We start from the raw sequence: 137,828 nt of genomic DNA on the forward strand, positions 1-137,828 counted from the left end.
TTTTATAGGTGAGGTAACTGAGGCACAGAGAAGTGACCTGCCCAAGGTCACACAGCAGACAAGTGGTAGAGCTGGGATTGGAACCCACGGCCTTCTGATTCCCAGGCCCGTGCTCTATCCACTAGGCCACGGGATGGAAACTGTGAGCCCACTGTGGGACATGGACTATGTCCTAACTGATTAGCTTATCTCTACCCCAGTGCTTAGTACAGTGCCTGGCACATAGTAAGCGCTTAACACATACCATAAAATTACAAATTAAAAAAAATAAAAATAAAGTTCTCTGCACGCAACGTGACGTAATGACTTTCTCCTTTATCATTTTCCCAAAGGGTATCCTAGTGAATTTCTCCAGGGGATGACGTGGTCCCTCTCCCCAGTGCTTGATCAGTGGAAACCGACGGGAGGAACTGAGACAGAGCGAGGCTGGGAGTTGGAAATAAAAAAACAGCAGATATTTGGGTGTCCGGTCCCAGAGTAGAGACGGACCAGGTGATAATGGGCCAACCTGATGAAGGATTCCCCGAGCCTGTGAGAATTCTGATGGCCATGTCATCAATCGTATTTATTGAGCGCTTACTGTGTGCAGAGCACTGTACTAAGCGCTTGGGAAGTACAAGTTGACAACATATAGAGACAGTCCCTACCCAACAGTGGGCTCACAGTCTAAAATGTGAGATGGCTTAGTGGATTTTAGCGACTCTGGTCGAGGAAGGGAAGTAGAGTTGGGTAATCTGCTATAAGATTAGGAGTTTGCCTTTTTGGGGTCAGCAGGAGTTGCCTATGGTAACAGGGCAGCAGCCATCTTCTCTCTCTTGGCATCCCACAAACTCTGCAGGTATTAGGCCGCAAAGTCAGAAATCAATCAATCAATCAATCCATTGTATTTATTGAGTGCTTACTGTGTGCAGAGCACTATACTAAGCGCTTGGGAAGTACAAGTTGGCAACATATAGAGACGGTCCCTACCCAACAGTGGGCTCACAGTCTTTCACAGTTTTAATGAGGAAAAAGACCAAAGAGGCCAACTATGTCCGGATCTGTAATTTATTTATTTATATTAATGCCCGTCTTCCCCTCTAGACTGTAAACTTACTGTGGGCAGGAAATGTGTCAGTTATATTTTTATATTGTATTCATTCATTCATTCAATCGTATTTATTGAGCGCTTACTGTGTGCAGAGCACTGTACTAGGCGCTTGGGAAGTACAGGTTGGCAACATATAGAGACAGTCCCTACCCAACAGTGGGCTCACAGTCTTTCACAGTTTTAATGAGGAAAAAGACTAAAGAGGCCAACTATGTCTGGATCTGTAATTTATTTATTTATATTAATGCCTGCCTTCCCCTCTAGACTTTAAACTCACTGTGGGCAGGAAATGTGTCTGTTATATTTTTATATTGTATTCATTCATTCATTCAATCATATTTGTTGAGCGCTTACTGTGTGCGGAGCACTGTACTAAGCGCTTGGGAAGTACAGGTTGGCAACATATAGAGACGGTCCCTACCCAACAGTGGGCTCACAGTCCAGAATGAGAAGCAGCGCAGTGTAGTGGATAGAACATGGGCTTGAGAGTCAGAAGGTCATGGGTTCTAATCTCGGCTCCGCCACTTGTCTGCTCTGTGACCATGGGCAAGACAACTAATTTCTCTGTGCCTCAGTTACCTCATCTGTAATATGGGGGTGGGGACCTTGTCCAACCCAATTTGCTTGTATTCATTCATTCATTCAATTGCATTTATTGAGCGCTTCCTGTGTGCAGAGCACTGTACTAAGTGCTTGGGAAGTACAATTCATTCAATCGTATTTATTGAGTGCTTACTGTGTGCAGAGCATTATACTAAGTGCTTGGAAAGTACAAGTTGACAACATACAGAGATGGTCCCTACTCAACAGCGGACCCACAGTCTAGAAGGCCCCAGAGCTTAGTATTGTAATTAGTATTACAATAATTGTAATTAGTAATTACAAATACTAATTGTAATTAGTATTGCCGTTGTAATGCCTGGCACATAGTAAGCACTTCACAAATACCACAATTACTATTATTATTATGATATTGTACTCTCCCAAGCGCTTAGTACAATGCTCTGCATGCAGTAAATGCTCAATAAATATGATTGACCGGCTGACAGAGAAAAGAAGAAGCAAACCAGGCTTGGATTTGTTCCCGGAGTTCCCCTCAGGAAACAGAGGTGCTGCCCAGTCCTTCCAGGGCAGAAAATCCCTAGTTGATCACTTGTAAACCCACACGGAGAGCCTGCTGGGACCAGCCTGGGGTTTTCCCAGGTTTTTCCCCCCACTCAAGTGATGGGATTTGGGCTTTGAGTCAAGGTGGCTAGGGCCCCACTTGAAAGCAATTAATTTGGAAGGTAAAGGCCTCCTCCACACACCTGCCCCACCTTTTTATTTAATGGCATTTATCAAGTGTTTACGATGTGCCAAGCACTGAATTCATTCAATTCAGCCGTATTTATTGAGCGCTTACTGTGTGCAAAGCACTGTACTAAGAGCCTAGAACAAAACACACATTCGCTGCCCACAACTCAGTGCTGGGATAGATGCAAGATGATCTGGTTGAGTTACAGTCTGTGTCCCACACGGGGCTCACCGTTTGAATCCCCATTTTACAGATGAGGTAACAGAGGCACAGAGAAGTGAAGTGGCTTGTCCAAGGTCACACAGCAGACAAGTGACAGAACCAGGATCGGAATCCGGGTCCTTTTGATTCCCAGGCCCGTGCTCCATGCGTACATGGGGTTGTGATGCTTCTCAACCTCCTCAGTCCTGAAACTTTTTACCTCTTCCCCACTCTCTCACACCCCAGCCTCTTCTGTATGGACAAAAGAGAAGCCAAACTGGATCAGACCAATGGGCCATCCAGCCCAATAGAGGCAAGTAAGAATGCTTGGATGGTTATTTATTTATTTTATTTGTACATATTTATTCTATTTATTTTATTTGGTTAATGTATTTTGTTTTGTTCTCTGTCTCCCCCTTCTAGACTGTGAGCCCACTGTTGGGTAGGGACCATCTCTATATGTTGCCAACTTGTACTTCCAAAGCACTTAGTCCAGTGCTCTGCACACAGTAAGCGCTCAATAAATACGATTGACTGAATGAATGAATGAATTTATTACTCTGTATTTATTTATTTCATTTATACATATTTATTCTATTTATTTTATTTGGTTAATATGTTTTGTTTCGTTGTCCATCTCCCCCTTCTAGACTGTGAGCCCACTGTTGGGTAGGGACCATCTCTATATGTTGCCAACTTGGACTTCCCAAGCACTTAGTCCAGTGCTCTGCACACAGTAAGCGCTCAATAAATACAATTGAATGAATAAATGAATGAATTTATTACTCTGTATTTATTTCATTTGTACATATTTATCCTATTTATTTTATTTGGTTAATATGTTTTGTTTCGTTGTCCATCTCCCCCTTCTAGACTGTGAGCCCGCTGTTGGGTAGGGACCGTCTCTAGATGTTGTCAATTTGTACTTCCCAAGTGCTTAGTCCAGTGCTCTGCACGCAGTAAGTGCTCAATAAATACGATTGAATGAATGAATTTATTACTCTAGTAATTTATTTATTTTATTTGTACATATTTATTCTATTTTATTTGGTTAATATGTTTTGTTTTGTTCTCCATCTCCCCCATCTAGACTGTGAGCCCGCTGTTGGGTAGGGACCATCTCTATGTGTTGCCAACTTGTACTTCCCAAGCGCTTAGTCCAGTGCTCTGCACACAGTAAGCGCTCAATAAGTACGATTGAATGAATGAATGCCCGACTAGCCCCCTTTCCTCCTTATGACCCCACATTTTTCCAGTCCATCCACCTTCTGACGAACCCACATGCCACAAAGGGGTTTACAAAAACCAAACCAAGCAAGAGACTCAAACTTCAGACCTGCAGAAGATGAAGCCAGAATGCTTTGTTCTTTTTCCTACGGTTGTGAACTTTTTCTCATTAAAATCATTGGAGGTTTCAAAAACAGCTTGAACACTTTCATTTGGGGTTTTTACACTGTAGGTGAAGTCCCACCCCCAACCCACAATCCTCTTTTAAGATGATCCTCTTCCAGATTGTGAGCCTGTTGGTGGGTAGGGGCCGCCTCTATATGTTGCCAACTTGTGCATCCCAAGCGCTTAGTACAGTGCTCTGCACACAGTAAGCGCTCAATAAATACGATTGAATGAATGAATGAGCCTGTTGTTGGATAGAGACCGTCTCTATATGTTGCCAACTTGTACATCCCAAGCGCTTAGTACAATGCTTTGCACACAGTAAGCGCTTAATAAATACGATTGAATGAATGAACGAGCCTTTTGTTGGGTAGAGACCGTCTCTATATGTTGCCGACTTGTACATCCCAAGCGCTTAGTACAGTGCTCTGCACACAGTAAGCACTCAATAAATACGATTGAATGAATGAATGAGCCTGTTGTTGGGTAGAGACCATCTCTATATGTTGCCAACTTGTACATCCCAAGCGCTTAGTACAGTGCTCTGCACACAGTAAGCGCTCAATAAATATGATTGAATGAATGAATGAGCCTGTTGTTGGGTAGAGACCATATCTATATGTTGCCAACTTGTACTTCCCAAGCATTTAGTATAGTGCTCTGCACACAGTAAGTGCTCAATAAAGACGATTGAATGAATGAATGAAAAAGTTAACGATTAGATGATTATCCGTCGACTCCAACATATGGAACCTCCTCCTTATAATTATTTAGTAGGGAATTGTATATGACCCCATTTGTTGCAAGGTGGAGTTCATGTTATCTATGAAGTCATGAGTGACCTCTGGACCCAATGTTCTGAATTCCACATTGCAAGAAGTTCTCTGAATCAAAACAGACACACTTGGGGGAGAATCTTAGCTGTCCTGAACATATCCACTCTGCCTGGAAACTGATTCAGAGCTGATTAACTGATTAGAGCTGATTAGAGAAGCCGCGTGGCTCGGTGGAAAGAGCACGGGCTTGGGAGTCAGAGGTCATGGGTTTGAATTCTGGCTCCACCACAAGTCTGCTGTGTGACCTTGGACAAGTCACTTAACTTCTCTGAGCCTCAGTTCCCACATCTGTGAAAATGGGGATTAAGACTGTGAGCCCCACGTGGGACAACTTGATCACATTTTATCCCCCCCCCCACCCAGTGCTTTGCACATAGCAAGCGCTTAACAAATGCCATTATTATTATTATTATTATTATTAACCTCCCAGAGACACGTCCCAGTATGCATTTGGTATAGCCAAGCTTGGGATGGATGATTTGCAGAATTTCCTTTAAATTGCCTGATAGGTCTGGGTTAGGAGGCCGGAAGAAGGGATTCCCCGTTACTTTGTATCACCTCTGCATTAATTCCTTTTCTCATTCATTCATTCAGGCATATTTACTGAACCCTTGTCGTGTGCAGATTGATTGATTGATCCGTTTAAGAAGCACCATTAGTGAGTTCTAATCCCAGCTCAATCAATCAATCAATCAATCGTATTTATTGAGCGCTTACTGTGTGCAGAGCACTGTACTAAGCGCTTGGGAAGTACAAGTTGTCAAGCTCCACCACATATCTGCTGTGCTACCTTGGGCAAGTCACTAGAGAAGCAGCGTGGCTCAGTGGAAAGAGCCCGGGCTTTGGAGTCAGAGGTCATGGGTTCAAATCCTGCCTCTGCCAGTTGTCAGCTGTGTGACTTTGGGCAAGTCACTTAACTTCTCTGGGCCTCAGTTCCCTCATCTGTAAAATGGGGATTAAGACTGTGAGCCCCCCATGAGACAACCTGATCACCTTGCAAGCTCCCCAGCACTTAGAACAGTGCTTTGCACATAGTAAGCGCTTAATAAATACCATTAGTATTATTATTATTGACTTCTCCGTGCCTCAGATACTTCATGTGTAAAATAGGGATTAAGATCATGAGCCCCATGGGGGACAGGTACTGCGTCCAACTTGATTAGCCTGGCATAGTGGATAGAGCATAGGCCCAGGAGTGAGAAGGTCCTGGGTTCTAATCCCAGCGCCACCACTTGTCTGCTGTCTGACCTTGGGCAAGTCACTGCACTTCTCTGGGCCTCAGTTACCTCAGGCTGTAAAATAATCATAATAATATTGATGCCTGTTTACTTGTTTTGTTTGGTTTTGTTGTCTGTCTCCCCACTTCTAATAATAATAATAATAATAATGGCATTTGTTAAGCGCTTCCTATGTGCAAAGCACTGTTTTAAGCACTGGGGAGGTTACAAGGTGGTCAGGTTGTCCCACGGGGGGCTCACAGTCAATCCCCATTTTACAGATGAGGTAACTGAGGCACAGAGAAGTTAAGCGACTTGCCCAAAGTCACACAGCTGACAATTGGTGGAGCCGGGATTTGAACCCGGCTTCTAGACTGTGAGCCCACTGTTGGGTAGGGACCATCTCTATATGTTGCCAACTTGTACTTCCCAAGCACTTAGTACAGTGCTCTGCACACAGTAAGCGCTCAATAAATACAATTGAATGAAAGAATGAATGAACCCATGATCACTGACTCCAAAGCGCATGCTCTTTCCACTGAGCCACACTGCTTCTCTAGACTGTGAACCCATTGTTGGGTAGGGATTGTCTCTGTTGCTGAATTGTACCTTCCCAGTGCTCAGTACAGTGCTCTGCACATAGTAAGCGCTCAATAAATATGATTGAATGAATAATAATAATAATGGCATTTGTTAAGTGCTTACTATGTGCCAAGCACTGTTCTAAGTGCTAGGGTAGATAGAAGGTAATCAGGTTGTCCCCCGTGGGGCTCACAGTCTTAATCCCCATTTTACAGATGAGGTAACTGAGGCACAGAGACATTAAGTGGCTTGCCCAAGGTCACACAGCTGACAAGTGGTGAACCAGGATTAGAACCCACAACCTCTGACTCGGAAGCTTGTGCTCTTTCCAATAAGCCTCACTGATTCTCTCTGGAGATTGAGACTGTGAGCCCCATGTGGGACAAGGACTGTGTCCCACCCCAGTGCTTAGTACAGTGCCTGGCACATAGTAAGTGCTTAACAAATACCACAGTTATTATTACCATAGCTCTTAGAACAGGCACATAGTAAGCACTTAATAAACTCCATTATTCTTATTATTTATTATTATTGATCAGTAATGAATGGGCCAACAAGGATTTTGTGTGGTCTTCCTTGGCTGCATCCTTCCCCATCCTTCCCTGGCTCGGGCATGTGTGTTCGCCTCTCTCTCTCTCCATCCAAGTCATATAGAGCAGACAGGAGAGACGGAAAACACTTAGTACAGCGCTTTGCACACTGTAGGTGCTCAATATATAGAATTGAAGCAGCGTGGCTCACTGGAAAGAGCATGCACTTTGGAGTCAGAGGTTATGGGTTCAAATCCCGGCTCTGCCAACTGTCAGTTGTGTGACTTTGGGCAAGTCACTTAACTTCTCTGTGCCTCAGTTACTTAATCTGTAAAATGGGGGTGAAGACTGTGATCCCCCCGTGGGACAACCCGATCACCTTGTAACCTCCACAGCGCTTAGAACAGTGCTGTGCACATAGTAAGTGCTTAATAAACGCCATCATTATTATTATCATTATTTAACCTCCACAGCACTTAGAACAGTGCTTTGCACATAGTAAGTGCTTAATAAAGGCCATTATTATTATTATTATTATTAATTGAATGAATGAATGAAAATAGGGAAGAAAAAATCCAAACACACAGGAAACCCTCGATTTAAAACATTTCAGGTGACGAGGGAAGGCACTTGTGATAATATTAGATCTACATCCTGCTGGAGAGCCTTCCAACACATCAGTTTTGTTTTTCCAACATTTATCTCCTTTAGAGCCCTTGTTTTGGGGGAAAGGTGGTGGGATCAAGAGAGCCATGGGAAACCATTAAAAAACACCCCGCAATGCGTGAGGGCTGGGGAGGAGTTTAAAGAGGGTGATGAAGGGGGACGGGGGGGTGGAGTGAGGGGGGTAGGGGGTGCTTCCAGGTTGGGCCAACGCGTCGATTTTACTTCAGATGAAATAAAAAGCAGTTAACCCAGCTCTCTGATGCAATATAAGCATATTCTTCTTTTGAATGGTATTTGTTAAATGCTTACTATATGACAGATGCTGTACTAAGTGCTGCGGTAGATACGAGATAATTGGGTTGTGCAGAATTCCCGTCCCACTTAACGCTCCCGGTTTTAATCCCCATGTTATGGATGAGGGAATGGAGGCAAAGTGATGTTCAGTGACTTGCCCAGTATCACACCACAAACAGGTGGTGGAGACTGGATTAGAGCTCTCTTCCTCCCTTTAAAGCCCTACTGAGAGCTCTCCTCCTCCAAGAGGCCTTCCCAGACTGAACCCCCTTTTTCCTCTCCTCCTCCCCATCCCCCCCCAGCCCTACCTCCTTCTCCTCCCCACAGCACCTGTATATATGTTTGTACAGATTTATTACTCTATTTATTTTACTTGTACATATTTACTATTCTATTTATTTTACTAACGATGTGCATCTAGCTCTAATTCTATTTGTTCTGATGACTTGACACCTGTCCACCTGTTTTGTTTTGTTGTCTGTCTCCCCCTTCTAGACTATGAGCACGTTATTGGGTAGGGACCGTCTCTATATGTTGCTGACTTGTACTTCCCAAGCGCTTAGTACAGTGCTCTGCACACAGTAAGCGCTCAATAAATATGACTGACTGAATGAATGAATGAATGAATGAACCCAGGTCCTTTGACTGCCCAATGAATTTAACACTGAGAGACCCATGTGGAACAATGATTGTATCTGATCTGATTTTATTGCATCTACTCCAGTGCTTAGCACATAGTAAGTGCTTAACAAACACTATTTGTGTTATTATTACCATCGGCATTCATTCAGCATTCAGCACTCATATAGACTGTCTCTATATGTTGCCAACTTGTACTTCCCAAGTGCTTAGTACAGTGCTCTGCACACAGTAAGCGCTCAATAAATACGATTGATTGATTGATATAGAGACGGTCCCTACCCAACAGTGGGCTCACAGTCTAGAAAGGGGAGACAGAGAACAAAACGAAGCATATTAACAGAATAAAATTAATAGAATAAATATGTACAAGTAAAATAAACAAATAGAGTAATAATCACCATCATCAATGCAGTTTTCATTCTCCTCCTGAAATGAATATACGGTTCCACGTAACTTGGGTAAAAATAAGGTATCCTTGGTTCAGAAACCAAACCCCCAGTTTTATGGTATATGTTAAGCGCTTACTATGTGCCAGGTACTGTTCTAAGTGCTGGACTAGATACAAGCTAATCACTTTGGATACAGTCACAGTCTTAATCCCCACTTTACAGTTGAGATAACTGAGGAACAGAGAAGTGAAGAGACTTGCCCAATTTAACCCAGCAGACGAGTGGCAGAGGTGGGACTAGAACCCAGGTCCTTTTGACCCCCAGGCCCGTGCTCTATCTACTTGGTTGCTTCCCATTTATAAATTGTTTCTATGAGAAAACTGGTTCCCTCATGTTTTGACCTGACCAATTTTCAGGAACCCATAGTATCATAAATCCAAGGATTTCCTGTATAGCTAGCTAGCTCTAGCTAGCTCTCTTCCTCCCTTCAAGGCCCTGCTGAGAGCTCACCTCCTCCAGGAGGCCTTCCCAGACTGAGCCCCTTCCTTCCTCTCCCCCTCGTCCCACTCTCCATCCCCCCATCTTAACTCCTTCCCTTCCCCACAGCACCTGTATATATGTATATATGTTTGTACGTATTTATTACTCTATTTATTCATTTATTTTACTTGTACATATCTATTCTATTTATTTTATTTTATTAGTATGTTTGGTTTTGTTCTCTGTCTCCCCCTTTTAGACTGTGAGCCCACTGTTGGGTAGGGACTGTCTCTATATGTTGCCAATTTGTACTTCCCAAGCACTTAGTACAGTGCTCTGCACATAGTAAGCGCTCAATAAATACGATTGATGATGATGATGATGATGTATCCAACTGCACGGAGCAGTGATAAAATGTTACTAAACATTTCCTCAGAATGAATGGCTGAGTAAAGGATAATCCATTCCCGGGTGATCGAGAGTTGGCTATTTATGTGCAAATCCCACAAAAATGTCTCCGGGGCCTAAATATTTGTAGGAAAATTCTAATGGAGACTACTAGGTTAGATGGTGGGGACAGCAATGAATCTTATGTGACATTAATGATAATACCACGCATTAACCCCTCTCAAGATTGCACCTTGAGCGTTTCCAGTCCTCTACCAGTCTTGGATACCGGAGGAAGAGTCAAGCAGAGGCCTACCCATTCCATTCCATTCCCCCTCGTCCCCCTCTCCATCCCCCCATCTTACCTCCTTCCCTTCCCCACAGCACCTGTATATATGTATATATGGTTGTACATATTTATTACTCTATTTATTTATTTATTTATTTATTTTACTTGTACATTTCTATCCTATTTATTTTATTTTGTTGGTATGTTTGGTTCTGTTCTCTGTCTCCCCCTTTTAGATTGTGAGCCCACTGTTGGGTAGGGACTGTCTCTATGTGTTGCCAATTTGTACTTCCCAAGCGCTTAGTACAGTGCTCAGCACATAGTAAGCGCTCAATAAATACGATTGATTGATTGATTGATTGATTCCTAGCTTGGGCAGTGGCTAGTCAGTGGAAGGCAATCTGCTACAAGTCAAAACTCACCCAAGCTCCTTGAGTGAGTTGTCTACACCAGCTGTCTCAAGTTCCTCTCCTCTGCTTCTCTCCTCGACCCCCTCCAATCTGACTCCCCATCCCAAGTGTTTAGCACAGTGCTCTGCACACAGTAAGCGCTCAATAAATATGACTGAATGACTATTGAATGTGTGTCCTAGTTGGTGAGTGGGTGAGGCAGGGCAGAGCACTATCTGTGCATTTGGGCTTGAAAATCATGAAATTTCCTTTGACGCGGAAAATAGCAGTACTCGACGTCAAATATTCTTTCAGAAAACAGAAGGGCAAGTCAAATTCTCTGAGCTGCAATGCTGCAATGGATGAATCCTATCTAGCTTTTCATTTCCGATCAGATATTTCTTTCTCTGATCCTCAATCAATCAGTGGTATTTATTGAGTGCTTTCTGCTCTGAACTAAGCACTCGGGAAAGTATTCGTTCATTCATTCATTCAATCGTATCTATTGAGCACTTACTATGTGCAGAGCACTGTACTAAGTGCTTGGGGAAGTACAAGTTGGCAACATATAGAGACAGTCCCTACCCAACAGTGGGCTCACAGTCTAGAATTGACACTCACAAATGGACCTGGGCACTGGAATTGATTGTTTTTTTAAATCAAAGACTTATATTGCTATGAAATGACATAATATAAAAAACAAGAAAAACACAACACCGTCCCAAGATTGGCAATCAGATCCCAAAGTATAATAAAATGGAGGAGCTTACAATCTTCAGGGGAAGACAGACATTAAAATAGATTAGGGTTAGGGAAAATAGTAGAGTAGAAGAATATTTACATAACTGGTGGAGGGCTGAGGTGAGTATGGAGGTGCTTAAGAGGTACTCAGCCAAGCATGTAATCAACACAGAACAAGGGGAGATGGGAGAAATAAAGGGCTTAGTCTGCGAAGGCTTCTTAGAGAAGCAGTGTGGCTCAGTGGAAAGAGCATGGGCTTTGGAGTCAGAGGTCATGGGTTCAAATTCCGGCTCTGCCAATTGCCAGCTGTGTGACTCTGGGCAAGTCACTTAACTTCTCTGGGCCTCAGGTCCCTCATCTGTAAAATGGGGATGAAGCCTGTGAGCCCCCCATGGGACAACCTGATCACCATGTAACCTCCCCAGCGCTTGGAACAGTGCTTTGCACATAGTAAGTGCTTAATAAATGCTATCATTATTATTATTATTATTATTATTATTATTATTATTAAGTGTGGTTTTAGGAGGGTTTTGTAGGTGAGACGAGTGGAGGTCTGTCCGACATGAGGATGGAGGGGAGTTCCAGGCCTGAGGGAGAATGTGGGAAAGGGGTGAGGGGTGGGAGAGATGAGATGGAGGTAGAGGGGGGAAGTGGGTTAGTGTTACAGGGACAGAGTCTGTGGGTGCCATGGTTTTGGGAAATCAGCAAAGTTAGGTAGGAGGAAGAGAACTGATTTAAAGCCAGTGGTGAGAAGTTTCTGTTTAATGTGGAAGCGGCGTGGCTCAGTGTAAAGAATGCGGGTTTGGGAGTCAGAGGTCATGGGTTCGAATCCCCGCTCAGCCACTTGTCAGCTGTGTGACCTTGGGCAAGCCACTTAACTTCTCTGTGCCTCTGTTACCTCATCTGTAAAATGGGGATTAAGACTGTGAGCCCCACGTGGGACAATCTGATCACCCTGTATCCTCTTTAGAGCTTAGAACAGTGCTTTGCACATAGTACGCGCTTAACAAATGCCAACATTATTATCACATGGATGAACAACAGTTTGAGGTTTGGGGGGAATAGGGAGACATAATAATAATAATGGTATTTGTTAAGCACTTACTATGTGCCAAGCACTAGTCTAAGCGCTGGGGGTCGATACCAGGTAATCAGATTGTCCCACATGGGGCTCACAGTCTTAGTCCCCATTTTACAGATGAGATAACTGAGGCTCAGAGAAGTTAAGTGACTTGCTCAAAGTCACACAGCAGACAAGTGGTGGAGCCAGGATTAGAACCTCTGACCTCTGACTCCTAAACCTGTGCGAATGGCGTGTCTTCCAGTGCATGATTCCCAGCACCATGTGGACCACAAGCCAGCAGGATTTCAAAACACATGTGCTGTCATGACTTCTTAGCACTAGAAATTAGCGTACGTTTTTCTTTTGACCTTACATGCTTCCTTAGAAGATGGATTGCTTTAATGAAATAGACATGGGCTGTACTGAATGGTTTTTCGAAAAAGTGAACCCAAGTAGCAGAATGAAGCATGGACTGCAAAGGGGAGAGACAGGATGTGAAGAGATCAGCAAGGAGGCTGATACAGTACTCTTGTACATATCTACTATTCTATTTATTTTGTTAATGATGTGCATCTAGCTTTACTTCTATTTATTCTGATGACGTGACACCAGTGCACATGTTCTGTTTTGTTGCCTGTCTTTTCCTTCTAGATGGTGAGACCGTTGTTGGGTAGGGACTGTCTCTGTATGTTGCCAACTTGTACTTCCCAAGCGCTTAGTACAGTGTTCGGCACACAGTAAGTGCTCAATAAATACGATTGAATGAATGAATGAATGAATGAATGAATGAATGAAAGTAGTCAAGGTGGAAAATGATAAGTATTTGGGTCAGCTTGGGTCAGCTTGGATGCAGTGGAAAGGACAGATTCTTAGAGATAGAAACAACAGGATTTGGTGACACTATGTGAGTTCAACAAGAGAGATGAGTCGAGCATAATATCAAGGTTATCTGCTTTTGAGACAGGGAGGATGGTGATGTTGTCTACAGTGATGGGAAAGACACAGGAAGGACTAGGTTTGGGTGTGAAGATGGGGTGTTCTATTTGGGGGCATGTTTAGTTTGAGGTATCAGCGGGACATCCAAATAGAGACGTCCTGAAGGCAGGAGGCAATGCAAGACTGCAGTGGAGAGGAGTCGGGGCTGGAGAGGGAGACTTGGGACTTACCCACATAGAGATGGTAGTTGAAGCCATGGAAGCAAATGAGTTCTCTGAGGGATTGAGCATAGCTGGAGAATAGAAGGGGATGCAGAACTGAGTTCCCACAGTTAGAGAGGGCGAAGAGAGGATGAAGCTCTATCGCATCTCTCTTGCTGCCAACCCCTTGTCCACATCCTCCCTCTGACTTGGGACATCCTCCCCCTTCACATCTGACAGATTATCACTATTCCTATCTGCAAAGCATTATTAAAATCCCATCTCCTTCAGAGGCCTTCCCTGGCTAAGCCTTCACTTCTTCTACCCCATCTCCCTTCTGCGTCATCCTTGCATTGGATTACCACTTAAGCACTTTCATTCATTCATTCAATCGTATTTATTGAGCACTTACTCTGTGCAGAGCACTGCACTAAGCACTTGGGAGAGTATAATACAACAATAAACAGACACACAAATAGCACTTGATATTCGCCCCACCCTCAACCTTGTTCTGTTTCTCTTTTGTTGTGATGATTTGACACCTGTCTACATGTTTTGTTTTGTTGTCTGTCTTCCCCCTTCTAGACTGTGAGCCCGTTGTTGGGTAGGGACCGTCTCTATATGTTGCCAACTTGTACTTCCCAAGCGCTTAGTACAGTGCTCTGCACACAGTAAGCACTCAGTAAATACGATTGAATGAATGGATGAACCTCACAGCACTTATTTACATATCTGAAAATTATTTTAAAGTCTGGTTCCCCTCCTAGACTGTAAACTCTTTGTGGGCAGGGAATGTGTCTATCAACTCTGCTGAGTGTACTCTCCCAAATGCTTATCACAATGTTCCATACAGAGTAAGTGCTCAATAAATATGATTGGTCAACTGAGTAAGGAGCTGACAGAGAGATAGGAGGAGAACCAAGGAAAAGACTGATTCGGTTGAAGCCAAGATTAGATAATGTTTCCAGAGAAGGTAGTGGTCCACAGTGTTGTAGACACACAAAAGATTGAAGAGGATTAGGGTAGAGTGGATGTCATTGGATTTGGCGAGAAGTAGGTCTTCTGATGACCTTAGAGAAGGAGCAAGCCAGGATTGCAGGGATGAAGAAGAGAGTTGGAGGAGAGGAAATGGAGGCAGAGAGTGTACACAACTCACTCAAGGAGTTTGGAGAGGAGGAATGATAGGATGGAGATGGGGTGAAAAGTGGAGGAAGCCATGGAGCTAAGGGAGGGTTATTTAGGGAGGATAAGGGATACTTGGGCATGCTTGAAAGCAGTGGGGAAGGAACCACTGGAGAGTGAGTGGTTGAAGATGGTGGTCATGGAAGGAAGAAGGGAGCGGGCAATTTCTTTGATGAGGTGAGAAAGGATAGGGTCAGAAGCACAGGTGGAGTGGGTAGTATATAAGAGAAGATCTCCTTTTGCAATATTACTGAGGATGGGAGAGTTGATCTTGTCCTACCTACCCAAACTGCCATTTTCTCCATGTCACCCTGGTCAAATAAACCTAAATAACAGAAGAGAGAGACAAAATTAACCACAGAACATATCTTGCAGGTACAAATAGAAAACAAAGTATTCCATTGACCAAAAGGATATACATAGAGCTGTTAGTAAAAGGGCAAATGGAAAGAGGTCAGCTTATTAGAGTTAGCAAAATGTCAACTTCAGTTGACTCTTTCAATGAGGTAAGTGAAAGGAACACAAATTAATTCTGTTAACATTTCATTTTTCCATATGATTCTTAACCATCTCCAGAATTATTTCAGAACTCAAATAGACAGCTGTAAAATTGATTGGGTAGAAAGCCAAATAAAATAAAACACAGTAGCACACTTCATCACTGGATTCAGGTTATTTATTATCAACCGACACAGTGTTAGAAAATCGACCTTGAGTTTAATGAAAGAAAAATCTAGACTCTGAGTTGCTGTAGATGCATAAACATCACCAGGCTGGGTGACGGATGATAATGAACTTCTTTTAAGAGACCATCTTTTATCTCAATCGATCCCACAGCTCTCTATCGATTTTTATTACTATTAATGAACCATACAAACGGTTCAAGGATCCCTCTATCAATCATCAAAGTCTAGCCACTTCTGGCCAGAACAGCGATATTTCACCACACCCTTGAAAACAAGTAAATCATTAGTTGTTAGCTCCTTTTATTGTCTCTCACCAGCGTGCGTAAGAGGTACACGGTTAGTAAAAATAATGAAATCTATATATGGAACAGGTGAATGCCTGGTTCCAAACAACCACGATTACTAAAACCGGGAGATGTCTCCTAAACTAATCGCTTATGTAGCCCAGGATACGTAAGCCCTGCCTTAGGTGACATCCAAACGTTGCGGGAAAGACAGGTTCCTTCCCACTCTTTCCTCCCCTGGCCCAACTTCGGCTATGTTCCTTTCCAATCTGAGTGACATGGGCGAACTGGAGTCCCTGCTCCAGAAAGGGCTCAGGAGGGAGGCAATACAAATGGGGCGGGAATGATAGAGATGGAGATTCCTCCTCCCCAACCCCAATTCCGGACTGCATTTTAGCCACAACAAAAGAAACCCATTTACTCCCTTCCGCCAGCATGGGAAGCACCATGGCGTAGTGGATAGAGCACGGGCCTGGGAATCAGAAGGTTGTGGTTGTGTGTTCTAATTCCGGCTCTGCCACTTGTCAGATGTGTGACTTTGGGCAAATCACTTAACTTCTCTGTGCCTCAGTTACCTGATCTGTAAAATGGGGATTAAGACTGTGACCCATGTGGGACAACCTGATGACCTTGTAGCTATCCCAGTGCTTTAGAATAGTGCTTGTCACATAGTAAGCGCTTAACAAATACCATCATCATTATTATTATTGTGAGTTCTAATCCTGGCTCTGCCACATGTCTGCTGTGTGACCTTGGGCAAGTCACTTCATTTCTCTGGGTCTCAGTTCCCTCATCTGTAAAATGGTAGATTGAGACTGTGAGCCCCACATGGGACAGGGAATGTATCTGACCAGATCTGCTTGTATCCACTCCAGCGCTTAGGACAGTGCTAGACACATAGTAAGCACTTAAGAAATACCACAATTAGTACCCCCACTTCCCATGCATTAACTGTACCCCAATTCTGTGTTGTCTTCAGTGGAGCAGGAGGAGGGAACAGTAGCTTGGGAGAGAACTTCTGCCCCTTATTCAGATGGAAATGTTCCCTGGATTGAACCCACACCCAACCTCCACAGTGACCAAACCAGACAGTCAGCTTCTAGTTGCTAGAATCCATGCTGAACTGGATTCAAAGGTCCTAACCACTTTCCTATCCTCTTTCAGCTGGAAATGGGGGTTGCCGGTCCATAGTTTGAGCAGAAACTGTTTGGGAGAGTAAAATATAACAATATAACAGACAAATTCCCTGCCCACAACGAGCAGTCTAGAGGGGGAGACAGGCATTACTATAAATAAATAAATTACGGATGTGAACCTATGTGCTGTGGGGGTGGGAGAGGGGGTGAATAAAGGGAGTGAGTGAGGGTGACCCAGAAGGGTGTGGAAGAAAAGGAGGGTTTAGTCAGGGAAGACTTCTTGGAGGAGATGTCCCTTCAATAAGACTTTGAAGTTGTGGGGAGTAATTATCAGATATGAGGAGGGAGTGCATTCCAGGCCAGAGGCGGGATGTGGGTGAGAGGTCAGCGATGAGACAGATGAGATCAAGATACAGTGACTAGGTTGGCTTCAGAGGAGCAAAGTGTGAGGGCTGGGTTGTAGTAGGTGAGTAGCAAGGAGAGATAGGAAGGGGCAAGGTGATTCAGGGCTTTAAACCTGTTGGTAAGGAGTTTGTGTTTGATGTATCAAACACATGTTTGATGTATCTCCATTACCTCTCCCCCATCCTACCTCACCTCCCTTCTCTCCTTCTCCAGCCCAGCCCACACCCTCCACTCCTCTGCCACCGCTAACCTCCTCACTGTACCTCATTCTCTCCCACCCCGCCGTCAACCCCCGGCCCACGTCCTCCCCCTGGCCTGGAATGCCCTCCTTCCACACATCCTCCAAGCTAGCTCTTTCTCCCTTCAAAGCCCTACTGAGAGCTCACCTCCTCCAGGAGGCCTTCCCAGACTAAGCCCCCTTTTTCCTCTCCTCCTTCCCATCCCCTCAACCCTACCTCCTTCCCCTCCCCACAGCACTTGTATATATATTTGTACAGATTTATTACTCTATTTATTTTACTTTTACATATTTACTATCCTATTTATTTTGTTAATGATGTGCATATAGCTTTAATTCTATTTGTTCTGACGATTTTGACACCTGCCTACATGTATTCTTTTGTTGTCCATCTCCCCCTTCTAGACTGTGAGCCCGTTGTTGGGTAGGGACCGTCTCTAGATGTTGCCAACTTGTACTTCCCAAGCGCTTAGTATAGTGCTCTGTATACAGTAAGCACTCAATAAGTACGACTGAATGAATGAATGAATATAGTGGTGGCTGGGCAACCACTGGATGTTCTCGACGAGTGGGGAAACATGGACTGAACATTTTTGTTGTAAAATGATTCTAGCAGCAGAGTGAAGTATTGACTGCAATGAGGATAGACAGGAGACAGGAAGGTCAGCAAGAAGACTGATTCTGTAATGAAAGTGGAATAGGGTAACTGCTGTCAAACATGCCCATGTTTCCCCTACCCTGAAAAAAAAACCCTCTCTTGACCCCACCGCTCCTTCCAGTTACTGCCCTATCTCCCTCCTACCATTCCTTCAAACTCCTTGAGAGCGTTGACTACACCTGCTATCTCAAGTTCCTCTCTTCCAATTCTTTCCTTGACCCCCTCCAATCTGGCTTCTGTCTCCTTTACTCCACAGAAACCACCTTTTCGAACGTCACCAATGATGTCCTTCTTGCCAAATCCAACAATTTCTACTCCATCATAATCCTCCCCAACCTCTCAGCTGCCTATGACACTGTCAACCACCTCCTTCTCCTGGAATCGTTATCCAACTTCGGCTTCACTGACAATGTCCTCTCCTGGGTCTCCTCTTAGCTCTCTGGCTACTCGTTCTCAGTTTCTTTTTTGCAGATTCCTCTTCTACCTCCCATCCCCTAACTATGGGAGTCCCTCAAGGGTCATTTCTGGGTCCCCTTCTATTCTCCATCTACACCTATTCCCTTGGAGAACTCATTTGGTTCCACGGCTTCAACTATCATCTCTATTTGGAAGACTCCCAAATCTACATCTCCAGCCCTGAACTCTCTCCTTTCCTACAGTCCCTTGCCTTCAAGACACCTCTACTTGGGTGTCTCTTCAAACTTAATATGTCTAAACAGAACTCCTTATCTTCCCACCCAGACCCTATACTTCCCCTGACTTTCCCATCACTGTAGATGGCACCACCGTCCTTCCTACCTCACAAGCCTGTAACCTTGGCATTATCCTTGACTCCTCTCTCTCAATCAATCTACATATTCAATTACTCACCAAATCCTGTCGGTCCCACCTTCACAACATCACTAAAGTCTGCCCTTTCCTCTCCATCCAAACTGCTACCACATTAATCCACTACCACTAACCCACAGCCCTGGATCACTGCCACTGTCCACCTCCTTCGCTCTTATGCTCGAGCTGCCGAACGCTGCTGGCGAAAGTCTAAACACCATGCCAACCTCGTTCACTTCAAGTTTATCCTTTCCTGCCTTAACTCAGCCCTCTCTTCTGCCAGACAAAACTATTTCTCCTCCCTTATTGACACCCATGCCCATCACCCCCGCCAGCTCTTCCGTACATTCAACTCCCTTCTCAGGCCCCCGGTTCCTCCCCCTCCTCCTTCCCTCACCCCCAACGATCTGGCCTCCTACTTCATTAACAAAATTAAATCCATCAGGTCCGACCTCCCCAAAGTCTCTTCCCCCCCTTTCTCCAACCCCCCGGCTCTCAACACTCTCTGCTACTCTCCCATCCTTCCCAGCGGTATCCTCAGAGGAACTCTCCTCCCTCCTCTCAAGTGCTACTCCGGCCACCTGTGCTTCTGACCCCATTCCCTCTCATCTTATGAAATCTCTCGCTCCATACCTTCTCCCCTCCTTAACTTCCATCTTCAACCGCTCACTCTCCACTGGTTCCTTCCCCTCTGCCTTCAAACATGCCCATGTCTCTCCCATCCTAAAAAAACCCTCTCTTGACCCCACCTCACCTTCTAGTTATCGTCCCATATCCCTCCTACCATTCCTTTCCAAAATCCTTGAACGAGTTGTCTACACGCGCTGCCTAGAATTCCTCAACACCAACTCTCTCCTCGACCCCCTCCAGTCTGGCTTCCATCCCCTTCATTCCACGGAAACTGCCCTCTCAAAGGTCACCAATGACCTCCTGCTTGCCAAATCCAACGGCTCATATTCTGTCCTAATCCTCCTCGACCTCTCAGCTGCCTTTGACACTGTGGACCATCCCCTTCTCCTCAACACGCTATCTGACCTTGGCTTCACAGACTCCGATCTCTCCTGGTTCTCTTCTTATCTCTCCGGTCGTTCTTTCTCAGTCTCTTTTGCAGGCTCCTCCTCCCCCTCCCATCCCCTTACTGTGGGGGTTCCCCAAGGTTCAGTGCTTGGTCCCCTTCTGTTCTCGATCTACACTCACTCCCTTGGTGACCTCATTCGCTCCCACGGCTTCAGCTATCATCTCTATGCTGATGACACCCAGATCTACATCTCTGCCCCTGCTCTCTCCCCCTCCCTCCAGGCTTGCATCTCCTCCTGTCTTCAGGACATCTCCATCTGGATGTCCGCCCGCCACCTAAAGCTCAACATGTCGAAGACTGAGCTCCTTGTCTTCCCTCCCAAACCTTGTCCTCTCCCTGACTTTCCCATCTCTGTTGACGGCACTACCATCCTTCCCGTCTCACAAGCCCGCAACCTTGGTGTCATCCTCGACTCCGCTCTCTCATTCACCCCTCACATCCAAGCCGTCACCAAAGCCTGCCGGTCTCAGCTCCGCAACATTGCCAAGATCCGCCCTTTCCTCTCCATCCAAACCGCTACCCTGCTCATTCAAGCTCTCATCCTATCCCGTCTGGACTACTGCACCAGCCTTCTCTCTGATCTCCCATCCTCGTGTCTCTCTCCACTTCAATCCATATTTCATGCTGCTGCCCAGATTATCTTTGTCCAGAAACGCTCTGGGCATATTACTCCCCTCCTCAAAAATCTCCAGTGGCTACCAATCAATCTGCGCATCAGGCAGAAACTCCTCACCCTGGGCTTCAAGGCTGTCCATCACCTCGCCCCCTCCTACCTCACCTCCCTTCTGTCTTTCTACTGCCCAGCCCGCACCCACCGCTCCTCCACCGCTAATCTCCTCACTGTACCTCGTTCTCGCCTGTCCCGCCATCGACCCCCGGCCCACGTCATCCCCCGGGCCTGAAATGCCCTCCCTCTGCCCCTCCGCCAAGCTAGCTCTCTTCCTCCCTTCAAGGCCCTGCTGAGAGCTCACCTCCTCCAGGAGGCCTTCCCAGACTGAGCCCCTTCCTTCCTCTCCCCCTCGTCCCCCTCTCCATCCCCCCATCTTACCTCCTTCCCTTCCCCACAGCACCTGTATATATGTATATATGGTTGTGCATATTTATTACTCTATTTATTTATTTATTTATTTATTTATTTCACTTGTACATTTCTATCCTATTTATTTTATTTTGTTGGTATGTTTGGTTCTGTTCTCTGTCTCCCCCTTTTAGACTGTGAGCCCACTGTTGGGTAGGGACTGTCTCTATGTGTTGCCAATTTGTACTTCCCAAGCGCTTCGTACAGTGCTCTGCACATAGTAAGTGCTCAATAAATACGATTGATTGATTGATTGATTGATTAATCCAAGCATTTATCCTATCCTGCCTGGATTACTGCATCAGCCTTCTTGCTGACCTCCCAGCCTCCTGTCCTTCCCCATTCCAGTCCACACTTTAATCTGCTGCCAGATGATTTTTCTACAGAAAATTTGGGGCCACTTTTCCCAAGAACCTCAAGAACCTCCAGAGGTTGTCCAACTACCTTAACATCATTGGCTTTAAATCACTCAGTCACCTTGCCCCCTCCTACTTCACTTCGTTACTCTTCTACCACAACTCAGCCCAAACACTTCACTTCTCCGGGGCCAACCTTCTCACTGTGCCTCGATCGAATCTATTTTGCTGCCAAAATCTCACCCACCTCCTGTCTGTGGCGTGAAACACCCTCCCTCTTCCTATCTGGCAGACAATTCCTCTTCCCTCCTTCAAAGCCTTATTTAAGGCACATTTCCTCCAGGAGGCTTTCCCTGTCTAAGCCCTCTTTTCCTTTTCTCCCATTACTTAATGCTTCTCCTTGACTTGCTCCCTTTCTTCATCCCAACCCCCATCCCCAAAGCACTTATCTACATTTCTGTAATTTTATATTTATTTATTTACTTATTGATTGATTTTTACATCTGCCTTCCCCTTCTAGACTCTAAGCTCATTGTGGGCATGGAATGTGTCTGTTGTATTGTTGTGTTGTACTTTCCCAGGCACTTAGTGCATGGCTAAGTGGAAAGAAGCAGCATGCTTTGCACATAGTAAGTGCTTAATAACTGCCATTATTATTATTATTCATTCATTCAATCATATTTATTGAGCACTTACTGTGTGCAGAGCACTGTACTAAGCACTTGGGAAGTACCAGTTGGCAACATATAGAGATGGTCCCTACGCAACAACGGGCTCACAGTCCAGAAGTGCTCTGCACACAATAAGTGCTCAATAAATGCAACTGACTGATTGACTGCTTGTATTAATGTGGTAGCAGTTTGAATGGAGAGGAAAGGGTGGACTTTAGGGATGTTGTGAAGACTGAACAGACAGAATTTAATGATGGATTGAATATGTGGGATGAATGAGAGAAAGGAGTCAAGGACGATGCCAAGGTTATGGCTTTGTGAAACAGGAAGAATGGTGGTGCCATTTACAGTGATGGGAAAGATAGCGGGAGGACAGGGTTTGGGTGGGAAGATAAGAAGTTCTGATTTAGGCATGTTTAGTTTGAAGTGATGGGAGGACATCCAAGTAGAGATGTCTTGAAGGCAGGAGGAAATGCAGGATGGAAGAGAGGGACAGAGATCAGGGCTGGAGATGTAGATTTGAGGTGATCAGGTTGTCCCACAGGGGGCTCACAGTCTTAGTGCAAATTTTACAGATGAGGTAACTGAGGCACAGAGAAGTTAAGTGACTTGCCCAAAGTCACACAGCTGACAATTGGCAGAGCTGGGATTTGAACCCCTGACCTCTGACTCCAAAGCCCAGGCTCTTTCCACTGAGCCACGCTGCTTCTTGTGTTGAATTCCTACCTTATTTTTCGAGGGCATTCACCATTTCTAAGGGATAAGCGTATAGTTTCCTTCATGTAGAAAGTTTTCAAGTGCTCAGGGAGGAGATTTATTTATTTTTTTATTTTACTCTATTTATTTATTTTACTCTATTTATTTTACTCTATTTATTTATTTATTTATTTATTTTGCTTGTACATACCTGTTCTATTTATTTTATTTTGTTAGTATGTTTGGTTTTGTTCTCTGTCTCCCCGTTTTAGCTTGTGTGCCCACTGTTGGGTAGGGACTGTCTCTATATGTTGCCAATTTGTACTTCCCAAGCGCTTAGTACAGTGCTCTGCACATAGTAAGCGCTCAATAAATACGATTGATGATGATTTGGGTATCATCTTCATAGAGGTGATAGTTGAAGCCGTGGGAGCGAATGAGTTCTCCAAGAGAGTGGGTGTAGATGGAGAATAGAAGGGGGCCCAGAATTGATCCTTGAGGGACTCCCTTAGCTAGGGGGTGGGAGGCAGAGGAGGAGCCTGCGAAGGAGACTGAGAATAAGCAGCCAGAGAGATGAGGAGAAACAGAAGAGGACGCTATCAGTGAAGCCAAGGTTAGATCATGTTTCCAGGAGAAGGGGATAGTTGACAGTGCTGAAGGCAGCTGAGAGGTTGAGGAGGATTAGGATGGAATAGCAGGATAGAGCATAGGCCTGAGAGTCAGAAGGTCATGGGTTCTAATCCCAACTCTGCCACTTACTGCTCTGTGACCTTCGGTACTTCTCTGGGCCTCAGTTGCCTCAACTGTAAAAAGGGGATTGAGACTGTGAGCCCCACATGGGACAGGGACTGTGTCCAACCCAATTTGCTTGCATATGCCCCAGCACTTAATACAGTGCCTGGCACATAGTAAGTGCTTAACAAATACCATAATAAGAATAATTATTGTTATTATTGTTATCATGGACTGTGAGCCCATTGTTGGGTAGGGACCGTCTCTACATATTGCCAGCTTATACTTCCCAAGTGCTTAGTACAGTGCTCTGCACACAGTAAGCGCTCAATAAATATGAATGAATGAATGGAGTAGAGATCATTGGATTTGGCAAAAAGGAGATCATCTGTGACCTTTGAGAAAGCAGTTTTGGTGGTATAAAGGGGATGGAAGCCAGATTGGAGGGGGTCAAGGACAGAATCGGTGGAGAGGAACATGAGACAGTGTGTGTAGACAACTCACTCAAGGAGTTTGGAGAGAAATGATAGGAGAGAGATGGGGTGATAACTGGAGGGAGGGGTCAAGGGAGTGGGTTTTTTTAGGATAAGGGAGACATAGGCATGTTTGAAAGCAGAGGGGAAGAAGCCATTGGAGAGTGAACAATTGAAGATGGCTGTTAGGGAGGGAAGAAAGGAGGGGGCAATGGCTTTGTTAGGCTGCAGAGGGATGGGTCTGATGCACAGGTGGAGGGGGTGGAATTTGAGGGAAAGCAGACATTGATACTGCTGAGAAAGATGGGAGAGTTGAAGGAGCAGGGGGAAGGAGCAACTGGGGAGAGGCAGGGGAGATTTTAGAGAAATCATGCCTGATAGTTTAGATTTTCTCAATAAAATAGGTTGCCAGCTCATTAAGGGGAAAGATGGGAGGCTTGGCGACAGGAGGTTTGAGAAGGGAGTTAAACATTTCCACAGCTAAAACAAGATTCCTTCATCAAGAAGGAATTGCTGCCCCTTCTATAAATAATATGGCTGTATTTTGTCTACCTCTTTGTCTACCTTTCTTGACAACTGACCTAAAGAGCAGAGTGCACATTGTACCTTTCAGGACTTTACTAGAGTTTTTATTGGCTGTATTTTTTAATCATGTGCTTTTTTATGGTAGCAGGACTACTCTTTACAAGATAAATACACTAATGTAGCTAGATTACTGACCTGTGATTCACTGAGTACACAATCCTGGAGAAGCGGTGTGGCCTAAATGGAAAGAGCTCGACCTGTTAGTCAGAGGACCTGGGTTCTAATTCTACCTCTGCCACGTGTCTGTTGTGTGACCTTAGGCAAGTCACTTAACTTCTCTGTGCCTCAGTTACCTGATCTGTGAAATGGGAATTAAATCCTACCCCCTCCTACTTGACTCTGAGCCCCATGGGCCTGGGTCCAACCTAATTAACTTGTATCTACCCCAGCGCTTGAAATAATGTTTGACACATTATTGTTATTATTATTTTAGTATTATTCTTATACTAGTGTTATTATTATTAGTAGTAGTATTTTAGTATTATTTTTGTTTTGTTGTCTGTCTCCTCCCCCCCGTCCCAGCCCACCATGCCCTTCTAGAGAAGCAGCGTGGCTCAGTGGAACCAGCACGGGCTTTGGAGTCAGAGGTCATGGGTTCAAACCCCAGCTCTGCCATTTGTCAGCTGTTTGACTTTGGGCAAGTCACTTCACTTCTCTGGGCCTCAGTCCCTCATCTGTAAAATGGGGATTAAGACTGTGAGCCCCCCGTGGGACAACCTCATCACCTTGTAACTCTCCCAGTGCTTACCTCAGTTACCTCATCTGTGAAATGGGAATTAAATCCTACCCCCTCCTACTTGACTATGAGCCCCATGGGCCTGGGTCCAACCTAATTAACTTGTATCTACCCCAGAGCTTGGAATAATGTTTGGCACATTATCATTATTATTAGTTTAGCACTTATTCAAAATCTGGCCTTGGTTCAGGACCAATTCCCACCCGACATGTAACTGCTACTGTGGACCAATGTTTCAACTAAAAAAAATGTAATCAGGAACCAATTGTACCTGATTTCAGAGGACTTCTTGTAATAGCATTTACCTTCGGGGATGAAGAGTTGGAAGCAGGAAGCTGATGCTTGTTCTCTCCCTTGCCGCAGGCATCTTCAAGAAAAATAGTTTCTTCACATCCCAGCAGGTTCCAGGCCGAACTGAGGAATATAGTGTCGAGGCGTGAGACCACTCCCAACTTTCTTGGCCCCATTCCATTCCATGTACCTTACCGTATCCCCTGTCCTGGCTGTATTCTCCCCTATCTCCCCTGCCCAACCCCTCACATTGTCTAGCCATTCTGAGTCTTCGTTGTCCTTCAGGTTACTTTTGTGCTTATGTCCTCTTCCAAAACATAGCAGTGCCTGTGCTGGGGTCTGTGGACACCTTAAATCTTCCCAAGAAAGTCAGCAGGGCTCAAAGCTTCCCAAAAACCCCACTCTTCCAGTATGCCTTCCCTAATTAATTCCCAGCATCTCACTTCAAGTAATAATCTACCTCACCTCCCTTCTCTCCTTCTCCAGCCCAGCCGGCACCCTCCACTCCTCTGCCGCAAACCTCCTCAATGTGCCTCGTTCTCGCCTGTCCCGCTGTCGACCCCCGGCCCACGTCCTTCCCTCGGCCTGGAATGCCCTTCCTCCACACATCTGCCAAGCTAGCTCTATTCGTCTCTTCAAAGCCCTACTGAGAGCTCACCTCCTCCAGGAGGCCTTCCAGACTGAGCCCCCTTTTTCCTCTCCCCCTTCCCATCCCCCCTGCCCTACCTCCTTCCCCTCCCCACAGCACTTGTATATATTTGTACAGATTTATTACTCTACTTTACTTGTACATATTTACTATTCTATTTATTTTGTTAATGATGTGCATATAGCTTTCATTCTATTTGTTCTGACGATTTCGACACCTGTCTACATGTTTTGTTCTGTTGTTTGTCTCCCCCTTCTAGACTGTGAGCCCATTGTTGGGTAGGGACCGTCTCTAGATGTTGCCGACTTGTACTTCCCAAGCATTTAGTACAGTGCTCTGCACACAGTAAACACTCAATAAATATGACTGACTGAATGAATGAATCAATGGAATTTACTGAGCACTTACTGTGCGCAGGCCACTGTACTAAGCACTTGGAAGAGTATGATATAGAATTAGCAGACATGCTCCCTGCCCACAAGAAGCTTACATTCTAGCATGTACAGTCATATAAAACCATCAGCCACTTTTAGTACTTGTACATTTCCTTAAACCTACTCGCAGCTCCTGTGTATATAAAATATACACAGTTGAATATTTTCATATGTTCAACTGTACATTCATTATTTATTTTATTTACTCTAAGTACTTTAATACCCCTCTCAGAGTTTCACCTGGAGAGTTTCTGGGACTCTACCAGTCTTGACTAAGGTAGGGAGAGTTAAGCAGAGGCCTATCCATTCCATTCCTAGCTTGGCCAGTGGCTAGTTAGTGGAAGGCAATCTGCTACTAGTTAAAACTCACCTGTGCTGGGCAGCGGCGACCTGGGAGAGAGTCGAGGGTGGAGACTCAAGTTTACCACCCGGAAGAAGGCGATGGTAAACCACTTCTGGATTTTTACCAAGAAAACTCTCTGGATCCACTACCAGAACGACTGCAGATGGAGGTGGGGTGTTCTGGGAGAGACGTGTCCATGGTGCCGCTTTAGGTCGAAGATGACTCAACAGCATAAGACATGTACTTTAATATCCATCTTCATTAAGATAGAAGCTCCTCTGTGTCAGTTGTTTGGGACTTCCCAAGAACGAAATATAGTGCATTTCCCATGGAGGGTGTGGACACTATGCACTGTGTATTGCCCTCAACGGATGCTCAATAAACGCTGCTGCTACTGCTGCTGCTCCTCCTGGTTTTAGAGGCGAAAAGAATGTCTGGGATGGGTGGAATTGAGAATTTATCTGGAATACCATAGGATGGATACCAAGTGGATTCCAGGCTGGCTTCTGAGTTGCTGACTGTATCAGGAAGAAGAATAGAGTATCATCCCAATGGACTCGGGCCCCCATATAGAATTGGGAGCTGGAAGGGTAATACTGTTCACCTCACCTGGGTCTTTTTTTTCCAGTTCGGACCTTGTTCCTGAATCCAGAACCGCGAAGTTGTGGGGGACTTGACTCCTTTCGCTTCCCCACTAAAAAGTCGTTTCTCTTCTACAGGAATTAATCGTTTTTTGGTTTCTTGGCCAACCTGAAGAGCAGGTTGAAAACTTTGAATCTTCTGCCTCACAAGCGAGAAGGCTCCACCCCAACCCTGGCAATGTGTCCTGCGGGAGACACCTCCTTTTCTCTCCTCATCTAAGTTTATGATGAGGCTGATGGGCATGCAGGGGAAACCGAGTCACTCAACCAAGGATGTGTCCACAAACTTTATCATACTGAACTGTCCCAAGCACTTAGTACAGTGCTCCGCACACAGTAAGCGCTCAGTAAATACCACAATTGACTGAAACTGTAATGGCTCAAAGACACAATCTTTCCTCCGCCTCTCCACTTTAAGGTTAAAATGTATTAATTAAAAACCCAAGTGACTTTCAATTAATCTGGTTCTGGTTCACATTATCTGCTATTGTTATTACGGAATAATAGGGCCTCTGGATGTCTGGGGAATAGCAGTGGCTTCAAGTTTAGTTTGGGAGATTTTATTAGGTAGCTCCTGCAGATGCTGGGAGGAGAATTCTTCCCCAGGTCTTTCCCCCTACTTACAGTGATGTGATTTGATATTATGAATGTTCAGGTCAAACTGTTCAACTTCAAATTCCCTCTCTCTCTGTCTTTTTCTCTCTGTGTATATTGCATATGTGCATATTATGTGTTTCATATATATATATATATATATATATATATATATATACATACATGATTTTACCCCATTTCTTCGCTGAATATATACATTCCTTTCTTAGATACTGCACTTTGAATCCTCTCCAGACACCAACCTAAATATGATGCTTCTGCTGCAGAGGGAAAAAAAAAAGGTTGCTTCCTTGAAATAAAACATTTAAAGATCCCTTAGTGGCTATTCGGGGACTGGAATTCAATTTCCATTCTCCACCCTTTGGCCAGCTGAAGCTTTGAAATACCTACCATAAAGCATCCAGAGGATGCACTCTATGGTAAACTGGATTTTTCATTTGCAACAGAATTTATTTTATTTTATTTTAAAAAAATGGGAAGACAACTGCATAATTCACAAAAGAGAAGAGAATTGGGTTTTTTGAAGAAGACTTTTAATGTTTTTAGTAGCTTTGAAGATGAGCTTCAGCACAGATTTCCACAAACGCTGTGTGGGGAGGGGGTCTAAACCCTGAAACTGGAATACCATCATCCCTGGATGAGGCCCTCCCCTCTATAAGCATCACTTTTCAAATCGTTTTTCACACTAAGCCAAAGAAGTACCCTTTGCACAAAAATCTCACATCACAATGGCAAAAAATGTAAACCTCTTCTGCAAATCACATAAATACTACAGTATCCGACTCGAAGTCATTATTTATAATTACAATGTCTCCTCACGCTTTACACCTCAGACTTATCTGTTGCCTGGGTTGGAAATGCTACATTACTTTGTAACATGGAACCACCGTCCACTTTTGTTCTAAGGAGGAAAGCAGTTCTCGATTCATTCCTGATCAACAATAAAGTCCACAGGTAATAAGAACACTAGAGAAATAGATCTGCCTCTCATGGTAAAATATGAGAAAGGGAAAGAAAGCAGCCCCTGCCTTGATAGCCATTCACGTGTGACCGTAACCACGATGGCAACCCCAGGAGCTCGAATCAGGAATGCGCATTTAATAATTAATAAGAATTATGGTACTTGTTAAGCGCTTGCAATGTGCCAAGCTCTGTTCTAAGCGCTGGGGTAGATACAGTTTGATTAAGTTGGACACAGTCCCTGTCCCACATGGGGCTCATAGTCTAATCCCCATTTAACATATCAGGTAACTGGAGGCTCAGAGAACTGAAGGGACTTGCCCAACGTCCTCCGTCTCCCTTCGGACACAGGGCCAAGGAGTGGTATTCGCCTTGTTGATCAGCAGTGAGCCTTGATTTTTCCTCTTCTGACTGCCACCCAGCACAGAAGGTTTATTTTTCAAAAATATATATATATATAAATTCAAATTCATAATTATCTATGTCCTTGGGGTTTGAAAGAACCACAAGGCCTTTTTAAGAAATGTGTAACAATTGACGTCCAACTATCTTTTGGAACCTAGAAACCAAAATGTGCTGTCAATTAAAAGAAGACATTTATACACTGGATCCACGCTGTTTTACTGTAGGGTCCCTGTGGTACTTGCAGCTGCTGGAACTGGTTTCTTTTGCTGGGGGGCGGGGGTGGGAGAAAACAATAATCAACATCGAAGCATTTTTTTAAAATCAAAAAATGCACGCAGAAAGAGTTACACGGACTTCGCAAGCAGATGTATAACACGATTCAAATTCTATTTTTTTGCCTAAGCACCTTGGCATCACGGTTCTAAACAAACACGACAAAACACGATCTGAGCAGTTAACCTGTGTAGCAGGTCTACGATTAAGTACGGGTCCATTCAGTTGTTGCTCTTCGCTGCTGTCTAGAAGAGGCTTCCAAAGGCCTGTTTTTAGAGCACGACGTTCACGCTTTGAGACTACGCGTGCGGCTGGCATCACTTCGCGAAGGCCATCTTCGGGTAACACTGTAGTCGAGTTCTGGTACAGCCCCAAATAAAACATCTCTTACAACGATTGGCCAAAGCGACTCCCTTTGACTGGGACAAGGGTCCCACCCTAGAGATAAAACCAGAGGTTGGTTGGTTGGTGGGGGAAGGAAGGGAAGTCCAGAGTCCACCAGTCGATCGTACACGTCAGGCGCTTATTATGTGCGAAGCACTGGACCGAGCGCCACTAGGAGCGGCCTTTGGTACAGACCGTCCCTTGGTCGATGCTGTCTTCCATGTACTGACTGGTCGTGTCGTTGCTCCTGCTGTGGACGGTGGACGGGAGGCGGGACGCTCGCCTCTCCCGGGCTTTCTCGGCCGAAAAGCAGCAGATCATCTTCCTCATGGTGCTGTACATCTCGTCGTCCTTGTAGGAATAGATGATGGGGTTCATGACGGAGTTCAGCAGGGCCAGCAGGAGGAACCACCGCTTGACGTGCTGCACGCCACACTGTGTGCAGTTCAGACCATCCAGGAGCAGAACCACTAGGCCTGGGGTCCAGCATACCACAAACGCACCTGCAGGATGACAGCCACAGAAGGTTCATTCATTCACTCAATCCTATTTATTGAGCACTTACTGTGGACAGAGCACTGTACTTAAGTGCTTAATTGAGCACTTACCGTGTGCAGATCTGGGTTCAGATTTGCATCCTATTTCCCTGCTGTTGGCGTGGTCCGGTGGATTACAATAATAATAACAATAACAATGGCATTTGTTAAGCACTTTCTATGTGCCAGGCATTGTAATAATAATTTTATTATTATTATTATGGCATTTGTTAAGCACTTACCATGTGCCAAGCACTGTTCTAAGCACTCGGGTAGATACAAGGTAAGCAGGTTGTCCCACGTGGGGCTCACAGTCTTAATCCACATTGTACAGATGAGGTAACTGAAGCATAAAGAAGTTAAGTGACTTGCCCAAAGTCACACAGCAGACAAGTGGCGGAGCCGGGATTAGAACCCATGATCTCTGACTCCCAAGCCTGTGCTCTTTCCACTAAGCCATACTGCTTCTCTATTAATAATAATAACGATGATGGTTTTTCTTAAACACTTACTATGTACTAGGAACTATTCTAAGCCCTGGGGTAGATGCAAGATAATTGGGTTGGATGCAGTCCCTGTCCCACATGGGGCTCACAGTCCCAATCCCCATTTTACAGATGAGGGAACTAGGGTACGGAGAAGTGAAGTGACTTGCCCAAGGTCACCCAACAGACACTGTAGTAAACTCACTGTAGTAGCACTGGGGTGGATGCAAGCAAATCGGGTTGGACACAGGTCCTGTCTCATGTGGGGCTCACAGTCCCAAACCCCATTTTACAGATGAGGGAACTGAGGCACAGAAGGGAATTGACTTGCCCAAAGTCACACAGCAGGCAAGTGGCAGAGCTGGGATTAGAACCCATGACCTACTGATTCCCAGGCCCATGCTGTATCCACTACGCCACGCTGCACGGGCCTGGGATTCAGATGGATCTGGGTTCTAATCCAGCTCTTCCACTTGTGGGCAAGTGACTTCACTTCACTCCTCTTTTTTTATGGTATTTACTGAGCGCTTACTATGTGCAAAGCACAGTTCTAAGCGCTGGGGAGGTTACAAGGTGATCAGGTCGTCTCACGGGGGGCTCACAGTCTTAATCCCCATTTTACAGATGAGGTAACTGAGGCAAAGAGAAGTTAAGTGACTTGCCCAAAGTCTCAGAGCTGACAATAGGTGGTCAGAATTTGAACCCATGACCTCTGACTCCAAAGCCCGGGCTCTTTCCACTGAGCCACACTGCTTCTCTTGACTGTAAACTTGCTGTGGGTAGGGAATGTGTCTGCTTATTGCTGTATCGTACTCTCCCAAGCGCTTAGTTTAGTGCTCTGCACACAGTAAGTGCTCAATAAATATGATTAAATGCAGCATGGCTCAGTGGAAAGAGCCCGAGCTTTGGAGCCAGAAGTCATGGATTCAAATTCCGACCCCGCCAATTGTCAGCTGTGTGACTTTGGACAAGTCTCTTAACTTCTCTGTGCCTCAGTTACCTCACCTGTAAAATAGGGATTAAGGCTGTGAGCCCCTACGTGGGACAACCTGATCACCTTGTAACTTCCCCAATGCTTAGAACAGTGCTTTGCACATAGTAAGTGCTTAATAAATGCCATCATTGTTATTATTATTATTAAATGTTGAATGAATTCTCTGACTTCATCTGAAGCCTCCCTGACTTCATCTGTAAAATGGGAATTAAAACTGTGAGCCCCATGTGGGACAAGGGACTGTGTCCAACCTGATAAACTTATGAATATTAGTGCTTAGAATAGAATAGAATACCCCAGTGCTTAGAATAGAGTTTGACACATAGTAAGTGCTTAACAAATCCATCAGCAGCAGCAGTGGGGAAGCAGCATAGTGTGGGGAATCAGCAGGGCCTAGAAACAGAAAGAAAGAGCCCAGGCCTTGGAGTTAGAGGACTTGGGTTCTAATCCCAGCTCTGCCCATTAATAATAATAATATTGGAATTTGTTAAGCACTTACTATGTGCAAAGCACTGTTCTAAGCGCTGGGCGCGATACAAGGTGATCAAGTTGTCCCATGTGGGGCTCACAGTCTTCATCCCCATTTTACAGATGAGGTAACTGAGGCTCAGAGAAGTTAAGTGACTTGCCCAAGGTCACACAGCAGACATGTGGGGGAGTCGGGATTTGAACCCATGACCTCTGACTCCAAAGCCCGGGCTCTTTCCACTGAGCCACGGGTTTGCCGGGTGACCTTGGGCAAGTCACTTAACAGCTCTGTACCTCAGTTTCCTCAACTATAAAATGGGGATCAAATACATGTTCTGCCCTGTAGCAGTGTGGCTCAGTGGAAGGAGCCCAGGCTTGGGAGTCAGAGATCGTGAGTTCTAATCCCGGCTCCGCCACTTGTCAGCTGTGTGACTTTGGGCAAGTCACTTCACTTCTCTGGGCCTCAGTTCCCTCATCTGCCAAATGGGGATGAAGACTGTGAGCCCTGCGTGGGACAACCTTGATTACCTTGTATCCCCCCAGTGCTTAGAACACTGCTTGGCACATAGTAAGCACGTAACAAATACCAACATTATTATTATTATTATTATTATTATTATTATTATTATTATTCTACTTAGACTGTGAGCCTCATGCGAGACTGTGACCAAAGTAATCTGTATCTAACCCGGGGCTGAGAACAGTGTTTGACACAAGTAAGTGCTTAACAAATACCACAAAAAAAAAAGCCCAGGCCTAGGAGTCAGAAGGACCTGTGTCCTAATCCCAGCTCTGCCCCTTGTCTGCTGCATGACCTTGGGTGAGTCACTTCACTTCTCTGTGCCTCAGTGTCCTCATCTGTAAAATGGGGATTCAATCCCTGTTCTCCCTCCTCCTTAGGTTGTATGAGCCCCATGTAGACACAGATTGTAATAATAATAATAATAATGGCATTTATTAAGCGCTTACTATGTGCAAAGCACTGTTCTAAGTGCTGGGGAGGTTACAAGGTGATCAGGTTGTCCCACGGGGGGTCCACAGTCTTAATCCCCATTTTACAGATGAGGTAACTGAGGCTCAGATAAGTGAAGTGACTTGCCCAAAGTCACACAGCTGACAATTGGCAGAGCCAGGATTTGAACCCATGACCTCTGACTCCAAAGCCTGAGCTCTTTTCCACTGAGCCAGGCCGGTTCTCTAACTGTACCCAACCTGAGTATCTTATATCTACCCCAGCGCTTACTACAGTGGTTGGCACATGGTAAGCGTTGAACGAATACTACCACTGTTCCAATTGTGCCCAGTCGAGCTGGCGGTTAGAATGAAAGTGGCATGAATTGGTGCCAAGTTTGGCATGTTCCTTTTATTTCCTTTGGTTTTAGGAAGTTTAACCCTCAAAATCTAAAATAGCGTTGAGGTGTAATGGACAACACTAAAGTAAGTCCTACTAACACCTGTAAGAATTTGTACTGAAATTGTTCTGTTGTCCTGAGAAGCTCAGAACGTGGTCTAATGGATAAATCATGGGCCTGGGAATCAGAAGGATCTGGGTTTTAATCCCGGTTCCGCCACTTGTCTTCTGTGTGACCTTGGGAAAATCACTTCACTTCTCTGTGCCTCACTTACCTCATCTGTAAGATGGGGATTAAGACCGTGAGCCCCATGAGGGACAGAGACCTTGTCCAACTGGATTACCTTGGATCTACCCCAGCGCTTAGACCACAGTGTAAGTGCTTAACAAATACCACAATTACTATTATTATTATATGCTCCAAATAGCCCTCTCCAAATGCATTCTTTAGTCTGGCTAAGAGAGAAATTTGCCTAATTGAGAAAAAAAAAGAAACACTGCCAAAATAAGTTTGATCAGGCACGGAATTTCATAAGTTCTAAGTGTAATAGGTCCGAAGGTCAACAAGGAGAAATAGAACATTTTTAGAGCTCATATTTACATTCAGGCAAGTTTATCTGCTGGACCTAATCAAACAGACAGTTATACCACTCAGAGAATAAGAACTTAGCAGTAGCAGTGTGACTTAGTGGAAAAAACATGGCCCTGCAGAGTTTGAGGACCTGGGTTCTAATCTCCGCTCCGCTACTTCATTCATTCATTCATTCAATCGTATTTATTGAGCTCTTACTGTGTGCAGAGCACTGTTCTAAGCACTTGGGAAGTACAAGTCGGCAACATATAGAGACGGTCCCTACCCAACAACGGGCTCACAGTCTAGAAGGGGGAGGAATACCAGGAAATTCTTTGTAACTCTACAGATCATCTTTGTCAACAGAGCATCAGAGAAGCAGTGTGGCTTGGTGGAAAGAGTACGGGCCTGGGAATCAGAGGATCTGAGTTCTAATCCTCACTCTGCCACTTGCCTGCTGTGTGACCTTGGGCAAGTCACTTTACTTCTCTGGGCCTTCCTTCCCTCATCTAGTAATAATAATGGTGGTATTTGTTAAGCACTTACTATGTGCCAAGCACTGTTCTAAGCTCTGCAGGGGATACAAGGTGATCAAGGTTGTCCCACCTGGGGCTCACAGTCTTAGTCCCCATTTTACAGATGAGGGAACAGAGGCCCAGAGAAGTTAAGTGACTTGCCCAAGGTCACACAGCTGACAAGTGGAGGAGCCAGGATTCGAATCCATGACCTCTGATTCCCAAGCCCGGGCTCTTTCCACTGAGCCACTGTGAGCCCCAGATGGGACAGGGACTGTGTTCAACCTGATTATCTTATATCTACTCCAGGGCTAGTACATTGCCTGGCATATAGCAAGAAATTAACAAATACCATTAAAAATAGCACTTCAACAATCCAACTTGCCTAATTAATTATTTGTGGTTTCTGTTTAGCACTTACTATGTGCCAAGCATACTGTTAAGCACTGCGGTAGATACAAGAAAATCAAGTTTGGACACAGACCCTGTCCCTCATAGGGCTCACAATCCGGGCAGATGGGAAAACAGGTATTGAATCCCTATTTTACAGATGAGGAAACTGAAGTATAGGGAAGGTAAGTGACTTGCCCAGGGTCACCCAGCAGGCAAGTGGCAGAGTGAGGATTAGAACTCAGATCCTCGATTCCCAGGCCCATACTCTTTCCACGAAGCCACACTGCTTCTCTGATGCTCTGTTGACAAAGATGATCTGTTGAGTTACAAAGAATTTCCTGGTATTATTTTGTTTTCTTTGTCTCCCCCTTCTAGACTGTGAGCCCACTGTTGGGTAGGGACCATGTCTACATGTTGCCAACTTGTACTTCCCAAGCGCTTAGTAGAGTGCTCTGCACACAGTAAGCGCTTAATAAATACGATTGAATGAATGAACAAAAGACCGATTCCATCGTGGCTTCCAGGTAAGAATGTGAACTTCCTATCTCTTGACTGTTTTTTTTAAAACTCAAAGAGAAAGGGGCTAAACTCACAACATAACCGGCGAGAGAGAGGAAGAACTGAGATTGGCATTGCTTTTTCAAGGGCCACCCTAAAAGGGAGATTTTTTTTTTACAAGTTTCCATGGTCACGTCTCGATTTTGGGGACAGATAGCAAAATTAGTTGACAGAAAAGATGCTTTGACTCATTTACTCCTGGAATAGTTCAATGACTTATCTGTCTCCATGGATGGAGCGGTGGCCCTTGCAATTTTACTGCATAACAACATAAATACTTTAGCCCTGAGGGAAAAAGAACACTAGAGTGGCTTGGTCAATTTCTACCCAATCCCACAATACAAATTATTTTTTAATCTACATGGTTCCTCTTTGAGACAAGCATGGTATGGTCTGAAAAAGGCTTACGAAGCATTGCTGCAAGAAATGATTTTAGTGCTTCTCCAGCCTAACCCAAAGACTCTCAATTAGGAGACCCTGACCCCTTACAGCCAGCCATCCAATCAATATAATAATAATAATAATGATGGCATTTGTTAAGCGCTTACTATGTTCAAAGCACTGTTCTAAGCGCTGGGGAGGATACAAGGTGATCAGATTGTCCCATGTGGGGGTCACAGTCTTCATCCCCATTTTACAGGTGAGGGAACTGAGGCACAGGGAAGTTGAGTGACTTGCCCAAAGTCACAGAGCTGACAAGTGGCGGAGCCAGGATTAGAACCCATGATCTCTGACTTCCAAGTCCGTGCTCTTTCCTCTGAGCCACGCTGCTTCTCACAAATAATAAGGTCTCACATGGGCTCTCAGTCTAAATAGGAGAGAGAATAGACATTGAATCCCCATTTTGTGGGTGAAGGAACTGAGGCAGAGAGAAGTTAAGTGACTAGCCCAAGGTCACACAAAAGGTAAATTCATTCACTCAGTCATATTATTGAGCACTTACTGTGTGCAGAGCACTGTACTAAGCGCTTGGAAAGTACAGTTCAGCAACAGAGACAATCCCTGCCCAAAACGGGCTCACAGTCTAGAAGGGAGGAGACAGGCATGTAGACAGTGTTTGTCAATCAACCAAGAAACAGTAAGCACTGAACAAATACCATAAAAAAGCTCAAATTTTTGAGCACCTCTTTGCAGGATACTCGATTCAAAAGCTTCAGTTTCGAGGATATTTGATGGGACAATTTTACTGATTTACACCCAAGATTAAATGTAAAATGAATAGTTGCCACCCTAAATTCAGAGGCTTCAAAGGAAAATATGTGTGCAAGTTGGCCAAGATCTTTGGCTAGGTCTCCAAAGGCCCAGGTCATCACGGCTGAACCAGATTCTCAAACAGAATACTGGCCAAGGTCAAGATTTGATCAATATTACAATTTGGAAAGAACACCGACAGAAAGAGGCAATAAGGCTTACAGACTACTACTGAAAGCCACTCAGGATTAAAACGGCAAATACAAAACTTGATTGGCTGATTAAAAAAAACTACTCATAATGTGCTTGGTCACATGGATTTCCCTCAGAGTTTTGTTCGGGAGTAGGGGAAGGAAAAGGTTTTATGCCAAATAACCACATATTAGCTCACTCTAGTCTCTTTTTTACACCAAGTATAGCTTAAGTAGAGAGACAGTGATCTCACCATGTGGAAAACTTTTTTCCAACTGAGACCCAGACAGGAACCCATGAAGGAGCAGGGAAGGAGAGCACTTAGCAGGACTCAAAACAGCACAGCCAAGTGAGCCTTTTTCCTTTCTGTGTCACCTTTACACTCGGGTCTGTAACCCCTAAGCACTTCAATATTCCCACTGCCAATATATCCTTATATCACAGTAGGATATCATAATGGAAAGAGCATGGGCCTCGGAGTCAGAAGGTCATGAGTTTTAATTCCGGCTCCACCGCCTGTCTGCAAGTCACTTACCTTCTCTGTGCCTCGGTTACCTCATCTGTAAAATAGGGATTAAGACTGTGAACCCCAAACACGACAGGGACTGTGTCCAACCCGATTTGCTTTTATCCACCCCAGTGCTTAGTACAGTGTTTGGAATATAATAAGTGCTTAACAAATACCAGAATTATTATTATCATTATCATTATTATTATATCCTTATACTTGGCTGCTTTCCCTATCTGTAATTCATTTTAATGTCTGCCTCCTTCACTAGATTTTCAGCTCCTTTTTATTTTTTAATGGTATTTGTTAAGCACTTACTATGTGCCGGGCACTGTACAAAGTGGAGGGGTAGATACAAATCAATCAGGTTAGTCCCAGTCCCTGTTCCACATTGGGCTCACAATCTTAACCCCATTTTACAGATGAGGTAACCGAGGCACAGAGAGTGAAGTGATTTGCCCAAGGTCATAGAGCAGACAAGTGGTGGAGCCGGGGTTAGAAACCACGTTCTTCTGACTGTCAGGCTTGTGCTCTATCCACTAAGTCACACTGAGCTGCATAAGTGCTGAGGGTAAGGATTTCCTGGGTGGACATTCAAAAGAAATAAAATATGTAATCTCTGATCTCCATGAATTTACAGTTGAATGCTGGAGGAAAGACATAAATTGGCCAATGAGCGACACCAGAGCCCCTGGACTGTGGATGGCCCTGAGAGGAAATCTCTGAATCATTTCTGGTCAAGGGTGGGGCTCATTAGGGTTTCTTATGACTCCTCTTCCAGGTCAAAAAACCAGGGCCTTTATTGGCCTTGCCTCCTCAAGGTATCCCTAATCTGCCATTTTTCCCAAAGTAGTATAACTGGACTCTCCCCACTCGGATAATTTCAAAATATCTTCACACCTCACGGAGGTCTTCCCTAACTAAAGCCCTTCTTTCCTCTTCTCCCACTCCCTTCTGCATCACCCTGACTTGCTCCCTTATTCATTCCCCTCTACTATTCATTCATTCATTCAGTCAATCGTATTTATTGAGTGCTTACTGTGTGCAGAGCACCGTACTAAGCGCATGGGAAGTACAAGTTGGCAACATATAGAGACGGTCCCTACCCAACAGTGGGCTCTACAAGCCCCAAGCACTGACATACTTACTGGTTATTCTATATCAATGTCCATCTCCCCCCCAAACTGTAAACTCGTTGGGGGCAGGGAATGTGGTGGTTATATTGTACTCTCCCAAGCACTTAGTACAGTGCTCCACACACCGTGAGCGCTCAATAAATATGATTAATGGCCTGATTGACTCACAGGCTGAGCAGAGCTCCCTGAGAAGCAATGGGGTAAGATGGACCGAGTGTGGGTCTCAGTAGATCTACGTTCTAGGTCCCTTTTAGCCACGGTTCAAACAAACCAAGAACTCGGTCAAGTCAGAATCTCAGCTGTTCGACGTTGGGCCGAGAGGCAAGCCTGATGGTGCTCCGGGGGGGAAAGGATTAGAAAAAAAGCAAACAAGGGCAGGGCATTTCCCTTAGACCTGGTCTACAATCCGAAGCAGAGTGTTGAGCAATTATATATGTGCAGCCTACAGCCAAACCAGATAATTCCAGCTTTGAAGAGGAAAAAAGAAATAATTACATAATAGGACAGGGAAAACAACTAGTGGACTAGAGTAACCCCAGAGGAAGAGGGAAGAAGAAGATCATTTCTCATTCAGTGGCCTGGCTTTCTTATCCTGAAGTCATCAGCCAGTGCTGATTTTTTCTGCCAGGTTTAGACCAGCAGAGCCTAGTGGATGGAGCACGGGCCTGGAGACACTTGGTTATGGGTCAGAGAAGCAGCGTAGCTCAGTGGAAATCAATCAATCAATCAATCAATCAATCGTATTTATTGTGCGCTTACTGTGTGCAGAGCACTGTACTAAGCGCTTGGGAAGTACAAGCTGGCAACACACAGAGACGGTCCCTACCCAACAGTGGGCTCACAGTCTAGAAGGGGGAGACAGAGAACTAAACAAAACATATTAACAAAATAAATAGGATAGATATGTGCAAGTAAAATAAATAAATAGAGTAATAAATACGTACAAACATATATACATATATACAAGTGCTGTGGGGAAGGGAAGGAGGTAAGGCGGGGGGGTGGAGAGGGGGAGGAGGGGGAGAGGAAGGAGGGGGAAAGAGTGCGGGCTTGGGAGTCAGAGGCTATGGGTTCGAATCCCACTCAGCCACTTGGCAGCTGTGTGATCTTGGGCAAATCACTTAACTTCTCTATGTCTCAGTTACCTCATCTGTAAAATGGGGATTAAGACTGTGAGCCCCACATGGGACAACCTGACCACCTTGTATCCCCCCCAGTGCTTAGAACAGTGCTTCGCACATAGTAAGCGCTTAACAAATACCACCATTATTATTATTATTATTATGGGTCCTAATTCCGGCTCCACCACTTATCTGCTGCGTGCCCTGGGCAAGTCATTTCACTTCTCTGGGCCTCAATTACCTCAGCTGTAAAAAGGGGATTTATTTATTCATTCATTCAATCATATTATTGAGCGCTTACTGTGTGCAGAGCACTGTACTAAGAGCTTGGGAAGTCCAAGTTGGCAACATATAGAGACGGTCCCTACGCAACAGTGGGCTCACAGTCTAGAAGGGGGAGACAGACAACAAAACGTATTAACAAAATAAAATAAAAAGAATAGTAAATATGTACAAGTAAAATAAATAGAGTAATAAATATGTACAAACATATATACAGGTGCCGTGGGGAGGGGAAGGAGGTAGGGCGGGGGGAATGGGAAGGGGGAGGGATTGAGACTGTGAGCCTCACAGGGGACAGGTGTCCAACCCAATTTGCTCATATCCACCCCAGAGCTTAGTACAGTGACTGGCATACAGCAAACACTTAACAAATACCGCAATTATTATTACTACTAGGGATAATATTCGGATAAATATTTCACTCTGACATTGATTTTTCTGGCCTTCACAGTGCTACTTGTCAATGCAAAACATCAATCTTCTGCCTGAAATGTTAATATGCCTAATCAGACCTTGTGTTGTGAGATGCAACATGGCCTGGTGGAAAGACCACCGGTCTGGGACTCAGAGGACTTATAATAATAATGGCATTTATTAAGCGCTTACTATGTGCAAAGGACTTGGCTCCCAAACCTGGCTCTGTCATTTGCCTGCTGGGTGAGCTTGGGTAAGTCATTTAACTTCTCTGTGTCATGGTTTTCTCATCCGTAAAACAAGGGTAAAATACTTGCTCTCCCTCCCTCTCAGACTGTGAGTTACATGGTCCCTGTGGCCAAACTGATTATCATCCATCATCTATGCTTAGTAATAATAATAATAATAATAATAATGGCATTTATTAAGCACTTACTATGTGCAACGCACTTGGGAGGTTACAAGGAGATCAGGTTGTCCCACGGAGGGCTCACAGTCTTCATCCCCATTTTACAGATGAGGTAACTGAGACCCGGAGAAGTTAAGTGACTTGCCCAAAGTCACACAGCTGACAAGTGGCGGAGATGGGATTTGAACCCATGACCTCTGACTCCAAAGCCCGGGCTCTTTCCACTGAGCCACGCTGCTTCCCACGTAGTAGAGTGCTTTGCACACTCTAAGGGCTTAAAAACACAACTATTATTATTTGTACTGTCATGATTTGGGTCATGACTTCATAGATGAAAATTTAATTTCCAAAAGTTTAGTGGCATAAGTGTCACGAAAAAGCCTTGTAAACAATAAATTGGTTTAAAAATGGGATTTTTGGTGGATGTATTATATAGACCTTGCCTCAGCAGTAAATGACTAATGTTCTCAAATAGGAGGTCATTACTTTAAATATGCTCAGGATCAAAACAATCTCACCACCCCAGTCTGTTATTCTTTGTTTTTTGGTCCAAGAAAAAAATACCAGCGCACAAACGATAATACTAACCTCACAAGCCACAAGGGCTGCTGACTGAAATAGAAAATTACATCTCTCCCCAAAAAATGACATTGTGGACTCAATCCCGAAGAATTTTTAAAGAAATCTTCACATTCTTGTGTTTGAAATCAGAAGTATCCTTGATCAAAAGGATGATTAGATACTACCAACCATATATTAGTTCAATATGAACATTTGTTCAATCAATAAACTGAGAAATAATTTATTTTCAGGTTGAGTATATACAAATGTTTAATATGCATGGAATTTTAATAATAATAATGATGATGGCATTTATTAAGCGCTTACTATGTGCAAAGCACTGTTGTAAGCGCTGGGGAGGTTACAAGGTGATCAGGTTGTCCCATGGGGGCTCACAGTCTTAATCCCCATTTTGCAGATGAGGCAACTGAGGCCCAGAGAAGTTAAGTGACTTTCCCAAAGTCACACAGCTGACAATTGGTGGAGCCAGGATTTGAACCCATGACCTCTGACTCCAAAGCCCGGGCTCTTTCCACTGAGACATGCTGCTTCTCTAAAGATACATCACAGTCATTAATTCTGATGAATAACTTTGTGTTCTAACTTAAATATTAAAAGGAAGCAGCGTGGCCTAGTGGATAAAGCACGGGCTTGGAAGTCAAAGGACCTGCGTTCAAATCCTGACTCCGCTGCTTGCCTGCTGTGTGACGTTGGGTAACTCACTTAACTTCTCTGTGCCTCAGTTTCCTCAACTGCAAAATGGGGATTCAGTACCTGTTCTCCCTCCTACTTGAATGTGAATCCCATGAGGGACAAGAACTGTACCTGATGTAATTAATTTGTATTTACCCCACTGCTCAGAACAGTGTTTGACACATAGCAAGGGCATAAATGGATACCGTTAATATATATATATATATATATATATATATATATATATATATATATATACATATATATATATATATATATATATGAATCGTATTTATTGAGCGCTTACTGTGTGCAGAGCATTGTACTAAGTGCTTGGGAAGTACAAGTTGGCAACATATAGAGACAGTCCCTACCCAACAGTGGGCTCACAGTCTAAAAGTGTGTATATACACACATATAAATGTATACATATGTATGTATATATATATTTCATATTTTAGACGTAGAATGGATGCTGAGGGACAATCATGATATTATTGCAACCAGCATCCTGCTGTCTCTGTGGAACAGGACATTGGGCTGGATAGGGCATAGAGAAGCAGGATTGCCTAGTGGATAGAGCATTCATTCATTCATTCATTCATTCAATCGCATTTATTAAGCGCTTACTGTGTGCAGGGCATTCATTCAATCATATTTATTGAGCGCTTACTGTGTGCACAGCACTGGACTAAGCGCTTGGGAAGTACAAGTTGGCAACATAGAGAGACAGTCCCTACCCAACAGCAGGCTCACAGTCTAGAAGCACAGGCCTGGATGTCAGAAGGTCATGGGTTCTAATCCTGGCTCTGCCACTTGTCTGCTGTGCGACCTTGGGCAAGTCACTTAACTCCTCTGGGCTTGGTTCCCTCATCTGTAAAATGGGGATTAAGACTGCGAGCCCTATGTAGGACAGGGACTATGTCCAACCCGATTATCTTCTATCTACCAGCGCTTAGAACAGTGCCTTGCATATAGTAGCTCTCTTCCTCCGTTCTCTTCTCTTCTTTTCTCTTCTCTTCTCTTCTCTTCTCTTCTCTTCTCTTCTCTTCTCTTCTCTTCTCTTTTTTCTCTTCTCTTCTCTTCTCTTCTCTTCTCTTCTCTTCTCTTCTCTTCCCTTCCCTTCTCTCTTCTCTTCTCTTCCCTTCTCTCCTCTTCTCTTCTCTTCCAAGCTAGCCCTCTTCAAAGCCCTACTGAGCGCTCACCTCCTCCAAGAGGCCTTCCCAGACTAAGCCCCCTTTTTCCTCTCCTCCTCCCCTCCCCACAGCACCTTTATAAATGTTTGTACAGATTTATTACTCTATTTATTTTACTTGTACATATTTACTATTCTATTTATTTTGTTAATGACGTGCATCTAGCTTTATTTCTGTTTGTTCTGATGACTTGACACCTGTCCACATGTTCTGTTGTCTGTCTCCCCCTTCTAGACTGTGAGCCCGTTGTTGGGTAGGGACCGTCCCTATATGTTGCCAACTTGGACTTCCCCAGTGCTTAGTACAATGCTCTGCACACAGTAAGCGCTCAATAAATACGATTGAATGACTGAATGAATGAATAGTAAGTGTTTAACAAATACCATTATTATTATTGATCTGATCCAAATAATGACATTTAGAGCCTTATGTCTTATATAAGGATTAGAAAAACATCGTTACATGTTTTCTTCACAATCCATGATATTTATGAGCACTTAGTATGCGCAGAGCACTGAACCAAGAGCTTTCAAGAGTATACTACAGCAAAATCCCTGCCCACAAGGAGCTTACACAGAAAACAAGCTCACAAAGCAAGCAAGTTTTCACTCCCTAGGCACAATAATGCCTTTCAAATGGAAAGATCAGAGGACCGTGAGTCTTTGTAAATAAATCATGATTCATTGAACATTGCAGCAGCCAGACTCACCATTTATAACACTACTAATTTCATACACTCACTAGGAGTTAGTGGTTAGATCTGGAAAATAGCAAATCTTGATGCCAAAGGTTATGGTTTAAGATGTAGCGGAAACATAAGTCACACCAGAACTGTAGCTCAGACTTAATTCTAGGGCTGGAAACCGTAGACTGCATAACTATCAAAACAGCATCCCCTCTTGAAGAATTTTACATAGAAAACCCGCTAACAAAATCTTTCTACCAAGCAGGTGGTAGAGTCGGGATTAGAATCTTTTTCTTTTTTTAAAAAAAAAATGGTATTTGTTAACAGTGTGGCTCGGTGGAAAGAGCCCGGGCTTTGGAGTCAGAGGTCATGGGTTCAAATACCGGCTCCGCCACTTGTCAGCTGAGTGACTTAGGGCAAGTCACTTAATTTCTCTGGGCCTCAGTTGCCTCATCTGTAAAATGGGGATTAAGATTGTGAGCCCCACGTGGGACAACCTGATTGCCTTGTATCCCTGTGTGCCTTGTAGAACAGTGCTTTGCAAATAGTAAGCACTTAATAATAATGATGGCATTTATTAAGCGCTTACTTTGTGCAAAGTACTGTTCTAAAAGCGCTTAACAAATACCATTATTATTATCATTATCATTATTATTATTATTATTATTATTACTATGTGCCAGGCACTATATTGAGCGCTGGGTTAGGTACAATAGGGTCAGGTTGGACACAGTCCATGTCCCACATGGGACTCCTAGCCTTAAGCCCCAATTTACAGATGAAGTCACTGAGTCCCAGAGAAGTGAAGGATCTGCCATCTTCAAAACACTTTTGAAACCACATCTTCTGCAGGAGGCCTTCTCCAATTAATTTCTAAACTCTCCAATTAATTTCTAAACTTAATATCCCCTCACTCTCATTTCTGCACTTCGTAACATCTCCGCCCTTGAGTGTTCGCCATCCCCAACTCCTCAGAATTTATATACATATTTTTATCCTCTATTTCACCCTCCTATCTATTATTATTCATTCATTCAATCATATTTATTGAGCGCTTACTGTGTGCCGAGCACTGTACTAAGCGCTTATTATTATTAGTGAGGCAGCGTGGCTCAGTGGAAAGAGCCCGGGCTTTGGAGTCAGAGGTCACAGGTTCAAATCCCAGCTCCGTCAATTGTCAGCTGTGTGACTTTGGGCAAGTTACTTCACTTCTCTGGGTCTCAGTTACCTCATCTGTAAAATGGGGATGAAGACTGTGAGCCCCCCGAGGGACAACCTGATCACCTTGTAACCTCCCCAGCGCTTAGAACAGTGCTTTGCCCATAGTAAGCGCTTAATAAATGCCATCATTATTATTATTATTTATTGCCCTCCCTCCCTCGAATCCACCAACCAGAGCTTCAAAGCCTTCCCAAAATCCCCACTCCTTCCCAAAGCTTTCCTCAAATAATTCCTAACATCCCCGCCAGGTCAGGCCAACATCTATTCCTAGCCCTCTGTGTACTTTCCTTCTATCCCTAGCAGTGTGGCTTGGTGGAAAAGCACAGGATTGAGAACCAGGATGCCTACATTCTCATCCGGGACTGTCTCTATATGTTGCCAACTTGTACTTCCCAAGCGCTTAGTACAGTGCTCTGCACACAGTAAGGGCTCAATAAATATGATTGATTGATTGATTGATTGATCCCAACTCCACTGGAGAAGCAGTGCGGCTCAATGGAAAGAGCCTGGGCTTTGGAGTCAGAGGTCATGGGTTCAAATCCCAGCTCCACCACTTGTCAGTTGTGTGACTTTGGGCAAGTCACTTCACTTCTCTGGGCCTCAGTTCCCTCATCTATCAAATGGGGATGCAGACTGTGAGGTTCCCCCGTGGGACAACTTGATCACCTTGTAACCTCCCCAGTGCTTAGAACAGTGCTTTGCACATAGTAAGCACTTAATAAATGCCATTATTATTATTATTACCAGCTGCCTCTTGTACAACCTTGGGCATGTTAATTCTCTGGGCCTCAGTTACCTCCTCTATAAAATGGGGATTGAGACTGTGAGCCCCATGTGGGACAGGAACCGTGTCCAACCTGATTGACTTGTATCTACCCCAGCGCTCAGTAAAGTGCTCTGCACCTAGTAAGCACTCAAGAAATACAGTTGATTGATCCAAGGGCAGGGCAGGATCGGGACTGGAGCTGTAAAGAGAATTACAATACATAAGGATGCTCCTGGTGCCACCACATTCAAATTTATTGAAGGCACACCTCCTCCAAGAGGCCTTCCCAGACTAAGCTCTCATTTCTTTTTCCACTCCTTTTGTGTCGCCCTTACATTTGGATTTGCTCCCTTTATTCACCCCTCCCTCTGCCCCACAGCACTTATGTCCATATCTGTACTGTATTTATTTATACCAATATCTGTCTCCCCCTCTAGACTGTAAGCTTGTTGTGGGCAGGAAATGTGTCTACCAACTGTATTATATTGTACTCTCCCAAATGCTTAGTATAATAATAATAACAATAATAATGATGGCATTTATTAAGTGCTTACTATGTGCCAAGCACTGTTCTAAGCGCTGGGGAGGTTCCAAGGTGATCAGGTTGTCCCATGGGGGGCTCACAGTCTTAATCCCCATTTTACAAAGGAGGGAACTGAGGCCCAGAGAAGTGAAGTGACTTGCCCAAAGTCACACAGCTGACAATTGGTGGAGCCGGGATTTGAACCCATGACCTCTGACTCCAAAGCCCGGGCTCTTTCCACTGAGCCACGCTGCTTCTCTACACAGTAAGTGATAGAAAAGATGTGATTGTGTTTGTGACTGAAGTTTGTCTCTGTATCAAGTTCATTGAAAATTTTCTTGTACTTTCCAAGTGCTTAGTACAGTGCTCGGCACACAATGAATAAGCGCTCAATAAATATGACCGACTGAATGAATTAATGAATGAATGAATAAGTGCCCAATAAATAGAGCCAGGTTGTCTGACTCTGAGACCTGTGCTTTAGCCATTAGGCCACACTGCTTCCCTTTGATGGTTTAGAAGCAGCATGACTTAGTGGAAAGAGCCCGGGCTTGGGAGTTAGAGGTCATGGGTTCTAATCCCGACTCTACCACTTAGCTGTGTGACCTTGGGCAAGTCACTTCACTTCTCTGGGCCTCAGTTCCCTCATATTTAAAATGGGGATTAAGAGCCCCAGGTGGGACAACCTGATTACCCCGTATCTGCCCCAGCACTTAGAACAGTGCTTGACACATAGTAAGCGCTTAACAAATACCATTATTATTATTATTATTAATAGAGAAGCAGCATGGCTCAGTGGCAAGAGAAGGGGCTTGGGAGTCAGGGGACATGGGTTCTAATACTGCCTCTGCCACTTGTCTGCTGTGTGACCTTTGGCAAGCTACTTAACTTCTCTGTGCCTCAGTTACCTCATCTGTAAAATGGGGATTAAAACTGTGAGCCTCACGTGGGACAACCTGATTACCTCATATCTATCCCAAGGCTTTAAACAGTGCTTGGCACATAGTAAGCACTTAACAAATACCATAATTACTAATTACTAATAGGATCTGTTGCCAAGGGAAAAAAGGAGGTCAAATTAGAAACACCCCAATTTTAGCTTGGGGAAGGAATTCATTCAATTCAATCGTATTTATTGAGCGCTTACTGTGTGCAGAGCACTGTACTAAGCACTTGGGAAGTACAAGCTGGCAACATATGATGAGAGCTCTGTATCACTCCTTGCTTATAGTATAACCCTTTGCCATAAGTTAGCTCACACTGGTATTTACCAAAACTTATTTGACATGGTACTATCTTTAATATTTAAGTTTTATACATTTTTCAGGCTACAAAAGGGAGCTAAGCCCCCAGAATTCATTCAAATCACAGGAACGTGAATATTTCCGATAAATAATAATTTTTTATTTATATTTATTTTTATTTATATTAACGTCTGTCTGCCCCTCTAGGCTGCAAGCTCAATGTGGGCAGGGAATGCATCCACCAGCTCTGTTATATTCTACTCTCCCAAGTGCTTAGTACAGTTTTCTGCACACAGTAAGCACTCAATAAATACAACTCATCGATGGGTAAGTGTCTTGAAAAATGGAGATCAGGGTAAAATAAGATTAAGATAACCACCGTCCCCCAGCCACAGAGATGACTTCTTTTTTCTTCAAGTTTGTTCCTTTTTCTCCCTCCTAAGTTCCATTTTTCTCTGCTCTTCTTGTCTTCTCAACCCTCGGCCCTTGTCTTCATACTTTCTTTTCTCCTCCCTGGCCCGGGCAGTCTGCCCTAATGGTAGTTTCCCAAGTGATTTGCTGTTACAAAGAATTATGTATTGGAGTAGGCTGACGCAAGTTTTCTTTCCAGCTCAAGTCTGCAGCCGGTTTTAAAAACCAGCCTCCAGAAACTCAATTTCTATCTGCATCGAGGCCAGAACTCACTCAGTCTCCTTGTCTCTGTGCCAGACGAACAAACATACACAACACACATGTTTTTGCCCGACAATTCCACATGGGAGAGAAATAAAAGACATAGAGTGTCAAGGAGGGACGAGTGTACTGGGACCCTGATGTTTTACCCGCAGGATTGCTGCTGAGCAATTGTTATTTATACCTGGAGAAACTAAGGCATGAAAATGTTCAGGATTAGGCCTTGCGTCAAAAATCAAACCGTGACCTTTATTGGGACGGAGACAGGAAAGTGTAATGATCTAACAAGAATAATAATTGGGGTATTTGTTTAGCACTTACTATGTGCCAGGCACTGTACTAAGCGCTGGGGTAGATTCGAGCTAATCAGGTTGGACACAGCCCCTTCCCACATGGGGCTCACAGTTTAAGGGGAAGGAGAACAGGTGATTCTAAGGGAAGTAGTGTTGTCTAGTGGAAAGACCCTGGGCCTGGGAATCAGAATCAATCAATCGATCATATTTATTGAGCGCTTCTGTGTGCAGAGCACTGTACTAAGCACTTGGGAAGTAAAAGTTGGCAACATATAGAGACAGTCCCTACCCAACAGTGGGCTCACAGTCTAAAAGAAGGCCTGTGTTCTGATCCTGGCTCCACCACTTGCCTGCTGTGTGACCTTAGGCAAGTCACTTACCTTCTCTGTGCCTCAGTTACCTCATCTGTAAAATGGGGATTCAATACCTGTTCTCCCTCCTACTTAGTCTGTAAGTCCCATGTGGGACAGGGACTGTGCCTGATCTGATTAACTTGCATCTTCCCCAGTGCTTAGAACAGTACTTGACACATAATAAGCACTTAAGAAATACCATCAAAAACAGGTATTTAATAATAATAATAATGTTGACATTTGTTAAGCGCTTACTATGTGCAAAGCACTGTTCTAAGCGCTTGGGGGGATACAAAGTGATCAGGTTGTCTCAGTTAGGCTCACAGTCTTAATCCCCATTTTACAGATGTGGTAACTGAGGCTCAGAGAAGTGACTTGCCCAAGGTCACACAGCAGACATGTAGCGGAGCTGGGATTTCTCATTTGACGGATGAAGAAACAAAGGCACAGAGTAGCTAAGCCCAAGGTCACCCAATAGGCCAGTGGCAGAGGTGGGATTGGAATCCAGATCTCTCTCTCTTTCTGCTACGCCAAGATCAGATCGATCACATTTATTAAGCACTTTTATGTGCAGAGCACTGTACTACCCTCCTGGGAGAGTAAAATGCAACAGAGTTGGCAGGCACGTTCCCTACCCATGACAAGCTTACAGGCTGGAGGGGGAGACAGAAATAAATACGTACATAACTGCTGTGGCACCGAGGGTGGGATGAATAAAGGGAGCAAATCCAAATGCAAGGACAATGCAGAAGGGAGTGGGAGAAGAGGAAATGAGGTCAGGGAAGACTTCTCGGAGGAGGTGGGCCTTCAATAAGGCTTTCAAGGTGGGGAGGGTGATTGTCAGATATGAAGAGGGAGGGGCTTCTAGGCCAGAGGCAGGACGTGGGCGAGAGGTCAGCGGTGAGAGAGAGGAGAAGAGAGGTACAGTGAGAAGGTTGCCATTAGGTTGTACATTAGGTGAGAAGGTTGTACATATCTATTCTATTTATTTTATTTTGTTAATATGTTTGGTTTTGTTCTCTGTCTCCCCCTTCTAGACTGTGAGCCCGCTGTTGTGTAGGGACTGTCTCTATATGTTGCCAACTTGGACTTCCCAAGCGCTTAGTACAGTGCTCTGCACACAGTAAGCGCTCAATAAATACAATTGATTGATTAGAAGAGCCAAGTATGCGGGCTGAGTTGCAGTGTAGTTGTACATATTTACTATTCTATTTGTTTTGTTGGTGATGTGCATCTAGCTTTACTTCTATTTATTCTGATGACTTGACACCTGTCCACTTGCTTTGTTTTGTCTCCCCCTTCTAGACTGTGAGCCCGTTGTTGGGTAGGGACTGTCTGTGTATGTTGCCAACTTGTATAATAGTAATAATAATAATAATAATGATGGCATTTATTAAGCGTTTACTATGTGCAAAGCACTGTTCCAAGCACTGGGGAGTTTACAGGGTGATCAGGTTGTCCCATGGGGGGCTCACAGTCTTAATCCCCATTTTACAGATGGGGGAACTGAGGCCCAGAGAAGTGAAGTGACTTGCCCAAAGGCACCCAGCTGATAAGTGGCGGAGCCGGGATTTGAACCCATGACCTCTGACTCCAAAGACCGGGCTCTTTCCACTGAGCCACGCTGCTTCCCACTTGTGCTTTCCAAGTGCTCAGTACAGTGCTCTGCACACAGTAAGCGCTCAATAAATACGATTGAATGAATGAATGAATGGGAGAGTAGCAAGGTGAGGTAGGAGGGGGCAAGGGGATGGATTGCTTTAAAGCCAATGGTGAGAAGTTTTTGTTTGATGCGGAGATGGATGGGCAACCACTGGAGGTTCTTGAAGAGTGGAGAAACATGGACTGAACGTTTCTGTAGAAAAATGATCCGGGCAGCACAGTGAAGTATGGACTGGAGTAGGGAGAGACAAGGAGGCAGGGAGGTCAGCAAGGAAGCTGATACGGTAATTAAAGTGGGATAGGATAAGTGCTTGGATTAATAATAATAATAATAATAATGGTATTTGTTAAGCGCTTACTATGTGCAAAGCACTGTTCTAAGCTCTAGGGGATACAAGGTGATCAGGTTGTCCCATGTGGGGCTCACAATCTTAATCCCCGTTTTACAGATGTGGGAACTGAGGCCCAGAGAAGTGAAGTGACTTGCCCAAAGCCATACAGCTGACAATTGGCAGAGGCGGGATTTGAACCCATGACCCCTGACTCCAAAGCCCGGGCTCTTTCCACTGAGCCACGCTGCTTCTCTAATTATGTGGCAGCAGTTTGGATGGAGAGGAAACAGCGGATTTTAGCAACGTTGTGAAGTTTGATGTAGCGCTACGGCTGAGGCAGGAAAGCTTGATGCGAACAACTGATGAGAGAGAGAGAGAGAGAGTGTGTGTGTGTTTGTGTGTCTATGTGTGTGTGTGTGTACACACCCGCGAACACATTTCTGTGGGTGGGGATGTTGAGACCATGTCTACATAGGTTAGGGAAAAACACGTGTTCCCGTGCATGTAAACATGGGAGAGACATAGAGGATGAGTAAGTTTTACCAAAGGTGATTCAGAATCATTCATTCAATCGTATTTACTGAGCGCTTACTGTGTGCAGAGCACTGTACTAAGCGCTTGGGAAGTACAAGTTGGCAACATGTAGAGACGGTCCTTACCCTGCAATGGGCTCACAGTCTAGAAGGGGGGCTCACAGTTTAGAAGAAGAAGCAGCGCGGCTCAGTGGAAAGAGCATGGGCTTTGGAGTCAGAGGTCATGGGTTCAAATCCCGGCTCCACCAATTGTCAGCTGTGTGACTCTGGACAGGTCACTTAACTTCTCGGTGCCTCAGTTCCCTCATCTGTAAAATGGGGATTGAGACTGTGAGCCCCACGTGGGACAACCTGATTGTCTTGTATTCCCCCAGTGCTTAGAACAGTGCTTTCCACATAGTAAGTGCTTAACAAATACCATCATTATTATTATCATTTAGAAGGGGAATATGCAAGATGGAGGAATGGTGGGAGCAGGAGGGGGAAGCCGTAGGGTTTAAAAAGGGAAAGTTAAAAAAGGGAAAAAAACACTCGGGACATGCCCGCTGTTGGATAGGGACCGTCTCTATATGTTGCTGACTTGTACTTCCCAAGCGCTTAGTACAGTGCTCTGCACACAGTAAGCGCTCAATAAATACGATTGAATGAATGAATAGGGATTGAGACTGTGAGCCCCAGGTGGGACCAGGACTATGTCCAACCTGATTTGCTTATATCCACCCCAGCGCTTAGTACAATGTCTGGCACATAGAAAGTGCTTAACAAATGCCACAATTTTTATTAGATTCTCACTTGGCTTAGACTTTTTAAATTGCAAAGTGTAGTCTTTGCGGAAGGACTTCCTGGGCAGTTTAAAGAAGTAGTGTGGCCTAGTGGGAAAAGCATGAGCCTGGAGGTCAGGGGATCTGGGTTCTAATCCTGTCCACCACCTTCCTTCATTCATTCAATCGTATTTATTGAGCGCTTACTGTGTGCAGAGCACTGTACTAAGCGCTTGGTAAGTACAAGTCGGCAACATATAGAGACGGTCCCTACCCAAGAATGGGCTCACAGTCCGTTGGGCAAGCCACTGAACTTCTTTGTGCCTCAGCTTCCTCATCTGTGAAATGGGGATGAAATTCCTGTTCTCTCCCTCCCTCATAGATTGACAGTCCCATTTGGGACTGGGATTGTGTCCTATCTGATTGTATCGCATCTATCCCAATGTTCAGTACGGTGCTTGTCATATAGTAAGTGATTTAAAGTGATTTGGAGAAGCAGCGTGGCTCAGTGGAAAGAGCCCGGGCTTTGGAGTCAGAGGTCATGGGTTCAAATCCCAGCTCCATCACTTACCAGCTGGGTGACTTTGGGCAAGACACTTAGCTTAACCTGTATATATGTTTGTACATATTTATTACTCTATTTATGTATTTATTTTACTTGTACATATTTATTCTATTTATTTTATTTTGTTAATATGTTTTGTTTTGTTGTCCATCTCCTCCTTCTAGACTCTGAGCCTGCTGTAGTGTAGGGACTATCTCTATATGTTGCCAACTTGTACTTCCCAAGCGCTTAATACAGTGCTCTGCACAAGTAAGCGCTCAATAAATATGATTGAATGAATGAATGAACTTCTCTGGGCCTCAGTGAAGACGGTGAGCCCCCCGTGGGCCAACCTGATCACCTTGTTAACCTCCCCAGTGCTTAGAACAGTGCGTTGCACATAGTAAGTGCTTAATAAATGCCATCATTATTATTATTATTTTAAAAATACCACAGTTCTTAGGTCAGCTGTGCCTGAATTTGTTTTCATCTTATGTGGCCTATTGTTATTTGAGTTGAAATCCCAAGACACCAGGAAAATTCTCAAGGAAAATCCCTGGTTTCAGCTCCTATCTCTGTAGACTTTAGGCCCAGCAAAAATTATCCAAGTGTCAGAGCCCCCTTCTATAAGGTGGTACAATAAAACAGCATTCCCTAGGGTGTAACACATTAACACTTTCCCCCCAGCCACATATAATAATAATAATAATAACGACATTTATTAAGCACTTACTATGTGCAAAGCACTGTTCTAAGCGCTGGGGAGGTTATAAGGTGATCAGGTTGTCCCACGAGGGGGTCACAGTCTTAATCCCCATTTTACTGATGAGGTAACTGAGGCCCAGAGAAGTGAAGTGACTTGCCCAAAGTCACTCAGCTGACAATTGGTGGAGCCGGGATTTGAACCCATGACCTCTGACTCCAAAGCCCATGCTCTTTCCACTGAGCCACACTGCTTCTCGATAATAGCGGTATTTGCTAATAATTATCATAATAATGGCATTTGTTAAGCGCTTACTATGTGCCAGGCACTGTACTAAGAGCTGGGGTAGAAACAAGCAAATTGGGCTGGACACAGTCCTTGCCCCAGGTGGGGCTCACACTCTCAATCCCCATTTTTACAGATGAGGCAACTGGAGCACAGAGAAGTGAAGTGACTTGTCCAAGGTCACACAGCAGATATAATAATAATAATGGCATTTATTAAGTGCTTACTGTGTGCAAAGCACTGTTCTAAGCACTGGGGAGGTTATAAGGTGATCAGGTTGTCCCACGGGGAGCTCACAGTCTTAATCCCCATTTTACTGACGAGGTAACTGAGGCACAGAGAAGTTAAGTCACTTGCCCAAAGTCACTCAGCTGACAACTGGTGGAGCCAGGATTTGAACCCATGGCCTCTGACTCCAAAGCCCATGCTCTTTCCACTGAGCCATGCTGCTTCTCGATAGTAGTGGTATTTGTTCATCATAATCATAATAACGTCATCTGTTAAGTGGTTACTATGTGCCAGGCACTGTACTAAGAGCTGGGGTAGAAACAAGCAAATCGGGCTGGACACAGTCCCTGCCCCAGGTGGGGCTCACAATCTCAATCGCCATTTTTACAGATGAGGCAACCGAAGCACAGAGAAGTGAAATGACTTGTCCAAGGTCACACAGCAGATATGTGGCAGAGGCAGAATTTGAACCCAGGTCTTTCTGACTCTGGGGCCTGGGCTCTAACCATAATGCCATGCTGCTGCTTCATATAGGAAGCTTTCTGTTGCGCCTGAAACACTTTTGTGTGTGTGTGTGTGGTACTTGTTAAGAGATTACTGTGTGTGGGCCAGTCACTGTTCTAAACACTGGGGTAGATATAAGGTAATCAGATTGGGCACAGTCCATGTCCCACATAATAATAATAATGGCATTTATTAAGCGCTTACTATGTGCAAAGCACTGTTCTAAGCGCTGGGGAGGTTACAAGGTGATCAGGTTGTCCCCCGGGGGGCACACAGTCTTAATCCCCATTTCACAGGTGAGGTAACTGAAGCACAGAGAAGTGAAGTGACTTGCCCAAGGTCACACAGCTGACAATTGGCAGAGCTGGGATTTGAACCCCTGACCTCTGACTCCAAAGCCCATGCTCTTTCCACTGAGCCACACTGCTTCTCTAAGAGACTATGAGTCTCACATTCATTCATTCATTCAATTGTATTCATTGAGTGGGACTCATAGTCTTAATCCTCATTTTATAGATGAGGTAACTGAGGCACAGAGAAGTTAAGTGACTTGCCCAAGGTCACAAAGGTGGCAAGTGACAGAGCCAAGATTAGAACCCAGGTCCTTCTGACTCACTAGGCCACGCTGCTTCTTAAGAAGGGTCAGTTGTACATCAATCCTTTCAGCCACACCGGCACAAAGGGGTGGGACCTCATCATCAGTTGTGTCACCTCTCAGCAGAAAGCAGAATTATGTTCATTTTTATTTTTGTGCTCAGAGAAATGGGAGTGGTGCCTTCATCGATTTATATTCTCTCAGACTCCCAAAGCGATTTTAAACCGTTGCCCTAGATTAATTGAAACACTGCCTTTTTGTTTCTCCAAAGTGCATTAGCATCAGTGATCTTATTTCATCCCCATAATATCCCCACGAGGTAGGAGAGTGAACTATTATTAATCTTAGTTAAGCAATGAAGAAACTGAGGCCCAGGAAGGTTAAGTGACTTGGGCAAGGTCATTCGGCAGGGAAGGTGCCAGATCGAAACTAGAACTCAGATCTCCTGACTCTTAGCTCCATGGTCTTTCCACTAGATCATCAGCGAAGAATGCCGCCAGACGGAATATCCCAGTCAAAAGCAGCGTGGCTCAGTGGAAAGAGCACAGACTTTGGAGTCAGAGGTTATGGGTTCGAATCCTGGCTCTGCCACTCGTCAGCTGTGTGACTTTGGGCAAGTCACCTAACTTCTCTGGGCCTCAGTTACCTTACCTGGAAAATGGGGATGAAGACTGTGAGCCCCCTGTGAGACAACCTGATCACCTTGTATACCCCCAGCGCTTAGAACAGTGCCTTGCACATAGTAAGCGCTTAATAAATGCCATCATTATTATTATTATTCTTATAAAACTGAACTTTCACATCAATGTAACAAACGAACTCATTCGCCAATGGCTCACCGTGATGCTTACATACTGGCTAGATTCGGTAATCAATCAACCAATGATATTTATTGAGCAGAGCACTGTACTAAGCACTTGGGAGAATACAACAGATGTGGTAGACGCATTCCCTGCCCACAACGAGCTTACAGTCTAGATGGGGAATTATTCCGTTTTTACACTGTGGTGGATATATGTAAGATAATCAGACTGGATACAGTCCCATCTTCTATGTGGTTCACGACCTTAAAAGGTAGGGAGACTAGATATCTTATCCCCATTTTATAGATGAAAAAACAGAGGATCCAAGAGGTGCAGTGACTTCCCCAGGGTCACAGAGTGGATCAGAGATGGGATCAGAATACAGATCTTCTGACTCTCAGTTCCTTGCTCTATCCGCACATATATCAATGTACACCTGCTGGGTGGCACACCTACACTTGGGGTACTTCTTATTCTTCTTATTATTATCATTATCAATAATATTAATTATATAGTATAAGGGTATTGCTATATTACATTATTAATATTATCTGTATTAATTATAGCATTAATAATAATAATGGTACTTGTTATGCACTTACTAGGTGCCAAGCACTGTTCTAAGCACTGGACTAAGTACAAGTTAATCAGGGAGGACATAGTCCCTGTTCCACATGGGGCTCACACTCTTAATTCCCATTTTACAGATGAGGGAACTGAGGCCCTGAGAAGCTAAGTGACTTGCCCAAGGCCACACAGCAGACATGTCCAGAGCTGTGATTAGAAGCGAGGTTCTTCTGACTCCTGGGCCTGAGCTCTTTCCACTAAGCTAGACTGCTTGATTAGGAGGGCCTACAGGAGAGGCAGCGTGGCTCAGTGGAAAGAGCCCGGGCTTTGGAGTCAGAGGTCATGGGTTCAAATCCTGGCTCTGCCAATTTTCACCTGTGTGACTTTGGGCAAATCACTTAACTTCTCTGTGCCTCAGTTACCTCATCTGTAAAATGGGGATTAAGACTGTGAGCCCCCAGCTCTTAGAACAGTGCTTTGCACATAGCGAGTGCTTAATAAATGCCATCATCATCATTATTATTATTACCCACTGTGGGCTAGAGTCACCCTGGCTGGCCATACATATCACCATGTTTGACACATAGTAAGAACTTAACAAAAAACAAAAAAAAGGATGGTACCTGGAGAGTTTCCAGTCCTCTACCAGTCTTGGCTATGGGACAGAGAGTCAAGCAGAGGCCTATCTAGTCCATTCCTAGTTTGGGCAGTGGCAAGTGAGTGGAAGGCGATCTCCTACAAGTTAAAAACTCACCTGTGCTAGACAGCAGTGGCATGGGAAAAAATTGAGGGAGGAGACTCAGGTTTATAACACAGAGGAAGGCAGTGGTAAACCACTTTTACCAAGATTTTTTACCAAGAAACCTTTACGGAAGGTTTCTTTTCTTTAGAGAAGCAGCGTGGCTCAGTGGACAGAGCACGAGCTTTGGAGTCAGAGGTCAGGGGTTCAAATCCCAGCTCTGCCAATTAATTTTTTTTGCATTTATTAAGCACTTACCATGTACAAAGCACTGTTCTAAGCGCTGAGGAGTTTACAAGGTGATCAGGTTGTCCCACATGGGGCTCACAGTCTTCATCCGCATTTTACAGATGAGGGAACTGAGGCCCAGAGAAGTGAAGTGACTTGCCCAAAGTCACCCAGCTGACAAGTGGCAGAGCCGGGATGTGAACCCATGACCTCTGACTCCAAAGCCCAGGCTCTTTCCACTGAGCCACGCTGCTTCCCCATGTCAGCTGTGTGACATTGGGCAAGTCACTTCACGTCTCTGGGCCTCAGTTACCTCATCTGTAAAGTGGGGATGAAGACTGTGAGCCCCCCATGGGACAACCTGATCACCTTGTAACCTCTCCAGTGCTTAGAACAGTGCTTTGCACATAGTAAGTGCTTAATAAGTGCCATCATCATCATCATGATGCATCCACTACCGGAACAACTGCAGATGGAGGTGGGGAGTTCTGGAAGAGATGTGTCCGTGGAGTCGCTATGGGTCGGAGACGACTTGACAGAGTAAGACACGCTTTTCATCCTCTCCTTTTTCTTCCCCCATTCTAACCAAAGTCCACCCCTTGGCTCCCACCTCCCAGCCCATGAAGGCAAAGAAGCAGTTTTATTTATCCTGGTTGCATTATAGCCTCACCAACCTTCCTTGGCCATCACTGCCAACCTCCTGCTGCGCCACAGAAACTGGGAATCCTCCCCTCTAGGCTACCGAATTCTTAGCCACGTGGCCACACTGTCGTCACTCCGAGAAGCACTCCCTATCAAAGACACCCCATATTGATAATAATAATAATGATGGCATTTATTAAGCACTTACTATGTGCAAAGCATGTTCTAAGCTCTGGGGGGATACAAGGTGATCAGGTTGTCCCACGTGGGGCTCACAGTCTTCCTCCCCAATTTACAGATGAGGGAACTGAGGCCCAGAGAAGTTAAGTGACTTGCCCAAAGTCACCCAGCTGACAATTGGCGGAGCCAGGATTTGAACCCATGACCTCTGACTCCAAAGCCCGTGCTCTTTCCACTGAGCCACACGGCTTCTCTATATAATTACCCTACATGAAGAATAGGTATTTCCACTACACCTGAATGAGAAAAAACAGGATTTGTTTTCTGGTAGGCCAGAACGATATGTTCGAGCCCATTGTTGGGTAAGGACCGTCCCTATATGCTGCCAACTTGTACTTCCCAAGAGTACAGTGCTCTGCACACAGTAAGCGCTCAATAAATACAATTGAATGAATAAATACTAACAGATAAGAGCAGAAGCAATGTGGCCTAATGGATAGAGCATGGGCCTGGATTCTAATCCATGACCTTTGACTCCCAAGCCCGGGCTCTTTCCACTGAGCCACGCTGCTTCTGATGCCAGGGGGTGCCACCTATTAATCACCCAGTGTCTTCTCTGACTGGAAACCTGGATCTCTATGTTCATTCATCCATTCAATCATATTTATGGAGTGCTTACCGTGTACAAAGCACTGCACTAAGCTCTTGGGAGAGTACAATATAACAACAAACAGACACATTCTGTCCTCCAGATGGAAAGGTTAAAATGTCCTGCCCAGGCATATTTCTTCCAGAGCCTCACCAAGGAGCTTGACAAACACTAGGAAAGTGACTCACGAATGGTGCTGAACTCTCTGGAGTCTGTTATACAGTTGTAAAGCAAGTGGTGCAAAGGCACGTTCAGAAAGGCGCACTGCACGCACAGCAAGGAAAGTCTGCCCACACTCCAACTAAACTTATACATATCATTTTCTGTCGTCCAGTAGTTAGAACTTGGAATAATTATAGTACTTGTTAAGCGCCGGAGTTGATTCAAGTTTGTCAGGTTGGACAACAGTCCCTGTCCCATATGGGGGCTCCCAATCTTAATCTCCATATTACAGATGAGGTAACTGAGGCCCAGAGAAGTTAAGTGACTGGTCCAAAGCCACACAGCAGACATGTGGCTTCGTGGCACAGTGGAAAGAGCCCGGGCTTTGGAGTCAGAGGTCATGGGTTTGAATCCCGACTCCCCCACATGTCTGCTGTGTGACCTTGGGCAAGTCACTTCACTTCTCTGAGCCTCAGTTCCCTCATCTGTAAAATGTGGATTAAGACTGTGAGCCCCATGTGAGACAACCTGATCACCATGTATCCCCCAGTGTTTAGAACAGTGCTTTGCACATAGTAAGCACTTAACAAATGCCAACATTATTATTATTATTATTAGGCAGAGCTGGGATTAGAACCCAGGTCCTTCTGAGTCCCAGGCCCTTGCTCTTGACACTAAGCCACGCTGCTTCTCAAAACCACTTGATCTCAATTCATAGAAATCCTTCAGGGCAGATTTCCCTTCACTTCTAGTAGCAAGCGGAAGTTATGCAATTAATTATAGTCAACTCTGCCCAGGGGAAACAGATAATGTAATTAAAAGTCACACTGTCAAGAAAGCAATCTATAGAGAATATAGATTACTGGCATTACAGTGTCTCTATTGGCCCTTTCTCTCTCTCTCAGATTAATCCAAGGAAGTTTGGCCAGAGAGTTGATTGTAAATCCAATTTAATACCCATTTGCTAACTCCATCATCCAAAACACAACCTTCTCTGGTGCAAGAGAGGCAGGTTGGAACAACTCATTGTGTGTCTTTCATCCAAAAGAATGGGAAATTATGTTGTGACATGCATAAACTGGACTCATTTCTTGCTGCTTGGCATTTGCATGTTAAAATGATGCATCTCAACAGAGGGACCCAAGATTAAGCTAATTTTTTCCCAGAAAAAAAATGGTCTCTTTTCTGCTTTTTCACTTCAGGTAAACTAGACATTTCAATCAATTGATGGTATTTATTGAGTTTTTACTGTGTGCAGAGCACTGTACTAAGCACTTGAGTACAATACAACAGAGTTGATCACTAAATTAGATTAATAAAACAAAACATGGAAAAAACTAATGAAAACAACTCCATAAACTATGAATCAAGGGTAATAATGAGCAACTAAAACCAAAATTACATTTGTATTGAGATCAACACCCTTCCTGAAACCTTTCTTTAAATGAACGTTTACCTCTAAACTAGAGACCAGATTATTTACTGTGAGCCCTTATGGGACAGGGTTTGTGTCCTAACAGATTACCTTAAGTGCTTAAATATCCATCATTACCTACATTTATTGGTCAAAACCGGGAGAAATCGCTACACTGAGAAGGTAGCTTTGAAGAAATTCCTACCAAAAGATGATCACTTTAAAAAAAGAATTTCAATTTAAATATTAGTGCCGAAAGGATTTAATGATCCTGTGAAAGAGTATACAGTATATGTGTCTAAGGCGCTGTATTGGGTGCTGGGAAACATGCAAAAGAAAAGAAGATTGTCTCTGCTCTTGAGAAACAACCTAGTGACAGGCAAAAATTAATGAATATAAACAATGACGTCGGGGGTTTTTATGGTATTTAATGCTTACTATATACTAGGCACTGTCCCACATGGGGCTCACAGTCTTAATCCTCACTTTACAGATGACGGAACTGAGATACAAAAGTTTAGTGACTTACTCAAGGTAACACAACAGCCAAGTGGAAGAGCCGGGTTTACAAATCAGGTCCTTCCGACTCTCAGGCCCATGGTCTATCCACTAGGTAATGCTGCTTCTCATATTATATTATTCTCATATATTGAGAAGCAGCATGGCTCAGTGGAAAGAGCACGGGCTTGGGAGTCAAAGGTCATGGGTTCAAATCTCAGCTCCGCCGCTTGTCAGCTGTTTGACTTTGGGCAAGTCACTTCACTTTTCTGTGCCTCAGTTACCTCATCTGGAAAATGGGGATTAAGATTGTGAGCCCCACGTGGGACAACCTGGTCACCTTGTATCCTCCCCAGTGCTTAGAACAGTGCTTGGCACATAGTAAGCGCTTAACAAATACCAAAATCATTATTATGATATTCTGCTTCAGTCCTTTAGCTTTGGTAAAAACCTTGGGCAACTTGCCCCCTTTAGGAAGTACGAAAAGTAAAATAATTTTTGGTTACAGGCAGGTTTGAGGGAGACAAACTTTCCCCTTCTTTAGCATAATCTTTTAGACTGTGAGCCCACTGTTGGGTAGGGACTGTCTCTATATGTTGCCAACTTGTACTTCCCAAGCGCTGAGTACAGTGCTCTGCACACAGTAAGCGCTCAATAAATACGATTGATGATGATGATAATCCAAGCGTGACAGAGAATGAATGAATGCCTTTCCTCAAGCTGTCTCAGAGACCAGGACGGGTTGGGGATGTTCTTGGTCCAGTTTTTGACCATTTCTGACCCTGGGGTGGATTTTATAAGACAAGCAGCGTGGCTCAGTGGAAAGAGCATGGGCTTTGGGGTCAGAGGTCAAGGGTTCAAATCCCAGCTCTGCCAATTGTCAGCTGTGTGACCTTAGGAAAATCACTTAACTTCTCTGTGCCTCAGTTACCTCGTCTGTAAAATGAGGATTAAGGCTGTGAGCCCCCGGTGGGACAACCTCATCACCTTGTAACCTCCCCAGCACTTAGAACAGCGCTTTGCACACAGAGAGCGCTTAATAAATACCATTATTATTATTATTATTCCCTATGTCCTCTTTCCAGCATCACAGAACAAAAGTCAAGACCTCCCACATGAATTAGCTATGTGCTCCATTTTTTCCCCCCAGAACATCTTTCTACCTAACAGGCTTGGCAAAGCTTCTTCAGGGGAAATATGGGTTTAAAGTGGAAAGGTGAGTGAAAAAAAGGGGCCGGGCTGCTTGGGGAATAGTGGTCTCAGCCCCCCATCCTCTCCCCTTTATTTAATGGTACTCATTAGGCACGTACTATGCGCCAGACACTGTACTAAGTACTGGGGTAGAAACAAGATAAATCAATTAATCATATTTATTGAGCGCTTACTGTGTTCCAAAGCACTGTACTAAGGACTTGCGAGGGTGTAATATAACACAGTTGATAGACATGTTCCCTGCTCACCACAGGCATACAGTCCAGAGCGGGAGACAGACATTAATGGCTCCGCCAACTGTCAGCTGTGTGACTTTGGGCAAGTCACTTAACTTCTCTTCACCTCAGTTACCTCATCTGTAAAAGGGGGATTAAGACTGTGAGCCCCCCGTGGGACAACCTGATCACCTTGTAACCTCCCCAGTGCTTAGAACAGTGCTTTGCACATACTAAGTGCTTAATAAATGTCATTAGTATTATTATTATTAAATAAATAAGTAAATTACAGTACCTGCATATATGTATATATGTTTGTACATATTTATTACTCTATTTATTTTACTTGTACATATCTATTCTATTTATTTTATTTTGTTAGTATGTTTGGTTTTGTTCTCTATCTCCCCCTTTTAGACTGTGAGCCCACTGTTGGGTAGGGACTGTCTCTATATGTTGCCAACTTGTACTTCCCAAGTGCTTAGTACAGTGCTCTGCACACAGTAAATTTTCAATAAATACAATTGATTGATTGATTGATTGACCGATTGGACAATAAGTGCTGTGGGGCAAGATAATCAGGTTGTCCCACATGAGGCTCACAGTCTAAATCAGAAGGAGGATTCATTCATTCATTCATTCATTCAATCATATTTATTGAGTGCTTACTGTGTGCAGAGCACTGTACTAAGCACTTGGGAAGTACAAGTCGGCAACATATAGAGACGGTCCCTACCCAACAACGGGCTCACAGTCTAGAAGGGGGAGACAGACACCAAAACAAGACATGTACACAGGTGTCAAAGTCATCAGAACAAATAGAATTAAAGCTATAAGCACATCATTAACAAAATAGAGTAGTAAATATGTACAAGTAAAATAACTGGAGTAATAAATCTGTACAAATATATACAAGTGCTGTGGGGAGGGGAATCCTCATTTTAGTGATGAGGTAACTGAGGCACATAGAAGTTAAGTGGATAAAGCACAACAAGTCTGGGTTCTAATCCCCATTCCCCAACTTGTCTGCTTTGTGACCTTGGGCAAGTCACTTAATTTCTCTGTGCCTCAGTTGCCTCATCTGTAAAATGGAGATTAAGACGGTGTGCCCCATGTGGAACAGGGACTGTGTCCAGCCCTATTAGTCTGTATCTACCCCAGTGCTTAGTACAGTGCTTGCACACAGTAAGCGCTCAATAAATACAATAGAATGAATGAAGATCTTCATTCATCTCCCCAGTCCTCAAAAATCTCCAATGGTTACCTGTTCCTCTCTGCAGTTCAAGCAGAAATTCCTGACTGTTGGCTCAAAACAAAAGAACTCAAAAGAAAACAAAAGAACTCAATCAGCTCTCTCCCTTTCCTTTTCCAATTACACTGTAGCTTGAACTCTTCAATCTTCTCAAGCTAACTGTGGAAGAAAACTTGGCAGACTCCGCATTGTGTTTAAAAAGTATGGCAGAGACGAGTTATCACTACTAGCTCTTCTTCTAGCACTATTAATAATAATAATAATGATGGCATTTATTAAGCGCTTACTATGTGCAAAGCACTGTTCTAAGCGCTGGGGAGGATACAAGGTGATCAGGTTGTCCCACGGGAGACTCACAGTCTTCATCCCCATTTTCCAGATGAGGGAACTGAGGCACAGAGAAGTTAAGTGACTTGCCCAAAGTCACACAGCTGACAATTGGCAGAGCAAGGATTTGAACCCATGACCTCTGACTCCAAAGCCCGGGCTCTTTTCCACTGAGCGTTGGTTGTTGGACAGAGATTCCTCTGCTAGTCAAAGCCAGCTCAACTTTGAGTAATGCAGAATGTCTTTATATACAGTCAGTTCAGCATCCTATTTTCACATTTGATCAAAGAATAAATAACTCTTTGAAGGTAGAGAGCGCATCCCTCACCAACTGTCCCAAGCGTGGAACACAGTGCTCTGCACAGTAAGCGCTCAATCAATAGCATTGGTTGATTGACTGAAAAGTGCACTTTTGGGTGGCTCCTTGCAAACCGCAGTGGGTAAGATGAAGAATAGAAGCCCCTCGGCCAGGCTCGGGGGTCTTGGGATCAGCGGGTGGAAGGGCAGGGAATTGTGTGTTGTCCCTCGAACGAGGAGCAGTGCAGGGCACGGAGAGGCACGGGTGGGCGAAACCAGGCCAGATTGCACTTCCCAAGCGCTTAGTACAGTGCTCTGCATACAGTAAGTGCTCAATAAATGCGACTGAATGAATGAATACAAATCACTGCATATACCTTAATGCTAACAGCAGCAAGTTTTACCTGGGGCAATTATTAGGCCCTAGCTGATTCTCTCCATTAAAAGACTCTGGTAGGCAAACACTATAAGTAGGTTAGGAATCCTGACCTCTTTTTCCTGTCTCAAGACTCTGACAAACCAAACTTCTGGATAAACAGATAGACAGATAACTAGATGGGACTGACCAAAGAGAGGAGGATATGTAATATGCCCATCTGGAGTAAATGGTGGCTTGGCCAAACAAAATGGAGTCCCATCATGTTCCATTCTTGGTATTCTACCACTCCCAGAGACTCTAGTTACCAAAGTTTCTCTTGCTCACTTAAACGAGGTGATTACGAAGCAAACAGGACTAGAAACAAAACAGTTCAGAAGGAGTGGTTGGATGAGAAGAAGCTAATGCAAGGCCTAACCCACCTAGCCTCCTCACCATGCCTTGTTCTCATCTTCCCTTCTCCAAACTCTTCCTCAAGCCCCTCCCTCCCACCCCTGCCTGGAATGCTTGCTCTCTTTATATCCGACAGACTACAGCTTTCCCCATCTTCAAAGCCCTTTGGAAATCACATCTCCCGGAGGCCTTTCCTGATTAACTCCCTCTCCCTTCCTCTGCTCCAAGAGGCCTTCCCTAATTATGCTCTTTTTCCCCCAGCTCGCTCTCCCTTATTCATCATCTACACACTAGATCTGTGGCCTTTGGACAGTTGATAATCCTCCACACCCAACCCCAAAACATCTCTGTACAAATCTTTAAATTATATATTATAAGTTATTCATTAATATCAATGTCTGTCTCCCCCTCTAGACTGTAAGCTCATTATGTATAGGGAAAGAGCCACTAATTCTGTTGTTTTGTACTCTACCAAGCACTTAGGGCAGTGCTCTGCACATAATAAGTGCTCAATAAATGTCACTGATTAACTGATTATATCCCTCAATTGCCACTTCAGCCATTCTGTGCCACCTACTTAATCAATCAATCAATCAATCGTATTTATTGAGCGCTCACTGTGTGCAGAGCACTGTACTAAGCGCTTGGGAAGTACAAGTTGGCAACATATAGAGACAGTCCCTACCCAACAGTGGGCTCACAGTCTAAAAGAATAATGGTATTTGTTCATTCATTCATTCATTCATTCAATCGTATTTATTGAGCGCTTACTGTGTGCACAGCACTGGACTAAGCGCTTGGGAAGTCCAAGTTAGTGCTTTGGAAGTCCAAGTTTAAATACTTACAACCTCCGCAGCACTTTCATTTACATATCTTTATACCTAATTACTTCTTTCTGTCATTTATGTGTGTGTCTGTTTGTAGGCTGTAAGCTCCGGAAGGCAGAAATCATGCATAGCGATTCTGCTAGACTCTCTCAAGATTTTAATACAGTCCTCTGCACACGTGAGCTCGCTGTGGGCAGGGAATGTGTCTGTTAGTTGTTGTATTGTACTTTCCCAAGCGCTTACTACAGTGTCCTGCATACAGTAAGCGCTCAATAAACACGACTGACTGAATGAGTAGGCACTCAATCAACAGTATCACTTGAGTTATCTTAAAAGTCCTCATATTATCAAAGAGGCACTATTGAGCAGAAAAGAATAATTGTGATATTTATTAAGTGCTGACTATGTACCAAACACAGTACTAAGTGCTGGGGTAGATGGACGATAATCACATCAGAAGATAATTACATCAGACACAATCCCTGTCCCACATGGGGCTCCGGGCCCAAATGCAATCCAACTCATCTTTAAAGGAAGAATTCCACCGCTAAGACCAAAGGCCGCTGGCCTTTGTTGTGCCCTCTCCAAAGAAAAGCAGATGTGTTTCTCAAACAAGAATGTTGTTTAGGAAAAGATATAACCAAATGTTTCAACACTGGGCCAGGATTTTGCGGTGTAAGTATTTTGTGCCTTGCCAGGGTCATTGTCTTCTGCTCTCAAGACGGTTCGGAACACCGGCCTTGTCTGAAGAAAACAGTAGCCGGTTCTCCCCAAGGGAGCTCAAAAATGTTAAAAGTCTTACACAGCCTCTCTCTGTTTTTCCTCCACTATATAATCCAGAGGGCCTAGTATTATGATGGTCATTGCCCTGTTGAAAACTATCATTTTCACTTGAAATCTTCATGGGAAGAGAGAGTAATCAGCAACTTTCTATAACTTAAGTGATACCCTCTTCGGTACTATTTTTGAAAGTAATGGAGCTGTTTTTGTGGTCTTTTTTTCATTGAAGTAGAGAAGAAATTGAAAGAAAACCCCTCCTCTTTTACCTGTAGTCAATCAAATGCTGGCTGAATACATATGAAGAGTTTAACATTATTCTAGGTCACCTGGAGATCATGATAGTAAATAATCTGCTCTCTGACCCCAAGGAGTTTAATGAGTCAGTCGGTTGGTTAGTCAATCATTTTTACTGAGCGTTTACTGTGTGCACAGCACTGTTCTAATTTATTGGAAGAGTACAGTGTAACACTATAGCAGACACGTACCCTGCCCACAAGTACAAGTTGGCAACATACAGAGTCGGTCCCTACCCAACAATGGGCTCACAGTCTAGAAGGGGGAGACAGACAACAAAACAAAACATGTGGACAGGTGTCAAGCCATCAGAATAAATAGAAGTAAAGCTAGATGCACATCATTAACAAAATAAATAGAATAGTAAATATGTACAAGTAAGATAAATAGAGTAATAAATCTGTACAAACATATATACAGGTGTTGTGGGGAGGGGAAGGAGGTAGGGCTGGGGGGATGGGGAGGGGGAGAGGAAGGAAGGGGCACACAGTAAGTGCTCAGTAAATACGATTGAACAAATGAATGAATGAATGAACTGCTGGAGTGAATACAAGCAATTCAATCAATCGTATTTATTGAGCGCTTACTGTGTGCAGAGCACTGTACTAAGCACTTGGGAAGCACAAGTTGGCAACACATAGAGACGGTCCCTAGGTTGTACACAGTCCCTGTCCCATGTGGGGCTCAGTGTCTCAATCCCCATTTTACAGATGAGGTAAATGAGGCACAGAGAAGGGAAGTGACTTGCGCAAGGCCACACAGCAGATAAATGGTGGGGCCGGGATTAGAACCCATGACCTTCTGGCTCCAAGGCCCAGGCTCTATCCACTACACCATGCTGTTTCTCATGACTGGGCTTCTCACAACTTCTCATGATTACTGTTATAAGTGCTTGACATACTGTAATTGCTTAATAATTATCATCATCATAGATGGTACTTACTGAGCACTTAGTATGTGCAGAACCCTATACACAGCACTTGGGGGATGGTAATAATAATAATAATGGCATTTGTTAAGCGCTTACTATGTGCAAAGCACTGTTCTAAGAACGGGGGGATCATCATCAATCGTATTTATTGAGCGCTTACTATGTGCAGAGCACTGTACTAAGTGCTTGGGAAGTACAAATTGGCAACATATAGGGACAGTCGCTACCCAACAGTGGGCTCACAGTCTAAAAGTGGGCTCACAGTCTACAAGGTGATCAGGTTGTCCCCCGTGGGGCTCACAGTCTTAATCCCTATTTTACAGATGAGGTAACTGAAGCTCAGAGAAGTGAAGTGACTTGCCCAAGATCACACAGCAGACATATGGTGGAGCTGGAATTTGAACCCATGACCTCTGACTCCAAAGCCCGTGCTCTTTCCACCGAGCCACGGTGCTTCTCACAAGTTCCCTGTCCACAATTAAGTGCTAACTATGTGTCAAACCCTGGTCTAAGAGTTGGGATAGATACAAAATGATTAAGTTGGACAAAGTCCCACAGTCTGAAGTTGGAGGGAGAACAGAACTATGTGTCAAACCCTGGTCTAAGAGTTGGGATAGATACAAGTTGATTAAGTTGGACAAAGTCCCCCAGTCTGAAGTTGGAGGGAGAACAGAATTGAGGCACAGAGAAGTTAACTGACCTGCCCAAGGTCACACAGCATGCCAGTGGCAGAGCTGAGATTAGAACCCAGCGCTTTTTCCGCTTGCCGCAGAACGTTACAGATTTCCCTCTGGACTATAAGCGCCTTGCAAGCAGGAAGTGTGCCTACCAACTCTGTTGTACTGTACTCTCCCAGTGGTTAGTACAGTGACGCAGCGTGGCTCAGTGAGAAGGAGCGTGGCTCAGTGGAAAGAGCCCAGGCTTTGGAGTCAGAGGTCATGGGTTCAAACCCCGGCTCCGCCAATTGTCAGCTGTGTGACTTCGGGCAAGTCACTTAACTTCTCTGTGCCTCAGTGACCTCATCTGTAAAATGGGGATTAAGACTGTGAGCCCCATGTGGGACAATCTTATCACCTTGTATCCTCTCCCGCACTCAGAACAGTGCTTTGCACATAGTAAGCACTTAACAAATGCCATTATTATTATTATTATTACAGTGCTTGGCACACAGAAGCACTCAATAAATACCAATAAATACCTCATGTGCAACCTTCAGGAAATCATGCCTCCTTGAGACTTGGTCAGTCAGTAAGTCTAGACTTCTAGATTGTGATCCCATTGTTGGGTAGGGACTGTCTCTTTATGTTGCCGACTTGCACTTCCCAAGCGCTTAGTACAGTGGTCTGCACCCAGTAAGCGCTCAATAAAATTGATTGAATGAATGAAGTCAGTCAATCATATTTACTGAGCACTTACTGTGTGCAGAACACTGTACCAAGCTCTTAGGAGGGTACAATACAATAAACAGACACATTCCCTGCCCATAACGAAGTTACCATCTAGAGGGGATCTTAGTCACTCATTAGAATGTCAGAAGTAAATCAATCAATCGTATTTATTGAGTGCTTACTGTGTGCAGAGCACTGTACTAAGCGCTTGGGAAGTACAAGTTGGCAACATATAGAGACATTCCCTACCCAACAGTGGGCTCACAGTCTAAGAGTAAAGGATTTATTCAGAGAGCTGAGGAGGACAATAAAGGTAGCGTTCCTTCAAAAACCAGCTGTTGAGTGTACATCACTGCTTAATCACATTTCAAGTTCAAAAATCACATAATAATAATAGTGATGGCATTTAAGCGCTTACTATGTGCAAAGCACTGTTCTAAGCGCTGGGGGGGGGAGATACAAGGTGATCAGGTTGTCCCATGTGGGGCTCACAGTCATCATTCCCATTTTACAATCAATCAATCGTATTTATTGAGCACTTACTGTGTGCAGAGCACTGTACTAAGCGCTTGGGAAGTACAAGTTGGCAACATCTAGAGACGGTCCCTACCCAACCGTGGGCTCACAGTCTAGAAGGTGTTGTTATAATAAATCACATAATATCCCCTACATAATAATAATAATGATGGCATTTAAGCGCTTACTATGTGCACTGTTCTAAGCACTGGGGGGATACAGATGATCAGGTTGTCCCACATGGGGCTCACAGTCTTAATCCCCATTTTACAGATGAGATAACTGAGGCTCAGAGAAGTTAAGTGACTTGCCCAAGGCCACATAGCAGACATGTGGCGGAGCTGAGATTCGAACACATGATTCCAAAGCCCGTGCTCTTTCCACTGAGCCACGCTGCTTCTCATGCGGCCTGTGTTGCAAACCCTTGCTTTGTTCATTAGCAGTTTCTCTCCTTTTTGTATAAAAAATTTTTGGGGGGGACTAAAAAGTCTAAGATCCATTTCAGTTCTCCCTAGTGGACAGAGCACAGGACTGTGAGTCAGGTGGACTTGGGTTCTAATCCTGGCTCCGCCAGTTGTCTGCTGTGTGACCTCGGGCAAGTAACTTCAGCGTGGCTCCGTGGAAAGAGCCCGGGCTTGGGAGTCAGAGATCATGAGATCTAATCCCAGCTCTGCCACTTGTCAGCTGTGTGACTTGGGGCAAGTCACTTCACTTCTGTGGGCCTCAGGTACCTCATCTGCAAAATGGGGATTAAGACTGTGAGCCCCCCCGTGGGACAACCTGATCACCTTGTATCCTCCCCAGCGCTTAGAACAGTGCTTTGCACATAGTAGGCATTTTACAAATGCCATCATTATTATTATTATTACTTCACTTCTCCGGGCCTCAGTTACCTCATCTGTAAAATGGGGATACCTGTTCTACCTCCTGCTTAGACTATGAGCCCCATGTGTGACAGGGACTCTGTCCAACCTAATTCACTTGTATCTACCCCAGCGCTTAGAACAGTGTTGGGCACATGGTAAATACCATTAAAAAACATTTTTTTAAAAATCTGGAAGACTTCAGTTTGGCTTAGTGGAAAGAGTACGTGCTTGGGAGTCAGAGGATGTGGGTTCTAATCCCAACTCTGCCACTTGTCTGCTGTGTGACCTAGGGTAAGACACTTAACTACAAGGCCCTACTGAGAGCTCACCTCCTCCAGGAGGCCTTCCCTGACTGAGCCCCTTCCTTCCTCTCCCCCTCATCCCCCCTCCATCCCCCCCATCTTACCTCCTTCCCTTCCCCACAGCACCTGTATATATGTATATATGTTTGTACATATTTATTACTCTATTCATTTATTTATTTATTTTACTTGTACATATCTATTCTATTTATTTTATTTTGTTAGTATGTTTGGTTTTGTTCTCTGTCTCCCCCTTTTAGACTGTGAGCCCACTGTTGGGTAGGGACTGTCTCTATATGTTGCCAACTTGTACTTCCCAAGCACTTAGTACAGGGCTCTGCACACAGTAAGCGCTCAATAAATACGATTGATTGATTGATTGATTAACTTCCCTGGGCCTCAGTTACCTCATTTGTAAAATGGGGATTAAGACTGTGAGCCCCACGTGCGACAACCTGATCACCTTGTATCTACCCCAGCGCTTAGAACAGTGCTTGGCATGTAGTAAGCACTTAACAAATGCCATCATCATTTCACAAATTTAGAGTCAACCATTTTATTTTGAGATTTACAACAATAACTGCCGTTTCATTCCATGGCAGCCAAATAGCCAACAGGTCCTGGGCCAAGGTCCCACCCAATCGAACCCCAGCAGTAACTCCTAGCCTTTCATCTGCTCTGGCTTGTTCATACTAAACCAAGAGGAAAGCGCAGAGGATGCGGAACATATAGCCCTAACGGTAAAACTACAGAATCTCCACCCAAGACTTCGGCTCTGCCACTCGTCCGCTGTGTGACGTTGGGCAAGTCGCTTCACTTCTCTGGGCCTCAGCTACCTTATCTGTGAAACGGGGATTGAGACTGTGAGCCCCACGTGGGACAGAGACTATGTCCAACCCAATTTGCTTGGATCCACCCCAGTGCTTGGTACAGTGCCTGGAACATCATCATCATCATCAATCGTATTTATTGAGCGCTTACTATGTGCAGAGCACTGTACTAAGCGCTTGGGAACATAGTAAGCACTTAACAAATACCATTATTACCGTACTTCCAGGACTTTAGTGCTCAGGAGAAAATCACTCGTGTCAATCCCCCCCTCCTTCCCCTCCCTCCTCCTCCCCTCCGCATCGCCCCCCCCCACACTCTGCCTTATCCCCTTCTCCTCCTCACAGCACTTGTGCATATTTGTACATATTTATTACCCTATTTTTTAATTAATGATGTGTATATAGCTATAATTCTATTTATTCTGATGGTATTGACACCTGTTTACTTGTTTTGTTGTCTGTCTCCCCCTTCTAGACTGTGAGCCCGTTGTTGGGTAGGGACCGTCTCTACAAGTTGCCGATTTGTACTTCCCAAGTGCTTGGTACAGTGCTCTGCACACAGTAAGCGCTTAATAAATACGATCGATTGAACGAACGAATGAATCCTCAGTGACTAATGCCTCTGCAAAGGCTCATTAGTGCAACTAATTAGTAGTGCTTCTTTCCTCTTCTCACACTTCCTTCCACATCGCCCTGGCTTTCGCCCTTGCCCCCAGCCCCACAGCACTTAGTACATATCTGCAATTTATTTACTTCTGTTAATGTCTGCCTCCCCCTCTAAACTGTAAACTCGTTGTGGGAAAGGGATGTGACTGTTTTTTGTTATATTGGACTTTCTCAAGTCGTTAGTAAAGCGCTCTGCGCACAGTAAGCGCTCAATAAATATGATTGAGTGAATGAATATCTACCACAGCGCTTAGAACAGTGCTTGGCACACAGTAAATGCTTAACAAACACCACAATTACAAATGAATGCTATGGCACCTGGATGTGAGGCCTCACCCAACCACACCATGGCATGGCAGAGAAGCAGTGTGGCTCGGTGGAAAAAGCACGGGCAGGCTTTGGAGTCAGAGGTCATGGGTTCAAATCCCAGCTCTGCCACTTGTCAGCTGTGTGACTTTGGGCAAGTCACTTCACTTCTCCGTGCCTCAGTTCCCTCATCTGTAAAATGGGGATTAAAACTGTGAGCTCCCCCGTGGGACAACCTGATCACCTTGTAACCTCCCCAGTGCTTCGAACAGTGCTTTGCACATAGTAAGTGCTTAATAAATGCCATTATTATTATTATTATTATTATTATTTCGAGAAAGGACTGAAAAACAACTGTTCCCCCAAGAGAAAGTCAATGTGTAATCCCAGGAGTCAAACCCTGGGCTCCCACTAGGCTATAAACTCCTTGTGGGCAGGGATTGTGTCTGTTATATTGCCGTGTTGTACTCCCCAAGAGCCTAGTACAGTGCTCTGCATGCGGTGCTCAATAAATACGATTGATTGTTTCAAAGTACTATGCTGAGAAGCAGCGTGGCCTAGTGGGAAGAGCCCGGAGCCCGGGAGTCAGAGGGCGTGGGTTCTAATCCCGGCTCTGGAACTTCCTTACTGTGCAACCTTGGGTAAGTCACTTGAACTTCTCTAATAATAATAATAATAATAATAATGGTATTTATTAAGCGCTTACTATGTGCAAAGCACTGTTCTAAGCACTAGGGAGGTTACAAGGTGACCAGATTGTCCCACGGGGGGCTCACAGTCTTCATCCCCATTTTACAGATGAGGTAACTGAGGCCCAGAGAAGTTAAGTGACTTGCCCAAAGTCACACAGCTGACAATTGGCGGAGCTGGGATTTGAACCCATGACCTCTGACTCCAAAGCCCGGGCTCCTTACAATGAGCCACGCTGCTTCTCTGTGTCTCTGTGTCCTCTTCTGTCGAATGGGGATTTGATACCTGCTCTCCCTCCTATTTAGTCTGTGAGCTCCATGTGGGACAGACACTATGTCCAACCAGATAATAAATAAATAATGATGCTATTTGTTAAGCACTTCCTATGTGCCAAGCCCTGTTCTAAGCACTGGGGTAGATATAAGGTAATCAGGTTATCCCACATGGGGCTCAAAGTCTTAATCCCCATTTTACAGATGAAGTAACTGAGGCACAGAGAAGGTAAGTGGCTTGCCCAAGGTCACCCAACAGACAAGTGGCGGAGGCAGGATTAGAACCCACATCCTCTGATTCCCTAGCCCATGCTCTTGCTACTAAGCCACGCCAATGATTAGAACAATGCTTGGCACATAGTAAGTGCTTAACAAGTACCAAAATGAAATAAAATTATCATCCCCCCAGGCCATTAGTTCACTGTGGGCAAGGAATTTGCCTGTCAACTGTTATATTGTACTGTCTGAATCAATCAATCAATCAATCGTATTTATTGAGCGCTTACTGTGTGCAGAGCACTGTACTAAGCACTTGGGAAGTACAAGTTGGCAACATACAGAGACAGTCCCTACCCAACAGTGGGCTCACAGTCTAAAAGGGGGAGACAGTTCTCTGCACACAGTAAGTGTTCAATAAATATCCTTGATTGAATGATTGATCATCTCCAGTGCTTTGCACATAGTAAGCGCGTAACAAATGCCATTATTATTATTATTATCTCCAGGACACTCACAAATTACATTTGCTATGCCCACTTCCCCCATATACCTTAGTGCCTGACTTAAATCAGAACAGAAGAGACCACTGTAAATAATAATTATAATGATAATAATTGTGGTATTTGTTAAGCACTTACTATGTGCCAAGAATTGTATTATGCACTAGGGTAATAATAATGATGGTATTTGTTAAGCACTTACTATGTGCCAAGCACTGTTCTAAGCACCGTAGGCACAAGAAACTCAGGCCCATGAGGAGCTCACAGTCTAAGTAGGAGGGAGAACAAGTATTGAATCTCATTTTGTAGATGAGAGAACTGAGGGACAGAGAAGTTAAGTGACTTACCTAAGGTCACACAGCAGACACGGGGACACATCCCTAATTCAGGAAAGTTAGTCCTAGAGACAGGTAGTTCTTTCATCAAACAATGGTTTTGATTTGGTGCTTACTGTGTGCATAGCACTGTACTAAACTCCTGGAAGAATACAATAGAGAAGCAGCGTGGCTCAGTGGAAAAGAGTGCGGGCTTTGGAATCAGACGTCATAGGTTCAAATCCCAGCTCTGCCAGTTGTCAGCTGTGTGACTTTGGGCAAGTCACTTAACTTCTCTGTGCCTCAGTTACCTCATCTGTAAAATGGGGATGAAGACTGTGAGCCCCACGTGGGACAACCTGATCACCTTGTAACCTCCCCAGCGCTTAGAACAGTGCTTTGCACATAGTAAGCGCTTAATAAATGCCATTATTATTATTATTATTATCATTATTATAGAGTTGATAGGCATGGTCCCCGCCCTCTAAGAGCTTACAATAGATATCTGAAGTACATTGGCATTACTTTAGACTTCTGAAGTTTAAAAATCTCCATCTGATCAATTGCCCAAATTTCCTGGTATATCTTCCTATTTTGTCCAGAGGCAGTCTTTTCTAAAACATTCCTGAACAAAAGCTTCATTCCACGCTTTCTCAGGAGTACAATTAATAATGGATTTGTAATTTACAGGTCGATTTCATTGTGTTCCCTGGCGTTAATAACATGAGTTATAATGTTTTTTTTTCTTTTCGGACCACACCAAATTATTTTCCATTCTCTAATTAGGATTTATTTGTGCCAGAGAACATAAGATTTAAAACAAACTCAGAATGACTAATTTCAAACCACCAAAGTAGTTCTAGCTAAAAACACATCAAAAACAATTTCAAGTAGAATGACGGGAAGAAAAATGTACTTATTGAACAAAAGCATCTTTGCCTCTATTGAAAGCACTGAGGACTATTACACCTTTCAAGACCTGGATGTAATTGTTAGAGTCACACAGAGTAAAATGAGGCGTTGAAATCAATTTCATCTTCATTAGCTGAAGAAATCTGTGTCACCCCCCAAGATGCATTTCTGGCAGGCAATTCAGCCAAGGTTGCTTTGGCCGTCTAGATTGTGGTAAGCTCTTTGAGGGCAGGAATCAAGACTTCTAAGTTTATTGTACTGTTCTCTCCCAAGTGCTTAGGACAGTCCCTCTCACTGCGGGCAGGGAATGTATCTGGTCTCAGTTATCTGCTCTGTAAAATGGGGAATGCTCTGGTCATGTCACTCCCCTCAAAATTCTCCAGTGGTTGCCTATCAACCTTCTCATGAAGCAAAAATTCCTCACTCTCGGCTTCAAGGCTGTCCATCACCTTGCCCTTTCTTACCTCACCTCCCTTCTCTCCTTCTCCAGCCCAACCCGCACCCTCCATTCCTCTGCAGTCGCTAACCTCCTCACTGTGCCTCGTTCTTCCCTGTCCCGCCATCGACTCCCGGCCCACGTCCTACCTCTGGCCTGGAATGCCCTCCCTCCTCACATCCACCAAACTAGCTCTCTTCCTCCCTTCAAAGCCCCGCTGAGAGCTCACCTCCTCCAGGAGGCCTTCCCAGACTGAGCCCCCCTTTTTCCTCTGCTCCTCCTCCCCTTCCCATCGCCCCCACTCCCTCCCTCTGCCCTATCCCTTTCCCCTCCCCACAGCACTTGTGTATATTTGTACATATTTATTACTCTATTTATTTTATTAATGTGTATATATCTATAATTCTATTTATCTATTTTGAGGATACTGACACCTGTCTACTTGTTTTGTTTTGTTGTCTAGACTGTGAGCCCGTTGTTAGGTAGGTAGGGACTGTCTCTGTTGCCGATTTGTACTTTCCAAGCGCTTAGTACAGAGCTCTGCACACAGTAAGCTCTCAATAAATACGATTGAATGAATTGAATGAATGAATGAATGAATGGAGGCTGTGAGCCCCACGTGGGACAGGGACTATGTCCAACCTGATTTGCCTGTAACCACCCCAGCGCTTAGTACAGTGCCTAGCACATAGTAAATCCTTAACAAACATCATCATCACCATCTATATAATAATAATGGCATTTGTTAAGCACTTATTATGTGCAAAGCACTGTTCTAAGCGCTGGGGAGGATACAAGGTGATCAGGTTGTCCCACGTGGGGCTCACAGTCTTAATCCCCATTTTACAGATGAGGGAACTGAGGCCCAGAGAAGTGAAGTGACTTGCCCAAAGTCACCCAGCTGACAATTGGCGGAGCCAGGATTTGAACCCATGACCTCTGACTCCAAAGCCCGTGCTCTTTCCACTGAGCCACGCTGCTTCTCTGTATAATTACCCTACATGAAGAGTGGGTATTTCCACTACACCTGAATGAGAAAAAACAGGATTTGTTTTCTGGTAGGCCAGAACGATATGTTCGAGCCCGTTGTTGGGTAAGAACCGTCCCTATATGCTGCCAACTTGTACTTCCCAAGAGCTTCGTACAGTGCTCTGCACACAGTAAGCGCTCAATAAATACGATCGAATGAATAAATACCAGCAGATAAGAGCAGAAGCAATGTGGCCTAATGGATAGAGAACGGGCCTGGGATGAGAACAAAGATCATGTAAAATGAAAATCTTACCACTGTTTTTCTAAGTTTTAAGGAAAACAAGCAACAAAATTAAAACCCACACAGTATGATTCTAGTGGCCAAGTAGAAAACTGGGGCACAGAGGATTTACGCACAGAGGAGTTAAATGACTTGCCCTAGGTCGCACAGCAGACATGTGGCAGAGCCGATCCTTTTGACTCAATCAATCAATCAATCAATCGTATTTATTGAGCGCTTACTGTGTGCAGAGCACTGTACTAAGTGCTTGGGAAGTACAAGTTGGCAACATATAGAGACAGTCCCTACCCAACAGTGGGTTCACAGTCTCAGGTCCGTGCTCTATCCGCTCTGCCACTCTGCTTTTACTCTCCTATTCTCCCATCAGCAATTTATTTTAATACCTGTCCCCCACCCCCTCAAAACTGTAAACTCCTTGTGGGCAGGGAATGTGTCTATTAGAGCCTCTACATTGTCCTCTCCCAAACACGTGGTTTTGTCACTTGTCTGCTGTGTGACCTTGGATCAGTCACTTAACTTTTCTGTGCCTCAGTTAGCTTCTCTGTAAAATGGGGATTAATACTGTGATCCCCAAGTGGGACATGGACTGTGACCATGACTGTGACTGTGAGGCAGCATGGTTCAGTGGAAAGATCACGGGCTTTGGAGTCAAAGTTCGTGGGTTCAAATCCCGGCTCAACCAATTGTCAGCTGTGTGACTTTGGGCAAGTCACTTCACTTCTCTGTGCCCCAGTTCCCTCATCTGTAAAATGGGGATTAAAACTGTGAGCCCCCCATGGGACAACCTGATCACCTTGTAACCTCCTCAGCACTTAGAACAGTGCTTTGCACATAGTAAGTGCTTAATAAATGCCATTATTATAATCTGATTAGGTTGTACCTACCTTAGCACTTAGTACAGTGCCGGAAACATAGGAAGTGCTGAACAAAGGCCTTAAAAAAATGCTCCTAGTACAGTGCTCAACACACCATAAGCACTCAGTAAATACCACTAATTGATTGAAACTTGGTTCCTTTTCCTCCCTTAAATTACTTGGTTTTTTGCTTTGTTTAAATCCCTGCTCAGAGGTGGAAGGAGAAAGACTAGGGAAATAGTGTCCTTGGGGGCAGCATGAAGCAATTCTACCTACCCATCATTATCATCATCAATCGTATTTATTGAGCGCTTACTGTGTGCTCCTGTATCACGGTGTTCAGTCCTAAAAGGAGAGCTTCCTTCCCATTCATTCATTCATTCATTCATTCAATCATATTTATTGAGTGCTTACTGTATGCAGAGCACTGTACTAAGCGCTTGGGAAGTACAAGTTGGCAACATATAGAGACGGTCCCTACCCAACAGTGGGCTCACAGTCTAGAAGGGGGAGACACAGAACAAAACAGAGTTCCCAGAGTTGCCATCTCAAAGTTATAGAGCATATCAAGAGAGTGGCTCAAACAAAGGTGTTCCTTCTGTTAGGTGTTTCAAGACAAATGGTACTAAATTCCAACCAACCAAACATAATGACTATCATTGTTCAGACAGTAGGGTGACAAAATGAATCAGTCACTTACCCTACTAACACACAATCAATCGAAGCTCCAAGTCAGTGACCTGTTTATGTGACTCACTATTCCTTGTGGCAAAACTCAGCTGCCTGCAGTTTCCAAAACCCTGAGGCTATTACAATGGACGGCATCTAAGATGGAATCTCACTTTCGCACTGCTGAATTCTTACAAGGCCACAGAAACTCTGAGTACAAATGTTTCAGCTGAACTCAGGGTCTGGGCCAACTTCCCGGTCAGCCAAGATAAGACAAATTCAGGAGTCTTTGTTAGAGAGCCTTGGGTAGAAGTTGTAGCCTGAGCTGAACTTCTGACTCTTTCCCTGAAAACGGACAAGTCATTTAATGCCCTCCCTCTGCCCATCCGCCAAGCTAGCTCTCTTCCTCCCTTCAAGGCCCTACTGAGAGCTCACCTCCTCCAGGAGGCCTTCCCAGACTGAGCCCCTTCCTTCCTCTCCCCCTCTCCATCCCCCCCATCTTACCTCCTTCCCTTCCCCACAGCACCTGTATATATGTATATATGTTTGTACATATTTATTACTCTATTTATTTATTTATTTATTTTACTTGTACATATCTATTCTATTTATTTTATTTTGTTAGTATGTTTGGTTCTGTTCTCTGTCTCCCCCTTTTAGACTGTGAGCCCACTGTTGGGTAGGGACTGTCTCTATATGTTGTCAACTTGTACTTCCCAAGCACTTAGTACAGTGCTCTGCACACAGTAAGCGCTCAATAAGTACGATTGATTGATTGATTGATTTAACCTTTCTGTGCCTGGGTTTCCTCCATCACAAGAGGGAGAGCACTGTTTGTCAGTCTTCAATGAATCAGCGATACGTATTGAGCGCTTACCACGTGCAGAGCACTGTACTAAGCGCTTGGGAGAGTACAGTGCAATAGAATTAGCGGACACTTTCCCTGCTCAAAATGAGCAGACATCTGGGACATGGGGAAGACATTAATTTGAATAAATAATTTATAAAATATAATTTAAATATATGTACATAACTGCTATGATATCTTCCTACATGTTAAGGACATTGTGAGGATTACTGTTACTGTCCCTTCCTTCCTCTCCCCCTCGTCCCCCTCTCCATCCCCCCCATCTTACCTCCTTCCCTTCCCCACAGCACCTGTATTTATGTATATATGTTTGTACATATTTATTACTCTATTTATTTGTTTATTTATTTTACTTGTACATTATCTATTCTATTTATTTTATTTTGTTACTATGTTTGGTTTTGTTCTCTGTCTCCCCCTTTTAGACTGTGAGCCCACTGTTGGGTAGGAACTGTCTATATGTTGCCAATTTGTACTTCCCAAGTGCTTAGTACAGTGCTCTGCACATAGTAAGCGCTCAATAAACATGATTGATGATGATGATGTTGCAGAAAATGGCTTCAGCTCAGGGCATGGAAGGCCAGAATGATATGTTCATGTTCCATAAATAATAGCAAATAAGAGCAGAAACAATGTGGCCTAAAGGATAGAGCACGGGCCTGGGATCAGAAGGACCTGGGTTCTAATTCTAGCTCCACCACTGGTCTGTTGTGTAACTTGGGGCAAGTCACTTCACTTCTCTGTGCCTCAGTTCCCTCATCTGTAACGTGGGGATTAAAGCTGTGAGCCCCATATGGGACAGGAACTATGTCCAACCTGACTGGATTGTATCAACAGTGCTTGGCACATAGTAAGCACTTAACAAATACCATCATTATTATTATTATCAAGGTCTCAAGACAGTATTACATGGAGTTGAGTTATTTAACGAAATTAAATCAAACTTCCTCCTTGCTGGAGGTCAGTTATATCTCATATTTCAGCAATTGAATTGTTTTTCCTACTTGCTATCCTTCATCCTCAGGTTACTTAAAACCAAGTCAAATATTAACTGGCTTTATATTTCAGAGAGCCAGATTTCTGGATCCCTTCCAACTAGTGTTTTACATTTTCCCTCCAATTTAAAAATGATTCCAGGCTCTCACCCTGCAAAAAGCAAAAAATCTGGCTATTTCCTAATGAACTTAGGCATTGGGAAAGAGTGGGAAGGGAAAATAAGTATGTGGCGGGAGATTGACAGTGTACGACTTTGTCGATTAAATTTTGACTTTTTAGAAAAGAAGTTAGTCCTGAAAAGATACTACTCTTTAGGTTTCCACTAATACTAATATGAGAAGCAGCGTGGCACGGTGGAAAGAGCCCAGGCTTTGGAGTCATAGGTTAGGGGTTCAAATCCTGGCTACGCCAACTGTCATGGGGGTGACTTTGGGCAACTCACTTAACTTATCTGTGCCTCAGTTGCCTCATCTGTAGAGTGGGGATTGAGACTGTGAGCTCCCTGAGGGACAACCTGATCACCTTGTAACCTCCCCAGCGCTTGGAACAGTGCTTTGTTATTCACCTCCTCCAGGAGGCCTTCCCAGATTGAGCCCCCTCCTTCCTCTCCCCCTTCTCCCCTCTCCATCACCCCCACATTACCTCCTTCCCCTCCCCACAGCACCTGCATATATGTTTGCATGTATTTATTACTCTATTTATTTATTTTATTTGTACATATTTATTCTATTTATTTTATTTTGTTAGTATGTTTTGTTTTGTTCTCTGTCTCCCCCTTCTAGACTGTAAGCCCACTGTTGGGTAGGGACCGTCTCTATATGTTACCAACTTGTACTTCCCAAGCGCTTAGTACAGTGCTCTGCACACAGTAAGCGCTCAATAAATACGATTGAATGAATGAATGAATGAACTTAACTTCTCTGTGACCTCATCTGTAAAATGGGGATTAAGACTGTGAGCCCCCCCCTCCGCGGGACAACCTGATCAGCTTGTAATCTCCCCAGCGCTTAGAACAGTGCTTTGCACATAGTAAACGCTTAATAAATGCCATCATAACTCCATCGTACTGTTGTCTCGGTCCAGTATATGGTGGTCAGTATCTTGGTACCAGCATTTTATCCATGAGTGCTCCGAAGAGTGAATAGAGTTATTAAAGTGGGAAATTAAAAGATCTGCAGGAGTAGCAGTAAGGAGTGGAGTTTCTCGGCTCTAGCTCATTGGTTCAAGTCTAGTTTAGGTCCTCCGTGAATGAATGACAGCTCGAGATTGGACAGATGTTTGATGATAAATCAGTCGTATTTATTGAACGCTTACTGTGTGCAGAGCACTGTACTAAGCGCTTGGGAAGTACAAGTTAGCAACATATAGACACAGTGATGATCTGAGGAAAGGGAGCAGGTGTCCACATTGCTGAAATCCTTAGAGAAGCAGTGTGGCCCACTGGAAAAAGTTGGGGCCCGGGAGTCAGAAAACCTTGGTTCTAATCCTGGCTCCGCTACATTCCTTGAGCAAGTCACTTAACTTCTCCGTGCCTCAGTTACTTCATGGATAAAATGGGGATTATGACTCAAGTCTATATGGGGCAGGGACTGTGTCCAACCTGATTATCAGCCCAGTGTTCAGCAGCTTGGTCTAGTGGATACAGCACGAGACTGGGAGTCAGAAGGACCGGGGTTCTAATTCTGGCTCCACCCTTGTCTGCTGTGTGACCTTGGGCAAGTCGCTTCACTTCTCTGAGCCTCAGTTCCCTCATCTGTAAAATGGGGATTCAGACTGTGAGCCCTATGCAGGACAGTGATTGTGTCCAACCCGATTAGCTGGTATCTACTCCAGCACTTAGTACAGTACCTGGCACATAGTAAGCACTTAACAAATGCCAGTTAAAAAATCCTTGGTTTTATTATGGGATGGAAAAGGCCACCGAATCCCTCTTGAATATAAGGACCTGGGCAGAGAGAGGAGCATTGTTATTACCTAGAATGTATTTCTAGTGCTGAAGAAAACACAGGAGGCTAACATTTGCTCGCTGTTGGGTAGGGACCGTCTCTATATGTTGCCAACTTGTACTTCCCAAGCGCTTAGTCCAGTGCTCTGCACACAGTAAGCGCTCAATAAATACGATTGAATGAATGAATTCAGTCAACTTTCATATTTCCCATATGCTGGCCTCTCCCTCCTACAGAAACAGCCAATTTCTTGACCCTCTCCTCTGACCCCAGGCTGCCATGTTCATTTGAACTTCCTACTCAACCTCCCCTCTCTTTATTCACAAATACCATGAGAAGCAGCTTGGCTCAGTGGAAAGAGCATGGGCTTTGGAGTCAGAGGTCATGGGTTCAAATCCAAGCTCTGCCAGTTGTCAGCTGTGTGACTTTGGGCAAGTCACTTCACTTCTCTGGGCCTCAGTTCCCTCATCTGGAAAATGGGGATGAAGACTGTGAGCCCCACGTGGGACAACCTGATCGCCTTGTAACCTCCCCAGCTCTTAGAACCGTGCTTTGCACATAGTGAGCGCTTAATAAATGCCATCATTATTATTATTATTATACTATAATGATGATGCTGACAAGAACAACAATAAGTTCATTAAATATGCAATAGAAGTGTCAACATAAAGTAGCATGCCTACTGGAAAGAGAATGGGCCTGGAATTCAGAGGACCTGGGTTCTAATCCCAGCTCGCCCAATTGGTTGCTGTGTGACCTGGGGCAAGTCACTTAACTTTTCTGTACCTCATTTTCCTCAACTGTAAAATGGGGATTAGGGACCTGTTCTCCCTCTTACTTAGGCTGCAAGCCCTATGTGCTACAAGGACAGTGTCCTACCTGATTAACTGGTATCTTCCCCAGCACATAGAACAGTGTTTGACGCAAAGAAAATGCTTACTATAATAATAATAATTTCCACCCTCATCTCTGTCCGCTCTTCCACTCTCCCTCACCGACCCCACCAAAACCTTCAACTTCCTCCTGAAGCCCCCAGTGTCATCAAACACCAACCATGACCGACCGCCGACAAAAATCAAAATCATCAGGTGTGAGTTCCCAGAAGTCTCCTTTCTCATTGAGTCAGTCAGTCAGTCAATTGTATTTACTGAGCACTTACTGTGTGCAGATTTCAGGAGAGTACAATATAACAGTCACAGTTCCTGCCCACAAAGAGCTTACAGTCTAGAAGAGGAGACAGACATTAATATGAATAAATTACAAATATGTACTTAAGTGCTGAGGGACTGGGAGGGGGGAATGAATAAAGGGAGTAAATCAGAGTGACGGTGCTGAAGGGAGTTGAAGACAGGGAAAAGAGGGCTTAGTCAGGGAAGGCCTCCTGGCGGAGATGTGCCTAAGATGTGCCTAAGATAAATGGCTCAGTGGAAAGAGCACAGGCTTTGGAGACAGAGGTCAGGGGTTCACAGACTGAGCCCCCTCCTTCCTCTCCCCCTCCACCCCCTCCCCACCCCCCGCCTTACCTCCTTCCCCTCCCCACAGCACCTGTATATATGTATATATGTTTGTATGTATTTATTACTCTATTTTATTTGTGCATATTTATTCTATTTATTTTATTTTGTTAATATGTTGTCTGTCTCCCCCTTCTAGACTGTGAGCCCACTGTTGGGTAGGGACCATTTCTATATGTTGCCAACTTGTACTTCCCAAGCGCTTAGTACAGTGCTCTGCACACAGTAAGTGCTCAATAAATATGATTGAATGAATGAATGAATGAAAGTTCAAATCCCGGCTCCGCCAATTGTCAGCTGTGTGACTTTGGGTAAGTCACTTTACTTCTCTGTGCCTCAGTTCCCTCATCTGTAAAATGGGGACAAAGGCTGTGAGCCCCACGGGGGACAACCTGACACCTGTATCCCCCCAGTACTTAGAATAATAATAATAATGATGATGGTATTTGTTAAGCGCTTACTATGTGCAAAGCATCCCTTCCCCACAGCACCTGTGTATATGTATATATGTTTGTACATATTTATTTATTTATTTATTTATTTATTTTACTTGTACATATCTGTTCTATTTATTTTATTTTGTTAATATGTTTGGTTTTGTTCTCTGTCTACCCCTTCTAGACTGTGAGCCCACTGTTGAGTAGGGACTGTCTCTATATGTTGCCAACTTGTACTTCCCAAGTGCTTAGTACAGTGCTCTGCACACAGAAAGCGCTCAATAAATATGATTGATTGATTGATTGATTCTAAGTGCTGGGGGGGGATACAAGGTGATCAGGTTGTTCCACGTGGGGCTCACAGTCTTAATCCTCATTTTACAGATGAGGGAACTGAGGCACAGAGAAGTGAAGTGACTTACCCAAGGTCACACAGCTGACAAGTGGCCGAGTGGGATCCGAACCCATGACCTCTGACTCCTGAGCCCGCGCTCTTTCCACTGAGCCACGCTGCAAGCTCGCACAGCAGGTAAGTGGCGGAGCCGGGAGTAGAACCCAGGTCCTTCTGACCTCCAGGCCCGTGCTCTAACCATTAGGCAACACTGCTTCTCATCAGCAGCAGCATTTTTTGAGCATCCACTTGGTGTGGTGAACTGCGCTAGGGGCTTGGGAAGTACGGAACGGTGCTTTGCACATAGTAAGCGCTTAATAAATAATAATAATAATAATAATAAATAATAATAATAATGGCACTGTTCTAAGCACTGGGGAAGTTACAAGATGATCAGGTTGTCCCAAGGGGCTCACGGTCTTAATCCCCATTTTACAGATGAGGTAACTGAGGCCCAGAGAAGTTAAGTGACTTGCCCAAAGTCACACAGCTGACAAGTGGTGGAGCCGGGATTTGAACCCCTGACCTCCGACTCCAAAGCCTGTGCTCTTTCCATTGAGCCACACTGCTTCGCCAAATACCAAAATTATTATTATTATTATTATTATTATAAAGCTTTGAAGGGGGGAGAGTAATTGTCTGTCGGAGGGAGGGAGGGCGTTCCAGGCCAGAGGAAGAATGTGGGCAAGAGGTCGGCAGCGAGATAGACCAGATTAAAGTACAGTGAGAAGGTTAGCATTAGCGGAGCGAAGTGTGAGGACTCGGTTGTAGTCGCAGAGTGGTGAGGTAAGGAAGGAGGGGGCAAGGTGATTGAGGGCTTTAAAGCCAGCCCTCTCCCAACACCATCCCCTCCTTCTCCACAGTTTTTCAAGAGCATTCCCACTCTCCCTGTACCTCTGTTCCCATCCCATCTCACTTTCTACCTAATCTTTTCCTTCCCTGACCACCAACTTCAACCACACTCTCTCTAATGGATCCCCCGCATCTGCCTTCAAACACGTTTGACCTCCCTTAAGTCAGGCATCTTAGATGTCTTAGATGTCTAAGTCAGATGCCTTAGAGTCAGGCATCTCTTGCCATATTTTTAGAAGTTCAAAATATGATTAGCACTGGTCTACAGAGTCAGGAGAAAAAAAGGAGATAATGATGAGAGTTTATAGTTCTTTGACTCCCGATAAGTCACTGCACTAGAGCTTTTTGCTTGCTTTTTAGAGAGTTATCATTCATTCATTCATTCAGTTGTATTTATTGAGTGCTTAACTAAGTGAAGAAATTAGACCTTGGCTCAGTGGAAAGAGCCTGGGCTTTGGAGTAAGAGGTCATGGGTTTGAATCCTGGCTCCACCACTTGTCAGCTGTGTGATTTTGGGCAAGTCACTTAACTTCTCTGTGTCTCAGTCACCTCATCTGTCAAATGGGGATTAAGTCTGTGAGCCCCACATGGAACAACTTGATTACCTTGTATCTACCCCAGCACTTAGAACAGTGCTTTGCACATAGTAAGTGCTTAATAAATGCCATTATTATTATTATTAGTCATTCAATCATATTTATTGAGTGCTTACTGTGGGCAGAGCACTGCACTAAGCGCTTGGGAAGCACAAGTTGGCAACATATAGAGATGGTCCCTACCCAGCAACGGGCTCACAGTCTAGAAGAACTTTTATTCATTCAATCAAAGTTGTATGACATGATTATCAATTGTGTGGCACAACTTGTTGAGAGGTAATCTTTATAAAAAGGAATAAGCTAATAAATTTTACTCATAATAATGTCATGGTATTAAGCACTTTCTGTGTGATAAGCACTGTGCTAAGGACTGTGCTAGGTATGATATACTGAAGCTGGTGTAACTGTCTCAGAGAAGTTATAGTGAACACCAACAGCCATATTTCCCATTTTTGATGATGATGATAGCATTCATGAAGCACTTACTATGTGCCAAGCACTGTTCTAAGTGCTGGGGGGATACAAGGTAATCAGTTTGTCCCACGTGGGGCTCACAGTCTTAATCCCCATTTTACAGATGAGAGAACTGAGGCCCAGAGAAGTTAAGTGACTTGCCCAAAGTCACACAGCTGACAATTGGCAGAGCCAGGATTTGAACCCATGACCTCTGACTCCAAAGCCCGGGCTCTTTCCATTGAGCCATGCTGCTTCTCTGAATTCAGGTAGTGGGTGGAGAGACTGCATCAGTCACTCAATCAACGGTAGTACAGTGCTCTGCACACAGTTAAGAGCTCAATAAATACCACTGATGAAACAGTCTGACGTAGTGGAAAGAGCTGGGCCCTGGGAGTCAGAGGGCTGGGTTCTAATCCTGCCTCTTCCAGTTGCTTGCTGTGAGACTGAGCTCTTTTTCTTCCCTCCCAAACCCTGTCCTCTCCATGACTTTCTCGTCACTGTGGACGGCACTACCATCCTTCCCATCTCACAAGCCCGCAACCTTGGTGTCATCCTTCTAGACTGTGAGCCCGTTGTTGGGTAGGGACAGTCTCTATATGTTGCCAATTTGTACTTCCCAAGCGCTTAGTACAGTGCTCTGCACAGAGTTAGCACTCAATAAAAACGATTGAATGAATGAATGAATGAATGCTCACGTCTTCCTTACCCTCAAAAATCCTTTCCTGGAACCCACTGGCCAATTCAGATCCCTCCTCCCATTTCTGTCCAAATTCTTCAAATGGGTCAGTCATATACACCCACTGCCTCCACTTTCACTCCTCCAACTCCCTTCTTGCTCCCCCACAAGTGGCTTCGACCCACTGCAGTCCACTGAGACTGCTCTCTCTGAAGTCACCAATGACTTCCTCCTCGCTAAATTCATTCATTCATTCAATCGTATTTATTGAGCGCTTACCGTGTGCAGAGCACTGTACTAAGCACTTGGAAGTACAAATCAGCAACATATAGAGACGGTCCCTACCCAACAATGGGCTCACAGTCTAGAAACGGGCTCACAGTCTAGATCAAACAGACTCTCTTAATTCTCCATCTTTCAGTTGCCTTCTGTACTTTGAACCACTCCCTTGTGAAAACACTATCTTGCCTTCTTTTTTCTCTGTTGTTTTTTTTTCAGAGTTCTCTCCTGGTTCTTATTTTACCTCTCTGGCTGAGCCTTCTCAATTTCTCCTGCCAACATTTCCTCTGCCTCCCATCCTCTGAATATGGATTTCCCTTAAGGTCCTATTCTGGATCACCTTCTCTTCTAAAATTTACATTCACACACCCTTGGAGAGCTCTTTCACTCCTTTGGCTTCAATTACCCATTCTATGAATGAGAACGACTCCCAGATCTACCTCACTAGCCCTCATCTCACTCCTCCTCTGCAACTCACATCTCCTCCTGCCTTCAGGACATCTCTGTGTCAGCTGTGTGACTTTGGGCAAATCACTTAACTTCTCTGTGCCTCAGTTCCCTCATCTGTAAAATGGGGATGAAGACTGTGAGCCCCACGTGGGACAACCTTGATTACCTTGTATCCCCCCCATCCCGGTGCTTAGAACAGTGCTTGACACATAGTAAGCGCTTAACAAATACCATTATTATTATTATTATCTCTACATGGATATCCCATCAGCACCTCAAACTCAACATGTCCAAGTATGCACACTTCATCTTTGCTCTCCAATCTCCTCTTCCTCCTAATTTTTCTGTCAGATATCGATACTGCTTTGCTCCGTCTCCCAGACCTAAAGGCTTGGCATTCGACTCTTCCCTCTTTAATTAGTCTGTCACCAAACTGTGTTGGTTGGTCCTTCCTCATAATAATAATTACTCTTATTATGGTATTGTTAAGTGCTTACTATGTGCCAACCACTGCATGAAGCACTGTTTTTTCAACTCTTCCCTCTTTAGTTAGTCTGTCACCAAACTGTGTTGGTTGGTCCTTCCTCATAATAATAATTACTCTCATTATGGTATTGTTAAGTGCTTACTATGTGCCAACCACTGCATGAAGTACTGTTTTTTTAATGTCATTTGTTAAGCACTTACTATGTGCCAGCACTATTCTTGAAGTGCTGGGGTAAATCAATCAATCGTATTTACTGAGAGCTTACTATGTGCAGAGCACTGTACTAAGCGCTTGGGAAGTACAAATTGGCAACACATAGAGACAGTCCCTACCCAACAGTGGGCTCACAGTCTAAAAGGGGGAGACAGAGAACAGAACCAAACATACCAACAAAATAAAATAAATAGGATAGAAATGTACAAGTAAAATAAATAAATAAATAAATAAATAAATAAATAAATAGAGTAATAAATATGTACAACCATATATACATATATACAGGTGCTGTGGGGAAGGGAAGGAGGTAAGATGGGGGGATGGAGAGGGTGACGAGGGGGAGAGGAAGGAAGGGGCTCAGTCTGGGAAGGCCTCCTGGAGGAGGTGAGCTCTCAGCAGGGCCTTGAAGGGAGGAAGAGAGCTAGCTTGGCAGAGGGGCAGAGGGAGGGCATTCCAGGCCCGGGGGATGACGTGGGCCGGGGGTCGACGGCGGGACAGGCGAGAACGAGGTACAGTGAGGAGATTAGTGGTGGAGGAGCGGAGGGTGCGGGCTGGGCAGTAGAAGGAGAGAAGGGAGGTGAGGTAGGAGGGGGCGAGGTGATGGACAGCCTTGAAGCCCAGGGTGAGGAGTTTCTGCCTGATGCGCAAATTGATTGGTAGCCACTGGAGATTTTTGAGGAGGGGAGTAATATGCCCAGAGCGTTTCTGGACAAAGATAATCCGGACAGCAGCATGAAGTATGGATTGAAGTGGAGAGAGACACGAGGATGGGAGATCAGAGAGAAGGCTGGTGCAGTAGTCCAGACGGGATAGGATGAGAGCTTGAATGAGCAGGGTAGCGGTTTGGATGGAGAGGAAAGGGCGATCTTGGCAATGTTGCGGAGCTGAGACCGGCAGGTTTTGGTGACGGCTTGGATGTGAGGGGTGAATGAAAGAGCGGAGTCAAGGATGACACCAAGTTTGCGGGCTTGTGAGAGGGGAAGGATGGTAGTGCCGTCAACAGAGATGGGAAAGTCAGGGAGAGGACAAGGTTTGGGAGGGAAGACAAGGAGCTCAGTCTTCGACATGTTGAGATTTAGGTGGCGGGCGGACATCCAGATGGAGATGTCCTGAAGGCAGGAGGAGATGCGAGCCTGGAGGGAGGGGGAGAGAGCAGGGGCAGAGATGTAGAGCAGGGTGTCATCAGCGTAGAGATGATAGTTGAAGCCGTGGGAGCGAATGAGGTCACCAAGGGAGTGAGTGTAGATTGAGAACAGAAGGGGACCAAGCACTGAACCTTGGGGAACCCCCACAGTAAGAGGATGGGAGGGGGAGGAGGAGCCTGCAAAAGAGACTGAGAAAGAACGACCGGAGAGATAAGAGGAGAACCAGGAGAGGACGGAGTCTGTGAAGCCAAGGTCAGATAGCGTGTTGAGGAGAAGGGGGTGGTCCACAGTGTCAAAGGCAGCTGAGAGGTCGAGGAGGATTAGGACAGAGTAGGAGCCGTTGGATTTGGCAAGCAGGAGGTCATTGGTGACCTTTGAGAGCGCAGTTTCCGTGGAATGAAGGGGACGGAAGCCAGACTGGAGGGGGTCAAGGAGAGAGTTGTTGTTGAGGAATTCTAGGCAGCGCGTGTAGACAACTCGTTCAAGGAGTTTGGAAAGGAATGGTAGGAGGGATATGGGACGATAACTAGAAGGTGAGGTGGGGTCAAGAGAGGGTTTTTCTAGGATGGGAGAGACATGGGCATGTTTGAAGGCAGAGGGGAAGGATCCAGTGGAGAGTGAGCGGTTGAAGATGGAAGTTAAGGAGGGGAGAAGGGATGGAGCGAGAGATTTCATAAGATGAGAGGGAATGGGGTCAGAAGCACAGGTGGCCGGAGTAGCACTTGAGAGGAGGGAGGAGAGTTCCCCTGAGGATACCGCTGGGAAGGATGGGAGAGTAGCAGAGAGTGTTGAGAGCCGGGGGGTTGGAGAAAGGGGGGAAGAGACTTTGGGGAGGTCGGACCTGATGGATTTAATTTTGTTAATGAAGTAGGAGGCCAGATCGTTGGGGGTGAGGGAAGGAGGAGGGGGAGGAACCGGGGGCCTGAGAAGGAAGTTGAATGTACGGAAGAGCTGGCGGGGGTGATGGGCATGGGTGTCAATAAGGGAGGAGAAATAGTTTTGTCTGGCAGAAGAGAGGGCTGAGTTAAGGCAGGAAAGGATAAACTTGAAGTGAATGAGGTTGGCATGGTGTTTAGACTTTCGCCAGCAGCGTTCGGCAGCTTGAGCATAAGAGCGAAGGAGGCGGACAGTGACAGTGATCCAGGGCTGTGGGTTAGTGGTGCGAGAGCGGCGAAGGGAAAGGGGAGCGAGCGAGTCTAGCTGAGTAGAAAGGGTAGAGTTGAGAGCAGTAATCTGATCATCAAGACTGGGTAAAGAGGAGAGGGCGGCGAGGTGGGGTGTGAGGCGCTCCGAAAGATGGGTGGGGTCCAGAGTGCGGAGATCTCTGTGAGGGAGTAATACGGATTTACAGGGGAAAGGAGTGTGAGTGAGGAGGCAGGTGAGAAGATTATGATCAGAGAGAGGGATTACAGAGTTGGTGAGGGTGGACACAGTGCAGCGGTAGGAGATGATGAGGTCGAGGGTATGACCAAGTTGGTGAGTGGGCGAGGTGGGGTGGAGGAAGAGGTTGGCAGCGTCAAGGAGAGATAGAAGGCGGGCGGCAGAGGAGTCATTAGGGATATCCATGTGGATATTGAAGTCTCCGAGGATCAGAGTGGGCATGGAGAAGGAGAGAAGGAATGTGAGGAAGGGGTCAAAGTCGTTAAAGAAGTTGGAAGTGGGGCCCGGAGGGCGGTAGATGACGGCTACAAGAATCTGGAGGGGGTGGTAGAGGCGAATAATGTGGGCTTCAAAGGAAGGGAAGGAAAGGGAAGGGGGAGGAGGGATAGTGCGAAAGCGACATTGGGGGGCGAGAAGGAAACCGACACCTCCTCCTTTTCCGGTGAGTCTGGGGGAGTGGGAGAAGAAGAGGCCTGCACTGCAGAGAGCAGCAGAAGAGCCCGTGTCGTCCAGAGACAGCCATGTTTCAGTTAGGGCGAGGAGGAGTAGAGGGCTGGAAAGGAATAGGTCCAGGATGAAAGGGGTCTTACTTAAAACGGAGCGGGGGTTCCAGAGGCCACACTTGGCAGCAGCTGTCGAGGGTGGGGAGGGAGGGGGAAGGGTGCGAGGGGTGGGGAGGGTTTGGATTGGGATGAGTTGGCGGGGGCCTGGGCGGGGAGAGTGGGAAGGGGGATGGCGATGGGAAAGGAGAACTGGGATGGGGTGGGGGCGGGGAGAAGGGGAGGAGGGGGGCCGGGAGGGAGAAGCGGAGGACCTGCGCTGGTACAGAGGAATCCTTGGTAGGGGGTGAGGGGGAGCGGTCTTGGTGGGTGAGAGGGAGGGAAACAGCTGGGTGGGAGAGGGGAAGGGGAAGGTGAGGAATGGGAATGGCAGTTGGGAGCAAGGGAACTGAAAGTTCATGGTGAGGTCAGCAGGGCGAGTGACAGTACAGCAGGGGGTTAACAATTGAGATGCAGAAGCAAAAAAAAAAAACAGTAGCAATGATAAAAGTAGGCGATGGCATCACAGGGTGTAGTTAAGCAATCAATATGCTATGGCAATAATAGAATTGGCAGATAAAGATGCCACAGAGAGCAGATACAAACTATTAAGAGCTGGAGTAGGGTGGGCCAGTTAAGGGGGGTCAGGGAGCAGAGATACCTGGGGAGGGGAGCGAACAGTCAACTAGCATGGGAGGGCTGAGGAGGTGTGAAAGGTTGAAATCAGGTTGGACACAGTCCATGTCCCATATGGGGCTCACAGTTTTAATCCCCATTTTACAGATTCGTTCATTCATTCATTCATTCAGCCCGCTGTTGGGTAGGGACTGTCTATATGTTGCCAACTTGTACTTCCCAAGCTCTTAGTACAGTGCTCTGCACACAGTAAGTGCTCAATAAAAATGATTGAATTGAATGAATTCGATTGTATTTATTGAGCGTTTACTGTGTGCAGAGCACTCTACTAAGCACTTGGAAAGAACAATTCAGCAGTAAAGAGAAACAATCCCTGCCTACACTGGGTTTACAGTCTAGAAAGGTAACAGACCCAGAGAAGTGAACTGATTTACCCAATATCACACAGCAGACAATTGGTGGAACTGGGATTAGAACCTAGGTCCTTCTGACTCTCAGTCCCGTACTCTATCCACTAGGCCATACTGCTTCTGAGGATAACAAGATAATCAAGTTAGACACAGTCCCTTTCACACATGGGGCTCATAGTCCAAAGGGGAGTGAGAAGAGATATGCCATCCCCATTTACTGATGAGATAACAGAGGCAAAGAGAAGTGTTCTGCCCAAGGTCACAGAGGAAACAAGTAGTAGATCTGGAATTAGAAGTTGGACACTTTGACTCCCAGGCAATATTTCCTCAGCAATATTTCCAGTATCTGACCATTCCTTTCTGTCTAAATAGCCACCACACAGGTCCAGACGCTCAGCATATCTCCGTTTCACCTATCAGCACCCTTTCTGATGATAATAATAATCATGGAATTTGTTAAGCAGTTACTAGGTGCCAGGCACTGTATTAAGCATTGGGGTGGATATAAGAAAATCGGATTGGACCCAATCCCTGTCCTGCATGGGGCTCACAGTTTTAATCCCCATTTTACAGATGAGGTAACTGAGGTGCAGAGAAGTGAAGTGACTTGCCCAAGGCCACACAGCCGACAAGTGGATGATCTCCCTGCCCCATGCCTCTCCCTTTCTTCAGTCCATTTACACAGTATAGCCAGGATCACTTTTCTGAAAAGCCATTCTGCACCCTTTTCCCCACATCTCAAAAACCTCCAATGGTTGACCATTCCTCTCTGCACTATGCTGAAACTCCTGACAAATGGCTTTAAGGCATTAAATCAGCTCTCTCCCTCCTACTGATTTGTTCCTGTCCCCCTTCACCCTACTTCTCACCCTTCTTTCTTCTCTAATAATAATTGTGATATTTGTTTGACACTTACCATGTGCAGGGCACTGTACTAAGTGCTGGGGTGGATACAGGTAAATTAGGTTGGACAAAATCCCTGTCCCGAGTGGGGCTCACAGTCTCAACCCCAATTTTACAGATGAGGCAACTGAGGCCCAGAGAAGTGACTTGCCCAAGGTCACACAGCAAACAAATGGTGATGCTGGGATCAGAACCCATGACCCTCTGACTCCCAGCTACCCTTATTCTTTCTCACTATGGGCAGGGAATGTGTCTGTTAAGTTATTGTGTTGTACTTTCCCAAGCACTTAGTACAGTGTCCTGCACATAGTAAGTGCTCAATAAATACAATTGATTGATTATCTTTCCCACCATCCACTTCTTCCTTATTTCCAAACTCCCTTCCCAACGGCATCCAACAGACCACAGCTCTCCCCATTTTCATCCCAATTATTCCATGAATAATTTCTAATCTCCCCAGTCTTCACAACACCTAAATTCATTGGTACGCACAACTCCAGTCTCAATTATGTATATTTCATATACCTGATTGCTTCCTCCTATTTGCAATATGCTTCAAAGTTAGTCAGCTAACAGTGTGGCCTAATGGACAGAGCATGGGCCTGGGATTCAGAAGGACCTGGTTTCTAATCCCGGCTCTGCCATTTGCCTGCTGTGGGACCTTGGGCAAGTCGCTTAATAATAATAATAATAATGGCATTTATTAAGCACTTACTATGTGCAAAGCACTGTTCTAAGTGCTGGGGAGGTTACAAGGTGATCAGGTTGCCCCACGGGGGGCTCACAGTCTTAATCCCCATTTTACAGATGAGGTAACTGAGGCCCAGAGAAGTGAAGTGACTTGCCCAAAGTCACACAGCTGACAAGTGGCGGAGTCAGGATTTGAACCCATGACCTCTGACTCCAAAGCCCGGGCTCTTTCCACTGAGCCATGCTGCTTCTCTAACATAACTTCTCTGGGCCTCAGTTCCCTCACCTGCAAAATGAGGATGAAGAGTGTGGAAAAGGGACTGTGTCCAACCAGATTAGCTTCTATTTACCTCAGTACTTAGAACAGTGTCTGGCACATAGTAAATGTTTAACAAATGCCACAATCTTTATTATTATTAGAAACTCCTTGAAGGTAGTGATCTTGTCTCCTAACTCTATTTTGCTTTCCCTAGCATTTTGCCCTGCGTGCGCACACACACACGGGAGGCACTCAAATATTCCCTACTGATTGTTTGATTAAATCCTGAGCAGTTACATATTAGATGGCCACATGCCCTTGTGGAAAAAGTTTGGACTGAATTCACTAGCCTAGAGGCTAATCTTTCACAGGGTTACACTCCCTTCTTGGTACACAGTTTCCCGTCTGAAATAGGAGGTTCTCACGGGGTATTTTGTGCCATTCAAGCAGCTACTTGAAATTCAAAAGACCTACATTTTTCTCTTTGTTCAAAAATGCTTCCGTCCTCAAAAGAGAACCTTACCCCAAAAAGGAGAGAAACTGGAACATTTCAAAACACAAACTGTCGATCCTTTTGACCCTTTTCTTTAGCGTCTGAAGGTGTTGCAAAATCAAAGACTGCTGCTTCTCCAAATCAAAGTAATCCTCCTTGTGTCCACAGCTCTCTTGAACTCATATTGTGTTTGACAATAGAAGGGGAGTTTCCGTTTGGACAGACCTGTGTGTCTTGACCCTTGATTAATTAGGTTTGTTTGTTTAATGTAGAGTATCAAAGTACAGGACTCTCTCGATCAGGATCTAAATGCCCTTTGGAAGGCAGATTCAGATGTTTAGATGGACTTTAAGATGACCAACAGCTCTCCTGACAATGTGCACCCAACATGAGAAGATTCAGAACATTTGTCTGCTGTGTGGCCTTGGGCAAGTCTCTTCACTTCCCTGGGCCTCAGTTACCTCATCTGTAAAATGGGGATTGAGACTGTGAGCCCCATGTGGGACAGGGGCTGTGTCCAACCAGATCTGTTTGTTTCCATCCCGGTGCTTCATACAGTACCTGGCACATAGTAAGCGCTTAACAAACACCATAATTATTGTTATTATTACTGAGAAGAGATCTAAAAAACTATTTGACTCATGCCATAGGTGAACCCCTGCATTTATGATCACAGCCTGATAAATACGATAATAATAATAATAATAATAATAATGGCATTTGTTAAGCGCTTACTATGTGTGAAGCACTGTTCTAAGCGCTGGGGGGGATACAAGGTGATCAGGTTGTCCCACGTGGGGCTCACAGTCTTAATCCCCATTTTAGAGATGAGGGAACTGAGGCTCAGAGAATTGAAGTGACTTGCCCAAAGTCACACAGCAGACAAGTGGCAGAGCCGGGATTAGAACGCGTGACCTTCGGACTCCCAAGCGCATGCTCTCTCCACTATGCCATGCCGCTACTCTAGTCCTATCTACCCAACTCTGCCATCAGAGGGAATCACAAACCCTATCGTATGGTATTCTCCCAAGTGCTTAGGACACAGGAAGTGCTCAATAAATACCACTGATGGACTGGTTGATCACAGGGCTAAAAGTGAGCTCAATGAGACATCTAATCCATTCCATTGCCTCTGAAAATAGAGATATGAAATGTTCATCCTACTGTTAGTTTTAAATAATAAAAATGGGCTTATTAGGCACTTACTTTATGCCCAGCTCTGCGCTAAATACCAAGGCAAATATAACCAGATTTGACACAGTCGCTATCCCACGGGGACTAGCCATCTACAGAGAGAAAGCAAATAATTCATCCCCAATTTTCACAGATGAGGAGACTGAGGCAGAGAGAAGTGACTTTCCCAAGGTGGCATAACAGGCAAGTAGCGGACTGGGGTTATAAATCAGGTCTCCTGACTCCCACCACCATGCTCTAGAACCCAGGACTCCTGACTCCCACCCCCATATTCTTTCTACTAGCCATGTTCTCTCTCACACTCTAAAATATCCTTAGATAAATTGGTCACTCTCTCCACGTCTAGTAGTAGGGCCTAAGAGAATCAGCATGGACCTGTGAATCAGCTCAGTCACTTTTCTGCTGTGTGACTTTGGGCAAATCACTTAAGTTCTCTGGGCCTCAATTTTCTCTTCTGTAAAATGTAAACTGAAACCCCCACGTGAGACAGAGACTGCACCTGACCTGATTATCTTGCACCTACTCCAGGATTTAGTATAATGCTTGGTGCTTAGGAAGCACTTAACAAATATCCCAATCAATATTATTATTATTATCAGCCAGTCAATCGTATTTATTGAGCGCTTACTGTGTGCAGAGTACTGTACTAAGTGCTTGGGAGAGTACATTCCCTGCCCACAAAACGCTTACAGCCTAGTGGTGCAGATGGACATTAATATGAATAAATAAATTACAGATATGTACATTAGTGTTGTGGGGCTGGATGGCAGGATGAATAAGGGAGCAAGTCAGGGTGACACAGAAGGGAGTTGAAGAAAAGGAAACGGGGGCTTAGTCAAGGAAAGCCTCCTGGAGGATGTGCCTTCGATAAGGCTTTGAGGGAGAAGGGAGAGTAATTGGCAGATCTGAAGATGGAGGGCATTCCAGGTCAGAGGCAGAAGGTGGGCAAGAGGTCAACGACGAAATAGATGAGATTGAGGTACAGTGGGAAGGTTAGCCATTTAGAGGAGCAAAGTGTGAGAGCTGGAAGAGTACCAAGTGAGGTCAGCGGGGCAAGTTGATCGAGTTATTATTACTGTCAATCCTTAGGAATGTCAGTTTGGGAAAACTGAGAGGCTAATGGTGGTCTCCCTTTCCCCAGGAAGGAACTCCAGCTCTTGATTCCTCAGGCTTTTAGTACTGGCTGCTTCCCTATCACTCATGGTACATACATTCCTCTTTTTACTTGAATTCCTTTGCTGTCAGATCAGTTGGTTCCTGCTTTGGTTCTAAGGATAAAAGGGAAGAGAAAGTGCCAGCTTCCTACACCTTCTAACTTTCCCCAGGCTTCTGTCTCACCATTACACCTTTTCTTCCTCTATTCTCTTTGAAACCAAACTCTCAGCAACTACTTCCTTTCTCCTCAGTTCCACCACAGCTTCCCTTCATCTTCTCGGTTTCCTTAGTTAATTGTAGTTATTGAGCGCTCACTATGTGCAAAGCACTGTACTAAGCACATGGGAGAGTACAATGCAACAATAATCTGACACATTTCCTGCCCACAACGAGTTTACAGTGCAGAGCGCAGAGACGGAGACAGACAATTTGACTAAAATGAATAAACAAACAAATAAATAAATACATTACAGCTATGTATACAAGTGCCATGGGGCTGGGAGGGGGGATGAATAAAGGGAGAAAATCAGGGTGATGCAGAAAGGAGTGGGAAAAGAGGAAAGGAGGGCTTAGTCGAGGAAGCCTTCTTGGAGGAGATGTGCCTTCAGTAAGGCTTTGATGGGCTGGGAGAGTAATTGTTTCTCAGGTAATGAGGGAGAGCATTCCAGGCCAGAGGCAGGACATGGGAGAGAGGTCAGTGGAGGTGAGACAGGCGAGATGGAGGTGAGAATGCTGTCATTAGGGGAGCGAAGTCTGTGGGCTGGGTTTTAGTAGGAAAGTAGCGAGATGAGGTAGGAGGGGGCAAGGTGTTTGAGGGCTTTAAAGCCAGTGGTGAGTTTTCTGTTTGATGTGGAGATGGATGGGCAACCACTGGAGTTTCTTGAGGATTAGAAGCCAGGCCCAGGCCATCCACGAGGCCAACCCGTTAATTAGAGAATATAACCAGGTAAGTTATCTGCTTACCCCACACCCTGAGATTGTGAGCACCCCCACTCCCCAGATCTAATCTGCTCACCTTCTAATTATCGAGACACTCGGTCCATGGTAAGCGGATGAATTTCATTATCACTACCGCTACGAGTGAATGAGGTAAGGACTGTGGAAGTGGGCCACCGTCAATCTTTCTACTCCCCTTTTAGACTCTGAGTCACTGAAGGCTAGGGAATACATTCAGTGCTTAGAACAGTGCTTTGCACATAGTAAGCGCTTAATAAATGCCACCATTATCATTATCATTATTATTATTATTATCTAATTTAGCCCCCATTGTACTTTTTTATGTCATTTGTCAAGCGCTTACTATGTGCCAGGCACTGTACTAAGCTCTGGGGTAGATACCAGTAATAATAATAATAATAATGATGGCATTTATTAAGCGCTTACTATGTACAAAGCACTGTTCTAAGCACTGGGGTGGATACAAGGTGATCAGATTGTCCCACGGTGGGCTCAGTCTTAATCCCCATTTTACAGATGAGGGAACTGAGGTACAGAGAAGTGAAGTGACTTGTCCAAAGTCACCCAGCTGACAGTTGGTGGAGGCGGGATTTGAACCCATGACCTCTAACTCCAAAGCCTGTGCTCTTTCCACTGAGCCACGCTGCTTCAGTAGATACAAGACATTGTATCTGAATTGGGTCAGACACAGTCCCTGTCCCACATGGGGCTCAGAGTCTTAATCCTCATTTTACAGCTAAGGGAACCAAGGCCCAGATGAGTGAAGTGACTTGTACAAGGTCACACAGCAGACATGCAGCGGAGCTGGGATTAGAACCCAGCTTCTTCTGACCCCCAGGACCAAGCTCTATCTACTAGACCATACTGCTTCTCTTCCCCACTGCTCGGTATAGTGCTTTGCAAACAATGGCGGTCAGTAAATCTACTGAATGAATACTTTGGAAAAACAAAACTTCTTTACAGACTCAAGGCTCTGAAGCAGGGGGGTGGGGAGAAGAGCTTCTTCACTTGGCCAGTGAGTTCATCTTTCCAAGGTCACCCACTTTGGGGGGAAAACACTTTTTCCTACAAAAATGACTTTCAGTTTTCCTCTTCACAGCCTGACCACTGGCAAGCCACCAGGAATTGGGAAATCCACTCTCAGATCTCAGCCTTCTGCCTTTCGCTTTCAGATCCCTGGCAGCAAAATGAGCCTGAGGTGGAAAGGGGATAAAAAAGGAAGCCTCTTGTTGAGGCTAGATGAGCAATTAGGCTTTTGCTCTCGAGGGCCAGAACCAGGGTCCGTGGCACTTAAACGCCAGGCAAAGTGGCCCAATCGTGGTTAATATCTGTGTTATGTGAATCATCTCCAATACTAAAACTAAAAAAATAAGCAAAGCAGCATGAGAAGCATCATGGCTCAGTGGAAAGAGCCTGGGCTTTGGAGTCCGAGGTCGTGGGTTCAAATCCCGGCTCCGCCAATTGTCAGCTGTGTGACTTTGGGCAAGTCACTTCACTTCTCTGGGCCTCAGTTCCCTCATCTGTAAAATGGGGATTAAGACTGTGAGCCCCCCGTGGGACAACCTGATCACCTTGTAACCTCCCCAGCGCTTAGAACAGTGCTTTGCACATAGTAAGCACTTAATAAATGCCATTATAAAAAAATAAAGAAAAAAGCAAACAAAAAAAACAGCTTTCTCTCCAAATTGCCCCTGGCATCACGACACGATATATTTCTCCAGGCGCACATGCACTGTAATGTGGTGGCATCTGGACCGGGCCGGAAGGCGGGCACTCCAGGCTCCGGCCAATCCCTCCAAAATGTGGAGCAGGGACCATAGCCCCCCACAAAGAGCCCATTCTCCCTTCTCCCCCACCCACCCGACAGGGGCACAAAGCCACATTTCGGTGACACAAGGGTCGTGCGGCTGGGCCGCCTGTCCGCCTCTCCCGCCTGGGTTGGTGTCACTCCTTCGGGGAAACCCTCTCTGGCTCCCACCCCAACCACCCAGCACCAGTGGTGGCAAGAAGAAGGGGAGGAGGGAATGAGCGGGAGGGCAGATGGGCCGCCGTCGCCTCTTCTTCCCCGGAACAAGGCTCGAACTGGGCCTCCAGATACCTCCCATGGTGATGCTGGCTCCCCATAATGCGAGCATGGGTTTATGCCCGGTCCTCCGCCACACCCGGCCCTGGCAGCCGGAAGATGGCAAGGGCCGAGGCAGGGCCTGGACCGGGGCACGGAACACCCCAGAGGAGAGGGCCTCTGCCGCTGCACCATGACTCCTAATTGGAAGGGCCTTAAAATTTTCCTTAAAATCTGACCTGTCTTCATCTGTCTTCATCTGTCCCATGTAGACAGATCATCATCAATCGTATTTATTGAGCACTTACTGTGTGCAGAGCACACAGAGGTAAGAGACAGATCTTACCTCCTTCCCTTCCCCACAGCACCTGTATATATGTATATATGTTTGTACATATTTATTACTCTATTTATTTACTTATTTATTTTACTTGTACATATCTATTCTATTTATTTTATTTTGTTAGTATGTTTGGTTTTGTTCTCTGTCTCCCCCTTTTAGACTGTGAGCCCACTGTTGGGTAGGGACTGTCTCTATATGTTGCCAATTTGTACTTCCCAAGCGGTGCTCTGCACACAGTAAGCGCTCAATAAATACGATTGATGACGATGATGATGTAGATACACCGACTTTTAACCCAGATTCTGTAAGAACAGAGGTAACGTGGCATAGTGGGTAGAGCACAAGCCTGGGAGTTAGAAGGTCATGGGTTCTAATTCCAGCTCGGCCACTTGTCTGCTGTGTGACCTTGGGCAAGTCACTTCACTTCTCTGGGCCTCAGTTACCTCATCTGTAAAATGGTGATTGAGACTCGGAGCCCCATGTGGGACAGGAACTGTGTACAACTTTATTTGTTTGTATACACCCCAGTGCTTAGTACAGTGCCTGGCACATAGTAAGCACTTAACAAAGATCATTACATTATTATTATTATTATTATTATTATTATTGTTGTTGTTGTTGTTGTTATTGTTATTATTATTATTATTACTGGTTCTAATAAATGGCTCCTCCAATACAATCTTCCATCTGCGGCAGCAGCTACAAGGAACTCATCTTCTCACACAAGCCCTTCTTTTTCCCCAGGAGCCCACAACAAGCCTCTCACCTATGAATCATCCAAATCCTTCCAGTACCTATAGAGACCAGCCTGAACAACTTTCATTGCGGGGAGGGAATGCTTCCGTTTATTGTTATATTGTACTCTCCCAAGCACTTAATTCAGTGTTCTGCACACAGTAAACGCTCAATAAATATGATTGACTGAAACCAATTCCATAATGCTATTGTGGGCAGGAATGTGCCTATCAACTCTGTTATATTGTACTTCCCCAAGTGCTTTGTACAGTGATGTGCAACAGTAAGAGCTCAACAGATATGACTGACTGAGTTACCACCTGATCTGAATAATGTTTCCATTTATTTTGAATCCCCCCTCAGATGTCAGTGGTTTCCTCCTCTCACTCCAGAACTTATTTCTCCAGAGGTCTTCCAGTGTGCATGGAATTTAGGCCAGTGGTAAGAGCTTTCAAGTCTTAAGTTCCTTCAGTGATTCACCCAGTTCCATCTGAGTAGACTTTTAACCTCTTCAGCCCTTCCATTTGTGAGATAAGCAACTGATTCTGGCTAAGATTCCTTGTAAGATTCCTTATCCCCCCGGCTCTCAACACTCTCTGCTACTCTCCCATCCTTCCCAGCGGTATCCTCAGAGGAACTCTCCTCCCTCCTCTCAAGTGCTACTCCGGCCACCTGTGCTTCTGACCCCATTCCCTCTCATCTTATGAAATCTCTCGCTCCATCCCTTCTCCCCTCCTTAACTTCCATCTTCAACCGCTCACTCTCCACTGGTTCCTTCCCCTCTGCCTTCAAACATGCCCATGTCTCTCCCATCCTAAAAAAACCCTCTCTTGACCCCACCTCACCTTCTAGTTATCGTCCCATATCCCTCCTACCATTCCTTTCCAAACTCCTTGAACGAGTTGTCTACACGCGCTGCCTAGAATTCCTCAACGACAACTCTCTCCTTGACCCCCTCCAGTCTGGCTTCCGTCCCCTTCATTCCATGGAAACTGCCCTCTCAAAGGTCACCAATGACCTCCTGCTTGCCAAATCCAACGGCTCATATTCTGTCCTAATCCTCCTCGACCTCTCAGCTGCCTTTGACACTGTGGACCACCCCCTTCTCCTCAACACGTTATCTGACCTTGGCTTCACAGACTCCGTCCTCTCCTGGTTCTCCTCTTATCTCTCCGGTCGTTCTTTCTCAGTCTCTTTTGCAGGCTCCTCCTCCCCCTCCCATCCCCTTACTGTGGGGGTTCCCCAAGGTTCAGTGCTTGGTCCCCTTCTGTTCTCAATCTACACTCACTCCCTTGGTGACCTCATTCGCTCCCACGGCTTCAACTATCATCTCTACGCTGATGACACCCAGATCTACATCTCTGCCCCTGCTCTCTCCCCCTCCCTCCAGGCTCGCATCTCCTCCTGCCTTCAGGACATCTCCATCTGGATGTCTGCCCGCCACCTAAAGCTCAACATGTCGAAGACTGAGCTCCTTGTCTTCCTTCCCAAACCTTGTCCTCTCCCTGACTTTCCCATCTCTGTTGACGGCACTACCATCCTTCCCGTCTCACAAGCCCGCAACCTTGGTGTCATCCTCGACTCCGCTCTCTCATTCACCCCTCACATCCAAGCCGTCACCAAAACCTGCCGGTCTCAGCTCCGCAACATTGCCAAGATCTGCCCTTTCCTCTCCATCCAAACTGCTACCCTGCTCATCCAAGCTCTCATCCTATCCCGTCTGGACTACTGCACCAGCCTTCTCTCTGATCTCCCATCCTCGTGTCTCTCTCCACTTCAATCCATACTTCATGCTGCTGCCCGGATTATCTTTGTCCAGAAACGCTCTGGGCATATTAGTCCCCTCCTCAAAAATCTCCAGTGGCTACCAATCAATCTGCGCATCAGGCAGAAACTCCTCACCCTGGGCTTCAAGGCTGTCCATCACCTCGCCCCCTCCTACCTCACCTTCCTTCTCTCCTTCTCCAGCCCAGCCCGCACCCTCCGCTCCTCCACTGCTAATCTCCTCACTGTACCTCGTTCTCGCCTGTCCCGCCGTCGACCCCCGGCCCACGTCATCCCCCGGGCCTGGAATGCCCTCCCTCTGCCCCTCCGCCAAGCTAGCTCTCTTCCTCCCTTCAAGGCCCTGCTGAGAGCTCACCTCCTCCAGGAGGCCTTCCCAGACTGAGCCCCTTCCTTCCTCTCCCCCTCGTCCCCCTCTCCATCCCCCCATCTTACCTCCTTCCCTTCCCCATAGCACCTGTATATATGTATATATGGTTGTACATATTTATTACTCTATTTATTTATTTATTTATTTTACTTGTACATTTCTATCCTATTTTATTTTGTTGGTATGTTTGGTTCTGTTCTCTGTCTCCCCCTTTTAGACTGTGAGCCCACTGTTGGGTAGGGACTGTCTCTATGTGTTGCCAATTTGTACTTCCCAAGCGCTTAGTACAGTGCTCTGCACATAGTAAGCGCTCAATAAATACGATTGATTGATTGATTGATTGATTGTAAAATCATTCAATCCTATTTACTGAGTGCTTACTGCATGCACAGCACTGTACTAAGTGCTTATATTAATGGTACTTGTTAAGCACTTACTATGTTCCAAGCACTGTTCTAAGCACTGAGGTAGATATAAGTTAATCAGGTTGGACACAATCCCTATCCCACATTGATAATAATAATTATTATGGTACTTGTTAAGTGCTTACTATGTGCCAAGCACTGGGGTAGATACAAATGAATCAGGTTGGACACAGTCCCTGTCCCACATGGGGTTCCCGATCTTAATCCCCATTTTACAGATGAGGTAATTGAGGCCCAGAGGAGTGAAGTGACTTGCCCAAGGCCACCCAGCAGACATGTGGTGGAGCTGGGATTAGAACCCAGCTCCTTCTGACTCCCAATCAATCAATCAATCAATCAATCGTATTTATTGAGCGCTTACTTTGTGCAGAGCACCATACTAAGCGCTTGGGAAGCACAAGTTGGCAACATATAGAGATGGTCCCTACCCAACAGTGGGCTCACAGTCTAGAAGGGGGAGACTCCCAGGCACTCCCAAGCCTGTGCGCTCTCTCCACTACACCACGCTGCTTCACAAGGGTGCCCTAATCCTTTCGTTTTACTGGATTTGGACCCCACTTCAGTCCCACTTTTCTCTCTTGGTATTCTCCCCTGAGTAGAAGAAACAAGACTGCAGGATGCACAGATCCAGACAGAGTTAAAAAACCTTCCTCTTCTTGAAGAAGCAGCATGGACTAGCGGATAGAGCACGGGTCTGGGAATCAGCAGGACCTGGGTTCTAATCCCAGCTCTGCCACTTGTCTGCTGTGTGACCTTGGGCAAAACATTTGACTTCTCTGTGCCTCAATGACCTCATCTATAAAATGGGGATTAAGACAGTGAGCCCCAAGTGGGACAGGGACAGTGTCCAAAGCATTTACCTTTTATCAACCTCAGCTCTTAGTACAGCACCTGGCACATAGTAAGTGCTTAAATACCACAATTATTATTATTCTTCACTTACAATCCCACATTGCTCAGCTCGATGGTTTCGAGAGCAGGCAAAACAGAACAGCAGGGCAAGAGAGTGAGGGCTCAGTTCTGTGAACAGAGCTGGCTCCCGATGAATTCTGACCAAAAGGAAGGGGAGCATCCATGACAGGAGAGTTGATTATCACGAATACCTTGACGAGATCGGGATAAACATTCATTACGATGCACTCTAAGGTTAATTTTAATAAGCCAGAAAATACACTGTACTCAATGGTGGCTGACTAGATACTGAAAAGATTTCATCGTAAGGAGTCCTTTGTTAAGTGTGTTAATATCCAGATTTCACCTGTTCTCCTCCTCCCTACTTCCCCTAAGAAGATGGCTCCAAGTTTTTAAAGAGACAGAAGATTTGGGGAAATAAAATGCACCAATTCAATCATGTTCCAATTTGTTCAATGTAGCACAGAAGATTGAAATGTCCAGGTAATCGCAAATGCTCCTTCAAGCCAATAGCTTCCACCTCTCCCCTCTTAAAACAGAAAGCATTAACTAGTTTGAGTTTCTCCTCCTCTCTGCCCTACCTAACATTTTGAAGAAGAACCGAGGAGTAGTAAAGGTTTGCAGCAACAGAGATGATGAAGAGCAGCAGGAGCAAGAGGCCTACTTGAAATACCAGGCAGAGAAATCCACCCTGGAACTATTCAAGTCAGTCTTTTCTTCCCAGGCGAAGCCCCCGTTTCCTCTCCTCCTCCCCATCACCCCCACCCTACCTCCTTCCCCTCCCCACAGCACTTGTATATGTATTTGTACAGATTTATTACTCTATTTATTTTACCTGTACATATTTACTATTCTAATTATTTTGTTAACGATGTGCATATAGCTTTAATTCTATTTGTTCTGATGACTTTGACACCTGTCGACATGTTTCGTTTTGTTGTCTGTCTCCCCCTTCTAGACTGTGAGCCCGTTTTTGGGTAGGGGCCGTCTTTGTATGTTGCCAACTTGTACTTCCCAAGTGCTTCGTACAGTGCTCTGCACATAGTAAGCGCTCAATAAATACGATTGAATGAATGAATGAATGATAGTGTCTCTAGAGCAATCATTCCTTGTCAGGCTCTCCTCAAAAAGCTTAGCCTAGCGATCTCCGAGTGTGAAGTCGTCTCCGAGTTGTCCGCATTTCACCATCCCCTCAAGGATAGGCCGCTTAGTAGACTAGCAACATGTGTGGAGAACACCCCTTATGGAATGGTCATTCAGCAGGAGATGAGGTTTAAATCCCACCTCAAACCACCCACTGTGGAGGACGAGTGGATATGAAGTATATCCGGGGATCTTTACTCCCATCTCGCCATACACTCTGGCCGCCTCAGTAGGTCACCCTCCCGCCTGCTCACCCACCGATCCTTACCCAAGACCGTCATGACCGTCTTCATGAGCTTCATCGGCGTCCTCCGGCGGCTGATGGATCCGCTCGTATGAGGAGACAAGACGTTGGTCTTCCTCTTGACGTACATGTAGATTCTCAGGTACACCACCACCATGACGAAGAACGCCACCAGGTTGGAGACCGCCCAGAATATGAGATAACTCCTGCTGTAAATGGGGGCCAGGGAGGAGCAGGCCGAGATGTTGCAGAGGCAGTTCCAGCCCAGGGTCGGGACGGCGCCCATGAAGATCGCGATGGCCCAGATGAGCAGGATCAGGAGGGTCACCCTTTTCTTGGTGAGGTTGCTGTGGATCCTCATCCTCATGATTGACATGTGACGTTCCACCGCGATGACCAAGAGGTTGGACAGGGAGGCGGTCAAGCTGGTGTCCAGGAGGCCCTGGCGCAGAAACCAGCGATTGACTGTCAAGGTCTTGGAGACCGGGCCGGTGTTGAACATGAGAAACACGTAAGCGATTCCGGCGAAGAAGTCGGCGGCGGCCAAGTTAGCTAGCAGGTAGTAGAAGGGGAAGTGAAATTTTCTGTTCTTGACCACTGCGGCGATGACCAGGGCGTTGGAGATGAAAATGAACAGGCAGAAAAAGGTTCCGAAGCACAGGACGATCACGAGTTTCGTCCCCGACCATTCATCTGCCGTGTCGGTATTGCTCATGTTATAAAAAAAGTCCATGCGCTTATCATAGTGACACTGGTTCATCGTGGAGGATGGCGGGACATCCTAGCAAGAAAAGACACAGAGGAAACAAAAAATAACCTGTGAATACGATCCAAACATCTTACCACCAACTCGGCCATCGCTATCACCTCCCACGGCCAATGGGGCATTTGGACAGTCAGACACACCCTGGATTCGCCGTAACTTTGCTAATCACCTCTTGTGTAGGGCAGATTAAATTAGTAAATATGAGAAAGTTCTCAGGAATCAGGAACGGAGGCTTCTTAAAGTAGGAAGATCAACTCTCTACGAGAAAGAGAAATTTCAGGCAATCCTGGCTGTCCCAACCCCTGACCCCCCATCAAATCAAAAAAACTCTCATCTGCTGCATTAAAACTGTCACATAATAACAGTAGTAATAATAATAATAATAATGGCATTTATTAAGCACTTACTATGTGCAAAGCACTGTTCTAAGCGCTGGGGAGGTTACAAGGTGATCAGGCTGTCCCATGGGGGGCTCACAGTCTTTATCACTATTTTACAGATGAGGGAACTGAGGCACAGAGAAGTGAAGTGACTTGCCCAAAGTCACACAGCTGACAGTTGGCAGAGCCAGGTGAACCCCTGACCTCTGACTTAATAGCTGTGGTGTATTTGTTAAGCAGTTATTATGGGCCAGTGCACTAAGTGCTGGGGTAGATATGAGACAATCAGGCTGGACATAGTTCCTGTCCCACATAGGGCTCACAGTCTTCATCCCCATTTTACAGATGAAGGAACCAAGGCAAAAAGAAGTAAGGCTGGATTAATGCAGGGTCAGGGGGCTGAAGACCAAGGGCCCCAGGTAAAATGGGGTCTACGGACACCTCATGATGCAGCCTCCCGCTACAGCCCCCGCCTCATGAGCGTCGTATTTATTGAGCGCTTACTGTGTGCAGAGCACTGTACTAAGCGCTTGGGAAGTACAAGTTGGCAACATATAGAGATGGTCCGTACCCAACAGCAGGCTCACAGTTGCTTCCAATAGCAGTAGTGATATTGGTTGTTCTCCTATAATGTGCCAAGTACTGTACTAAACGCTGGGGTAGATACAAGATAGTCTTGTTGGGATCATGAGTCCCTATCTCATTGGGCTCACAATCTGAGTAGGAGGGAGACCATATACAAGAAGCTGTGTGGATAGAGCACAGGCCTGAGAGTCAGAAGGACCTGGGTTCTAATCACAGGTCTGCCACTTAATAATAATAATAATAATGGCATTTATTAAGCGCTTACTATGCACAAAGCACTGTTCTAAGCACTGGGGAGGTTACAAGGTGATCAGATTGTCCCACAGGGGGCTCACAGTCTTCAGCCCCACTTCATGGATGAGGGAACTGAGGCCCAGAGAAGTTAAGTGACTTGCCCAAAGTCACACAGCTGGCAATTGGCAGAGCCGGGATTCGAACCCATGACCTCTGACTCCAAAGCCCGGGCTCTTTCCACTGAGCCACGCTGCTTCTCGTGTCTGCTGTGTGACCTTGGGCGAGGCATTTCACTTCTCTGGGCCTCAGTTTCCTCCTCTGTCAAATGGGGTTTGAGACCGCGAGCCCCTTGTGAGACAGGGACTGTGTCCAACCTGATTAGCTCATATCTACTAGCTTCTATCTACTCCATACCTTTATCTCTAGACTGTAAGCCCATTGTGGGCAGGGAATGTGACTATTTACGGTTGCATTATACTCTCCCAAGTGCTTAGTACAGTGCTCTGCACAGAGTAGGCACTCAATAAATATGACTGAATGAATAAATAAATGAAAGAGCTTAGTGCAGTGTCTGGCTCAGAGTAAACATTTAACCAATTATTTTTATGTATTATTACGTGCCATCGAGTCATTTCTGATTCACAGAGACTCTATAGATACACTTTCTCCAGAACGTCCTGTCCTCTGCCAAAATCTTCAACCTAACAGTTCTTCCGTTATCTATTTAGCTGCTGGGCTGCCCCTTCCACGTTTTCCCTGGACTTTTCCTAGCATTAATGTCTTCTCCAGAGAATTAGCCCTCCTGATTATTTGTCCAAAATATGTTAATCTATGCCAAGTCATTTGGGCTTCCAAAAACGACTTTGGCTTAATTTGCTCCAAAATCCATTTGTTTGTTTTTCGGGCCATCCAGGGTATTCGCAAAAGCTTTCTCCAACACCATATTTCAAAAGAATCGAGGTTCTTTCGATCCTGTTTTTTCACTGTCCAGCTTTCGGATCCATACCTTGTAACCGGAAACACCATAGAATTGACAATTTGTATTTTTGTGGCAATCGTTACAGCAGTGTGGCTCAGTGGAAAGAGCCCGGGCTTGGGAGTCAGAGGTCATGGGTTCTAATCCTGGCTCTGCCACACGTCTGCTGTGTGACCTTGGGCAAGTCACTTAACTTCTCTGAGCCTCGGTTACCTCATCTGTAAAATGGGGATGAAGACTGTGAGCCCCACGTGGGACAACCTGATCACCTTGTAACCCCCACAGTGCTTAGAACAGTGCTTTGCACGTAGTAAGCGCTTAACAAATGACATTATTATTATTACTATGACAACAAATACTATAAAAACAGAAACAATTTTTACAGATGAGGAAACTTGGACTCAAGGTCACATAGCAGGCAAGTGGTTGACCCAGGATTAGACCCAGATCCCCGGACTTCCGGACCAGTTTTCTTTCCAATAGGCCATTCTGCCCCCAGCTGCACATGCTAATAGCTCATTAATAATTGCTAACGGGAGCAAACACCTGGGGCACATACACAAGCCATTAATCCCTACTGGGAGAGAGGAGAGAGTGGCACAGGGGAGCCATTGAGGGGATGGAAAGGCTCTTAATTGGGCGCTAATCAATTCAACAGGGGACATGTCTCCAAGGGCATTAGACTGATGTCACGCATCGCCTAGGAGGATGGGGGAAGGGGTGGCTCACGCCAAACCCATCCACTCGGGGTATACAGGGAGGGGGCGAGGGTTGATTCAGTCAGTAAATTGTGTTTATTGGGTGCTTACTGTGTTCAGAGAGCTGTACTAAGAGCTTGGGAGAGTACAGTATAGCAATAAAGACATTCCCTGCCCACAGCGAGAAGTCCTGGTCACATTAGAAATAATTTTGGGAAGCAGTTAAGACCTTTATCTCAACCTGGATGTCCCAGCTACACTTCAAACTAAACACGTCCAAAACACCTCCATCACCTTCCTATTCAAACTCTGTCCTCCCCCTATCTTTCCCAACAGGATAGAGGATTCCACTCTCCTCCTTATCTCACAAATCCCTAACCAATTTGACTCATTGACTCTCCTCTCTCCTTTAGCCCATACATTCAAACTGTCACCAAACCTGTCAGTTCTGCCTTCACAACAACATTAAAATCTGTCCTTTCCTGTCCATCCAAACTGTTACCACGCTGATCCAAACACTTATATCTCACCTTGATTATTGTATCAGATTCAATGACCTCCCTGCCTTCTGTCTCCCCCACTCCAGTCAATAAACAACTCTGCTCCCTGGATCATTTTTCTAAAAAAACAGTTCAGCCCACATCTCCCCATTCCTCAAGAACCTCAAATAGTGGCTCATTCAACTCCGCATCAAACAGAAACTTCTTACCATCAGCTTTATAGCGCTCAATCAACTCCCTCCCTCTTATTTTACCTTGCCAATTTCAACCAATCAATCATATTTATCGAATGCTTACTGTGTGCAAATCACAGTACTAAGCACCTGGGAGACTACAATATTACAAAGTTGGTAGACGCAGTCCTTTTTTTAAAATGGTACTTGTTAAGAGCTTACTATGTAATAATAAAAATAATGATGGCATTTGTTTAGCACTTGCTATGTGCAAAGCACTGTTCTAAGCACTGGGGAGGATACAAGGTGATCAGTTTGTGCCACGTGGGGTTCACAGTCTTAATTCCCATATTAATCAATCAATCAATCGTATTTATTGAGCACTTACTGTGTGCAGAGCACTGTACTAAGCACTTGGGAAGTACAAGTTGGCAACATATACAGTCCCTACCCAACAGTGGGCTCACAGTCTAGAAGAATGATGGCATTTGTTAAGCACTTACTATGTGCGAAGCACTGTTCTAAGTGCTGGGGGGATACAAGGTGATCAAGTTGTCCCACGTGGGGCTCACAGTTTTAATCCCCATTTTACAGATGAGGGAACTGAGGCCCAGAGAAGTTAAGTGACTTGCCCAAAGTCACTAAGCTGACAAGTGGTGGAGCTGGGATTCGAACCCATGACCTCTGGCTCTCAAGCCCATGCTCTTTCCACTGAGCCACACTGCTTCTCTGAGGTAACTGAGGCACAGAGAAGCTAAGTGACTTGCCCAAGGTCACACAGCTGACAATTGGCAGAACGGGGATTTGAACCCATGACCTCTGACTCCCAAGCCTGTAGTCTTTCCACTGAGCCACGCTGCTTATAACACGTGCCAGTGTTATAAGCACTGGGGTAGATACAAGTTAATCACGTTGGACACAGTCCCCGTTACACATGGGGCTCACGCTCTTAATCCCCAATTTTACAGATGAGATATCTGAGACCCAAAGAAGACGACTTGCCCAAGGCTACGCATCACACATGTGGCAGAGCCTGGATTAAAACCCAGGTCCTTCTGACTCCCAAAGCCGTGCTCTATCCACTAAGCAACACTACCCACAACCAGCTTCCTACTTCAGCCCAACCACCCTCACAAATCGCTTTAGTGCCAGCTTACTTAATAATGATAATAATAATAATGGCATTTATTAAGCGGTTACTATGTGCAAAGCACTGTTCTCAGCACTGGGGAGGTTACAAGGTGATCAGGTTGGCCCACGGGGCGCTCACAGTCTTAATCGCCATTTTCAGATGAGGTAACTGAGGCCCAGAGAAGTGAAGTGACTTGCCCAAAGTCACACAGCTGACAATTGGCGGAGCCAGGATTTGAACCTAAGGGTCGTGCTTTCCACTGAACCACGCTGCTTCTTACTGTGCCTTGATTTTTCGTCTGGCACTGCTGATCCCTTTCCCACATCCTCCCCTTCCATATATGACAGACCAGCCATCTCCCCACCTTCAAAGCCTTATTAAAGCTGTGAGCCCCATAATAATAATAATAATAATAATAATAATAATGACATTTGTTAAGCACTTACTATGTGCGAAGCACTGTTCTAAGCACTGGGGGGGGGGATACAAGGTGATCAGGTTGTCCCACGTGGGGCTCACAGTCTTAATCCCCATTTTACAGATGAGGGAACTGAGGCTCAGAGAAGTTAAGTGACTTGCCCAAGGTCACACAGCTGACAAGTGGCGGAGCCTCATGTGGAACAGGTACTGTGTCCAACCTGATTAGCTTGTATCTACCCTAGTGCTTAGTCCTTCTAGACTGTGGGTCCGTTGTTGGATAGGGACCGTCTCTATATGTTGCCAACTTGTACTTCCCAAGCGCTTAGTACAGTGCTCTGCACAAAGTAAGCGCTCAATAAATATGATTGAATGAATGAATGAACAATGCTTGGCACATAATAAGCCCCTAACAAATACCATTATTATTATTAAAGATCACATCTCCTCCAAAGAGGCCTTCTCCAATTAAGTCATTCATTCGTTCAATCATTTGTATTGAGCACTTACTGTGTGCAGAGCACTGTACTAAGTGCTTGGGAAGTACAAGTCCTCTTTTCCCCTACTCTCTCTCCCTTTCTCATAGATCTCTACACTTTAAACATTTTATAGTCATCCCACTCACCAAGCATTTATGTGCACAGCCGTAATTTATTTATCTGGATGTCTGTCTGCCCCTTTAAACTCTAAGTTGGTTGAGGGCAGGGACTGTGACTACCAACTCTGCTGTACTGTACTTTCCAAAGCACTTAGTCCAGTGCTCTTTACACAGTAAGTGCTCAATAAATACCATTGATTGACTGACCCATCGTGTGTACCATCCAGCAAAGTTGCATTGAGGCGACCCAAGCTTCAATCCCAGGAGCTGATTTTGATCTAGAACTTCATGGTTTGTGATTCTATCTTGCCATTTTAACACTGAGTACAGCCCACAGACGACAATGACAGAAATGCTCCAATTGGCCAGTTGTGGTACTTTCCCAAATGCTTAGTACAGTGCACTGCATACAGTAAGCGCTCAATAAATACAACTGAATGAAGAACGGTGTTGACCAGATTTCACAGGCGGAGAGAAGACTGAACCACACTACAGCTCTGTCGACCTTTAGTATGGTCTGGATTCTAATACCCTGCTGCCACCCCACTCTGACAGTCTCCCAAAGAATATGCTGGCCTTCATCATTCTACTTACTATTTCTTTATTTACTGTGGCATTGTTGGTCAGTGAGCTGCCCGGACAACAGGATTCTGGGACAGGGTTTAGCTCTAAATTACCCATTTAAATTTTTGGTCGTGTATATGACTTCCCCGGTGCCGGATGAGAAATCATTTCTGTTTTCTTTAGACTTCTTGTCCGCCTGTCAGCACCTGGATCTTGTTGGCAACAGACAGTAATCCTCAAGGATTGTCCTAATTTGATCTTTCATCTTTCTTCTTGAGGATAATGATGATGACAAGCAAAGAACGTGTCTACCGACTGTTTTATGGTACTCTCCCGAGCGTTTAGTACAGAAGCAGCATGGCTCAGTGGAAAGAGCCCGGGCTTTGGAGTCAGGGGTCAGGGGTTCAAATCCCGGCTCCGCCAATTGTCAGCTGTGTGACTTTGGGCAAGTCACTTAACTTCTCTGTGCCTCAGTTACCTCAACTGTAGAATGGGGATTAATACTGTGAGCCCCTGTGGGACAACCAGATCACCTTGTAACCTCCTCAGCACTTAGAACAGTGCCTTGCACATAGTAAGCGCTTAATAAATGCCATCATTATTATTATTAGTAGTAGTATTATTACGGTGCTCTATACATATTGAGCCACGATGAACACCTTTGATGGATTGATTGATGGTGTCTTTGAGATCCTGTGGTGTATCTTCAGTGGTCCACATGTTGCGGGAGAGCTTATTGAAGTGCTTAAGCAAGGCGTTTCCTCCAGGCTTTTAGATCTTAGCAGGTTTGACATTAGGTCCACTTGTTTTTCTGTTTTTCCTGGCTCTCAGTGCTGTGGTGATTTAAAACATCCTGGCATTTTGGAAGGTTTGTAACAAACTGCAGGCGCCTTTTCTTCAAAAGTAGAAAGGCTGGTGAAGAGAACGTTGAGAGATTCTTACCATCTCTTCAGAATGTCCTCCTTGTCTGTGATGAGACTCGAGACCAGAAGTTCGTTATGGGCAGGGAACCGGTCTGCTACTGGAAGCAGTGTAGTCTAGTGGGTAGGGCTTGGGTCTGGGAATCAGGAGAACCTGGATTCTAATCCCAGATCAGCAACTTGTCTGCTGTGTGACCTCGGGCAAGTCACTTCACGTCTCTGGGTCTCAGCTACCTCAGCTGGGAAATGGGGATTAAGACTGTGAGCCCACATGGGGCAGGGACTATGTCCAACCCAATTTGTTTGTATCTACCTCAGCGCTTAGTACAGTGCCTGGCACATAGTAAGTGCTTAACAAATACCACAGTTATTGTTATTATTCTATTGAACTTTCCCAAGCACTTAGAATAGTAATCTGCACAACATAGCGCTTAATAAATAAATTCCTACTATTGATCAATTGATTGATGACACTGAAACCCTCTTCACAGGTAAGATGGCAGCTTGGGCAGAGTCACATAATGACTTTAGCAGTGGGTCTGAGTTCTTAGTTTCGTGGCAGTCTTATGATGCTAGACTGTACGCTTGTTATGGGCAGGGAATGTGCCTGTCATATAGTTATATTGTAATAATACTAATAATAATAATGGTATTTATTAAGCACTGACTATGTGCAAAACACTGTTCTAAGCACTGTATACTCTCCCAAGCACTTAGTACAGTAAAGCAAGCACTCAATAAATACAATTGACTGGCTGAGGCATCCCAGTACCTTTTACACAAGTCCCATAATAATAACAATAATAATTGTGGTATTTGTTAAGCACTTACCGTGTGCCTGCACTGTACTACGCGCTGCATACGAGCAAATCAGGTTCCCTGTCCCACATGGGGTTCACAGCCTCAATCCCCATTTTACAGATGAGAGAACTGAGGCATAGAGAAGTGAAGTGGCTTGCCCAAGATCACACAGCAGACAAGTGGCAGAACTGGGATTAGAACCGACAACCTTCCGCCTGTCAGGCCTGTGCTCTATCCACTCCTCCATGCTGCTTCTTGCAAAGGTCCAGGCACAGTTGGAGTGTATGAGACGGCAGTCCTATCCCACATTTTTTTTTATGGTATCTGTTTAGCGCTTACTATGTGCCAGGCACTAAATAGCACTGAGGTAGATTCAAGCTAATCAGGTTGGACACAGTCCATGTCCCCCATGGGGCTCACAGTCTTCATCCCCATTTTACAGATGAGGTAACAGAGGCAGAAAGAAGTGAAGTAATTTGCCCAAAGTCACCCAGCTGCCAAGTGGTGGAGCTTCTATTAGAATCTGGGTCCTTTGACTCCCAATCCTGTGCTTTCTCCACTAGGCTACGTTGCTTCTCAGCGTCCATTTGTGGCTTTTGTGATCTGTACGTTTTTGAAATAGCTGTGCGAATGATGGAATCAGTAAGAGGCCACTGCTTAGAAGCAGCGTGGCTCAGTGGAAAGAGCCCGGGCTTTGGAGTCAGAGGTCATGGGTTCAAATCCTGGATCTGCCTTCTAGACTGTGAGCCCACTGTTGGGTAGGGACTGTCTCTATATGTTGCCAACTTGTACCTCCCAAGCACTTAGTACAGTGCTCTGCACACAGTAAGCGCTCAATAAATACGATTGATTGATTGATTGATCTGCCAAGTGTCAGCTGTGTGACTTTGGGCAAGTCACTTAACTTCTCTGTGCCTCAGTTACCTCAACTGTAAAATGGGGACTAAGACTGTGAGCCCCCTGTGGGATAACCTGATCACCTTGTAACCTACCCAGTGCTTAGAACAGTGCTTTGCACATAGTAAGCACTTAATAAATGCCATTACTACTATTATTATTATTAGAATGTGCTTGCATCCAGCTACTCCCTTTGTTTCGCAGGTGTTGGTAATTGCTAGGTGCCTCAGCCAAGGCTGATACCTTTTGTTGAGCCTGCCAATCTCACATGGCCCAGTGACTCACTTCCATGAGTAGGTGTCACTTCCGACTGGCACGGAAATCCCCCATTACAGTTCATTTATCTGACTCTGGAACGCTTGGGGGTTTGCCTAAAGCTCTGGAGAAACCTTCTTTATCTTCATGGCAGTTTTCCATTGGGAGGGGAGAGAGGGCCACGGGAGCACTTATGATGGTGACAAAAAAAGCCCTTCTGTTTCAGGGCCATCGCATCATCCAACGGCTACTTCTACCTCTGAGCTGATTCGGAAGGTCCGATATGAGTCATTGCCCTATTGCCAATTCAACCCCGAGTATAGGTCGATCTGAAGAGAGAGGACCGCCCTGAAACTGGGTATATCCAGCACTTACCTCTGTGAGTTGTCCTCCATCCAGGAGTCTAGTCTCATTGAAATGTTGTGATACTGCTTCCATCCCCGGTCACCAGTTGCGCTATCAGGGCTACTCTTCCTAACGGCAAAGGCTGATTCTGTCCCCCGGTGTCCTGGTGTCAGTGATTCGATGGTTATTTTCTCAGCTTAAGATCTTTTCTTGATTGTTCTCACAGCGCGGATATACGGCTTGCCAGTTGTCATCCACTGGTGGGCTGAGTTTGGGCAAAGTTTTTAGGGATCCCTTTCCTAGCGATCCCCCAGCCCCTTTGGGGAGAGCAATGCTAGGGCTCGCTAGGGCTGCTCAGATATCCAGGATATCACCAAGCTGCATTTCTGTCTCTTCAACGACCAAGTGACCACTCACTCGCCTAAGACCCGAGTCCCCACAGCAAAAGCAGGAAGTAGCCCGAGAAGAGATGAGTGCACAGGCTGAAACACAGAATTAGCTAACCTGTTCTACTGCTCTCCCTCTTCCAAGATCTAAATCTGACTCAATAGAGGGCTCTAAACTCCTTTTATAGCCAGGATTGACTCTATAATCCCATCTCCCTCTCCTCAGCAAGAACCAGTCAAAGAGAACAAAGTGATAACTGCTAACATTTAGGGGAAATCCCTCAAATCTGAGGATCACTTAACACCATCTTCGGTTTGGATGTCTTTATGTCCCGCCCTATCTAAAGAATACCAAAGTCTAAACTTATAATTCAAAATGCCTTGGCTCTCCTTTTTTTTTATGGCAACTGTTAAACACTTACTAAATGCCTAGGCACTGAGACCTACGGTAGATACGAGCCATGTCGGGTTGGACACAGTCCATGTCCCTCATGGGGCTCACAGTCTTAATCCCCATTTTATGGATGATGTAACTGAGACCCAGAAAAGTGAAGTGGCTTGCCCAAGGTCACTCAGCAGACAAGTGGCAGAGCTGGAATTAAAACCCAGGTCCTTCTGACTCCAAGGCCCGTGTTTTATCCATTAGACCATGCTGCTTCCCTTCCTTCTCCTTCATTCCTTCCTTTCTTCATTCATTCAACCGTATTCATTGAGTGTTTACTGTGTGCAGAGCACTGTACTAAGAGCTTAGAAAGTACAATTCAGCAACAGATAGAGACAATCTCTACCCAACAATGGGCTCACAGTCTAGAAAGGGGGAGACAGACAACAAAACAAAACAATGCTATCCCTCTCCTAGCAATCTCCTAATGCTTTCCCTCTTCCTAGATCTGGGTTTGGGTCCAAAGTGGCTATTCATTCATTCATTCAATCATATTTATTGAGTGCTTACTGTGTGCAGAGCACTGTACTAAGCGCTTGGGAAGTACAAGTTGGCAACATATAGAGACGGTCCCTACCCAACAGTGGGCTCACAGTCTAGAAGGGGAAGACAGACAACAAAACAAAACATATAAACCAAATAAAATAAATAGAATAAATATGTACAAGTAAAATAAATAAATCAATGGAGTAATAGATATGCACAAACATATATACAGACTTAAGGTACCCAACCTCACCTTTAATTATGATAGTATTTATTACTATTAATAATAATAATGATGGTATTTGTTAGTGCTTACTATGTGTAAAGCCCTGTTCTAGGTGCTGGGGTGGATACAAGCTAATCGGGTTGGATATAGTCCCTGTCCCACATTATAATAATAATAATAATGGTATTTGTTAAGCGTTTACTATGTGCCAAGCACTGTTCTAAGTGCTGGGGTAGATACAAAGTAATCAGGTTGTCCCACATTGAACTCAGAGTCTTAATCCTCATTTTACAGATAAAGGTAACTGAGGTACTAAGAAGTTAATGGTCATGGGTTCTAACCCCGCCTCCACCACTTGTCAGCTGTGTGACTTTGGGCAAGTCACTTCACTTCTCTGTGCCTCAGTTGCCTCATCTGTAAAATGGGGACTAAGACTGTGAACCCCCACATGGGACAACCTGATCACTTTGTATCCCACCCAGCGCTTAGAACAGTACTTTGCACATAGTAAGTACCTAACAAATACCATCATTATTATTATTATTATTAATTGACTTGGCCAAAGTCACAGAGCTGACAAGTGGGGGAGCCGGGATTAGAACCCATGACCTCTGACTCCCTAGCACGTGCTTGGGACTTGCATTCTTAATCTCCATTTTATGGATGAGGTAGGTGAGGCACGGAGAAATTAAGTGACTTGCCCAAGGTCACACAGCAGACAAGTGGCAGGGCTGGGAATAGAACCCAGGACCTTCTGGATCCCCCGCCTCTAGGCCTCTATCCTCTAGGCCATGCTTCTTCCCTTACCACCTACTAAGCACTTACCACTGAGTGCTGGGGTAGATATAAGACAATCAGGTTGGACACAGTCCCTGTTCCACAGTCCTAGGAGGAGGAGAACAGGTATTGAATCCTCATTTTACAGATGAGGAAACTGAGGCAAAGATAAATTAAATGACTTGCCCAAGGCCACACAGCAGGAAAGTAACAGCACCAGGATTAATCAATCAATCAATCAATCGTATTTATTGAGAGCTTACAGTGTGCAGAGCACTGTACTAAGCACTTGGAAAGTACAAGCTGGCAACATATAGAGACAGTCCCTACCCAACAGTGGGCTCACAGTCTAGAATTCTGATTAGAATCCAGATTTCCTGAATAATAATAATAATAATAATAATAATAATAATAATGGCATTTGTTAAGCGCTTACTATGTGCAAAGCACTGTTCTAAGCGTTGGGGTAGATCCAAGGTAATCAGGGTGTCCCACATGGGGCTCACAGTCTTCATCCCCATTTTATAGATGAGGTAACTGAAGCACAGAGAAGTTAAGTGACTTGCCCAAAGTCACACAGCTGACAAATGGCGGAGGCAGGATTTGAACCCATGACCTCTTACTCCCAAGCCCGTGCTCTTTCCATTGAGCCATGCTGCTGAATCCCAGGTTCATACGCTGCTTCTCGAATCCCATCACCTTCTCCTTGGGTGGCCCATTGTTAACACTAAGGACAACTCACTCAACTCCAAGTCACTTCAGAGCAGCGCCAAAATCATCAATTTGATTTGGATATAAGCAATTTATATTAGAGTGCAGGAAAACACCCACACCCATAGACTTTTCCTCTACGTTCTGAACTCATCAGAGGGGATGGAACAAGTAAGACCTATGACCAAACATCTCTCCCACTAGACTGTAAACTCTCTGTGGGCAGGGAACTTGTTTACCAACTCTGTTACATTGTACTCTCCCAAGTGCTTAATACAATCAATAATCAGTAAGTGCTCAAAAAAATACAATCAATTGAAAAAACTTCATTAGAGGAAGAGAAAGAGGCACTGTGTCTATCAATCAATCGCATTTATTTAGTGCTTACTGTGTGCAGAGCACTGTACTAAGCGCTTGGGAAGTACAAGTTGGCAACATATAGAGACGGTCCCTACCCAACAGTGGGCTCACAGTCTAGAAGAAATGTCACAAGGAAAAAAATAAAATTTTACTAATGCAATTGCTGGTTTTTTTTTTTAATCTGAATCTAAACAAAAAATGGGCAATGTTTTGGGTAGGGCTATTTTTTTTCCTAAAGTCCCTTAAGGGCAGCCCGGATAACCAGCCCAGAGGGAGTTTAAAGACCCCATTTTCCAGAGAGGGGCAAAGAAAAGCAGAGTGTGGTGAAATCAAAACAAGATTTTGGGGGGCTGGTATGGGAAAAGCCCTTCCTTTTGCATATTTACATTTCTAGTCTGATATGCTCATTCTGGGTGGTCTTCGGTTTAACCAATTTCCTACCACTAGCATTTTTCAGAATTTTATGGCCTCTCACTATATTGAGTTTCACCTGAATATACATGTAAAAGGAAGGAAATATTAATAAGAATCACTTCCCTCCACCAAAAAAAAAATCCATTATCCTATTCCACGAATCCAGTTTTTCCTCCATCATAAAGACCCTGGAGTTAATGAGTTATATGAAGGATAATAATAATAATGACATTTATTAAGAGCTTACTATGTGCAAAGCACTGTTCTAAGTGCTGGGGAGGTTACAAGGTGATCAGGTTGTCCCAGGGGGGCTCACAGTTTTCATCCCCATTTTACAGATGAGGGAACTGAGGCCCAGAGAAGTTAAGTGACTTGCCCAAAGTCACACAGCTGACAGCTGGCGGAGCTGGGATTTGAACCCATGACTTCTGACTCCAAAGCCCGGGCTCTTTCCACTGAGCCACGCTGCTTCTGAAAATGACAGCGGTAATTAGGAATGCATCTAAATATTTTAACTTTGTGGCCCTTAAAATGTGCTGAATTAGTAATTATCTATACGATTACATAAAATCATAAAAACAATAATACTTCTGGTATTTGTTAAGTGCTTAATATGTGACAAGCATTGGAGTAGATAAAAGGTATTCAGTTCAGACACTGTCCCTGCCCCACATGGGATTCACAATCTAAGTAGTTAGGAGAACAGGGTTTGCATCCCCATTTTACAGATGAGGAAACTGAGGCACAAAGAAGTTAACTGTACTTGTTAAGCACTTACTATTTGCCAAGCACTGTTCTAAGTACTGGGGTAGATACAAGTTACTCAGGTCAGACACAGTCCCTGTCCCTCATGGGGCTCACACTCTTAATCCCCATTTTACAGATGAGGTAACTGAGGCACAGAGAAGTTAAGTGACTTGTCCAAGATCACACAGCAGACAAATGGCAGAGCCAGGATTAGAACTCAGGTCCTGCTGATACCCAAATCCGTGCTCTATCCACTATTTATTACTCTATTTATTTATTTTACTTGTACATATCTATTCTACTTATTTTATTTTGTTAATATGTTTGGTTTTGTTCTCTGTCTCCCCCTTCTAGACTCTGAGCCCACTGTTGGGTAGGGACTGTCTCTACATGTTGACAACTTGTACTTCCCAAGCGCTTAGTACAGTGCTCTGCACACAGTAAGCGCTCAATAAATACGATTGATTGATTGATTGATTAAGCCATGCTCTTGCCCAAGGTCACACAGCAAGTACGTGGTGGAGCTGGGATTAGTACCCAGGTCCTCTGATTCCGAGGCCCATGCTCCTTTCAATCACTCAATTAATCAAAGAGCCCAGGCTTTGGAGTCAGAGGTCATGGGTTCAAATCCTGGCTCTGCCAATTGTCAGCTGGGTGACTTTGGGCGAGTCACTTCACTTCTCTGGGCCTCAGTTACCTCATCTGTAAAATGAAGATTAAGACTGTGAGCCCCCCAGTGCTTGGCACATAGTAAGTGCTGAATAAATGCCATTATTGTTATTATTATTATTAATTGGCGGAGCTGGGATTTGAACCCATGACCGTGCTTTATCAACTAAGCCAATATACAGCACAGTTCGATGTGTCTCAAAGTTGTACCTCCCAAGAGCTTAGTACAGTGCTTTGCATACAGTAAGCACTCAATAAATACAATTGAATGAACGAATGAATGTTTTTCCAGTCCTGGTCATGAGTCCTCAGGAAATTATTTTCTATTTATTCTGATGACTTGACACCCGTCCACACATTTTGTTTTGTTGTCTGTCTCCCCCTTCTAGACTGCGAGCCCATTGTTTGGGTAGGGACTGTCTCTAGATGTAGCCAACTTGTACCTCCCAAGCGCTTAGTACAGTGCTCTGCACACAGTAAGCACTCAATAAATATGACTGAATGAATGGCATTTATTGAGCACTTACTATCTGCACAGCACTATAGTAAGCACTTGGAAGAATACAACAGAACAGAGTTGGCACACACATTCCCTGCCCACATCAAGCTTACAGTCTAGAGCTTACCCTTGGCCACGCTGCTCCTCTGTTAACCTTCAATGATTAAATAGTTAAATAAATAGTCAAATCATGATTCTCACTTCCCTAATCTGCAAACCCAACAGCTCCCGTCAAAAACAAAACACAAACCCAGCCATCCCATTCTGACATTCCCATGAAAATTAGCTGAGAACAGAAAGGCTAACTGTACTAAAATCTCATCTCATACAACACAATCAACATCATACAAATAAGAAAGTTAAATTCCTCTTTAAAAAGAGCATTTGAATCCTAGGCCCATAAAAATTATCAGCTCAATACATTGAGGGTGCTAACTGAATATTAACTGACACTGAACATATCATAGGCTTTAGTTATCAAATTATTGTGAGTCATTTGCAAGTGATCAAGCCAGTGAAATTAAAGAACATTTCATTCTCCTTTCATTTCAGTCCCACCCATACTGACAGTCCTTTACAATTGTGTGGTATGTGGGGCTGAGTGTCCATTTGAAACTCAAGATCCAACAGGACAAGCGAAATATAAAAATTCAGTTGTGGGAGTCTTGGTACTTCAACACAAATCTAAACAGTAGATGCAAAGTGACCCTTTTTACTTTAATTATCATTAATTATAGTATTTAGTCAGTGCTTACTGATGAGCCTAATCAATCAGTCGGTGATACTGATTGAGCACTTACTGTGTGCAGAGCACTGTACTAAGAGATTGGGAGGGTACAACATAACAGAGTTGGTAGATAATAATAATAATGATGGTATTTGTTAAGCGCTTACTATGTGCAAAGCACTGTTCTGAGCACTGGGGAGGTTACAAGGTGATCAGGTTGTCCCATGGGGGGCTCACAGTTTTAATCCCCATTTTACAGATGAGGTAACTGAGGCACAGAGAAGTGAAGTGACTTGTCCAAAGTCATACAGCTGACAGTTGGCAGAGCCGGGATTTGAACCCATGACCTCTGACTCCAAAGGCCGTGTTCTTTCCATTGAGCCATGCTATACGTTCCCTGCCCCAAACGAGCTTATGGTCTAGTCCTGGGTTAAACGCTGGATACATGACAATCAGCGCCCAGGCCCTTGCTCTTCCCACTAGGCCGCCTTACCTCCTGTCTTCTCCTGGTTCTTCTCCTGTCTTTCTAGGATCTCTTTCTCTTTAATCAATCAGCTGTACGGATTGAGCACTTACCGTGTGCAGAGCACCGTACTAAGTGCTTGGGGGAGTACGATATAAGAGTGGGTAGCGTAGACATATTCTTTGCCCACGGGGAGTTTCCAGTCTAGAGGGGAGTCCTGTCCTGCCTCGAACAAAAGCAAGGAGGGCAGAGGAAGCATTTTAAGAAGCAGCATGGCTTACTGGATAGAGCACAGGCCTGGGAATCAGTAGGTAATGGGTAATCTCATTCATTCATTCATTCAATCGTATTTATTGAGCACTTACTGTGTGCAGAGCACTGTACTAAGCGCTTGGGAAGTCCAAGTTGGCAACATCTAGAGACGGTCCCTACCCAACAGGGGCTGACATTTGATGGAGCCGGGATTTGAGCCTATGACCTCTCGTGCTCTTTCCGCTGAGCCACGCTGCTTCTATATGTTGCCCACTTGTACTTCCCAAGCGCTTAGTCCAGTGCTCTGCACACAGTAAGCGCTCAATAAATATGATTGAATGAATGAATGAATGAATTACTCTATTAATTTATTTATTTTATTTGTACATATTTATTCTATTTATTTTATTTGGTTAATATGTTTTGTTTTGTTCTCCGTCTCCCCCTTCTAGACTGTGAGCCCATTGTTGGGTAGGGACCGTCTCTAGATGTTGCCAACTTGGACTTCCCAAGTGCTTAGTCCAGTGCTCTGCACACAATAAGTGCTCAATAAATACGATTCCAGCACTGTTCCAAGCACTGGGGAGGTTACAAGGTGATCAGGTTGTCCCACCGGGGCTCACAGTCTTCATCCCCGTTTTACAGATAATAATAATAATAATGATGATGCTATTTGTTAAGTGCTTACTATATGCAAAGCACTGTTCTAAGCGCTGGGGAGATACAAGGTGATCAGGTTGTCCCACGGGGGGCTCACAGTCTTAATCCCCATTTTACAGATGAGGGAACTGAGGCCCAGAGAAGTTAAGTGACTTGCCCAAAGTCACACAGATGAGGCTTACCGAGTGCAGAGCACTGGTCTAAGCAGTCAGCAAGCCCGATTTGTCCGTCCCCGGCCCGGTCGTTGCCCGGACCAAGCCTGTGCTCTATCCACTAAGCCATGCTGAGAGTACAACACACAACAATATAACAGACAACATTCCCTGCCCACAACAAGTTTACAATCTAGATGATTCTAGATTCTAAGATTCCGGGGCCCTTCTGCCTCCTCCATAGTCCTTCCACAGCCCTGCTCTTTTCCCAGAAGTTTCTGGCTCGCCCCAGAAGTTCATTCATTCAATCATATTTATTGAGCGCTTACTGTGTGCAGAGCACTGACTAAGCACTGGGAAAGTACAACTCAGCAACAAATAGGGGCTCACAATCGAGAAGTTACGAACTGTGGAGGTGACTTCCATTCCTCATCCGCAAAATGGGTATTCAGGACCCGTTCTCCCTCCTATTTCGACTGCGAGCCCCATGTGGGACCTCATTATCTTGTATCTATCCCAGCTTAATACATAGCCGACAGACAATTATTCTCCTCATTCATTCATTCAATCATATTTATTGATCATATTGTGTGTGAAATACCATACTAAGTGCTTGGAAGAGTAAAATATAACAACAAAGAGAAACATTCCCTAGTGAAATGGATAGAGCACAGGCTTAGGAGTCAGAAGGCCATGGATTCTAATTCCAGCTCCACCACTTGTCTGCTGGGTGACCTTGGGCAAGTCACTTCACTTCTCTGGGCCTCAGTTACCTCATCCACAAAATAATAATAATAATAATAATAATAATAATAATAATAATAATAATAATAATAATAATAATGGCATTTTTATTAAGTGTTTACTATGTGCAATGCACTGTTCTAAGCACTGGGGAGGTTACAAGGTGATGAGGTTGTCCCACGGGGGGCTCACAGTCTTAATCCCCATTTTACAGATGAGGGAACTGAGGCCCAGAGAAGTTAAGTGACTTGCCCAAAGTCACACAGCTGACAATTGGCAGAGCTGAGATTTGAACCCATGACCTCTGACTCCAAAGCCCGTGCTCTTTTCCACAGAGCCACACTGCTTCTCATAGTGATTGAGACTGTGAGCCCCATGTGGGACAGGAACTGTGTCCAACCTGTTTTGTTTGTAACCACCCCAGCACTTAGAACAGTGCAGGGCACACAGTAAGTAATACCACAATCATTATTATTATTAGTCCCCAACTCCAAAGTCTTATTTGAAGGCACACCTCCTTCAAGAGGCCTTCCCTGACTCAGTTCTCCTTTCCTCTTCTCCCACTCCCTTTTGCGTTGCCTTGACTTGCTCCCTTTATTCATCACCAGTCCCAGCCCCACAGTCCATATTTGTAATTTTATTTATTTCATATTAACGTCTGTCTCCCCCTCTAGACTGTAAACTCATTGTGGGCAGAGAATGTGCCTGCTATATTGTTATATTATTCATTCATTCATTCATTCAATCATATTTATTGAGCGCTTACCGTGTGCAGAGCACTGTACTAAGTGTTTGGGAAGTACAAATTGGCAGCATATAGAGATGGTCCCTACCCAACAATGGGCTCACAGTCTAGAAGGGGGAGACAGACAACGAAACAAAACATGTGGACAGGTGTCAAGTCATCAGAATAAATAGAAATTAAGCTAGATGCACATCATTAACAAAATAAATAGAATAGTAAATATGTACAAGTAAAATAAATAGAGTAATAAATCTGTACAAACATATATACAGGTGCTGTGGGGAGGGGAAGGAGGTAGGGAAGGGGGATGGGGAAGAGGAGAGGAAAAAGGAGGCTCAGTCTGGGAAGGCCTCCTGGAGGAGGTGAGCTCTCAGTAGGACTTTGAAGGGAGGAAGAGAGCCAGCTTGGTGGATGTGTGGAAGGAGGGCATTCCAGGCCAGGGGGAGGACATGGGCTGGGGGTCGATGGTGGGACAGGCGAGAACGAGGCACGGTGAGGAGGTTAGCGGCAGAGGAGCGGAGGGTGCGGGCTGGGCTGGAGAAGGAGAGAAGGGAGGTGAGGTAGGAGGGGGCGAGGGGATGGACAGCCTTGAAGCCCAGGGTGAGGAGTTTCTGCCTGATGCGCAGATTGATTGGTAGCCACTGGAGATTTTTGAGGAGGGGAGTAATATGCCCAGAGCGTTTCTGGACAAAGATAATCCGGGCAGCAGCATGAAGTATGGATTGAAGTGGAGAGAGACACGAGGATGGGAGATCAGAGAGAAGGCTAGTGCAGTAATCCAGACGGGATAGGATGAGAGCTTGAATGAGCAGGGTAGCGGTTTGGATGGAGAGGAAAGGGCGGAGCTTGGCAATGTTGCAGAGGTGAGACCAGCAGGTTTCGGTGACGGATTGGATGTGAGAGGTGAACGAGAGAGCGGAGTTGAGGATGACACCAAAGTTGCGGGCTTGTGAGACGGGAAGGATGGTAGTGCCGTCTACAGTGATGGGAAAGTCAGGAAGAGGGCAGGGTATGGGAGGGAAGATAAGGAGTTCAGTCTTGGACAAGTTGAGTTTTAGATGGCGGGCAGACATCCAGATGGAGATGTCCTGAAGGCAGGAGGAGACATGAGCCTGGAGGGAGGGAGAGAGAGCAGGGGCAGAGATGTAGATTAGGGGATGTAAATGGAGATGTGAGATATTATACTCTCCCAAGCACTTAGTATGGTGCTCTGCACACAGTAAGCGAAGCAGCATGGCTTACTGGAAAGACCCCAGGCTTGGGAGTCAGAGGTCATGGGTTCTAATCCCGCCTCTGCCACTTGTCAGCTGTGTGACCTTGGGCAAGTCACTTAACTTCTCTGGGCCTCAGGTACCTCATCTGGAAAATGGGGATGAAGACTGTGAACCCCATGTGGGACAACCTGATTACCTTGTATTTCCCCTAGTGCTTAGAACAGTGCTTGGAACATAGTAAGTGCTTAACAAACCAATATTATAATTATTATCAATAAATGTGATTGACTACAGTGCTTGGCCACAGTATGCATATAACAAATGCCACAGTTATTAATATTTCCATTAGCTTTATTATTATTCATTTATTCAACCGTATTTATTGAGCACTTACTACCATTCCATCTTTCAAATTAGCAAATAATAGTACTAGTAATACCATTTATTAAATAATAATTATGGTATTTGTTAAGCACTTCCCATGCTGGGAAGATCTGGGGTAGATACAAGTTAGGTTGGATACAGTCCCTGCCCCACATTTCTAGACTGTGAGCCCGCTGTTGGGTAGGGACCGTCTCTATATGTTGCCAACTTGTACTTCCCAAGCGCTTAGTACAGTGCTCTGCACACAGTGAGTGCTCAATAAATATGATTGAATGAATAGGGCTGACACTCTTAATCCCCATTTTACAGATGATGTAACTGAGGCTCAGAGAAGTGAAGTGACTTGCCCAAGGTCACACAGCAGACATGTGACGGAGCTGGGATTAGAACCCATGACCTTCTAACTCCCAGGCCGGTACTCTGCATAATCAGTGCAGGGCACTGTAGTATGAATTGAGAGGGAATACACAGATGGGAATTAGACATGGTGCCTGCCCCTCAGGTGGTTTACAGTCTAAGAATTTAAGTGGAGGAGAAGGGATTGGAGAGGACACATCAGGAAAGATGAAAACAATAAAACCCAATCATCAATCGTATTTATTGAGCGCTTACTGTGTGCAGAGCACTGTACTAAGTGCTTGGGAAGTACAAGTTGGCAACATATAGAGACAGTCCCTACCCAACAGTGGGCTCACAGTCTAAAATGCAAATACACAACATAGCAGGCAAGAAAAAATCACCATGTTCTGAAACTCAGTGGGAGGGGCGATGGGGGTGGAGTGTCCCAAACAGTCCTCACTTTAGAGATGGCCAGGGATTGGACTCACTGAACACGGGATGGCCATGCATGGCAACAAGCACTATGAGCTGCTAATTGTAGCCAAAAGGGGATAAAGCACAGGCCTGGGAATCAGAAGCACCAGGGTTTAGTCCTGGCTCTGCCATTTGTCCGCTCTGTGACCTCAGGCAACTCACTTAACTTCATTCATTCATTCATTCATTCATATTTATTGAGCGCTTACTGTGTGCAGAACACCGTACTAAGCGCTTGGAAAGTGCAAGTTGGCAACATATAGAGACAGTCCCTACCCAACAGCGGGCTAATAGTCTAGAAGAACTCCTCTGTGCCTCAGTCACCTCATCTGTAAAATGGGGATTAAGACTATGAGCCCTTTATGGGACAGGAACTGTGTCCAACCCTAATTGCTTGTACCCGCCCCAGTGCTTAGAACAGTTCCTAGCACATAATAATAATAATAATAATAATAATAATAATAATAATGGCATTTGTTAAGCTCTTACTATGTGCAAAGCACTGTTCTAAGCGCTGGGGGGATACAAGGTGATCAGGTTGCCCCACATGGGGCTCACAGTCTTAATCCCCGTTTTACAGATGAGGGAACTGAGGCTCAGAGAAGTTAAGTGACTTGCCCAAGGTCACACAGCTGACATGTGACAGAGCTGGGATTCGAACCCATGACCCCTGACTCCACAGCCCGGGCTCTTTCCACTAAGCCACACTACTACAGTCATTATTATCATTGTTGTTGTTAAAACCACATTAGGCCACTTCAAAGAGAAACAGCGTGGCTCAGTGGAAAGAACATGGAATTGGGAGTCAGAGGTCGTAGGTTCTAATCCCGGCTCCCCTGCTTGTCAACTGTGTGACTTTGGGCAAGTCACTTAAATTCTCTGGGCCTCAGTTACCTCATCTGTAAAATGGGGATTGACTGTGAGCTCCACCTGGGACAACCTGATCACCTTGTATCCCCCCCCTGCAGTGCTTAGAACAGTGCTTGGCACATAGTAAACACTTAACAAATATCATTATTATTACTATTATTATTCAAAGGGGGATTCATTTCTTCATAATTTTAAGGAGCATGGAAAATGAAGTTACACTATGGGAAGCAGCATGGCCTAGTGGAAAGAGGACAGGCCTAGCAATCAGAGGACCTGGGTTCCAATCCCAGCTTCACCACGTGTCTGCTGTGTGACCTTGGGCAAATCGCTTCACTTCTCACTGCTAATCATCGCTAATTGTAGCCAAAGGGTGATACGGCACAGGCCTTCATTTCATTCATTCATTCAATCGTATTTATTGAGCGCTTACTGTGTGCAGAGCACTGTACTAAGCGCTTTGGAAGTACAAGTTGGCAACATTATAGAGACGGTCCCTACCCAACAGTGGGCTCACAGTCTTCATTTGTCTGCTCTGTGACCTCAGGCAAGTCACTTGACTTCTCTGTGCCTCAGTCACCTCATCTGTAAAATGGGGATTAAGACTATTCCTTCATCAGCCAAGTGGGGATTCAAATCTGTTGATACTAATAATAATAACGTTGGTATTTGTTAAGCACTTACTATGTGCAAAGCACTATTCAAAGTGCTGTTCTGCCTCCTACTTAGATTTTGAGTCCCACAGGGGATCTGATAATCTTTTATCTATCCCAGTGCTTAGCAATCAATCAATCAATCAATTGTATTTATTGAGTGCTTACTGTGTGCAGAGCACTGTACTAAGCGCTTGGGAAGTACAAGTTGGCAACATATAGAGACAGTCCCTACCCAACAGTGGGCTCACAGTCTAGAAGGGGGACAGTACTTGCCACATAGCAAGTGTTTTTTATTAATAATAATAATAATGGCATTTGTTAAATGCTTACTATGTGCCAAGCACTGTTCTAAGCACCATGCTCTCTTCTCTAGGCCACCCTGGTTCTCCTTCTCTCTCTCTAGGACCCCTTTTTCCTTAATCAATCAGTCATCTTTATTGATGATGATGGTATTTGTTAAGCACTTACTATGTGCCAAGCACTGTTCTAAGTGCTGGGGTAGATACAGGGTAATCAGGTTGTCCCACGTGGGGCTCACAGTTGGCCCAGAGAAGTTAAGTGACTTGGCCAAAGTCACACAGCTGATAAGTGGTGGAGCAGGGATTAGAACCCATGACCTCTGACTCCCAAACCCATGCTCTTTCCACTGAACCACACTACTAAATAATAATAATTGCTATTATTGTTACCCATTTCATTGAAATGGGCCCACACCCTTTTCAATTTGGGGAGTGGTTTGGAGACCCAACACTGAATCACTGAGTATTTCTTTATTACACTTAAGAGACCGACAAGGTTTGAACTCTATAATCCCAAACAGAAAGTTGCTAAAGATTGGTCGGGGCTGTTACCGCAACTTCTTCAGGCTTCAGCAATTTTAGGACTTTGTAAAATTATGGCTTAGGAAGTCTATATACGGCGTCCAAAATGAAAACTTCACGGGCAAAACTTTCAATCTCCCAGGAGCTGGATTCTCCAAGAAATGCCAGCCTCGTCTGTAATATGGAAACAATTATGAAAATTAAGACATTGGGAAACCACTTGGGCAGCTTTTAAATCGAGATGTGTTTTGCAATTAGACAAGCTGTTGATTTGCTCTTCTGCTAGCTCGCAAAAACACAACTTCTTTGCCTACTAACTTCTGCTATGCCCCTTGTTGACATGTAAAAAGTAGAATTTGTTACTTTGTTTCCCTTCTCCTCCAACTGAAAATATTCAAGGAGTAGGTCAGAAATATTATTCCAGCTAACTTCATTATTCAGCCCAATGGGAGGGAAAGTTTGGATAGTTGACATCCAGATAAATCCCCAAACCTCATTTTCGCCTTTTGTTTTAATTTCTTTTCCCACCAAACCTCTTTACCCACTGTGAGAACAGTGGCAAAGTCTGAAACCATTACTGCCACACCCTTCCCAGGCACGCCCCTTGATTGAGGAGCTAATGAGCACAGAAATTACCAAAAAATCTACTAGAGAAGCCAACCCTCCAGAATTAATCCATAAATCAGACTCGGCCCAGTAGAAGGTTGACAATGAGGTAAGAGCTTTAATTTCTCAAGACAGCCAAGTAATTGCCAAAAATCAGTGTGGACTAGTGGATAGAGCATGGACCGCAGTGTGGCTCAGTGGAAAGAGCCCGGGCTTTAGAGTCAGAGGTCATGGGTTCAAATCCCAGCTCTGCCATTTGTCAGCTGTGTGACTTTGGGCAAGTCACTTAACTTCTCTGTGCCTCAGTTACCTCATCTGTAAAATGGGGATGAAGACTGTGAGGACCCCGTGGGACAGGCTGATCTCCTTTTAACCACTCCAGTGCTTAGAACCGTGCTTTGCACCTAGTAAGCGCTTAATAAATGCCATCATTATTATTATTATTAAGTCAGAAGAACCTGGGTTCTAATCCCAGCTCTGCCATTTGCCTGCTGTGTGACTTTCATCAATTTCTCTGTGCCTCAGTTTCCTCATCTGTAAAATGGGATCTCTGTTCTCTCTCCCATTTAGGCTGTGAGCCCCATGTAGAACAAGGGCTGGGTCCAGTCTGATTATCTGCTATCTATACCAGTGTTTGCTGCAGTGGTTTTTTTTTATGTATTTAAGTACTTACTATGTGCCAGGCACTACACTAAGTGCTGGGGTAGATACAAGGTTATCAGGTTGGACACAGTCCCTGCCCCACATAGGGTTCACAGTCTTAATCCCCATTTTACAGATGAGGTAAGTGAGGCCTAGAGAAGTGAAGTTATTTGCCCAAGGTCACACAGTCGACAAGTGGCAGAGCTGGGATGAGAACCCGAGTCCTTCTGATTCCCAGGCCCATGCTTTATTCATTAGACCACACTGCTTCTTGGGAATCACTATTATTAGAAAGGAAGTTCTAATATGATCTTGAAGCAGCATGGCCTAGGGGATAGAGAACAGGCCTGGGTGTCAGAAGGTCTTGGGTTCTAATACCGCTCCGCCACTTGTCTGCTGTGTGATCATGGGCAAGTCGCAACTTCTCTGTGCCTGTTACCTCATCTGTAAAATGTGAAGCGAGACTGTGAGCCTTACCTAGGACAGGGATTGTATCCAACCCAATTTACTTGTATCCACCCCAGAGCTTACTACAGTGCCTGGCACACCGTAAGCGCTTAACAAATACCATGATTATTATTATTATTATCTTCGTTCAACATCATACAAACTCACAAGTGATGTTTAGTTGCATCATGAAAGCAAGAATGGCTTTTACAGTCCTTGATTTTGTTTCACTGAAGGGGTCAGCCATTCAGTCATTCATATTTATTGAGAGCTTACTATGTGCAGAGCACTGTACTAAGCGTTTAGGAGAGTACAATATAACAATAATCAGACACATTCCCTGCCCACAACGAGCTGACAGTCAAGACGGAGCAGGGTGGGTGGAGACAGAAAGTAATATAAATAAATTACAGATGTGTACGTAGAAGAGTGCTTGACACATAGTAAGCGCTTAACAAATACCATCATTACTATTATTATTTATAAGTGCTGTGGGGCTTAGGGGGAGGGGAAGAAAGAGGGGAGCGAGTCAGGGCAATGCAGAAGGTAGTGGGAGAAGAGGAAATGGGGGGGCTTAGGGAAGGCTTCTTGCAGGAGATGTGCCTTTGAAGAGGGGGAGAGTAATCGTCTGTCAAATTTGAGGAGGGAGGGCATTCAGGACAGAGGCAGGACATGGGCCAGGGGTTGGTAGTGAAACAGGTGAGAGAGAGGCACAGTGAGAAACTTAGCACTAGAGGAGTGAAATGTGCGGGCTGGGTTGTAGAAGGAGAGTAGCAAGGCAAGGTAGGAGGGGACAAGGTGGTGGAGTGCTTTAAAGCCACTGGTGACGAGTTTTTGTTCGATGCAGATGCGGAGGTCTTTGAGGAGCGGGGTGAACGTTTGTAGAAAAATGATCTGGGCAGCAGAGAGAAGCATGGTCTGGAGTGGGGAGAGACAGGAGGGAGGAAGGTCAGTAAGGAGGCTGATGCAATAAATCTAGGTAGGATAGGATGAGTGATTATATTAACGTGGGAGCAGTTTGGATGGAGAGGAAAGGGCAGATTTTAGCAATGTTGCGAATGTGGGACTGACAGGATTTAATGATGGACTGAATATGTGGGTTGAATGAGAGAGAGGAGTCAAGGATAATGCCAAGGTTATGGGCTTGTTAGACGGGAAGGATGGTGGTGCCGTCTACAGTGATGGAAAAGTCAAGGGGGAGGACAGGGTTTGGGTGAGAAGATAAGGAGCACTGTTCTAAGTGCTTGGACAATAACAATATAGCAGACATACTCCCTGCCCACAATCCCTTCACATAAATTTATGAGACACTGTAAACATCAATTAAAAAGTAACATCTTGTTATGTTAACAGAATGCTTGTTTTCCACCAAAAGTAAGGCTGAGAGGATGTCCTTTAAACAACTGGGGCTTGTCGCTCCAGACATGTTTAATAAATAAATGAAATGTATTGTTTTGGAGATGTTGCTGAGCTCACATCTCATATTCCGTATGCACCATAGTAACTTTGTTGAATTGAAAAGTGTACCCCAAACCATCATGGTTTTTTACAAACCACCTCAACTGAAACAAAAGCATAGTTTACCTTTCCACTAGGGCAAAAGTGAAAACAGAACCAGCCACTACTAGTATGAGCTATGTCTGCACAACAAAGGACAGTCTTTGTGTGGACAGTTGGGTCAGCATTGTTGGCCTCTTTTGTTACATACTCACCTTTAAGTGACTTTTACCCTCAGTGGCATTTTTTTCCAGTAGGAAGAACTACTTAATAATAATTATTATTATTATTTTTGTAGTATTTGTTAAGCGCTTACTATATGTCAGGCACTTTATTAAGCACCAGGGTGGATCCAAGCAAATCGTCTTGGACACAGTCCCTGCCCCACGAGGGGCTCACAGTCTCGATCCCCATTTACAGATGAGGTAACTGAGGCCCAGAGAAGTGAAGTGACTTGCCCAAGGTCACACAGCAGACAAGCGGCAGAGCCAGGGTTAGAACCCATGACCTTCAGACACTCAGGCCCATGCTCTAACCACTACACCATGCTGCTGGAGGTAGATATATGTAAAGCTAATATGTAAATATGTTAATAGATACATGTAAACCTAAATGTGATATTTGATTTTCTTAATTTTTATCAGCTAATTCTTTGGATTAAATTTGACTATGAAGTAAATACTATTTTAATATTATTTTTACCTTTCATTCATTCATTCGGTTGGATTTGTTGAGTGCTTACTATTTGCAGAGCACTGTACTAAGCAATTGTGAGAGTACAGTACAACAATAAACAGACACATTCCCTGCCCAGTCTAGAGAAGCAGCGTGGCTCAGTGGAAAGAGCCCGGGCTTTGGAGTCAGAGGTCATGGGTTCAAATCCTGGCTCCGCCAATTGTCAGCTGTGTGACTTTGGACAAGTCACTTAACTTCTCTGTGCCTCAGTTCCCTCATCTGTAAAATAGGGATTAAGACTGTGAGCCCCACGTGGGACAATCTGATCACCTTGTATTCCTCCAGCGCTTAGAACAGTGCTTTGCACATAGTAAGCGCTTAACAAATACCATCATTATTATTATTATAGAGGGGGAGACAGACATCAATACAGATAAATAAATTACAGACATGTACATAAGTGCTGTGGGGCTCGGTGGGGGGAAGAGCAAAGGGAGCAAGTCAGGAAGAAGAGAGTGGGAGATGTGGAAAGAGGGGGCTTAGTCTGGGAAGGCCTCTTGGAGGAGATGTGCCTTCTTTGAAGGGGGGGATAATTGATAGCATCAGTTATAGTATTTAATAATTATGGTATTTGTTAAGTGCTTACTAATGTACCACACACTCTTCTAAGAGCTGGTGTACAAGGTAACAGATACCTTGAGACAAGATAATCAGGTAGATAAAAGGTAATCAGGTTGTCCCACGTGGGGTTCACACTCTCAATTCCCATTTTACAGATGAGGTACCTGAGGCATAGAGAAGTTAAGTGACTTGCCCAAGATCACACAGCTGACAAGTGGCAGCTGACAGAGAAGCATCGTGGCTCAGTGGAAAGAGCACGGGCTTTGGAGTCAGAGGTCATGGGTTCAAATCCCAGCTCTGCCATTTGTCAGCTGTGTGACTTTGGGCAAGTCACTTCAGTTCTCTGGGCCTCAGTTACCTCATCTGTAAAATGGGGATTAAGACTGTGAGCCCCCCGTGGGACAACCTGATCACCGTGTAACCTCCCCAGTGCTTAGAACAGTGCTTTGCATATAGTAAGCATTTAATAAATGCCATCAAAAAAAAAAGTGGTGGAGCCGGGATTAGAACACGTCCTCTGATTCCCAAGCCCAAGCTGAGCACTTGGCAAAGTACCTCAAAAAGCAATGATATTCCTTGTCCATAAGGAACATAGACTCTGATGGAGGAGACAAAGTATTTACAAATTTAAGAATAAATAATTGAATGTACAATTAACTCTGTGTATCTGTGTGTGTGTGTGTGTGTGTGTGTGTGTGTGTGTGTGCAAGTTTTGAGAGGAATACAGGAGTTCTAGAGTTGACTGGTGATTTGATAAGATTTGGAGTGTTGAAAATTGATAAGCAGGTTAGCCTAATGGAAAGAGCACAGGATTGGGATTCCAAAGAACCTGGTTCTAATCGAGACTCAGGCACTTGCCTGCTGTGTGACCTTGGGCAAGTCATTTTAATCAATCAGTGGTTATTAATCAATCTATTAATCATGCATTTACTGTGTGAAGAGTACTGTACTAAGAGGTTGGGCGAGTACAACAGAATATAACAGGCACATTATTATTATGATGATTGCATTTGTTAAGTGCTTACGGTGTCAATCCATCATATTTATTAAGCACTGACTGTGTGCAGAGTACTGTACTCAGGGCTTGGGAGAGTACAATATAACAACAAACACACATTCTTGCCCATGACAAGCTCACATGCAAAAGCCTTAAATGTCAAGATTTAAAAACTAATTCTGGAGGTTTTACTAGTGACAAAGAAGACTGCCTTTATAATAGTCATGACCATCA

General features: G+C 44.8%; 1 protein-coding gene and 1 non-coding gene across 2 annotated transcripts; one reads left to right on the forward strand and one right to left on the reverse strand.

Annotated features, from left to right (window-relative positions):
• The first annotated feature begins 27,036 nt into the window (after positions 1-27,036).
• Positions 27,037-27,174, forward strand: LOC119927427. Its single transcript, XR_005450430.1, has one exon. It is a non-coding gene; the product is annotated as a small nucleolar RNA SNORA7 (small nucleolar RNA).
• Positions 27,175-29,648: 2,474 nt separating this feature from the next.
• LPAR3 (lysophosphatidic acid receptor 3) lies at positions 29,649-108,426 on the reverse strand. Its single transcript, XM_038745420.1, has 2 exons — positions 107,678-108,426; positions 29,649-30,938 (listed from the first exon to the last, which is right to left on the reverse strand). The coding sequence occupies exons 1-2, from the start codon at positions 108,411-108,413 to the stop codon at positions 30,607-30,609; spliced, it is 1,068 nt and encodes a 355-aa protein (XP_038601348.1). The 5' UTR covers positions 108,414-108,426; the 3' UTR covers positions 29,649-30,606.
• Between the last annotated feature and the right edge of the window lie 29,402 nt (positions 108,427-137,828).

This window comes from Tachyglossus aculeatus, chromosome 4 (genome assembly GCF_015852505.1).
Source record: "Tachyglossus aculeatus isolate mTacAcu1 chromosome 4, mTacAcu1.pri, whole genome shotgun sequence".
In the NCBI taxonomy this organism is placed as follows: Eukaryota; Metazoa; Chordata; class Mammalia; order Monotremata; family Tachyglossidae; genus Tachyglossus; species Tachyglossus aculeatus.

Bases quoted from the DNA above. Each gene is read 5' to 3' on its own strand.
- LPAR3 (XM_038745420.1), bottom strand. From the start codon at position 108,413: ATGAACCAGTGTCACTATGATAAGCGCATGGACTTTTTTTATAACATG. The intron at 30,939-107,677 runs GTAAGGATCGGT...GTCATCCTGCAG, and splicing joins GACGGTCATGACGGTCTTGG to GTGCGTTTGTGGTATGCTGG.